At 40.6% G+C, this 144,179-nt stretch overlaps 1 protein-coding gene across 2 annotated transcripts; it reads right to left on the reverse strand.

Annotated features, from left to right (window-relative positions):
- Positions 1 to 12,723: 12,723 nt before the first annotated feature.
- On the reverse strand, positions 12,724 to 91,733 carry RAB30 (RAB30, member RAS oncogene family). 2 transcript variants are annotated; one of them, XM_024763563.1, is made up of 5 exons: positions 91,551 to 91,733; positions 29,252 to 29,352; positions 25,831 to 25,914; positions 19,332 to 19,515; positions 12,724 to 14,548 (listed from the first exon to the last, which is right to left on the reverse strand). In XM_024763563.1, the coding sequence occupies exons 2-5, from the start codon at positions 29,342 to 29,344 to the stop codon at positions 14,298 to 14,300; spliced, it is 612 nt and encodes a 203-aa protein (XP_024619331.1). In that variant the 5' UTR covers positions 29,345 to 29,352; positions 91,551 to 91,733; the 3' UTR covers positions 12,724 to 14,297. The 2 variants fall into 2 exon arrangements, with proteins under 2 accessions (XP_024619331.1, XP_024619332.1); XM_024763564.1 differs by lacking the exon at positions 91,551 to 91,733 and having other exon boundaries at positions 29,252 to 29,578.
- Positions 91,734 to 144,179: the final 52,446 nt, after the last annotated feature.

The raw sequence follows: 144,179 nt of genomic DNA on the forward strand, positions 1-144,179 counted from the left end.
GCCTTCTATGTGTTAGGTACCCATATATATTATTTAACATTCTCACTGTCTCATTCCATGATCATTCCCATCAGTGCTAATATATCCTGCTTTAAAAACAAAACTTTTTTTTTTTTTTTTGCGGTACGCGGGCCTCTCACTGTTGTGGCCTCTCCCGTTGCGGAGCACAGGCTCCGGACGCGCAGGCTCAGTGGCCATGGCTCACGGGCCCAGCCGCTTCGCGGCATGTGGCATCTTCCTGGACCGGGGCACGAACCCGTGTCCCCTGCATCGACAGATGGACTCTCAACCACTGTGCCACCAGGGAAGCCCCCAAAACTCTTTTTTGACTTCATAATCCTCTCAACACCCCTTATCAGCAAAAACTCCTTAAAAGATTTATATTATAGCCACTGTTCATCTTTCTTCTGATTCTCCTGAACCCAAGCAAGGCATTTTCTCATCCCCGTCACTCTGATAAAATAACTCTTTCAGCATCATCCATGACCTTCACCCTTGCTAACTCCATGGTCATCTCTTAGTCCTTGCCTCTCTTAATATATTAGCAGCATTTGACACAGGTGATTGCATCCTCCTTGAAATACTTTCTTCACTAGGCTTTCAGAATACCACTCTGTTTTCTTCCTGTTTCACTGGTCATGTATTCTGTCCCTTGCTGGTTCTTTCTTATCCCTGACTAAGTGTTGGGAGTGCTCCAGGGTTCAGTCCTCAGTCCTCTTTTCCATTTACATTCACTTCTTTGGTGACATCAAACAGTTTTATGACTTTCAGTACCATCATTGTGGTATCAGCTCCCAAATTTCTACCTCCAGCCTGATCTTCCCAAATTTCAGAAACATACATGTAGCTGCCAACTCAATATCTCTATTTGGATATCGAATAGACATCTCAAACTGGACAGGTCCTAAACCAAACTCCTGGTTCACCCTGCCAGCCATAACTACTCCAACAGTGTTTTCCTTATAAATGTCAGTAAAACACTACCAATTGCTCAAGCCAAAAACTTCAGTGTCATCCTTGGCTCCTCTTTCTCTACATCTAAACCATGAGCAATGGGAATTCCCTGGTGGTCCAGCAGTTAGGACTCAGTGTTTTCACTGCCAAGGGCCCGGGTTCAATCCCTGGTCAGGGAACTAAGATCCCACAAACTGCTGTGCAGGGCAGCCAAAAAAATAAAACAAATAAACCATTAGCAAGAGCTGTGGGCTCTATCTTTAAAATATATACAGAATCCATGTTTGAGGGCATTAAAAATTATTTAAAACTTTTTAGATATGATTATAATATTGTTGTCTTTTAAATTCTTTTAGTGATACATTCTGAAGTATTTTTAGATGAAATTACATGATATGTGGGCCTTGCTGCAAAACTACAGAATGGAGAAAATGGGAATATAGAAGAAACAAGGTTGATCATGAGTTGGTAATTGTTGAAGGTGAGTGATGTGTACATGGAGGTTCATTATATCAATACTAGTCTACTATGTTTTACCTATGTTTGACATTTTCTATAATAAAAAGTTAAATAGTTCTCATCACACACAAAAAATTGTTTCTGTGTGTGGTGATGGATGTTAACTAGCATTACTGTGGCAAGCATTTTGCAATATATACATATGTCAAATCATTATGTTGCACACCTGAAACTAATACAATGTTATATGTCAATTATAGCTCAATTTTTTAAAAATATGAGTAGCTCTATTTTTTAGTATTTTATTTTTAATTTTTTAAAAAAATTTATTTTTTTTAATTTATTTTATTTTTGGCTGTGTTGGGTCTTCAGTGCTGCGCACGGGCGTTGCAGTGAGCGGGGGATGCTCTTCGTTGAGTGCACGGGGCTTCTCGTTGCAGTGGCTTCTCTTGTTGCGGAGCACGGGCTCTAGGCGTACAGGCTTCAGCAGTTGTGGCATGTGGACTCGGTAGTTGTGGCTTGCAGGCTCTAGAGCACAGGCTCAGTAGTTGTGGTGCACTGGCTTAGTTGCTTCGCGGCATGTGGGATCTTCCCGGACCAGGGCTCGAACCCATGTCCCCTGCATTGGCAGGTGGATTCTTAACCACTGTGCCACCAGGGAAGCCCCAGCTCAATTTAAAAAAATTTTAAAAATTTAAAAAGGTAAATAAAATAGAGCCAGAATAGGAGCACTTCCCACAATCTCCACACCTACTCCCATGTCCCAAGTCACTTACTTTCACCTGGATTATAGCCGTGTCTCCTTAAATAGTCTCCCTGGTACTGTCTTTGCCTGTTTATGATCTACCCTCAACAGGGCATCAGGGTGATCTTGTTAAAATGTAAGTAAAGTCACTCCTCTACTCAAAACCCTCCAAAGGCTCCAGCTCACTCTAAGTCTAAAAACCAAAGTCTTTGCAGTGGACTCCAAGGTGCAATGATCCATGCCACCACTCCCCTCAAACCTTTGCCCCTCACTTTTTCATTTTGTTTTAGCCTTGTTGGCATGCCTTTGCCTTGAGGCCTTTGTACATTCTGTTCCCTCTGCCTAGAACACTTTTCACCAAAATGCATACACCATTCACTCTGTCACTTCTTTCAGGTCTACTATTAAATGACATATTATCAATGAGGGCCTCCCTTAACCACCTTATATGACATATCAATACTCTACCATCACTGCTTCTCTCCTTGCCCAGGTTCATATTTTCTACCCCTCCCATGCTAAATCAATTCCATGAAATTAAGTTGTGTTTGTTTTGTTTTTTTGAACTTTGTTGACTGCTATAGTTTCTGTGACTAGAACACTACTTGGGACACACTAGGTGCTTGATAAATAAATGAATACCAGTGTTGAGACCCTCATTTTATAATGAGGAAACGGAGGTAAGAAGAGGTTAAATAACTTGCCTAGAATGCTTTCCATGTTCAAAGCAGGGTCTTAATCTTTGTCTTCTATACCAGTGCGCTTTTTTTTTTTTTTTGGCCACACAGCATTCAGGGTCTTAGTTCCCTGACCAGGGATCGAACCCGTGCCCCCCGCAGTGGAAGCACAGAGTCTTAACCACTGGACCACCAGGGAAGTCCCTACCTGTGCACTTTCTACTCCAAAAGTGCTGAAAGTATTTCACAAGTTTACAATCAGGATTAAATGTAAATATGAACATCAGTAAACTTTATAGAATTTTAGGCCACATGCAAGTTGTTAGTTCTTGTGGTTTCATCTTTAAGATCAAAGTCAGAAAGACTAGCCCGTTTCCTCAAGCTTATTTTTATCTAGATGTGAAAATACAACTATTCTCTGGGAAGCCTGAATAAATTCCAAGTATTAAAATTTAGATAGTCTGTCTTATGTTACTAATATGTGGTTTCCTGCAAGTAATGGAAATAAGATATTTTGATTCTTGAAATCTTCAGAGGTGAGCACCTGGCCAAAAGCACAGCCACATGATTGTGGTTTAAAAATAGCTCCAGGTTTCATCTCTCAGCTGCAGATGTGTTTGGGAGTATATAGATAGCATATAGCAGGTATATTCTGCCAGTCAGAAGATGTGAAATAATTGAGTAAATTAATGACAGTGATCCTCAAGTTTTTTCAAAACACTGATTTCCAATTTGCCAAAGAATTATGTATCTGAATCATTACATTGCCCAAATGAGAAACACAGTGACCTAAACATTTAGATATTTGGGGAATAAACCACATTTATAATTTTCTTCCAGTGATCTGTACTGATTTGTATGTGAGTAAGCATTTAAAAATTCTATTTGAGTTTGCAATTTGTTCCATTTAACTAATGGAAAAAACCAATGCACAAGTTGAAATAAACTTGTCAAAATTCCCTTAATGGCAAAAAACCCCCCCACAACAACAGAATGAAAACACTTAAGAGTCAAAGTTTCTCCTCCAACTGGTGGTATTTGCCTCCCAGTCTTTGCTGCTTACGACTAACTAGGTCATATTAGAATCATATGAAATTGCCAATATCTGACTGATTTTGACCTAAAAAACACAATTTCACATGGTTCAAATTAATATTAATAACAGAACACTTAAAAGCACAGGATATATAAATTCAGAAGAGAAATTCCTGCAAATACATCTTTTTAATAAACGTGTTAAAAGAGCAAAATTGAGTCTCATGCCAACTGCTGAGAAGCTATCATTGGACAAAAACAAAATTATAGTAAGTGATTTTGCAAAGCCCAATATTTATGAATGTTAAAATGTTAATGTCAAATAAGGTTACAGATTGCCTATGCTCAGTTAACTGGAGAACACCATGCCAGGGAGCCCAAAGTCATAGTGCGATTCCTTTTTATCCTGTTAACTCTACCATGCTCCATGACCCACTGTACTCAGTCTTAATCCAGGACATTTGTCTCTCAAATGCATATCGCAAGGCAGAGTGAGAGGCAAGAGATGAAGTGGGGATGAGTTTCAAGAAAAGGTGCAAATCCGTGACTCCTGCAGTGGAGGTGAGAGACATCTAAAAGCAGATTCCTGCACCTACCCTATAGTATATGGTCAATAAATGGTGAATGAATGAATGGGTGAATGAGTGCCTTATTAGTAATGCATAAGTAGTCTCATTCCTAATTATGAAGGATAATATTTTAAATGATATCTCTAGAAAAAATAGAACCATATAATGTGCTTTAGCTGGAAGGTATCTTAAAGATATCTAATCTAGTGCCCATATTTTACAGTTGGGAAAATTAAGGCTTGAAATTAAATGATTACCCCGAAGTCACACAGCTTCTCAGTATCAGCTGGGACTAGAATTTGACTCATGCTTCTCAGTGTAATACTTCCTTCCAATATATGATAGGATAAAACATTTTTCTCACCATTAGAAATAATTAGCGTATAATTTTCACATCCTGAATATAGCAGAGGAATCTTATTTACTGTTATAATTGGAGGAGGCCTTACTCAATGTAGCCCCATATTTTATAGGGAAGAAATCCATGGTGCAAAATGTTAAACAATTTGTCTAAGGTTAGCCAGTTAAGAGAATCGACATTCAAACTCAAGCCTCCAGATCCCCAAATCCAGAGCACATTTCATGCTGAAGGACATTAGTGTACTTAAAGCTTGTATGCTTTTTACATAGTTTGATGGCATATGATTGTCCAAATGTGGGCAACAGGAAATGTTTATTTATTTACAAGTACATGGGAAAGCAATTTCTATTCACATTTTTAAAAAATTCTGTTACAAATAAAAAGTTGTTAATACATTCATCCTTTGCACACAAAATACATTCTTTTTACTTTTACTCTCAGTATGAATTATTTCTTAATAACAACCGAAGCTACAATGGACAGTCAAGTGGTTTGGCAATTTGACAATGTTTTTTCAAGAAGGAAAACCCAAACTTTAAAAGACAGTCGATATATGTAAAGGAAATTGTATATTAAAAGTGCTCCTAGGGCTTCCCTGGTGGCGCAGTGGTTGAGAGTCCACCTGCCGATGCAGGGGACACGGGTTCGTGCCCTGGTCCGGGAAGATCCCACATGCCACGGAGCGGCTGGGCCCGTGAGCCATGGCCGCTGAGCTTGCGCGTCCAGAGCCTGTGCTCCGCAACGGGAGAGGCCACGGCAGTGAGAGGCCCGCGTACCGCAAAAAAAAAAAAAAAAAAAAAAAAAAAGTGCTCCTTCATTGAATCCTAGAAGATTGAGTACTGCTCTCCGGCATGATTTGTAGCCGCCCTTTCAAAAAATGTGGAGGACTTGGAAATTCTCTATGTGGTAACAATTCAATTTCTACAAGACTGAAGCAGTCTTCATGAAATTGACTATCTAAATGATAGGCTCATAGCAAAATTCTTATAGCCATATTAGGGTGTTAGCCATTATTCAAGAATCTCCTAATTGACCAGTTGATCTAAGATTATAAGTTGCATTCTCTAAGTAGGATTTTAAGAGGCCCTGCTTAAATGAACCCAAGTGACTTTGATTTGCTAGACTAATTAAAAGATGTGAAAACATATGCCCACACAGAAAACGTGTACACAGATATTTATAGCAGCATTATTTATAATAGCCAAAAAGTGAAAATAACCCAAATGTCCATCAACTGATGAATGGACAGGTAACATCTGGTACATATATACATACAATGGAATATTATTTAGCCAATATTATTTAGCCATAAAAAGAATGTATTGATTCATGCTATAACATGAAACATGGTATAACATGAAACTTGAAAACATTATGCAAAGTGAAAGAAGCCAGACACAAAAGAGCACATATTATATGATTCTTTTTATATGAAATGTCCAGGATAGGCAAATCTATAATGAGAAAATAGATTAGTGGTTGCTAGATGATGGTGGGGAAGCAGGAGAGTGATTGCCAATGGGTACAGAATTTCATTGGGAGATGATGAAAATGTTCTGGAGTTAGATAATGGTGATGGTTGCACAACTTTGTAAAAATACTAAAAAAAACACTGAATTGTACACTTTAAAGGGGTGAATTGAATGGTGTATGAATTATATCTTAATTTTAAAAAGAGAAATGCAACTTCATTTTAAAATATTTTGCTCAGATTCCTGCTCCCTCATCCCCCTTTTTAATGTTGAGTGAAGTTTTCACACAATCACCTTTCTATACAATGTTTTCAGCTAATTGCACTCAGGTCATCATCAGCTTATATTTCTAACAGGCATTTTATTAAAAAAATACATGAACACATAAGACATGATACAGCATCCTGTTAATATCTGCATATTAACATTTAAAATCAAGTATTTTGGTTGTGTTGAAATAGATTTTATATTCAGATGTATTCAGATATTACTGAGAGCCTATGCTTGAAACCAACAACCAATTAAGAGTTGAGTTCATATGATTCCATGATGAACATGTTTGTGAAAGCTATGTTTACATTTTGATCGAAAGAGATAGGAAAAGGGAAATCAGGGATTCTCTAAGTCTTCATAAAACAGCTTCTCTAAATATTTTAACTAGCTGCTGAGAAGACCTCCAGAATTATATATTTTGTATTTTATTTCATCCCTATACTAAAAGTCATGCATTAAAATGTATGCAACAATATATATGGGCACACTTTTTCCCTTTAGATGATCTAAAAAAAATCTCAACCCTTTATTATCTGAAATTTTTTTTATCTGAAATTTTAAGCAAAGGTTTTTTTTTTTTTTTTTTTGCTGAAAATAGCAATTTTACTCACACACTTACATTTATGTAAGTGTATTTAAGTAGCTCCCTTACATATCAACAAAGAAGCCCCAACCTTCTGGTATGTCTAGAGGACACTTCAGTGAGCAGAAATTACGAGTCAGCATTCCAGTCATTTGAAATTTTCTACAACAGGAACATGAAAGCCCCAACATACCTTAAAGGGATAAAAGGGTTCACACACAAAAGATTTTTTTAATAAATCAATTGACATTCATTGTCAGGGAGCCTACAAGAAAGTTCTACTAACATTCTGCAACTGAACAAGAGAATATATATTCTTAATGATTACTTTCCAGAAAGCAGTATGTTTAGCAGCTGTTTTTCAGAGGGCTTATCAAGTTTTGCTGTTGTTATTTAATCCAGGCATAACTGTGTAACCTTAAACAAAAGCTCTGTACCATTCAACCAACTAGCGACAAATTATCCTAGCAGACCAGATTCGTATCTTTTGATATTCTGTGCAGGAATTTTTGCTTTATTAGGCATTTGGTATTCCAATTTTTATTTCAGAACTTAGTGCACATGTAGAAAGGGAAAGAAACCCTGCTAAATTTAGGTGTTGGTAATTACATCCATCAAATAATGTCATGTATGAAATTACATCCTAAAAGCAGTTGACAAAACTGGGATTCATGACTCCATTTCTACCAAGAGGAGAAAACAAGAGCCACATAACCAGAATAATTCTTCAGAAGCATACTTGGTTATCAATTATATGTTAACTAAAGAAGAAAATACATGGATAACTGAAGAGTTAATCAACAGTAAGATTGTGATCTAAATCTGATATCAATAAGAAGCTAAGAATTTATAAATACCTATCCTGACATTCCCCAAGGGAATAATAATTATCACCTTAATGAGCTTTTTTCTGTCAATTAAAAAAAAATTGAGGCAGAAGGGCTATAATAAATGGCAAACATGGCCCTTTAAAAAAACAGGATCAACGCATTTATCTTCTAATGGAGAATGGGATCAAGAAGAGAGAGGTTCAAATTGCACTGTGAGGTATCTCGGTAATAAGGTTAAGTTTCCTGATAATGAGTTTACGACCCTGGAATTGCCCACTGGGTAGAGAGAGAGAATACCTTTCTTGAAGTAGGTAAAGAAGTGGAGTCTCTTGGGTAACAGTTATGCCCTAAGGCAGAAGAATGGACCAAATGAGTGATTTTCTTTTAAGGCCCTTTCAGAAATGGAGTTTTTTTTTTTTTTAAGTCAGGAGGATTCCTTGTTTTGTTCTAAGGATCTATAGTTGTATCAGACCATCCAAAGTCTGCTCTTAATCAAGGAGAAAACTAATATTTGAGTGTTTACTGTTTACCAAGCATTTTCAATTTATCTAATTTTTACAATAATTCTGACAGGTATTATTACTATTAGTCTATCTTGTGGAGGAGGAAACTGCAAGAGATTGTGCTTTGCATAATGTTATAGCTGATTCATGGGAATATTAGGACCCCTCACACCTAGCCTAGTGTTCCCCCCTTCTAAATACCTCCCTACATCACTCCCTGGAATGTCAAAGTCACAACCCGCCAAGGGAACTAGAACACAATACCTCTGAAAATTCTGCTTTAACTCAGTGGGAAAGTAAAATTTTGACTCTTGCATGTCACAAAGTCAGTTAAAGAAGAGGGTAGCTTTTGTGCTCTGACTTCTTATCCAAAGGAGTCAAAGAAATTCTTACCCAAACTGAAGTGTTTCTTACCATACTGATGCAAGACCAATGACTTTTTTAGAAAGACCAATGAAGAGCCATCTACCAGCCTTCCAAGGATGCAAGTTACCTTGCAGCTCGAGGAATCACTTGAGTAATGGGCTTTATTAGCAAACGTTGCTTATAGTTATCTCTGATTTTCAAATCAAAGACCTATATTTTGTTACTTTCTACATAGAGCAATTTGGCCTCCATTCTTTTAAAATTATTTTCAGATCATGCTTTTTCAAGAGAATCAAACCGACTAACCAAATGTCATTTGAGACTTTTCCAAAATAGATTTGGGGGCCTGCTTTTTGCCAGTGACCATCAGCCCATCTGTGACAGAAGCTGCAAAACTTTACGTTGGTAATTTATGGGATTTTAACTGAAGATTCCGCTCTGCTAAAGAGGCCTATCCTGAAATCCTGAAGAAATACCAACTACTCACTAACACTGAGCTTGGCCTATGTTTGGCAAGTGACAAATACATAATTTCCGTGATTTCATGTAGATTTCAACTTCTACTAAAACAATACCTTTTTAATCTTTAACTCAAGAATCAGTTTGTGATTTCAACAGGACATCAATGAATGGACTTGGAAAGCAATCCCAGCCTAGGGCATAACAGCAAGCCAGTCTCAACCTAATGACATGTAACCACCCTCCTTCCTGGAGAGTAGGATGCACTTTGGGCAGAAGCGCAAAGCCTTAAAAAAAAAAAAAAAAAAAAGCTGTGGGTCAACAGATATTTAACTGAACGTGTTACGAGAAGCGAAGTACTACAACATAGAATTTTAATAGGTCATCTGGGCCACGCCAACAAATGCTGGGATCTTCTCCACATCATCTTTGCCAAGTTCTTATCTAGCCTTTGCTTGACAGAGGCAGCCCCTTCCATGGTGAACCAACTTTTTGAGAAAGTTCTCCCTGACGCGAAGTTCAAATCTGTGGCCCTATGACCTCTATTCAGTGGGCCTTGTTCCACCCCTTTGAACAACAGAGTCTTGCTCTAATGTACTGTGTTCCTCTCTCTTTCCCAAGCTATATTTCCCTAAATCCTTCAAATATTCTTCAGATGTCTTACATTTTAAACTCCTTCACCATCTTTGTTATGCCTCAATTTGTTTTTAAACTATGGCTCCCCAAAATGATTGCAATGTTCCCATGGGTTTAGGAAAGGAGATGAAGTATCATCTCCCTTGCTCTAACATTATTAATGAGCTGTTGGAAGGAATGATAATTTCTTAATTCAGTATGCTTTCTCCCCAGTGTGAGAATGTAAGGGAAGCCAGTTTTCCCTCCAAACACAAGTAGGCTCATGTCACAGATATGAAATCCAAAAAGAAGAAAAACAAAAAAACACATCCCTCTCTTATCCCCAAATTAGTGTTCAGCCACACACTGCTTACATGGAGTACATTTTGTTAGAAGGATGAGATAACACATGTTTTTTCACTGCTTTTCATTTTCAAGTTAAGTCTCAAGAGAATTATAGTTGCACTGAAACACATCTGTCAGGGCCATGGTTGAGGAGAATAAGTAACCAGTTGAAGTTAAAAAAAAAAACTCTAGAAAAAAAGGGTAAACCCTAGAAGAGCTCTTCTACAGGCTAATAGGGCAGTAGTCCCTAAAGTACTTATGATTATGAAATACAGAGTTCTGCAGGATTAAGAAATAGAAAATGTCTATCTTTAAAGCTATTGGTTTGATACATGGGGCAAAAAATTAAATAGTTTTTTCCTTATTATAATATGATCTCATTCACGTAGTTTAGTTTATTATAAAAAAAAGAAGTTTCCATTTTAGTCAGAGGACCAATTCAAAATCACTTGCAACTGGTATTTTTTCAGAAAGATTCATTAACTGAAACTTGATGCTGGATCTGGAAGAATTATGGGATAGCTTAAAGGGCAAATGAGGCAAATCATGATCTAACACTGGACATCACCAGTGTCCTCCAAAGGCATAAATTCATAAACAGAAGAAGAAAGAAGAATCCAGCCTTTGGTTAAATTCTGCCTCCCCTCTCCAGCAAGTCTAAATTGTTTACAGGAAATAGCCCTAATCCAAGTGTCTTATTTTGGCCAGTGGTTTTTACCTTTCTTACCAAACTCTAACTCAGAAATTGACACATTGTCAAATCAATCCATTTCACTTTCATTTTTAGTTATTTTCTTTCCTCTTTACTCAGGTAGAGGTGCTAACATGAAATGACTAAAAAAAAACAGAAGGAAAAAATGGCCAGGAAAAACTAATGGCCTACTCTAAGTAATCCACAGAAAGGATAACTGGCCCCATATAATCAAATTTAAATGTTAATATAATTCAATAGATCTAACACAAGCACATAAAGGACTAAAAAGCCTTGCATAGGTAAAGGACAAAGCATAAAATCCTTTGAGGATACAGTCTAGACAAAGCCATAATATCATTAATATAAGCAAACTACATGATTTCACAGATTCCCCAAATCTGACTATATGACATGAATACAATGTGTTGTAAATTGAAGAAAAGTTCGCCATATATTTAGTAACATTATTTAAAAAAAGAAAAAGATCACACCAAAATGGAGGCAGACATGGACTCTGGTAGTCTTATGAGTCAGATCAAGCCATACTGAATTATGAGAAAGCAACCCTCTTTTTCATCCACCATTAAATGAGAATTCATTTTTATTTAAGAAGGTTCATCTTAGCAAATATTGCCAAGACAATAAGGACTAGTAGGCAAACCAGTAAGTTTAGGTCCTGTCCTGTGTTAAGATGGCCACATTTAATTAGTGTCCTTTCTCAAGTTCTGTTTGATAAATTTCTGTTTAACTGAAAAAGCTCCTCTTGGCACTAAGTCGTTTATTCAACTAATATTTATTGAGCACCTACAATATTGTCAGGGCTTGTTCTCAAACTTGAGATACATCAGTGAACAGGTGTCCATAAGGCCTAATCTAGAATTCATACAACTAAGAGAAAAAAAGAAACAAAGCCCTACATTCTCATGTGTCCCTGCTGATGTGCCATAGATGGGTGACTGTAAGTACAGAAAGGCTGGGAAGGGTAACAGGGAAGAAAGGGACCAAGAGCAGAGCTTTCTAATACCCTTCTGAGTTTGGCCAAGAGTAGATGAAGGAGACTGAGCCCTAGGAAATAATCTCAGAATGCAAGAGTGGCCCTACAACCTATTTTACAACTAAATTTGTCCAATCTAACAATGTTCTATTCTCTGAGTTCATAAAGCAACTTTATTTTCAACACACTTGCTGCTGTGAGACAAAGTTGAGTCATGATATGCTGGGGACTTTGGATTTTTGCCCTAAATGACAGACAGTAAACCTAAACTTAGGGACATTTCCTCAACATTTAAAAAGAGTTCTTCTGCCCACTTTGATGAACTTTTCTGAACACCTTTACTTGCTGGCTTGGTGGGGAAAATGGGGAGGGAAAGGCAACCATGATAAATTATTTTGTTTGGTGTTTATTAAAATGATTTTTCTTTCCTATAGAGATAGGTTCTAAAATAAAAGCATTTCAAACTTCTGGGATCTCTTTCTCTTACCCATAAGATCAGGACAAGCATGGTGAGGCCAACCGTAAGTATCAGTCCCTTAAACAATACGTACAGTCCCCATGTGCAGATACGTCGCTCTGAAACCTACTAAAGAAATGCTAGAAAGGCTTCACCAATATTGCGTCTCCACATGACTCATTGCTTTAAAACTCAGTAGCTTTCACACATCAATATATCAGGACCAAGACTGCCACCATCTACAGCAACAGTGGAATTATGTATCATATCCTTATCCCATTACTCATCCCTCAATTATACTAAGCAGCAAGCTACAGAAACATCTGACAGCATCAACAGCAAATACGTTTAATTATTTTCCCAATTTGCATTTATATCAGTGAACAAATTGGAAGGTATCAAAGTATGGCACTGAAGAAACAGTAACACATATTCAGCAGCATGGCTTCCATTTTGAGTTCTGTTTTTAAATTGGCTAAGTAAAGGCATATATACCTCCATTTGAATTGGAGATTTGCAGTAACACATGTATATAAGGAAGGGAGGGAAGGAGGGGGATAAGGAGGAGAGGAGGTAAAAAGGGAAGACCAGGAAAGAAAGAGAAGAAAAGAAAAAGAAACAGGAAAGAATGAATGGTCATGAGTCAGAGAGTAATATTACTACAAGGAGATGACAAATGACTACTCAATCTGCTTCTAGAAGCAGAAGTTTTCTAAGGTTATCATTGCAGATACAAAAATTGTGAGACTTTTCATCTGTTGCTATTCTCACTTACCGTACTAAAAACTTCTACAAAATCCTAAGCCTTGGTCTGTCCAAGATGGATAGTACCAGGAAGTAAAAGATGTGACCTGCTATCAAGGACTGTGCTCTGCTTGGAACTCTGCACGGCAGTCCATTAATCCACAGTATTTTGGTCAGATCGGGTCTGTTTTCTCACACTACTCATAATGTTTTAGAGCTAATCTTTTATATTAGGGTATCTACCATTCTCTCTCTTTTTTTTTTTTTTCCATTTTTCAAACTTTTTCATTTACTTAAAGGGCAGGAAAGTTGGGAGAATTGAAGAAGAAAGTGGTAGAGATTTAGAGGGGAATAGGAAAGGAAAAGTATTCTCTTTCCCAACAAATCTACCCTAGAAAAGGTGATAATGAGACTTTGAGAAAGACAGCTGATTAATGGACTTCCCTTTTTCCTTTTTTTTTGTTTTGTTTTGTTTTTATTTCTATGAAATGTATTTAAGGACATCAATGTACTAAAATGTTTGGTCTGTGAAAGAGTGGAATCATTAGCACCAAAAGGAGTCATGGAGCTTGTATACATTAATAAAACAATGATTGCTACTGTTGTCACGGGTAAAGGTTTCATTTCATTTTTACATCCCAAAGTTCTTGAAAGTGCCCATGGAAAAGAGAAATAACACTTTTCAAAATCTCCATGGAGCTATCAACACGCACCAGAGACAGGACTTGGCGTTCCCAGTTTTGGTTTACCTGGTAGACAAGAAAACCAGGGCCCCCAGAAGCCCTAAAGAGCAGCCCCCACATGCACCCACTGACGTGCAGGAGGGATCCCTACAGTACGTCTCCCCCTGGACTGTGTTCAGGAATGCGTTTTACTTGCTTTTTAAAAAAAAACAAAAGCAACATGCTCTGCAGATCATGGAGCGCCTAGTGCAATTTTCTCCTTGATCCGACTCCAGACTGCAAAAGAGTGAAACCATTATATGTTCTGCTAATGCTGGCCTGTGGACGAGGCCCTTGGCCTGCCATGCTTTGTAAGCTCAGGAGCCCACAGGAGTCAGAAGGTCCTAGAGCGGGACCCATAGTCATCGCCAGATCTCCCCAGCAATTGGTGGCCCATCAGGGCAACTGCTGATTCCTCTTGCTTCTCCTTGCCTCAGCCTTTAGTTGAAATTACAACAAGTCAAATAGCTGATACTCTTCCCTTCTCCAGGTAAGGGTGAGGATACATTGTTCACAAGTGTGTTCTGCCTGGCTTCACTGATGAGGCGGTACGCCAAGTCAAGGAAGAGTTTCTCCACGTTATCGGATTCCTTGGCTGAGGTCTCCAGATAATACATGTCCTGAGCTTCTGAGAATTCTTCAGCTCTCTGCTGGGAGACCTCTCTCCTTTCAGCCAGATCAATCTTGTTGCCTAAAATCGTGGTAAAATCAAAGAAGGAATCATCATTTGACTTTTTTGCAAGTTTGGAAACATCAAAATTCAACTCCGTATCTGAAGTCAAACCAGAGAGATGGGCAAGTAAAGCAAAACAAATGTGACTGTGATTCCTGGATTGTTTATTTTAAAATACCAGTGCCATTTGTAATGGCAAAGAACTGGAAACAACCCAAAAGCCCATCAGTTGGGCACTGGCTGAATAAACTATGTCACATCCATAGTTATTTGGAGCTACTTAGCACCATAAAAAGCAATGAGGAATATCTGTAGGCTGCCATGGAATGAGACATTAGGATATATTGTTAAGCAAATAAAGCAAAGTTGAAAGAAGTGTATATAATATACAATTCTCTAAGAAAAATGGATGAAAAAATACACTTTATTCTTATTTTTTTAATGGGAGACTAAAACAAAATTTTAATTTTAAAGATAATGGTTACCTATGAAAGGAACAAGCTTGAGGGATGAAAACCAGCCCTTTCTAAATATACTTCACTTTATAGATTTGACTTCAGAATCTTAGCAATGTTTTACACGATTACACAATTAATATGAAATTAAATTTAAAAAGCAATTCCTAAAGTTGAAAGCAAAATTAAACAAATGAACCTGTTTGTCATGAAGTGGCATAACCACACAAAGAGGAGCTATTTCAGGTGAGTTGAAGATAATTTAACCAGTAATTTAACCATGTATCCCCAGTGGCACATACCCTAAGGACAAAAAGAATTGAAGGAAAAAATCTTGAACTGTCCAGTAATTGTCTTGTCGGTGGTAGTGTTGGCATCATTTATCTGGGGCTACTATACATGTTTTAAGGGATAAAGCAAACGAGTAATTATGCCAGTGGCATTAGGACAGGGATTTTTAGCATGGGAGAAAGGAAATACAGATATAATATTAATGAGGTTAAGTAAAATTTCTGTAGTCCTGAATTACAAATGGAAGTATCAGTGTGAATAATTCATGGTGTTATTTTATCTTTAAAAAATTTTCAACTTCTGTTTTGGAAATCTGACAAAGGTGATATGCCAACTGTGTTACTTCCCAACATTGCTCATGGTAAAAGTGACCCTTGATTGATAAATTCCATCTGGCCTGGGAATTCTATGTATGAATTATAAATACCTAATGGAAAGCCTTAACTTTAGGCTTCCCTGAGTGTGATGATTCTTCATCTGAAGAGACCCTGAAAGTTAGGCCTGTCGGGTTGTTACAAGAGAGATGGGCTCCTATGGGGCATTGAGGCTTCTAGCCAGGGCAGATCCTGCACTTGCCTGAAGTGAGCCTTTTCCCTTCACATCTGAACTGTCCCGGGAGGTCCTGGACAGCTCTGTGGACTGCTATGAAGGCTGCTTCCACTGAAGAGGAATGCTTGATGCTGGCTTACTACTAAGCTGTGTTTCCTGTCCTGTATCCTTCTAAGTGACTGTGATACCATGTGGTCTATGGTAGTCTTGTCAGTCAAAACGTTTCACAGAGCCTAATGAGACAACCCCCTGTGGATGCCACAGAATTCACCACATATGCACACACACACCAGCTCTGTCCACTGAAAAGCCTAAAAGCCATCACCTAGTAAAGATGATTCCTATCACCTTGGTTGTAGCCTCTAAATACAACTTCCCATTGAAAAGAAACAGTGCTTCCTGAAGAAATGCCTAATTCCAGGTCTGGGGCAGGAAATGCACTGGATGTGCCTCGAGCACTTGTCATCCCAGATATAAAGAAAATTATCAAAGATTCCTGGGTCATGTCAAAAGGACTCAGGAGCCCACTTGAAGAAGCTCCCACTGTCAAAAGTTGGAACAACTGAAGCATCAATAATAATAATTGCAAGGGGCTAGAATACATCAAATATATTTAAATCTATAGCAATATTCAAAATATAAACAAACTTCAACAGTTGCCTTTGGAAGACTAGGGAACCAACTCATTACTTTGGAAAGTAATAAATGGAAAAGAATGAATCAAGCATTTTTCTTGACTGTCCTATGAGAACAGTACCTTGGAATACCAACTGTAAAGTATATCTGTTAAAATGAAAAACAAAACCTAAATCTGACCAGGCTCTAGATTTACCTACAAATCTGCCACAAATTTAGGTGATAGAGGAACATATCAAATGATACCACCAGGGTGAAATAACAAAATTCAGACTTGAAAACTCCAAGTTTTCAAATGCTTTAACAAAGCATTGGACAAACAAATGCTTTAACAAATAAATTCCCAGGGAGCAAAAATGGAGGGATAAGCTATAGCTAAAAGGAGAATCAAAAGACATAAAAATTAATTACAACATACAGACCTTATTTGGATCTTGATTTGAATAAATTTCTGATGGATGAGTCAATCAAGGACTCATTAATATTTTTTAGGTGTGAAAATGGCATTGTGGTTAGGTTCTCTTTTTTTAAAAATTTTATATCTTTTATAGAGATACACACTGAAATAATATAAATTGAATTAGTATGACATCTGGGATTTGCTTCAAAATAATCTGAAGGGGAAGGCAGATAGAAGAGATGGGGAAAAGATAAAATAAGATGGGCTATGAGTTGTTAATTGTCAAATCTGAGAAATGAGTATATGGGTGTTCATTATACTGTTTTCTCTATTTTGCTTATATTTAAAATTTTCCATAATAAAAAAATTTTTTAAAGCCAGTGCTGGAGCCGCATAGCACAGGGAGATCACCCCTCTTTGTGACCACCTAGAGGGGTGGGATAGGGAGGGCGGGAGGGAGACACAAGAGTGAGGAGATATGGGGATATATGTATATGTATAGCTGATTCACTTTGTTATAAAGCAGAAACTAACACACCATTGTAAACCAATTGTACTCCAATAAATATGTTAAAAAAAAAAAAAAAAAAAGGCCAGTGCTGGGACTTTCCTGGTGGTCCGGTGGTTAAGAATCTGCCTTCCAATGCAGGGGAAGCAGGTTCAATCCCTGGTTGGGGAACTAAGATCCCACATGCCACGGGGCAACTAAGCCCTTGTGTTGCAACTACTGAGCCCATGTACCATAACTACAGAGCCCACGTGCTCTGGAGCCCACACACAACTAGAGAGAAGCCCACGCATCGAAACGAAAGATCCTGCATGCTAAGATCCGATGCAGCCATAAATAAATAAATAAACTTTTTTTTAAATAAAAAATAAATAAAAAGGTAGTGCCGGGCGTCCCTGGTGGCGCAGTGCTTGAGAGTCCGCCTGCCGATGCAGCGGACACGGATTCGTGCCCCGGTCCGGGAAGATCCCACATGCCGTGGAGCGGCTGGGCCCGTGAGCCATGGCCGCTGAGCCTGCGCGTCTGGAGCCTGTGCTCCGCAACAGGACAGGCCACAGCAGTGAGAAGCCCGTGTACCGCGGAAAAAAAAAAAAAAAAAAAGGTAGTGCCTCTTTCATACTGAGCTGACTGATCATGTCCCCTCATATATTCATTTAACTTCCTTTATATAGAATCCCAAGTAGTAATGCTTTGACTCATGTTCTCAAGAACTTTATGTCCAAAGTGGAGGTCTTTCAAGCTCTTCACAGCAAAGGTTCTTCAGTGTGTAGGAGGGTTTTCAGGACCGAGCATGGAGCATTAGCTCATAGAGAGGCAGATACTTAACCCAGCAGCCTGAAGGAAAAGTCCAGCAATCTGTTACAAGGCAGCACGTTACAGCTGGATAAACACAGGCTTTGAAGTCAGTCTTACATGCTGAGTGACCTTGGGGAAAGAACTTCACCTGTCTGAGCCTTGCTTTCCTCATCTGTAAATTTGGGATCATGATACATAATATTCCTAATATGATTCCTGGCACATATACACTAGCTATAACGCTTTCTATAAAGTGTTTAACTTACTGTTAACCATGGTTTTTAACTTAATGTTTCTGAGGTTCTCTATTGGATTTCCAAAATTCAGGTCTTTCTAGAATATACAACAATGTTCCTTCTTAGGAAGAAAACTTTGTTTTTTTTGGCCACACAGCACAGCATGCAGGATCTTAGTTCCCTGACCAGGGATCAAAACTGTGCCCCCTGCAGTAGAAGCTCGGAGTCCCAACCACTGGACTGACAGGGAATTCTCGGGAAGAAAACATTTTAACAACCAAATATTATTAACATTTTTCCATCACCAGTAGAGGATTTTTCACAATCTAATCTGTTTCGCTGCAATTTCATTTTTAATGGGTGCATTTGTCACCACAAAAAAAAACATGGGTTATTTTCTGCTTTCCCCCCATACTAAATAGAGGTTCTACCCTCCTACAAGAGGAAACAAACTGCAGAATTTCCCTTATTCTTTCTGAAAATTAGAATTTTTCAAATCAGTATAAATGTAAGAAGGGAAAAAATTAACCAAAGTCCATTTTTTAGGCAAAAAATAATTGCTTCAATAATGAATTCCTTATCAACGTAGATATATTTTACTTCTAGACCAGCAGTTTCCACGGCCTAGATTTTTTTTGTAATGTTTAGCAGCCCACATAACTTTCATGGCAATCCACCTTCTTCCCTAGAGCCTGCACTGATAGGAAAATCAATCAGCAACATTTTCTACTTTACTTTTCTAAACCATCACCATGGGATAGGATCTATTTCATTTTCTCTTCAATTTCATTCAGAAGAACTGAATGTTGACCACATGAATTATACAGCTGTAGACTATACTCTCGGAAGGTACCAAGGCATGTGGCCTTATGTGATTCTAAATTCTCTGATGCTCACAAATCAATGTCCCTCCTCATTAGTCCTTACTTACCCACTAGCACAGTGATGACCTTGTTGCTAGCATATTGTTCTATCTCCCGCAGCCACTCAGGAAGGCAACGGAAGGATTCCTCACAGGTTATGTCATAGGTGAGGATCAAGGCATTGGCGCTTCGGTAATAACTCTGGGTGATGGACCGAAATCTCTCCTGACCTGCTGTGTCCCAGATCTGGAGCTGTAAAGGCATAAGAGAAGGATCAGGTTGATGAAGCAAAAAAGAAAGACAGCACTGCCTTGCTTTAGTTTAGAAACAGAAGCACCTTCACCCAAATAATTTCATGGTTATTTTTTGCCCTAAGAAAAAGGCACCTACAATTTTTTTAAAGATTTGTTGGGTGAGCCTGGTTAAAGATAGGGATTCACTTTCATTTTTGTTTTTTTCTTTGTTAAATTATTTTGAGTTTCCCCTTTATTCTTTTTTTTTTAAAGGCATTTAGATTATTTTTGTATAACTTCATTTAAAAGGTAAAATTAGGGTATTTATAATCTACTTAATTTTTATTATAAGCCTATTTCCCATAAGCATTGCTTTTTTTATCTGTAGACTCTTCATTGCTCATATCTTTAATTTTCCATTTTGTTTATTTTCTAAATCAGAAAGTATATCCCTATGTCTTATTAAAGCTTTGCATTCATATAATTCATATATTTCAAACGTTCTCCTTTTGGTCATAAGCAATCCCTTCTATTCTTTATAAAAAAATCTTAAAAAAGACAACCAAACTATTGAGCACTTACTTGCCAAGCTCTATTCTAAACACTTACATAGAATAACTCACTTAACCCTCACAACAACTCTATGAGGTAAGTACTATTCCTATATCCATTTCTTACATGAGGAAACTGAGGCACAGAGAGATTAATTAACTTGCTCAATGTCTCACAGCCAGTATGTCCTAGAGCTGATTCAACCAGGCAGTGTGGTCCCAGAGTCCCTGCTCTTAATCATAATGCATGCCCAATTACAAAAGTCGGGATCCAGGGCAAGCTGTCACTGTGACTGTTGGCATTTCAGTCAGCAACTGGAGAGGGGGAAAAAAATCCATTCAAATGAATATATTAAGGTATTATCTTTGTTAATGAAAACAGGAACAATGCCATGGCAGGCAAGGAAATTAATTTCTCTCCACCACTTGTAAGCTCTGTGACCTTGGGCAAGTCATTTAATCTCTTTGGGCTTCGGTGGCTTCTTTATAAAAAGAGGTTAATAATATGCAAACCTGCTGAAGTCATTTACCTGATGGTTCTAATAACAAAGAAGGCAAAACACTTCTCACTTCAACCTGAATTTCCCTGCACAGAGCAGACCTCTGAAAGAGAACTCTTCCCCAGAGCGACTGCTGAGTGCAGAACAAATCCGAGACCTTGAAAAATCACACCAACAGCAATCTTCCCTTCTAACTGCATCAATTTCACATGTCACAAAATGCCTTCACCCCCATTAACAGAACATCATTTCCTCAGGGGAGACCTTCTGGAACCTTCAGATTAGGCCAGATTCCCCATCCCCACCCCCAAATAATCTCTCCTGCAACCTACCCTGCAATTCTCCCTCACAGCACCTGACACACTTGAATCACTTAGTTACTTGTAATAACTTGTTTCAGAACCGTCTTCCTCACTAGACTGAAAGCTTCATGAGGGGGAAGCTGGGGTCCATTTTGGCACTCTCCCTTATCCCCTATACCAAATCCAGTGTCTGGCAAAGAGTAAATGTTCAAATATTTATTCACGGTCTCATTTCATCCTTACAACAACCCAGTGAGGTAGGCAAGTTTATGCCTCTCTTTCATTAACAGGTTGCTCGCAAGGCTGGGACGCAGACTTCAGGCCTTCTGACTCCCAGGAGAGGACTCAGTCCATACACTGTGCTGCTTTGCTGCCAGAGACTGATTTAAATGTACATCTGCATCCAAAGAGGATGAGGCAGTTGGTATCACCCTCTGCTCAGACCAGTTTTAGCTGAGGAGACTGATGAGTGACCGGTGGTCCCTGCCACCAATCAGTGGCACACAGGCTCTCCTTTGATTTGGAGTCACAGCTGCCCTTTGATGATGTACATGAAAGCCTGTGTATGCTGAAGGCAACCATACAGATGTTACAGCTTTTGCCAGGACAAAAGCTACTTCTCTTCTCTGCCTCAAACCTAGGGACATGGTTCCCCTCTGCCAGGCTGTGTCTTAGAACAAGAGACTATTATTTCAATGCCGCATGGAGCCTCGAGAAACACTTGTGATTGGATTTAGTACTGCCAATCATTAGAAATCAGTATGTTCTCATGACTGGCACATCTTGAGAACAGCTCTGAGAATGAAAACCACCGAGATATTTTCTAGAATAGTGATTGTATGTCTTGGCTGAGATGTAGGCTGTTTTCCCAAAGAGGCTGCCTGTTTCTAGCCTTATGGTTAATTCCTGAGGAGATCCATATTCCACTGCCTTTATTATTCAACTTGGTTTCACGATTCTCTCTGCAATTCATTTGCTCTTTTTCAGCATTTATAGATCATTAACAGATGCAGAACACTGTGCTAAGCACAGATAGGATGCAAAGATAAATAAAACACAATCCCTGATCTCAAAAAGCTCCGAGTACAGGGAGGATGAATACATAGTTGACTAACCATGGTAAGATACGAGATGTTTTATTAAAGAGGGGCCAGCAGGAGAGTATCTCCTGGTGTTAGTCTTATGTCCATGAATATGTTCTCAATACCACTGCCCTGGGCTTCCTAACCACTCTCACCTCCAGTATGGGGCTGCACCGTTGTCTACTCTCTTCTTTGTACCACCACTTACACCTCTATTGCCTCACTGCTACAAGAACATACTGCAATCATTGGTTTACTACTATGTCCCCTTGTTAGACTAGGTTCTCTAAGGGTAAGGGCTGCCTTTTATTTAACCTTATACCCCTACTGCCTTCCTAAAACAGGCCGTGGTATGTGGTGGACACACTGGAATGATGGCTAACTGAATGAACAAAGGATGGTGGAATCACAAAGGAAGGATGGATTCATTCTGCTTAAATGATTAGCAGAGTATTAAAGAAGATTTCACAGATGAGACGTTTCAGCAAGATGACAGTAAGTTACTAGTTACAAAGATGCTTTACCTAACACAGTGCCTGGCACAAAGCATCCACCCTAACACAGGATGGCTGGATAAATGAAAGGATGGACAGATGGCTGAGAGAGGAAATACATATGCATACTTTCAAGACTTTCCTATCTATGCAGTATATACCTGATGAGAGAAAAATCCAGCAAATTTTCTATTATAATTAATCTCCTAAGGTTAAAATGTCATAGACTGAGCTTAGGGTTTTGCTTATTACTCATTAATTTATGATAGGCTAAAAAAATAAGTGGTTAGGAGAAAATTCTATATAAGTTTTAATTATATTTTCTACCCAAGGTCACCTTCATAATACAGACCACTTTAAGAGAAGGGCCTCCTCCTCAACTTTGCCTCTACTGATTGGGCACTAAGACTTAATAGCTATGAGAATCTTTCTAACACCTTTGCTTAGCTGCCTGTGATGTTGGGAGTCATCCTAGAAAGAATGGGACTTGTAGGAGAGGCTGAGGGTGGATGATGAGCAGTCAGGAGAGAAACTGGGGTTCTGGTCCTGCCCTGCCACTTGCCAGGTGGGTGATCCTGTACAAACCACGGGTGGATTCTCTTTCCATTGTCTCTATGGGGCCCTGAGAAAGCCTGCAAACGACTAGCAAAAAGACACTTAACTCTCACCAAGAAGAGGTATTCAGTAAATGTTAAAGAACACCAACAATAATAAGACAACAACCGCTTCCTTAGTGAAGCCTGGGCTGCTCTCCTCACGTGTCCAAGTGTTAATGAGACCCTTGGACTAATGTGGTTGAAGAGGGTCATCTTCTATCTTGACTCTACATACACGGCTAGAAAAAATCCCAGGCAAATTAATTAGGACTGGATTTCGGAGATGAACCAACTCTCACTTCTCATAGACGAAGGTCCAGAGGCCTAAAGTGATGATGGGAACGGGCAGTGCTGTGATACAAAGAGGAGTAAGATATAAACCTTGTTCTTGGGGAGCCTGTGGTCTCGTGGTAGAGTTAGATGCTATAAAAAGATGGATTTTAGCTGAGTATAATAAGTACTTCAAAATGAGGTTATGGTTCACGGAAAGTGGCATAAATGTAATACCTAAATCTGGGGATTCAGGAAGGAAAAATCAGCCTGTTCTTTAACAATGGGGACCATTTCTTATTCACTGCTATCTATTCCCAGGGCCTGGCATATGGCAGGCATGAACCTTTCTGGTCAAAGGAATGAACTCATACCTATATATGTATATAAATGGGAAACCCAAACATCTGGAAATACAATGCCTAAAACAGAAGTTATCTTAACCCAGCTCCTTGGGATGGCACCACCTGCCTCTGCTGGAACAGGAGAGAACTACAAGTGGCTCTTCCTGCCGCCGCCTCTTGAGTGCACACGCCTGGCTCCCTTCTCTCCCCACCCAGCTCCTTCTCACCACCCCAATGCACAGTTTTTCTGACCTTTCCAGTTGGCATTTATGTGGATTCCACACCCTGCTTTTATTTTCCAGAGCCCCCAGCTCTCCATCACTATTGTATTTGGTGTAGATGTCTTTGCAGTAAAAAAAAAAAAAAAACCCTTTGAAGAGTGAGGGCTGGAAGAGGCACTAGGAAAGATACTGTCCCCCACTCAGGAGCCTCATCCTAAACATAGCTCTGTATGTCTGTGACATGCTGTAAGAGCACCCCGGAGCTTCTCTGCTCCTCCTGAGGCATCTGAAGGTGGGAGTGCAGGTACCTATGGGAGAAGGATGCAAGTGACACGGACTCAAACTTGGGATGCTGAGGTTGGGATCTGGCTGGAACTCTGATGTCATGGTTCTCACTGTGCTGCTGATGCCAGGGTCACCCCTTCTTTCCATGGGACTCAGCTCTGAAAGATCTGACCGTGGAATTTCACTAACTCTGAGGGGCACAGTGCCAAAGATCAGTATCTCTACCCTCCTTCCAAGTAATTTAGTCTTTTTTTTCTTCTTTTTTGGCCACACCACGTGGCGTGTGAGATCTTAGTTCCCTGACCAGGGATCGAACCCATGCCCCCTGCTGTGGAAGCATAGAGACTTAACCACTGGACCGCCAGGGAAGTCCCCCAAGTAATTACTGCACACTTCTTTCCATCACCTGCCGCTTTCCTTGCTCCGAGATAATGGGCTTACTATGCCTTCATTCTCCCCTGCTCTCAGAGCAGTAGAGACCCCTGCCAGGGAGGCAGTGGGGTGCACTGGCCCACACAAAACCGGTTCAGATCCTGCCTACCTCCCTTGCTAAACTGTGTAGCCGTGGATAAATAAGTCACTCAACCTCTCTGAAAACTATAAAATGAAGACAATTTACCACTTACCTCACAGAGTTTACAATAAAGATTGAGTTAAATGTAAAAACAGGTAGCAGGGGGACTGATGCATATTAAGCACTAGAAAAATACTACCTCCCTTCTCCTGTTACTGAACTCAGACACCATAGCTCATACAGGTACCAAACCATCCAGAGGCCACAAAGGGGACGGGGCAGATCATGGACCCTTCCTGGACCCCTCATTTAGTATTTCTCCCTTACTAGGGACAGGGGTAGGGTGGCAGACAGAATAATTCTAATACATGATTCATACAACAGAATGACCCATAATGAATGTAGGAATCGGGAGGCTCTTTCATGAAGCTGCTATTAAGAAGAAACAGGGAGCTCAGGTCCGTGCTCTGTGATGACCTAGATGGGTGGGATGGGGGTGGGGGAAGGGAGGTCCAAGAAGGAAAGGATATATGTATACACATAGCTGATTCACTTTATTGTACAGCAGAAACTAACACAACATTGTAAAGCAACTATACTCCAATTTAAAAAAAAAAAGAAGAAGAAATAGCTCTGCATAATGGCCCAACTCAAGAGATCCCCAAAAGAAATTTCTTCCTTGTTTTTTTTTTTTTTGGCCATGCCACACAGCATGCAGGATCTTAGTCCCCTGACCAGGGATCGAACCCATGCCCCCTGCAGTGGAACCACGGAGTCTTAACCACTGGACCACCAGGGAAGTCTGACATGACAAGAGACAGGACAAACTTGCCTTAGCTCTTCTCTCTCTGTCTTCCCATTTGTAAACACATCACGCATAACCCCTTCCTGCCCCTATAAACGGAAGAGAGGAACTCTGTTTGGAAATAAGCTGCCATGGCTGAGTATGTTATTTTCAGTGTGGGTTTCCATTAGGTGATTTAATAAGTGTTATGAAAATACTATTTCCTCTCACACAACACAATGAAACCCTTATTGAACACTTAGTATCTTACCTTTACTTTTTCACCATTAATCTCCACTGTCTTAATTATAAAATACACTTAGTATCTTACCTTTACTTTTTCACCATTAATCTCCACTGTCTTAATTATAAAATACACTTAGTATCTTACCTTTACTTTTTCACCATTAATCTCCACTGTCTTAATCATAAAATCAACTCCAATTGTGGCTCCTTGTCCTGGGGGGAAAAGACCCTAAAGCACAAATGATAGAAAATAACAATAAGCAAATCTTTCAATTAAATGAGATTCTCCCCCCACCCCACCCCATTACTACCCATCACCAGCTCCTTCCTTTGGCTGAGTTAACTGGTAGAAGAGAGAACTCTGGTTAGTGTCATGGGAACCCTGTTTAATTTAACTTTGTGTGTATGTTTTGAGGGGAGGAGAAAGGAGGGTGAATGGGGGAGAGAGAATGCTGAAAGAAGAAGGAAGGGGAAAGGGGGACAAAGAAAGGAGGAAGCAGACAGAGAGGGTAAAAGAAGAGAACTGGGAAAGGATGGGGGACCTGACTTCAAAGAATGAAACAGAAAAATCAGACACAAGGATAAGACACGGAGCTGCAGGGATGAGATCAGGATGGTCTGGGTGGGGGCAAAATGGACAGGTGCTCTAAAAGGTAAGATCAAGGAAGATTAAAACTGGCTATTAGTCTAGGGCATGGACAGCCATGGGGGTGAACAACCAAGATGAAAAAACAAACAAGAACTCAACACAAGAAACATGAATGAGACAGTGATCCTTTGAATTTCCGTCTGCCCTGAGAGTGATAACTATTTCTGTACCATACAGATATGACTATGTGAGATCAGGGCCAATGACCCTGGGAAGATAACTGAAGAAAAGCAGTCATCCAGGGAGACAGTATAGTAGAAATAGCACCAAACCAGGAGGCAGCAGCCTAAGGACCTCTGAGTGACCTTAGGCAAACCAGTCCTTCTCTCTGGTCTGATGTAAGTATTTCAAAACAAAGCTTTACATCAAACTGGAAGCTGAACTAGAAAGGTATGATTTTAGTAAAATTACACGTATAATGTAATTTACTGTCACATAATATTTCCCGTAAGCTTAGGGAGGGAGTTGAAGTGGGAAGGAATTCTATCAAGAAAGAACCCTTCACCTAGTTTCTCTTCCCTCTTCACATTCATACTCCAGAATTTCCAGAAATTAAAGTTAAATGGACTGTATTAGCTCTGGGAGCTAAGACTGGGGCATCTTTAATTAAGTCCATTCCCTAACAAGAGGGTTCTTTAATTAAAGTATGAACTTAAAAGACTGAGCATCAGACCAACAGAAACTGTTCCACTGCACGTCTGCAAAAGATGTAAATATAAACATTCATAACTTTGCTTACAAATATTGAATCAATTTTCTTCTATTTTGATTTGGCTCAAACACAAGGCTGCCAAGCTTCAAGTTTACAGCTCCAGCTGTTTTGCAGTATAACAAATGCCAAAAAATAAAACAAATCCTTCCCAGTGTCTCCCTCATCACTTTGTTCCCCAATTCCTCATGACTCAAAAACAACTGAATCCAATTCATTTTAACTGTCTACTAAATAACAAAACTAAACATAATCCTGTCTATGAAATATGAACTTTGGGTGGAGTTGAGGGACTGGGAGGGGTAAAAAGTAAACAGAAAAGAAAAATAAGGGGTGGTGTGCTTATTGGTAAAAATTACTGTTTAAAAATCAAAGTATTTTTACCCCTAATGACAAGAATTATGCTTTTAAAAACAAAAGCCAGACTCCTATGGTCTCAGAAGTTAGAACATGCAAAAGATAAAAAATATCACGCTGTGAACCGGAAGATCTGGATTCTAATCCTAGCCTTGCCACTAACATGATATGAGATGCTAATAAGTCATTTCATCCCTCTAAGACCTGAGTTTTTTACCTATAAAATGAGAAGAGCGGGCTGAAAAGTCTCTAAGGGAACTTTCAGTCATTAGACAAGGTCAAGGGAACTTCTGACAAAGGGACTGAAAACTTTACGTCTCTGCAGTCTTGTCCTCCTGCCAAAAGCAGAAAGGTTACTAATGGTAGGGGGAAGTAAAACCAGTTGGAGTTTCCAATATTACGCCATGGCGGTTGACTGAGCCCAGATGCCTGTCAGCTTGTTACTTTTGATTTCACCAGGCCATGGCTTAGTAAAAAGTCCTATTCTGCCCTTCATTATCATGGGAAAAACCTTGACATTTCCAAAGGTGACTCTCTGCCCTCAAGCTATTTGTGTTAACCAATCTGTCTCTCCAGTTTTCCAGAGAACCACAGACTGTCAGAGCTAGAAGGGGCCTTGGAGATCACAGGGAGGCAGGAAGGCTCGGCAAGGGGGCGGAATTTCCCCAGGCTCACGGGGCAAGAGCTGCGATGAGGGCCCGTGTCTCCACTCTCGAGCCAGTGTTCTCTCCTGGGCACCAGGTTGCCCTGTGCCTTAGACAGAAGAGCTATTCTCAACCTTCCCCGTTAGCACTTTATGAAAATGCAAGATGCATGCATGATAAATCCTGAAAAGGATGCCATTCATAATTTTCCAGGAAAACACAGAAGAAGGTCAACCTCAGAATGATTTCCCACCCATTTCTGTGTGAAATCAGGTATATAATCTCTGGCAATAATTCTCAAAAGGGCAGCCCCAAAGGGAACTTGTACTTAGAACAAACGATAAGGACTCAACCCAGAGGGAACATTTAATTTAGTTCAAATAGTCCTTCACTGTTCTCATTTCATTCCCGTGGAATAGATTAGAAAAATCAGCGTATTTGGTTCTAAACCAAAACGATTTGATCCGTTTTCTGGGAGGAACTGAGAGGGCATCAGCAGGGAGCTTGAGGGGTTTAATTTGAATTTGAGTTTTTTACAAGTTAACATTTAGGTTTAACTTGACATCCAGGTTCATTTGTTTCCACCTTTGGATTATTATTAACGAGTAATCTTTTTCTTTTTTAATCTGATAAGCTATTTTTGATTCTGCGGACTGAAAGCAAAACCACTCACCCCTTTTACTAAAAGAAGCCATGAGAGGCGTGGGAGGGCTGGTGGAGACCCACTGAGCCGTGCTCCCTGGAAATGGTTCAGAAACTCTAGTCTATACGAACTCTTACGTATAAAATAAATAAGCTGTGAGGATATATTATACAACACTGGGAATCCAGCCAACATCTTATAATAACTATAAATGGAGTCTAACCTTTAAAAATGGTGAATCACTATGTTGTACACCTATAATATAATACTGTACATCAACTATACTTCAATTTTTTAAAAAGTCAAAAGAAAAGAGAGAGCAAAGGATATTTCACAGAGAAAATAGTGGTCATGTTCACCGTTGCTGAGACTTCAAATAAGATGAAAAATTTTAAATGTCGAAAAAGAACCCTCCAGACTAGGCTACGGAGCTGGTACACTTGCAAAGGGCTCGTTAAGCATTGGCATCTTGGCTGGCATAGGTACCACTCACCCATCCTGTCAGGATCCCCTAACCCCGAAGGCCAGATGGAAAAACCCGACCCCAGACTTCAGACTTCTTACCTGAGTGAACCGTCGGACTAGGCACGTCTTCCCCACACCAGCATTGCCGATTAAAACAATTTTAAACAGGAAATCATAATCTTCCATACTCATTTACACAGCTGCAAGGCAAACACAGGCACGAGTGAGATGGGCCTGGTCAGACTTGCCCACAGAGCTCAAGCTGCGCCAGCCCGTCTCCTCGGGAACAGCAGGGCTGACTCATTTGAGGAGCAATTTAACACTCCCCTCTGGTGACCCTGCCAGCGAGAGAGGAACACAGGTGTTTGGTCACAGACGGACTTTATTCCTTCCCAGTCACCTCACGCCACAAAGAGCAAATGACACAGAGGTCATTTCACCTGGTAAACTTTATTCTTCCAAGCAGTCAGGTCGCAGGTCTCTCATGTGATAAGATGTTTTCTTTTAGCATCAAAAGGAGATTGCAAATCTCTATGCAGACAAGCTGGGGGTGCAAGGAAGCAGAGCAAAGGGGAGCCCATCCAAAGCTGAAAGGTGGTTTATGTACATGCTGTGAGTGCCTCTGGGAGGAAGGGCTAGAAACTGGGAGACTGCACAAAGGGAGGAAGCTTCCAGTCTCCTGCAAGCCCTGGGGGTCTTGGGGTCTTACCAGTGGGAGTTACCGCCATCTTCCCGTCTATCACCACCCCGTTGCTATACACCTCCTGCCAGCCTTGCTGATGCTGCAGTATCTCCCAAGGTGCTGGTCTTTTCATCCCCATAGGCTGTGTACATGGTATTTCCTCTACCTGGGATGCCCTCCTGCCCACCCTTTCTGTGTTGTGAAGTCAACCCTTTAAGGACCAGTGCAAGCATCTCTTTCTCTCAATTTTTCGCTGATCTTCCCCCAATAAACACGTTAATTGTTCCTCTGTCCTGAAACTTCAACAATTATTTGTTCAAACGTCTGCCTCATCCTTGAGGAAAGGGATGATGTCTTTCAGCTCTATTTTCCTAGCCCATGGGACAGAGTTACACTCAGTAAATATCTTCTCTGTAGAATTAAATAATCAATGGACCTATGGCTGAAGTGTAGGCCTTAGTTTCTTAATTGTGCTAAAAAGAATACTACCTGCTCTGTCTACTTCAGAGGACTATGGTGCAGATTTGAAAGAAAAAAAAAAAAAACTATACAAAAGAGCCTTGGTTAACCATAAAGCCCTATCCGGGTAAAAACAATTATTGTCTGTTGAGTACCTACTATAGCACTGTGCTAGTCACCATAGGAAATACAGAGATGAGACAGTCTCTGCCCTTGAAACCAACATGAGAAAAGTTAGAAAACAATAACAGGGCTTCCCTGGTGGCGCAGTGGTTAAGAATCCACCTGCCAATGGGTTCCAGCCCTGGTTCGGGAAGATCCCACATGCCGTGAAGCAACTAAGCCGGTGCACCACAACTACTGAGCCTGCGCTCTAAAGCCTGCAAGCCACAACTACTGAGCGCATGTGCCACAACTACTGAAGCCCGCACGCCTGGAGCCCATGCTCTGCAACAAGAGAAGCCACCGCAATGAGAAGCCCGTGCACCACAACGAAGAGTAGCCCCCACTCGCCGCAGCTAGAGAGAAAGCCTGCGGGCAGCAACGAAGACTCAACATAGCCAAAAATAAATAAATTAAATAAATAAATTAAAAAAAAACAATAACAAAGTTAAATAAAATTGAGAAAAGCAGAAAAAACCTCATTTCATAAGGTGAAGGCAGAACAAGCCCGAGGGACTCTGGAGGAAGAGGAAAAGGATGATCGGCGAGCCCAAGACGGTAAGGGTGCCTGGGAGGCTAGAGCAGCCCGGGGTCACTTCTACCAGCCAGCTGACGCTCAAAGGGCTGAGGGCTGCAGGGTGGAAGGACGGAAGGGGAGTCCACTGCACTGAGACTTGTGAAGGAGCCAGGGGAGTAGATTCCCTGTGTGCAAAGGTGGTTTCTATGCGGATTCCAATGATCCTTGGAAAGATGACTGACGGCCAAGCCAACGTGCAGGTTGCAGCCCAGGGGGTTCTGTCTCTGTTCACCGGGACTGTGAAGGAAAAATATCTCTCTGTCAAGAATCTGGGTCCAGGGCTTCCCTGGTGGTGCAGTGGTTGAGAATCTGCCTGCCGATGCAGGGGACACGGGTTCGAGCCCTGGTTTGGGAGGATCCCACATGCCGCGGAGCAACTAGGCCCATGAGCCACAACTACTGAGCCTGCGCGTCTGGAGCCTGTGCTCCGCAACAAGAGAGGCCGAGACAGTGAGAGGCCTGCGCACCGCGATGAAGAGTGGCCCCCGCTTGCCACAACTAGAGATAGCCCTCTCACAGAAACGAAGACCCAACACAGCAAAAATAAATAAATTAATAAACTCCTACCCCCAACATCTTCTTTAAAAAAAAAAAAAAAGAATCTGGGTCCATAAACAGTCACTGAACTCGCTATATGCCAGGCACTATACTTGGCACTTTATGTCTATTTCCATTTGTTTTTACAAGTTTATGAGGCTGGTATTTTATGTTACCTGTTTTGCAGGTGAGTAAATTGAGGGTCACCCAAAGTCATAAAGCTAACAGCCAGACCTCAAGTTCAGAAGGTATACATGCCATCAAAAGAAGCCTCACTGCCATATGCTCCCACAGTCCCCTCCCCTGCCCTATAGTAACTCATCAAGTTTTACTGTACTTAATTATTTATATCTGTCTCACACTCCAAGTCCATCCCTCAGCATGCACGTGCACGCACACACAGCTGTGAGCAGCATGAGAGCAGTGAAATCTCTGTCTGATTGAGCCCTGACCCCAGCCCCTCCCTATCATCACCATTGTCACCGTCATCACCATCATCACCTCATTCTTTATTATTAACTCATTGATCCTCACGACACTCCTATCAGGCAGACACCATGAGCATTCTAACTTGACAGCTGGCACAGGAGAAGTTAAATAAGTCATGAAGGTCCTACTTAACGGTGGGTCCCACTTCACTGATGGAAGTGAAATTCAAACCCAGATAGCCTGGGTCCAGCTCCCACATCCCTGAAGCACTGCCCTACGGCGACTTTCACAGTGCCTGGCTTATAATAGCATCTTAAGAAAGATATGAAGAAATGGAATGATGAAGGGTAAGACTCAATAAACGTGATTTCCTTTTTCTCTTCCCCTCTGGCTTCAAATCCAGAACTCTTTCTACCACACTGTAGCAGTTTAAATAAGAACCAAGGTCAGACTCTGGCTAAAAACGCAGGGATTAAAACTCAATAAAGCTGTTAAAAGTGAAAAGGAAATATATCTCAGGGCTAGGTGCAAGGAGAGCAGGAAGATGTGAGGCTCTGCGGCTCATATGCGGACCACAACTCACTGCTTCCTAAGTCAACAAAAAGAGAACACAGTACTGGGCCACATTCTTTTTCTGTGCTTAGATCGTTTGCAACACATTTATTTCTCCATCTTTGGCAGAGGTCAAAGAAACAAAGCAGAGAATCGAGAGAAGAATGTCCAAAAACAAAGACCTGAGAAACAGGGCTCCTAAGAGAAGGTCAACAGTGCCCAAATTATGCACCTTCAGAGAAGGAAGGCAAAGAGTTACGTGGCCAGAGTCACGTTCATAGTCAAGTCTCGGGTAGAGACCACCTGGAGCAAGCCACAGACTAAAAGTGAAGGCCCGGGCTTCCCTGGTGGCGCAGTGGTTGAGAGTCCGCCTGCCGATGCAGGGGACACGGGTTCGTGCCCCAGTCTGGGAAGATCCCACATGCCGCGGAGTGGCTGGGCCCGTGAGCCATGGCCGCTGAGCCTGCGCATCCGGAGCCTGTGCCCTGCAACGGGAGAGGCCACAACAGTGATGAGGCCCGCATACCGCAAAAAAAAAAAAAAAAAAGTGAAGGCCCTTCTCCTTTCTATAAGAAATTATTTTAATGCTCCGTTAAATGTTTTTTTAAATAAACTTCTGGGAGAAAAAGTGTCTGGTCTCTTTAGAAATGCAGGCTGCCTGTGGCTAAGGCTGGACTGTAAACTCCAGGTCACTGGCTGTGGTTACTGTTCTGTTTCTAATAGAAAACACATTGCTGGATGAAAAGCTCAAAAGAATCTCCGGAAACTATGCTCTGAGGAAGCCTTTCTGTTTGGGAAGTAATGTAACAGCTCAGGCATCACCAATCACCAAGTGATGAGACAGCATCCAAGGAGGGGGATCCCACTCAGTAGCAGTTAGTTACACGCAGCCCTAAAACTGACAACAAAAGTTGCACCTTGTCTGGGGAGCAAACATGTCACAAGATATGCTACTGGCCAAGCACAATTCTAAGAACTGTATATTCTATTATTGTTAATAATAGCTGACACTTAATTCAACGTTTATTATGTGCCAGGTATTCTTCTACATGTATTCACTCATTTAATCCTCACAACAACCGTATGAGGTAGGGTACTATGATTACCATCCGTAATCATAGCAGAGGAAACAGGCACGAAGAGTTTATCCTAAAGTCATGCAGCTAGTTAGTCTTAGGACCAGGGCCCAAAGACAGATCCATCTGACTCCAGAGTCCTGCTCCTACTGAAATAGGATGCTGCGGCCCCCTGCCTCGTGGCTGACAGCGTTGCTGTAACTGTCATGAGGGCTGCAGGGTCAGTTGAATGTGCCCTGAGGTCCCTTGGAGCTGCAGTGTTCTGGAACCTCCCTGGTCTAGGAGCAATGCACCCACATTGAAAGGACCACACACTGATTCTAGGTCATTCAAGCACAGCTCCTCGTGATGCCCTCCAAGCCCAGGTCTCTTTTAGGAGCTGGACCCAGACTTTTCCTTGAAAACCACATCCACAATTCAGTCACCATTCGTCCCTGTAACCAAGTATCGGCACAAGGAATATAAACAGGAACACTACTCAGATAAACAAGCGAAACCTCAAATATCATCATCACCACAATAGCTCTAAATAAATGGATATGTACAGAAGAGTCAAGAAAGGAAAAATAGATGAAGAAAAGAAAAAAAGAGTTTAAAAAAGATAAGGAAGCAAGATGTACTATGAAAAGCTTAAAAGAAAAAAAATTCTAAGCAATGTGGTTTTGGCAACATAAACCATTTATCAAAGTGACCTTTTTAAAAAACAAACTGTATTCACTGCTGTACATCAGAACATTTTTTCCCCTTGCCCTTTTGGGCTCAGGGTAACATAAAGTCAAGGCTTCTGGTGAACACAGGGCCAGATCCCTGCCCCGGCTTCTGACCCCCAGCCCCTGCCCAAGAAAATGATACTCGGGGGACTTGTCCTTGTTCAAAAACCGTGTCTCACGCAGGTCTTTTTCTCTTTCAAGGTCTCAACCTTGGTCTATAAATGGAAGGGCTGGGTGAACAGGTGCCAGGGCCCCTCCTAGGACAGCCCCGCCCCAGGACAGCCCCTCCCTCAGGACAGCGTGTGCTGCCCCTTCTCTAACCCAAAGAGGCAGTATGAGAACTGGGTCTGCCAGAGAGCCGTGTAAAATTTCCTCATCCGTAAAATCGGGATAGTATTAGAACCTACACCATTGAGTTGCTTGAGAGGCAAATCAGGTAATATATGGAAAAGTGATTCATAATCAAATGTATAATAATCAAATGTTTAAAAAAATATAATAATCAAAAAGAATTTTTTTCCCTCAACCCTCTGACAAGAGTCACATATACTGATTGCAGAGCACATAGCCAAACAAAAAGGAAAGAAAATCACCTGGGGGGAATCTTTTTCCCTACCCACACCCCACCTGGGGGTAAGTACAGTTAATATTTTGGCATACATCCTTCTAACTTTTTTAATATATATATTCTCACATCTATGCGTTTTTTCATTTATGGATTTTTTAAACAAAAACAATCATAATATTACAAGAAGTTTTTTTTGTTTTCTACAGAGTGCTATTTTCCCAAAACCCAGAATCAGAACTCACGGTCTACAAAAAGAATGGACACCCAGAATGCCCATCAGCCTTCACTCAACACTTGCTCCTATGACCCTAAAAACTCAGGAAGGGGGAGGGGGAAGATAGTGACATAACTGAGAAATACTAAATACTATAACCCAATGTTGGAGATTTAAAAGGTTTTTAAAATTTCCACAATGAAGAAAACTGGCTAACTGTTTAATCCAGGATTTACCAAACATGACTTTAGCTGAAAAATCTTTTCTTATATTAATACCTTTTAACATCCCTTGCTACTAAGCCTCCACAAAACATTAGTGTCAAATGCTATTTTATAGCATTTGAAATCAGGGCTACCCAGGTAGGGTTGCTAGAGGGAGGGAGGGAAGAAGGAAGGAAGAGGAGACCTAGCTAAATTTCAATTTCAGATAGCAAACAAATAAATTTTAATATGTTTGCTCCAAATATTACATGGAACCTATGAATAATTTTTTAGTATATAAGTATGACCCAAATACTTCCTATGACATACTTTTTTTAGGCTGAGCTGGGTCTTCGTTGCGGCACACGGGCTTCTCTAGTTGCGGCGCGCGGGCTCCTCTAGTTGCGGCACGCAGGCTCAGTAGTTGTCGCTTGTGGGCTTAGTTGCAGTATGTGGGATCTTAGTTCCCCAACCAGGGATCGACCCTGGGTCCCCTGCATTGGGAGCGTGGAGTCTTAACCACTGGACTGCCAGAGAAGTCTCTGGGCATTCTATATTTTATCTAGCAACTCCTACCCAGGGAAAATTTGACTCATCAGGTCTAGTAGAAACAGAGGCCCTAAGCACAACCCCAGCTGTGGAGGAAGATGGGCAGGACATTAGAAACATCAAAAACAACCAAACAAGGAATAAAAAAGGGCAGCAAGTAACATTTGAAGAAAGCATTACTGAGCTGGGGTTCTTCAGAATCTGGGCCAGACTCCAGGGACTGGGTTCAGACTGGCACACAGGGCTGAGCAAGTGAGTCTCTCCCTCCTGGACAATCCCAGGGCACTGTGGACCTTCCTCCAAGTACATATCCACACGTGCTCTGTCTGGTGGAGGGGGCCGTGCCCTACACATCTATTGCTCCTACTGTCTGTCCTTAAAGACAAGGACCATGCTTCAACAAGATACTCGTGTCTGCATACTCCACTGGCTGTGTTCAAGAGGTATAGGATGAATTGGAACTGTTTGATCTGTCTTTTGCTCTAACAAGATTCTGTCTCAGGAAGCTCATTATTGCTTAATTACTAGAAGGCAATTACTAAACATTACTTTAATCAACTGCTGCAGCTCACTTGCTTTACATCAGCTGCTAATTTCAAGTTACTGTAAGTTAATTATTCTTCTTGGCCAGGGATGGCAAACACCCACCTGTGCCATGGCTGCTCCTCATTCATCAGGCCATAATCTCCAGCATTTTCATAGGGCCCTTTACAGTTTACCAAATGCTTTCACAGACATGATCTAATCTGGACCTGCCAACAAGAACTGGTTCTTATCATTCATTAGGCAGGTGAGGAAACCAAGGGTTTAGGTGATGACGTGATTCATCCTAAGTCACACACTGGTGAGTTGCAAGGTGACCTCTGTATCCTACGCACCTAGAACTTCTCCCCGTTGCATGAACACACTGTTTTCCCAGGTTCCTGGGTATTTGGAACATGATTTGAACACTTACTATGTGCCATGAACTGTGCTGTTTCCATATATAATCTTATTTAACTTTTTCAACAACCTCATTAGGTAGGCTAATTTTTAACATCTTTATTGGAGTATAATTGCTTTACAATGGTGTGTTAGTTTCTGCTTTATAACAAAGTGAATCAGCTATACATATACATATATCCCCATATCTCCTCCTTCTAGGTAGGCTTATTATTCTTATATATAGATAAGGAAACTGAGGTTCAGAGAAGTTAACCTATTTGTTCAAAATTACACAGCTAATGAGTAAAAGTATCAGGATTCAAAATCCAAGTTTTTCTGTGACAAAATTAAGTTGGAACTCTGTGAGAGTTATACTAAAATAAATTCCATATGGATTAAAGATTTGGATTTTTAAAAATGAAAACATGAAAGTGCTAGAAGAAAGCAGGATATACATAAATATATAAATCTTAAAGTGGGGCAGGCTTTCTAAGAATTGCTCAAAATCAAAGCCATAAAATAAAGATAGTGACCCATTTGACTAATTTTTTTTTAAATTCTGCATTGCAAAAGAGTAAAAGATAAACTGACTAAAGTACCTGAAATGCATATAACTAAGGGCTAATTTCCTTAAATGCATAAAGAGTTCCTACAAATCAATAAGAAAAAATGAATAACCGAATAGAAAAATAGGGCAAAGGACATGAGCAGATAGTTTACAAGAAGGAAATTAAAATGGTACTTACATTTAAAAAAAAGAAAAGATCAGCCTCACTCATATAGTTTGAGTAAATTCAAACTAAATGATTTATAATTATAAATAATAATTTATAATGAAAACTGTAATCAATTTGTAATCAGAGGCCATTTTTCATATCAGATTGGCAACATTCACTCTGTATTGGACAGAGTGTAGAGAAATGGGGCATTGAATACTGCTGGTAGGAGGCAAATCAATGCAACTTCTATGGAGGGCAATAGTGAGTTAAAACTAAAAGGGCTATTATAACCCCCCCAACCCAGCAATTTCACTCCTAGGAATCTGTCCTACACTTATACTGATACACATGTGCAAAAACACATGGAGTAGGATATTCATTACAACAATGTTTGTAATAGCAAATAAGAAATCAGCCTAAATCCATCAGCAGGAAAATAGTTGTACAGATGGTGAAAACCAAGCAGCCCACTATGGATATCTGTAAGATACATTAAGTGAAAGAAGCAAGGTGGAGAATGGTGTGTATAGTATGAAAAGAGGGGCATATAATTATTTATCTGCATATGCATAAAATATCTCCAAAAAATACAAAAGAAAACTAGCAACAGTGTTTGCTTCTGGAGAGGCTGTAGTATGTAGCTCTTTCTGGGAAAGAAGACAACCTCTAACTCTTAATAGACTCTGCCCTTTCATTCAGTCTACAATAGAGCTTAAAAGGCAAGGTAGGGCTTCCCTGGTGGCGCAGTGGTTGAGAGTCCGCCTGCCAATGCAGGGGACACAGGTTCGTGCCCCGGTCCGGGAAGATCCCACATGCTGCAGAGCAGCTGGGCCCATGAGCCATGGCCGCTGAGCCTGCGCATCCGGAGTCTGTGCTCCGCAACGGGAGAGACCATAACAGTGAGAGGCCCGCGTACCGAAAAAAAAATAATAAAAATAAATAAATAAATAAAAAGGCAAGGTAGTTGTCCTAATACAGAGAAAGGGGCCCTTTTAAAAATATGTTTGGGGTGCTTCATCTCTATTTGTTTTTGTCTGCCCTGCTGCACCCCTTCCTATGACAGAGATTCAGGAAGGAATGTTCCACCCGAGTTCTGCAATTGCTTTTTCTAGTTCATGGTATATATTAAAACATGTCTCAGAGCAGCAAGACTCGACATGGTAGGCTCATTCTTTCACATCAACTTCCCTTAAAACCAAGTACCCATCGTATGACAGCCAAATCCAATGGACAGAAAAATAGTCTATTTGTGTCACTAATAAAAACAAAACTCTCGCCCATGTAAATCATGTATTACCACTCAGAAATTACTCTCACTGTACCCTGACACAGAATCTTCCTGAGGAAGCAGGAGAAGCCTGTCCTTTTCTCCCCATTTCACAGAAATGGCATTTGAAAGTAGGAGAGTGACTCACCTCAGGCCACTCAGCATGCAAGCAACAGAGTCAGAAGAGACACGTGGGTCCCCTGACTCTAAATCAGAGCTGCCGCCAGGACAAATAAAGTCTGCAAATATAAATCCCTACTGGGCGAGGCCACGGGCCTAACCACCAATGGAAGCTGGCATGGACCCATGGATGGGAGGCAGGTCAAAAGCAGCCCTTGGCTTGCTTGCATTGGGAGGGATATTACATCCAATAAAAGGAATCTCGAAGAGAGGAAAAAGAAAAAAAAAAGCAGCCCTTGGAAATAGTTTTTAAGACATGCAAAAAAAATAAATAAAGTAGGCCTGAGATCTCCACAATATTATTTTCAAAACCAAGACAATAAAATATTTTACCTTCTTCTTTGTACATATTGTCTTTTATATTTTCCTATTTCCTCGAAATACAAAATGGATTTGGGATACCCGACAAAGAAGAAAAATGCAAAGTAATCCAAGAAACAGCATTTCATCAGAACTTTAACCAAAGCACACGTCCAAATGATCTTGTTTAAGTAAACAATGCTCTTTCACCTTCCACAGTGAGAAGGTGTCACTGCCCTGAGACCAAATGTGTTTTCCCACATATAAGTGAGAGGAGGAGGGAGGGCCATTGCTGAGGACCCAGTTGGGCCCCCATTCAGTTCATTCCCCAGGCAGAGCTAATTTGTTTTGTACCACAGCACCTGAGGGGCAGGTGCTTGACCAAGAGCCTTGGATGCACTTGGTAGTATTGGCACCTTGATCTCCAGGGGATAAGGAAGATGCCCTTCCCACTCATTAATCCCTTTCCAAGATTGGGAGCCTCAGTCTGCAAAACACGTTTGTTGCACTGATCTAAAAAAGGCCTTCCCCAGACCCAACTTGCTGTTTCCAGCTTCTGCACAAGCCCAGGCCAGGCTCCCTCTATTGTTCTCCTCCAACAATAAACAATACCACCCACAAAGAGCTGGGGGGCGGGGAGGTTTGTCCGTCCGTCCCCACCCCCCACCATCGTGTTCTCTAAAGCGGGGATTGTGTCTAATCTTTCCTCTGCAGAAGCTTTCCTGCGCCTGTTTGGCTGCACCGGAAGGGCCTCATTATCAGCATCTTTAGGCTCCTCCCCCAGGGTGAGCGCACAATGTGGCCCAGCCAGGAGACTAGAGGTCACGCCTGCAGCCCCAAGCACTTCCCTCTGCCTTAGGGACCCAAGGCAGACCAAGCATGGAGGTATCTCCTTCCCTGTCACTCCAGGCTGGACCCTACCCTCAGCTGTTTAAGCTGATTCCCTCCTCACTGGAAGCAGGAGACAAAGGAAAAGGAAAGCAAGTGTCCACGTGCTCTATGACTCAAACGGATAAGGATAAAATGTAGCAATTCTCTCAAGTTTATCTCCCAAGATTGTGCCAGGTCACAGGAGAATGACTATTTGCCTAGAGCTTAGAGGCTTCATACACACCAGCCCATTCCATCCTTGAAACAGCCTTTTGGGTGGGATTTCGTAGTTACTATCAATAAGCTTTTACATCTATAGAGCACCTCAAGTTTGCTAGGTGCTGTCCTGTAAATTATCTTATCTGCATCCTGGCAAATCCTATCTGGAAGATGGGGTAGAAATTCTCCCCCAGCCTGGTCCCCCAACACACACACAACACACGCGCAAGCACACAGCCTGCCATAAGCCATTTGTTGCCAAGGCCTGCAGATGTGCTGTCAGAAATGTATTTTGAATACCCCTCTCTGCACTACCTTTGTCTCTACCGCACCAACCTGGCTCAGGCCCATGCCACCTCTCACCCAGCCAGTGCTGTCTAAGCAGGTGAAGTATAAAGTGGCACAACTTTCCTCACTAGCAAGTTTTCAATATTTATCAAAAGCCTTAACAACATCCACACTCTTTGATCTAGCAATTTTGCTTCTGGGAATTTTCCTAAGGAATGATTCCAAGATGTGCACAAACGTTTATTCACAGTAGCACACATAGAAAGTTCATTCCAGTATTACTTAGAATAGACCCCCAAAATGGATCGAGGAAAGCCTGTATCCAACAATGGAGAAATGGTTACACTTTTACTGAGCAACATGATATAACACTATGAAATATATACGTGGAAGAAAATACAGTTTTTAATAGATCTGGAGTATAATTGCTTCACAATAATGTGTTAGGTTCTGTTGTACAACAAAGTGAACCAGCCATATGCATACATATACCCCCATATCCCCTCCCTCTTGAGCCTCCCTCCCACCCTCCCTATCCCACCCCTCTAGGTGGTCACAAAGCACCGAGATGATTTCCCTGTGCTATGTGGCTGCTTCCCACTAGCTATCGGTTTTACATTTGGTAGTGTATATATGTACATACCACTCTCTCACTTCTTCCCAGCTTACCCTTCCCCCTCCCCGTGTCCTCAAGTCCATTCTCTAGTAGGTCTGCATCTTTATTCCCCTCCTGCCCCTAGGTTCTTCATGACCTTTTTTTTTTTTTTTAGATTCCATATATATGTGTTAGCATACAGTACTTGTTTTTCCCTTTCTGACTTACTTCACTCTGTATGACAGACTCTAGGTCCATCCACCTCACTACAAATAACTCAATTTTGTTTCTTTTTATGGCTGAGTAATAGTCTATTGTATATATGTACCACATCTTCTTTATCCATTCATCTGTCAATGGACACTTAGGTTGCTTCCATGTCCTGGCTATTGTAAATAGAGCTGCAATGAACATTGTGGTATATGACTCTTTGAATTATGGTTTTCTCAGAGTATATGCCCAGTAGTGGGATTGCTGGGTCGTATGGTAGTTCTATTTTTAGTTTTTTAAGGAACCTCCATACTGTTCTCCATAGTGGCTGTATCAATTTACATTCCCACCAACAGTGCAAGAGGGTTCCCTTTTCTCCACACCCTCTCCAGCATTTATTGTTTGTAGATTTTTTGATGATGGCCATTCTGACTGGTGTGAGGTGATACCTCATTGTAGTTTTGATTTGCATTTCTCTAATGATTAATGATGTTGAGCATTCTTTCATGTGTTTGTTGGCAATCTGTATATCTTCTTTGGAGAAATGTCTGTTTAGGTCTTCATTTTTGGATTGGGTTGTTTGTTTTTTTGATATTGAGCTGCATGAGCTGCTTGTAAATTTTGGAAGTTAATTCTTTGTCAGTTGCTTCGTTTGCAAATATTTTCTTCCATTCTGAGGGTTGCCTTTTCATCTTGTTTATGGTTTCCTTTGCTGTGCAAAAACTTTGAAGTTTAATAGGTCCCATTTGTTTATTTTTGTTTTTATTTTCATTACTCTAGGAGGTGGGTCAAAAAAGATCTTGCTGTGGTTTATGTCAAAGAGTGTTTTTCCTATGTTTTCCTCTAAGAGTTTTATAGTGTCTGGCCTTACACTTAGGTCTTTAATCCATTTTGAGTTTATTTTTGTGTATGGTGTTAGGGAGTGTTCTAATTTCATTCTTTTACATGTAGCTGTCCAGTTTTCCCAGCACCACTTATTGAAGAGGCTGTCTTTTCTCCATTGTATGTTCTTACCTCCTTTGTCATAAATTAGGTGACTATATATGCATGGTTTACCTCTGGGTTTTCTATCCTGTACCATTAATGTATATTTCTGTTTTTCTGCCAGTACCATACTGTCTTGATTACTGTAGCTTTGTAGTATAGTTTGAAGTTGGGGAGCCTGATTCCTCCAGCTCCGTTTTACTTTCTCAAGATTTCTTTGGCTATTTGGGGTCTTTTGTGTTTCCATACAAATTGTAAAATTTTTTGTTTTAATTCTGTGAAGAATGCCATTGGTAGTTTGATAGGGATTACATTGAATCTGTAGATTGCTTTGGGTAGTACAGTCATTTTCAATATTGATTCTTCCAATCCAAGAACATGGTATATTTCTCCATCTGTTTATGTCATATTTAATTTCTTTAATCAGTGTTTTATAGTCTTCTGAGTACAAGTCCTTCACCTCCTTAGGCAGGTTTATTCCTAGGTATTTTATTCTTTTTGTTGCAATGGTAAATGGGATTGTTTCCTTAATTTCTCTTTTTGATGTTAGTGTATAGGAATGCCCGAGATTTCTGTACATTTTGTATCCTGCAACCTTACCAAATTCATTGATTAGTTCTAGTAGTTTTCTGATGGCATCTTTGGGATTTTCTATGTACAGTATCATATCATCTGCAAACAGTGACAGTTTTATTTCTTCTTTTCCAATTTGTATTCTTTTTATTTCTTTTTCTTCTCTGATTGCCATGGGTAGGACTTCCAAAACAATGTTGAATAACAGTGGCGAGAGTGGACATCCTTGTCTTGTTCCTGATCTTAGTGGAAATGCTTTCAGTTAGAAAATACATTTTAAAAATGCTTAGTCTAGGTGGTGGGATTATAGATTTTCTTCTTTATATATTTATATCTTTTCTAAATTTTCATCAATAAACGTGACTCCTTTAGAAACAATACACTTTATTAAAATACACGGACTCAATACTGGTGAGTGAAACAGGAGACAGGTACACATAAACCCAGCTAGTGTCCATCCACATTTTCAACTGGCTCTTCTAGAAAGCAGCATCTTCCTTGGTACAGACCAAAATCCATAACAGAGTTCAAACCTTCCATGCCCAGAGCTCACTACTGGGAATTCGCTTTAAGAAAAGAACTGAACAAACTCAAAAAGCAACATGATCAAAAATTCTCATTACGTCTTATCTAAAAGAACTGGAAACAATCCAAATGTCCAACTTGGGATAGTTCTGTATGGAACATCAACACTATGGAATGCAGGGCAGCCATAATCATGCCAGTTATGAAAACTATGTAGAAATATGAAATAATGTTGAAAATAGGCTGTAAAATTAAAAGAAGACACAAAGCTGCATTTGTCAGAACTGCAGCTATAAAAAATAAGCATGTATGTGAACAAGGGCATTTCAAAAGCAAGAACATATACTGTGTTTGGATTATGAGATCACAGGGAGCTTTTTGTTTTTTAAGTTTCATTCCCCCCCACACCAGCTTTTTAAACAAGCTTTTAACATTTTGTATGTACCACAGACACATTTTTTTTAAAACGTAGAGAACGTAGAAAAAGGGAAAATGAATTACCAAAAGGAACACAATCACTGCCAGCATTTTGATGTGTTCTTCCCTCTCTTTTTCCTGTGCACTAGATGGTTTGGTTTGGTTTTGATCACTGGAATCATGACAACATTTTCTTTAAAGTAGTCACAAAATCATTTCAATTTTTAAAAACTGGAGAACGTAACATAAGACCTGTAGGAACATACAGCGACGGGTTTTTTGAAATACTATCAAGAGAAATGACCTCATACAATGTCTGACTGTAAGCAAAGAACAGCAATATCGCACCATTGTGACAGAACAGATGGAATGATCAAAGTTCCTAACACCTGCGGAAGACTCGCAGGCCAGTATCAGTAACCGTAAGTAGGGAGCATGGAGAGTGCTGTGCTACTAAAGCTGACATCATTGGAAATTAGAAGGAATTTTCTCAGACTTGGAAAAGATAATAGATATGACAATGGACTAAGTTTTCAGATCAGAAAAAGCTTGAAGGAATCAAATCCAATTGGTCAGCTGACCCAGAATAGTTAACCTCCTTGATATCTACTGATATCCAAGCCAGCATGGACCCCTTCAGCGAGAGAAACAGCAACAGGGAAAATCACTATGTAAGCAATGCCTGGGCTCTGCTGCCCATTGAATGTGGTCCCTGGAGAGAGTGAGGGGAGGCTGAGTATGCTGTCGTCACGGAGGGGCTCGGTTTCTGCCGGAGTGTGACACTTTGGGGTTTTTCAAACAACTGACAAAGGATTAATCTCTAAAATATACATGCCGCTCATGCAGCTCCATATCAATAAAACAAACAACCCAATCCCAAAATGGGTGGAAGACCTAAATAGACATTTCCCCAAAGAAGAGATACAGATTGCCAACAAACACATGAAAGGATGCTCAGAGTCACTAATCATTAACAGAAATGCAAATCAAAACCACAATGAGATATCACCTCACACCGGTCAGAATGGCCATCATCAAAAAAACTACAAACAATAAATGCTGGAGAGGGTGTGGAGAAAAGGGAACCTCTTGTACTGTTGCTGGGAATGTAAATTGATATAGCCACTATGGAGAGGAATCTACAAAAATGGTATAGAGGAACTGGTTTGCAAGGCAGAAAAAAGAGACACAGATGTAGAGAACAAATGTATGGACACCAAGGGGGGAAAGCGGGGTTGCAGTGGGGGGGGGGGTATGAATTGGGAGATTGGTGTTGATGTATATACACTACTATATATAAAATAGATAAGTAATAAGAACCTGCTGTATAAAATAAATACATAAAATTCAAAAAAAATTCTAGAAATGGCTCAATCTATACATTCTCAGTAAAATTTGATCCATAGTTCAACCAAATTCATGGTAAAATAGAGTTTTTAATTGTAAGATTTTTAAAAAAGACATGTACCACAATGTTCATTGCAGCACTAAACAGGGCCCCTCAATACAAACTGACTATTCATCTCTTACATGCGTATCTAGCAAAGCCTCTGCCTTCTGTTGCAAGGTTGGGGGAAAGCTGCTGGGCTGATTGAGACAATGAGATGCCACCGCTAACATAACAAACCTTACTCAGATACTCCCCACTTCAAGGAAAAATGTCATGCTGCATTCTTTGCTTTAGAGGCTTTTAGACACTAACCCCTGGACAAGGTGCAGTGTGACTCCGCTACATTTCCAAAGAACTAATCTGACCATGTCACTCCCACACTTCAGTCTCCTCAGGGCTCCCAGCTGCCTACACAAGCCCTCTGTGAGAGGAAGGACAGGACCCTGGTGAAGAGGGCGAACGTAGGAGCCAAACTGCCTGAGTCTGAGTCCTGCCTCTGCCCTTCATGAGTTGGTTGACCTTGGGCAAGTTCCCTATCCTCTTGGTGCCTACATTTCTTTATTTGTAAATAGGGATAATAACTGTACCTACCTCATAGGGTGACTGTATGGCTGAAAAGAATTAATACAACAAAGCACAAAGAAGAGAGCCTGGCATACAGGAAGGACCCAATAAATCTTAGGTGTTGCTCTTATTATTGTCACTGTTGGAGAAAGTTCAAATTCCCTAGCAGGGCATACAGAGCCACCCATGACCCAGCCCCTGCTCATATCTCTGGCTTCATTTCTCGTGACCTTTGAGTTACCATCACCACGATGATCACATAGCCATGCCCAGCTCCCAGAGTGTGGCCCCCAAGGCAGGTTCATCCACAGCTTTACTCACATGGGGCCATTCTCTCCTTGTTGCTGGCAAGGAACCACATAGCTCTGGAACCTTCCTCCCCTCCCCCCATGTGAATTAGCCGCTCTCTCCTTTACGCCTCCACTGTGTTCTGTGGAGACTCTCTTCATAGATATTTCACTATCCTCATTGGTTTAGGTATCCTGCTTCCCCCACTAGATCTTAAGGACAGAGGCCCTTATGAATTCCTATCTCTATCCCCATTGCCTGGCACTCAGTAGATCCTAAATAAATATAAATGCAAAAGAAATATTGATCAGAACATGCAAAAGCTAGGAATACTTTTCAGAGAACCTAAACAAAAGGATGAAGAAAGCAAACCCCAAAACACTTTGATCCTAAGGAGAGTTAATTGGCAAAGATCATATAACCAAAGAAAAGAAAATGATAATTTCCCAGGGGAAAGCCAAACCTTGTTATAATGAAGTGTCTCTGTGTGTACTGGAAGAGGGGGAGGGAGAAGTGACATTAATAATGGTTCTAAACTTACTGATGTTGACTAGTCATTGAACAGCACTTTTTCAACCTTTTCTTTAGGGGAAAAAAAAAGCTGATTGGGAAGTATTTTTTAACCTTGTTCAGAGTGCAGGTTATTTCAATATAAAATATTGCAGGGGACCCAGACTGCAAGAAAAAGAGAGAATTAATCTTTGCTCAATGTCTATAATGAGCTAGATACTTTAAAAATAATATGGTTTCTATTTATTAAGCAGAAGGTGCCAGACACAGAACCGTTCAGTTTAGACGCATTATCAAATTTGATAACGCAAGTCCTCAACAACTCTGAGACATAAGTATTAGCCTCTGCATTCTACAGATGAGATAAACATATTCACTCATTCCATACACTTGTAGTGAGCACGTACTATGTGCAAGTCACTGACCCACGAGCAGAGGATACAGTGATGAACAGGCAGACAAGCTCTCCCGCCACACACCTTCATAGAGTATACATTCTAGCTAGGCAGAAGAGAGAGCAATGAATGAATGAGGAAATGAGCACATACATAAATAAACAAGGAAAATACCTGATAGTAGCAAGCGCTAATGGGAACATATGTATATATATAACTGATTCATTTTGTTGTAAAGCAGAAACTAACACATTGTAAAGCAATTATACTCCAATAAAGATGTTTAAAAAAAAAAAAAAAAAAAAGTAAAGGAAGGGACAGAGTGTACCCAGACAGCAATTTTAGAGTGAGTTGTCACAGAAAGCCTCTCTGAGGCAACTCTATTTAAGATGAGATTTGAAAAAGAAAAGGACAAGCACATGAAGACTGGAAGAGCATTTTAGGCTGAAGGAATAAATATGCAAAGTGCGCTAAAACAAGAATGGACTTGGCATGTGCAAGGAGCCAAAAATAGAACAATGAGGCTGGGTGCATGGTCAAGGAGAAGAGGGCTGAGACTGACATGGGGCAGGTCACATAGAGCTTGGTCAGCCAGGACAAGGAGTTTAGACTTCATTCTGAGTGCAACAGGAGGCCACCTGGAGGGAGAGGGGTCGTTAGGAATGTGACATAAACCAATTAACATTTTTCAAAGATTTCTCTGGTCCCTGCAATGGAGGGTATTTCGGTATAGATACCAGTTGAAGCAGGGCAGCTAGTTAGGAGGTTACTGCAAGTAGTCTAGGTGAGAGATGATGTGGCTTGGACTAGGGTGCTGGTAATGCAGATGGAGGGAAGGAGATAAATTTGGGAATGTTTCTGAAGATAGAGAAGACAGAACTTGCTGAAGGATTGGATGATGATGGTGAAGAAAGAAAGAAATCAAAAGTAATGCCTAGACATTTTGGCTTGAGCACTTGAGGGGAATACTAGCACCACTTACTGAGGTGGGGAAGATTGAAAGAAGAACAAGTTTAGGGTAGAGACTAAATCAAGAGTTCTCTTCCGGCCACGTTAAATTTGCAATGTCTCTTAGAGATCTACCTGGACATGAATCTGGAGTTCCAGAAAAAGTTTGAGGATGAAGCTACAGATTTGAGGGTCATTAGCAAATGGATGTTAGGGAAAGCCATTGGATTAGAAGAGGACATCTGTGGAGGATGAATAAATAGAGAAGAGAAGGGGGCCATTTCAGAACATGGGGCACATCTCCATTTAGAGGCTGAGGAGAGAAGGAGACTTAAGGAGAGACCAGAGTGGTAGGAAGAGACCCAGGAAAGTAGAGTGTCGGAGAAAACAGAGATCTACTTTGTCACATGCTGCTGAGAGAATAAGTAAAACTAAAACAAAGCAGTGGCCTTCGACTTGGCAACATCAAGGTCACTGGCAGACACAGACAGGAATAGTCCCTGTGGAACGATGCGAAGAGATTAGAGTCAGGGGAAGCAGTCAACGCCAAAACAATGGACAACTTTTAGGTTTTACTGAGAAAGGGAACAAAGAAATTAGAAGATAGCTAGAGGGGGGGTATAAGGTCAACAGAGTTTTAAATTAAATAACGAATTTATTTTATAACATTTGAGAGACAAAATTAGAAAACATTTTGGATTGTTTTGGGGGGGGTTGTTTTCAGGTAAGAAATACTAGAGAATGCTTATTTGCTATTGAGAATTATCCTGTGATGAGGGTAAATTTCATGATGGCAGAGAGAGGGGGCATAATTAGAAGATCAAGGATCTACAAGACTTGGTCTTAACACAGTTAATAATGTGCCCAAGGCAAAAGAAATGGTAGGCAGGGAGATGGGATACTAATCCAGGTCTGTTTTGACTCATACATGCATCCTTTTTCCACCACACCAATGACTGTAATCTAATAGAGTAGCATTTGCAAAAGATCACAACTCCAGGCTCTGAAGATAATCAGAACAGAGTTAGAAGGGATCTTAAGAGAACCTGGGAGAGCTAACACAAACACACCGCTTCTTGTATGTAACCAAGCTCTGTTCATCATACAGAATTCTATTACTGCATCTTCACTCAAATGTCATTCATGAGTGCACATCTAGCTGTAGTCCTACTAGTGGCAGAACCCTCCAACACTGCCCTTTAATGTAAAGAGTGGGTTTGAGGAGGGGAAGGGGACACTGAGATAAATCACAGACCAGAGTAAGGGGAACACTGCAGGGAATAAACTCTCTAGTGACTGTAATAAGGTAGTTAAAAATACTTTTAGAAGGTTAGTTATGTATTTATATTCAGCAAAGTGAAGACGGAAATTATTATATGATCGTTTTGTTTCTTTCCTATTTACATAGCGACCTCAGGAAGCAAGTGACTATGGCTGTGCCAGGATGTGGCCTCTTGTCATCTGTTTCCCATGCCCACTCCTACTCTACCACATGGGTACAGCATCACCCCTTCAGCCTCATCTTTCTCTCACCTGCTTTCTCACTATCTGTTCTAGTTTACTTCTTCCTTCAGGGCAACATACATGCCATCTCCCCCATGACGTCCTCCCTGATTTCTCCCTCTCTGAAACTTTATAGCACTAAGTACTAGTACCATGTAAATTTAGCTCTTGCTCACATTAAGCCTTTTTTTTTGTTTTTTTGTGGGGAGGGGAACAGAGAAAGGTTTACTGCAAGGTCCAAGCAAGGAGAACGGGTAGCTCATGCTCAAAAGACTCGAACTCCTTGATCACGTTATGTCTTAAAACTATTCTCTGAGTCAAATATCAGAATGAGAGTACTTTTCAGTAGGAAATTCCATGCAATTGATGGCCACTGTTACTTTGAGAAGAAAGATCCAGATTGAGTTGAAATTGTGGCTCTGTTCCATGTCTGATACACTGAGTGATCTTGGGCAAGTCACTTTCTGAGCCTCAGTTCCCCCACCTAGAAAACAGGAATACTACTACCTACCACCCACCACCTGGGTAGGTATCCAAAATGTGCTGGACAGACCACTCTTCTGCTAAAAACCCTATGATGGCTTCCCATGGTTTTCAAAATCAAGTCCCAAACTCTTCAACCTGTTTATTACATCCTATCAACTTCTCCAGCCTTATTTCTCACCTACCTCACATCCTGTACTCTAGTAACAATGAATTCCTCATGATATTTCTCACCCCCGTGCTTTTGTTTTTTTGGTCCCTGCTGTCCCTGCACTCTTAACTCACCTTGCTCAGGCATTGCTCTCCTCCTGGGAGCCTTCCTGGATTTGTCAGCTTCCACCCTTTCCCCACATACACAGGTTAGGTTCTTCCATTTGGTTCTCCCCTATGACCCTGACCACAGCTTAATCTCTGTAGTTACCCCACTGTTTATAATTATTTATTTACAGGCCCACCTACTCCATAAAACAAGGGTTCCTTGGGGAAAAGGACTGGGCTTTATTCATCTTTGTATCCCCAGCACAGGCACTGACTTCTGCTTCACCTTTTTGATGCTCCATTTCTGCATCTAGGAAACAGAAAGAATTTCACCTACTTGAAAGGTCAGGATTAAGTTTAAATATTCAAAGTTTACTGCAGGGTGTCAAGCACACAACTGGCCTTCAGTACATTTGATTTATATTCTCAGCATCTCCAGATTTTTCTCTTTTTCTGTCCTTCATGCCCAGGCTCTTACACTGGCCCTGTGCCTTCGCTGTGAGCCCTCTCCTTGGTCCATAGCCCTGGTTCCTACCCCTGACAGTGCCCTTTGAACTCTGAGGATGACTCAGTTAAGGCACTAAAGCAGTACTGCAACCACCTCTTGAGTACCTCTGTGCAAGACAATGTCCCAGATGCAGTGAAACTGTTACAACATGTACAAGGAATTTATGACCTACTAGGAGGTAGAGAAGAGGTAGGGAGACAATTAGACAAATGAAGCCTGGGCAATTCAAAGAAGGAAAAGTTTAGATGTCTCTAGGAGAAGATGGGAAGGCTTTAGAGGAAGTGGCATTTCAAGTGGACCTCAAAGGATAAACTTAAGTTGAGGGGCTGTTTCTAGAGTTACATGTGTTCCACAAAACACGTTACTAAAATGCTCTTGGCCCCTCAGATGAAAAGTAAACTAAACTTAGGAAATGCTGCCTACTGCATATACCCCTCTAGGAGATTCACAATACACAGCAGCAAGGCTCTGGGAGGTCTGGAAGGGACCCTGTTTAACTTTGCTTAACGTAGCATCCCATATTTTTTCGGCCACTAGTTCTCCATTTCTTTCCCCCCTGGAAGGTATCTATAGCGTCTTGAGGATCATACGTTAAGAAACAAGTTAAATGGTACCCTTTCAAAGTTATATATTTGCATTTTAACAGGACCTCTCCAAAATAATATCTTAACACCATATTTCTTTAACAACATCATCATCAATTTAAAAAATTCTCCTGGCATCATGTCCAAAAGGAAGAAGACCCTGCAGGGCTGAGTGAGTAGCTGAGACAGAATGAATTCCCTCCCTTCTCTAGTGAGAGGCAGAGTGTAGACTACAAGCCTTTCAATCAAGGGAGGGAAAACGAGCCCTCTTCTGAGTGAGTCCATTCCTTCTTTGGTAGGATGTTTACAGCCGCCCTCCCACCCTTTCCAACCTGCTGACTGGGTAAAAAAACACCAGACTTGAAAACGAAGGGCACAATGTTGCATAACAACAAGCCGACAAGGTATGTTTTGCTCCTTAATATTTATCACAGTCATGACCTGTGAGAGGCAAGAAGAAAAGGGGCATTGTCTGCTTGCCTGTCCCCACCCTGGAAGCATGGTGCTCAATTACCCAGTCTGGGGGTTAACAAATGTTTACTGGGAGCAAGGTACAGTACAAGCTTTACTGTGCTCATGGTACAGAGAAAAACAAGATATAGTCCTAGGCACAAGTCCTGCTTCCCAGACCAACAGGGAAGATAGGTAAAAACCAACTGCAATGTAGCACACGGAGCTCAGGCAAACAGTGCTAGAATCAGAGGTAAGGACAAAATGCCAGCAAGGCATAAATGCAGGGACTCCTTAACTTTGCCTGGGCATAAGGTCAGAAGAGAGGCGTGTTGAAACAAGGACATTCCTCTTACTCCTCAGAAGATCAGAAAGGAGTTTTCCAGGCAAATAAATCAATCATCTGTAAATAAATAAAAGAGGGTTCTAGGTTTGATTAGAATAGGGATGGACATAGCAAAACTGAAAAAAAAAAAAAAGCAGCCAATCTTCCTGAGAAGGGGGCAAACTGAACAGATGCATCTAATTTCACCAACCCCTGCTTTTTTTCTTAATAACAAAACCGTTCAGGCCAGGGAGACAGGAGAGATGATGGTGTCAAATTTGGGAAGCCTGGGAAACAGATGAATAAGTAGTTAACAGACTTAGCAGACTCAAGAAGTCTGAATCCTAAACCAGATGCAAGGAAAGCTGAGAATTTGGCTGATTTAAACCACAGAATCTTTACCAGGCCCAGGACTGGCGGTACCAGGTATCCCTAGAGCAGGCGTATAGGATGCTTATATAGAGACCACAGTGAAAGCTGCCTGAAAAGAAGTTAGAGTCCCAGACACCACCTCCACCTCCCACCCCCGCCGACTGACGAAATTCTGGAGGCTCAGTCTCTAGAAAGCATAAAACAGAAATGTCTAGTATGTGCTTTAAAATAATCTGAGGAAGGGGATGGGGGATACAGATGAAAGGAAAATGTTCATGAAGCGATCATTTGTGAACCTGGGTAATAGGAACGTAGGGGATTATTGCACTATCCTCTCAACTTTTTGTAAATCTTTCAAATTTCCCATAATAAAAAGTAAGAGTGTCTCTGGCCCAGGAATGCCCAGCACAGTTGAAGGTGAACAGAAAAAGACAGGGCGCTGTGTCTACTGAAGGTGAAATGTAACAGGTTTTCATATGCCCTCTCCTCTTGACTGCCAGAACGTTGTCAAGTGGACCACACTCTGCTAGGAGGATGGAAGAGTCCTCCTGGGTGAACAGAACCAAGGGAAAACCTGAAGATGCTGTCCCAGGGGCTCCCAGCAAACAGCCCACCCAGATCAAGCTACAGGGAGGCCCAGAGATAATGATCTCCATCCTATATTTGGTTTCTTGAAAGCTTTTTTTTTAATACAGCAGATTCTTATTAGTTATCCGTTTTATACATATTAGTGTATAAACGTCAATCCCAATCTCCCAATTCATCACACCACCGAAAGCTTTTTTTTTTTTTTTTTTTGAGAGTTTTATTAAGGTATAACTCACAACTCATTTCACCCTTTTAAAAAGTATACAATTTAATGGTGTTTAGTATATTCACAGTTGTATAACCATCACCACTGGGGTGGTTTATTAAGCTATAATATTAAGCTTTATTAACACGTAACTTACATACTCGATTCAGTTTTTTAAAGTGTACAATTCAGCGGTGTTTAGTATATTCAGAGTTGTACAACCATCACCACAGTCGATTTTAGAACATTTTCATCACGTTAGCAGTCACCCTACTCTCCAGCCTCAGGCAACTACTAATCTATTTTCTGTCTCTATGGATTTGCCTATTCTGGACATTTCGTATAAATGAAATCATACACTACGTGGTATTTTGTGAGTGGCTTCTTTCACTTACCAAAATGTCAAGGTCTCAACAGCTTTTTTTTTTAGTATATGTGCTGCCAAAGTGAGCATTCAACAGCTTTTTTTATCCAACCGCCCTGCCCTTTATTAGAAGCAACACAACCAAGGATCACATTCAGAGTGACATATTGGGGAAGTCTCTAATGAAGATACAGACCACAGCAAACACATAAAAGCAACTGGAAGGAAACAGCTACTATGTGGAGAGGAGTGGGGTTTGGGGCAGGGAATACCATTAATAGTCTCACAAAAATGAAATAAAACTGTACCCATGAAACAAAAATAGGACACTATAAAAAAAGACACACTAAGAGAACAACAACAAAAAAACTTTTAGAAATTGACAACCTAATAGCAGAAATTTTAAAAATTCAACAAAAAGATTGAAAGGCAAAACTGAGGAAATCTCCTTGAGAGTAAAATCAAAAGATAAAGACATGAAAAAAAAAAAAAGATAAAGACATGGAAAACAGGAAAGAAAAGTTAGGCATATTCTAGAGGACCAGTACAGGGGGCCCAATATCTGAATAGGAGAACTTTCTAAGAAAGAGAAAAAAGAAAAATTATAACAAGATAGTAATTCTCAACAGCATCAATAAAAACAAGACGACGATGAGCAATGCCTTTAAAATTCTGAAGAAAAATGATTTGCAACTTAGAATGAAATCTAAGAACCCAGTCAAACTATCGACCAAGTATGAGAATAGAACAAAGACATTTTCAGGTATATAAGATCTCAAAAATTCACATTCCATGAACCTTTTCTTAAGAAGCTTGTGTAGGAGGTCCTTCACCAAACTGTATAAAAGAAACAGTGGATCTAGTAGAGACAGGCAACAGAGGACCCCAAGAGGATCACATAAAGAAGTCAACCAGACTGGAGAAGTACAACTCAAAGGGCATGGTGAAGACGGTCATCACCAACAACCCCACTGCCATTAAACCCTCTTTGCTATTGTTGACCTAAATATTTAAAATATATGAGTATAAAATTTTCAAACATACTCAAAAGTAAGCCCCTGATACCCATCACCCAGATTCAACAATTATGAACGTTTTGGCCTATTAATTAATCTATCCCCTTTTTTTCTATTTTTTTCTTTGTTTAAATATTTTAAAACAAATTCCACATCATAGCATTTCACCTCTGCATACTTCAGGATCCATCTCTACATTACTATTTTCTAACACCACATTACTATTATCGTGCCTAGAAAAATTAATGATAATTCCTTTTTATCAGTCCATAACAAAATTTCCCCACCATCTCAAAAATGCCTTTTTATACTTAGGCTGTTGTGGGCTGAACTGTATCCACCCTCCCCCACAAAAAATTTATATGTTGAATCCCTATGTGCTGGTATACTTCAGAATGTGACTATAATTGGAGACAGGGGTTTGAAAAAGGTAACTAAGATAAAATAAGGCCTTTAGGGTGGGCCCTAATCTAACCTGACTGATGTCCTTACAAGAAGAAAGGAGATCAATGGAAAAGAATATGAAAAAGTACATATATACGTATAACTGACTCACTTAGCTATATAGCAGAAATTAACAACATTGTAAAACAACTATACCTCAATAAAATAAATTTTTTAAAAAGAAGAAGAAAAAAGGAGATTAGAAAATACAGAGAGACACCAGGGCCACCTGTGTGCAGAGGGATGACCATGTGAAGAGGCAGGAAGAGGGTGGCCATCTGCCAGCCAAGGAGAGAGGGCTCAGAGGAAACTAGCCCTGCCAGCACCTTGATCTTGGGCATCTAGCTGCCAGAACACTGAGAAAATAAATTTCTGTTATTTAAGCTACCCAGTCTGTGATATTTTGTTATGACAGTTGTAGCAAACTAATACACAGACTATCTGAATCAAGATAAGGTTCATGCGTTACATATGGCTACGATTCTTAAGCCACATTATTATTTTTTTCAGATTCTTAAGTCACATTACTATTTTTTTCATGCTTTTGACTTGTTGCAGAAGCCAAGTCAGTTGTCCAACACTCTGAATTCATCTGTTTGCTTCCTTAGAGTGTAATTTAATTTGTCACCCTTTCCCCTCTCTAATAAATCAAAGTTGGCACCATAAAAGAGTAAACCCTAAGAGCTCTCATCACAAGAAAAAAAAATTCTTTTTTTTTTTTGGCCACGCCATGCAGCATGCAGGATCTCAGTTCCCTGACCAGGGATCAAACCTGCATCCCCTGCAGGGAAAGCACAGAGTCTTAACCACTGGACTGCCAAGGAAGTCCAAAAAATTCTTTTTCTATTTCTTTAGTGTTGTATCTATACGAGATGATGGATGTTACAAAACTTATTATGATAATCACTTCATGGGATGTGTAAATCAAATCAGTATGCTGTATACATTAAACTTATAGAGTGCTGTATGTCAGTTACATCTCAATAAAACTGGAAGAAAAAAAGAAATTTGCAGAAATGTAAACAAGGCATTCTTGCTAATTTCTTTTTGTTTTGGCAAACAGAGTTTTTATTTATGTTACCATACGATTCCATTTGTTATTGTTATTTTAAAATAAAGTAGTAAATTTGAAAAAAGTTAGCTCTAGAGTCTTGATTGATTTAGGGGTCAACTTTTAGGTAAGAATATTCCATAGGTGGTACTGCATACTCTCTTTTTAATCTGACAAGAATGACGGGTAAACTTGGTCCAGACTCTTTCTGGCACTATTGACCTTGACCATATGCTAATGAAGCCTCTGCTCATCCCCTCCATGCTGTCCATCTGGATTAGCTGAGGGCATTCACTTCATCCCACAGAAGAGATGGCCTGCTTTGGCCTACTTGCTGAGAGCTGGAGGTGGGCCACAAAGAAAGCAGAAGTAGAAAAGACGTAGCAGTCCATTCTCCGTGCCCATATCCTACCGGATGTCCAGTGTCTGGCCCACACTGAGCCCCGCCAGATGCCCCAGGAGTTGTGAGCCTTGTATTTCCAAGGATTCACTCACAGCCTTGCCCTCTGACTTCCCCAACAGGATCCTCTGCAACCCCCAGGGAAGCTACTGCCAGACTATGAACCTGAGTCCGTTCGGTTTATTTTTAGATCTAATAGTGGCAATGTTGCCCTTTTTCAACGGGTTTGTTAGATTTGCACTTGATCCTTTGTTTTAAAAAAACTAAACAATGTATAGTTTAGTAATACAAACATGGGTGGTTAAACCATAGAGAAAAGTAAGGGGATGCTCAACACAAGAGTCAGGATAACCATTGCCTTGATGAGAAGAAGAAAAAATTAAAATTAAAAAAAAAGCAGGGGGAGATGTGATTTTGGGATAGAGGGTACACAAGCAGTTTCTAAGGAATCAGTAATGTTCAATTTGGTAAATTAGATGGTGGATATACAATTTTCACCATATTGTTCTTTACTTGTAAATATATATTTAAAGCATTCTTTGGTATGTATGATAGTTTTCATTTGAATTACTTTTTTGTGAGCAGTCCACTGTGGCTAGAACATAGGATTTGAAGAGTGACAGGAGAAAAGACTGGAAAAGACTGGAAACTCTGAAGGCAAATGGGAGCCTCCGTGATGGTCTCTTGGGAGGATCATCAAGGACATGTATACCCGAGATCAATTAAAATGGCTTTCTCACAACCTATCCATCGAGAAGGATAGGAAAAATTCTTTTTTTTTTCTACTAAGTTACCTGAAGATGAAATATCCAACACTGTAAGCCTCTCATGGGGAAACATCATATGGTTTTGACGTATTTTTCCAGTGAAAGGAGATTCAGCTTGCCCTAGGGAACACATTTGCCTCAACTTCTTAAAAGACACAAAGCTGAGACGGACATGGAACAAATGTTTTAGATGACAGAATTGGCATATGTCTTGGTGAGCTGGAGTGACAGGTCTAATCTAGCCCAATTTATCTCAACATCTACCATCTACTGTGAACATATGATATGCCAAGAGTTTAACAGAGTTTATCTCATTTAATCCTTACAACCCCACTGGGAAGCTGAGACCCAGGGAAGTCACTTGCCCAGGGTCACAGAGCAAGTCAACAGCAAAGTCATGATTTTGAACCTAGATTTTCAGATTCAAGTTCCAATCTCAAGTGAGATTTCTTCAGCTACCACAAATTAACATTTAAAAACAGAATCTTCTTTACTCTAATACCGTCTGTCACCCTCAGAGAAGTGACGTGCAACCCCAATCCCTTGGGCATATGAGAGTATCAGCACCTTAGAAAAATGATTCAACCAGACTGATTTCATTCATTAAACATTTGGGGATCCTCTGACAGCTGCCAAGAAACCTTTATCTGCTCTCAAGAGCAAGTCTGTCATTAGGAGTAAGCTCTAAGAGGATTCTCTCTGCTACCAATTCCCAGCTCAGCTTTGTCTATCTCCACATCGGTACTTAAGAATCTGCGAAACTCAAGCTCTGCAGTTGTAGATGGGGGTCCCTTATCACAAAGACTGCTGAGCAAGACCCCTCAGCCAGCCTGTTCCCCACCTTCAATTTTCTCTCATCCTCAGGGCCACTGTGGTTTGATGGGCCTGTGTAGCTGAGAGAACAGCACAACTGGCTCTGTTGCAGAGTCACAGCCAATGACTATGGAGCAATCCCAAAAGACAGCCAGAGAATTTTAATGAAAACCAGAAAACTCCTGGCCACTAAGTCCAACTGCAGTCCAGGCCCACCAGCCCCTCCCCCTGCTGCTAGGAATCCCTGAGCCAGCTTCGCCCCAAAGAGCAGGGAGGAAGATCCATTTTGTATTCAGCAATGCTTTCCATAGCAGCCACCTTCCAGGGTCATTTAGGTGAGAGGCTAAGGCACACGCTAATTGCAGCAGGACCAAGGGACCCTGAGAAGCACAGGGTGTGGCAGCAGCAGGTCTGAGCCAACAGATTATGAAACAGTCATTAAAAAAAAAAAAAAAAAAAAAGGGCCTCTTTCCTTCTGCCAAAGCTGTCTGAACACAGCTGCATACGAGGCTAGTGAGGAATCTTAACAAGCTTAAAGGGACAGTATTTCAGACACTCAAGAACCAAAAGGGAGGAAATGAATATTTTGATCACTTACTACGTGTCAGGCGCTCTGGTCTCATTCCACCTTGACTATGAGGTGGGAAGTATAAACTGCATTGAACAGATAAAGACCCTAACTCAGAGAAGTTAGATAGCTTGTCCAAGGCACACAGCTGGCAAGTGGGGAACCGAGACTCAAAGTTCAATATGGGTGAGGCTCATCATAAATAAACTCAAAATCCTGACCTGTCCTGTTTAATAAAAAAAATTATGTGCCTGGAAGTAAGCTAAGATTTCTGTACACACTATATCATCTACTCCTCACAGCAACCAGACAAGATAGGGGTCATTATTATCCCCATTTTCGATGAGGAAACTAAGGCTAGATGCTAAGTAACTTGGCCAAGATCATGACGCCACCAGGATTTGAACCCAGGTCTATCTAATTCTAGAGCCCACCCCCCTGTGAAACCATTCACCCTACAGCCTACAGATGGGAATCACAGAGGCCAGTCATGCCAAGCGAGCAAGTTGCATAGAGACTTCTGCCAGCTTCTCAGCAGGTAATTCACATTATGGGGTTACCTTTCAATTCCTCCAAGCAATCCACAGAATCATGGCTCTGGGAAGGCTGACAGGGTTGTTTCCCATGGGCTCTGTTGACACTGCAAGTATGAAGGAGAAGGCCACCACCGTGACGGTGTAGCCTGTGATACCTGTTTATGTAGAAGCCGACAGCTCCTTTCTGCAGGCTCTGCTCCATAAGCCCACACACCTCACAGCAACCCCCCTCCCTCTCCCATCAATAGCTCACAGGCCTATTTCGTATTCCTAACAGGAGACCATGTGCCTTCTCTTAGAGCAACTGTGATTTCCCAAGGGAGACTACTGTCTAGACAGAGCATCCCAATCCATCCTGGCAAGAGATGGGCCACACAATGTCATGTTTGCTCATTGAGTTTTTTGGGAGTCTGTGTTCAGCAGCCCAGTGAAGGCCCTGGGCTTGGCACCTCTGAGTTATCTGACTCAGCAACACTCTGTACCACAGCCAATATGCAGGGTTGGAACTGTCTTCCCAGGCAGGCAAGTGTTACCTGAGGGGAGTCACAGGCATCTTACACCCAGGCTACGGGGTCACGCACACACAGGCACACCATACAAACAGTTCCATTAATCAGGCTGAAACTTGATAGAACTCTTCTCCACATGTTTAGAATTAAGCACCAGGCTTGGAGGAGGACTGAACCCTTAATACTGCCAGGTGCTATGGCAGGTACCTTCACAGCCGCTATCTTAATTAATCTTCATAACATGCTGTGAGGTAGATAAGATGGCTATTGTACAGATGAGGCACCTGAAGCCCAGAGAGGTAACATAATTTGCCAAAAGTCACACAGAAAGTGGCAAAGCTCAGATTCAAATGCGTTTTTAATAGGACTCCAACATTCAGTCATGAGGCCATGCATTTATTCCTCAGATATCTATTGAGCACCTTCTCTGGGAAGCTATTGTGCCACTTGTAGAAGATCCGACTGCTAACGTTGTTATGTAGGTCCAGTTACCCAAGAACTTAACGTTCTCATGAGGAGATAAGACAAGGCGATCTGAAAGAGAGGCGCAGGTGATGAGATTAGGACCTCAACTGGGTGATCAGGGCAGGCTGCTCTGAAGAAGTGGCATTTTAGCTGAGATCTGAAGGAAGAGAAGGAACCGGGCATTTGTAAAAACTAGAAGAAGAGTGCGGGCAGAAGGAATATGTTAGAAGGGCAAGTACCGCCTGCAGAAGAAGACTTGGGACGTCTGAAGAACATAAAGGACACCAGGGACCAAGGCTGGGCGAGCAACAGGGAAGAAAGAACATTTGAGATAAGGCAGGGCCTTGCTGACCAGAGAAGAGTGTTTGGATTTTGTCAAGAGGTCCATGGGAAATCAAAGAAGAGTTTTAATTAAAGCAGTGACACGATCTGATCTGTGCTTTAAGGAGATGATTCTGGCTGCTGTGTGGAGGACAGAGAGCAGGGAGGGGGCAAGAGTTAGGAATCAGGGGAGAGATGATGGTGGCTTGGCCCAGGATGATGGCAGTAGAGGTGGGTTTTACATTTGGAGATAGGTCTGAACAGACTCGATGATGAACTGTATGTGAATGGGGAAGGAAACAAACTCCTGGGTTTCTAGGTTGAACAAACGGGTAGATGGAAGTACCATGTATTATGAGAAAGACTAGAGAAAAAGCAAAATGCTCATGAGATAGCATGCTTCTTATTCTTATCACATCAAGAAGAAAAAAAAAAGTAGGCCCAGTTGTTTGTTCAGGGAAAGCTGTGAAAGGCTTGAAGCTACTTAACAGTGAAGAAAAGGTGTTGGGGGTGAAAATGGAGAATAAATGCCTTAGGAAACAGGGGTTCCACTTACTTCATGGGCCATCCATCACTGCCACACCGGGACCAACGGATGGAAGGGAGATTTAAGAACAGAATTCAGTTATATAAGAAAGGGCTGTCTCGTGGTCAGAGCTGTGGGAAGTGGAATGAGGTGCCCTGGGCTGATGACGACTTCCCTGTCACTGGAAGAGTTAAAGAATAAACCAGATGACCCCTTGGCTAGATGGTTAGAGAATTTAATAATTGGGTGGGCAAATCCTTTGAAACCTAAAATCCTTCTAAACCCTAGAATTCTATGGTTTTATGATAAAATGTTATTAACCTGACCTTCAGGACTGGAGTTTGCCCAACAGGGCAGAGCTCTCCTACCCTCTAGAAGGTAAATGAGAACAATATTAGCTTATTTCATTCACTGTAAAGTGACTCCTAGTTTACTTCTAAGTGTCATATAAGATGATGAAAGGCTTTTTGTATAAGCAAAAGGTACAAGCTATGGAATCAGATATCCTAGATCTGCAATTTATTAATTCTGTGACATCTGGCAACATATTTAAATCCTCTAAGTTTCAGTTTCTCTCTTTGAACAATGAGAAAAACAATACCTAATTTAGGATGTTTGTTGTGTGGACCCAAGTCCAGCATCTGACACATTATAGTGAGAATAATAATGATAACCAATATTTATTGAGCTATTACTACATGCTAGGCATATGCTGTGTGTTCTCAGTGCATTTTTTCCATCTAATCCTTACAACAACCCAGAAGGTAGGCACTTATTATCCCTGTATTAAAAATTAGAAAACAGACTCTAGAGCTTAAATAACTTATCCAAGAGTCATATAGCTAGTAATTATTCAAATTAGGGAAAAAAACAAGCAAATAAACAAACTTCAGTAAAGGTTGAAAGAAAAAGACAAAGAAGCCATATTTCAATAATTTGAAAAAAAGTAACTTACTGTTAAATTTCACAAACAATTCAATCCATTTAGTAAATATTTTTGAACATATAAATGAATAATTGAATGAATAAATGATTCCAACAAACATTTATTGATTTCCTACCAGGCACAGCATCAAGAAACTAAGGTTATAGAGAATTTACATCGATTTAATTGAGAATTTGCTTTTAGAACCACAATCTTCAAACTGCAGATAACTATGACCCAAAGTCCATGAAAAAAGGTACTAAGAAATGTCATTCTCATACAGACCAAAAGAAGCTGGAATTACTGTTGTTCTTAAGTCAAAACTGTTAGAGGGACACTCAGAGCAGTAGGCAGATGACCAAGAGCACACGATAAATGGAAGCTGAGGGAAGAGAGTCTCAAAGAAAAGATGAGTAAGACTTCCAAAGGAAGCAGAAATCTAAGAGAACAAAGGCTAACTTAGTAACTCGTAGTTTGCTGATGAACTTCACTAGAATGGCGAGGAAAGAAACCAAGTCGCATAAGGCGTTTGGATGAATGGGTTAAAGAGGAAGAGAAGGCAGTCTGTTAAGAAGTTTGGGGGGCTTCCCTGGTGGCGCAGTGGTTGAGAGTCCGCCTGCTGATGCAGAGGACACGGGTTCGTGCCCGGGTCCGGGAAGATCCCACATGCCGCGGAGCGGCTGGGCCCGTGGAGCCATGGCCGCTGAGCCTGCACGTCCGGAGCCTGTGCTCCGCAACGGGAGAGGCCACAACAGTGAGAGGCCCGCGTACCGCAAAAAAAAAAAAAAAAAGTTTGGGGATAAAAAGGAGAGGGAAAGAACAGCAGCCTGATGAGGAGAAGCAGAAGGACCACTGACAAGTATAGAAGGTTAAGGAGCAGGAGACAAAAGACAGATGGAGGAGATAGAAGAAATAGAAGGAGGACCAGACCCAAGGAAGTCACGAGGGGAGGGACAGAAGGCATAGGGAAAGGCTACCCTTGGGAAAGGAGAGGTCACCTTCTGCTCTGGGACAGGAATCAAGGAGGAGAAACTGGTGTATGGACATTCTGAAAGAGACTCCAAATCAAGCTGGATGAATACAGAGTGATCAACTTAGATAACACCATTTTGAAATCAGTATCAAAATGACACTGATTTTTTAATACTCAAAAATTTGTATTAAAAAAGATAACCCGGGCTTCCCTGGTGGCACAGTGGTTGAGAATCTGCCTGCTAATGCAGGGGACACGGGTTCGAGCCCTGATCTGGGAGGATCCCACATGCCGCGGAGCAACTAGGCGCGTGAGCCACAACTACTGAGCCTGCGCGTCTGGAGCCTGTGCTCCGCAACAAGAGAGGCCGCGACAGTGAGAGGCCCGCGCACCGCGATGAAGAGTGCCTCCCGCTCGCCGCAACTAGAGAAAGCCCTCGCACAGAAACGAAGGCCCAACACAGCAAAAATAAATTAATTAATTAATAAACTCCTACCCCCAACATCTTCTTTTAAAAAAATAAAGATAACCATCATTTTGATACAAGTTCTCTATGGTTAAAAATCAGACTTCCTGAGATATGCTTATATTCTGTTTCTTAACCTGGGTACTGTAACTCTGGTATGTTCAGTTTGAAAACTCCATCAAGCTATATGCTTATACATGCACTTTTCTGTACGTACATTATACTTCAATAAAGTTTTTATAAACCAATCATTAACTTAGAATCACCACTCCTGTACTCTGTTCAGTTTTTAAAAGAGTAACTCAAACTCAAACTATATATTCCTTCCGACAGTCAACATTCCTTACCATTCTTTTAGATTTTCCATAGCACTAAATTCAAGATTAGATACACAGTAGTTATCTAATAAATACATGTTGATGTGATTGAAAAAACTTTAGCACCCAATGTTCAGATTTAATACAAATCTATCTATAGGAAATGGCACCTTCAGGATTGCAAAATCTTGCAGACCCTACCTTAGCCAAGTGATTACACGGAATATCACCAATAATGGGGTAAACTAACATTATGTGTCTCCCCTTGTGAAGCAGTGGGAAGTAAATAACATCAGCTATTTAGAATTCTTGCCAAAAATGGCTAACCTGAATATAATCATGGAGAAATAATTAGACAAATTCGGATTGTGAGATATTCTTAAGAAAACAGGCCTGGGATCTTAAAAATACCAGTGTCATAAAACACAAAAAAGAGGCAGGGAGAATCACAGATTAAAACAGACTTAAAGGGGACTTCACTGGTGGCGCAATGGTTAAGAATCCGCCTGCCAATGCAGGGCACACGGGTTCGAGCCCTGGTCCGGGAAGATCCCACATGCCGCCGAGCAACTAAGCCCGAGCGCCACAACTACTGAGCCCATGTGCCACAACTACTGAGCCCATGTGCCACAACTACTGAAGCCCATGCACCTAGAGCCCGCGCACCACAACGAAGAGTAGGCCCCTCTCACCGCAACTAGAGAAAGCCCGTGCGCAGCAACAAAGACCCAACGCAGCTAAAAAATGAATAAATAAATTTTAAAAATAAAAAAATAAGAGACTTACAGAGAGAGACACAGAGAGAGAAAAACTAAAGATACATACCTAAATTTAATGCATAGTCCTTGATTAGCTCTTGGATTAAAAACAATTAACTGTTATCAGCATTATAAAATTAACAATATTATTCCTACTATTTGGACAATAGGGGTGTGACAGATTGCTTGCAAAAATGCCTGCACTTGTTCGTTCCCCTGTATCCATGCCCTTGAGCAATATGACTTTGCAGCACCTCCCTTCAAAAGGAGCTTGTGCCTTGCTTTGGCAAAAAGACTGCAACAGAAGTTATGCTGTGCCAGCTCCAAGCCTAAGCCTCAAAAGGCTTTGCACACTTCTACTCTCTCTCAGAATCTGCCTGTGTGCCGTGGATAAGTCTGGGCTGTACTGCTGGAGGCTGAGAGACACTCTAGAGTAGAGACCAGCCATCCAAACTGAGGCAACATAGACCAGCCAGCCCCTAGCGGATCCAGCACAGATTCCAGATTTTGAGGGGGCCCAGCCAAGGTCAGCTGAGCCTGATCCACATTAGAAGAACCACCCCGTTGACCCACAGAATTATGAGCATTAATTAATAGTAGTTGTTTTAAGCCACAAAGTTTTGGCAGGATTTATTATGCAGTGAAAGGTAACTGATCAAAAGTGAGATTTAAATATAGACTGTATATTAGACAATATTAGGGAATCAATGTAAGTTTCTAGGGCATGATAATGGTATTGTGGTTACGCAGAAGGATATCCTTATACTTAGGTGATAAATACTGACAATATTTAGAGACCAAATATGACGATGTCTGCCCCCCCAAAACATAAATCTGCATATAGAGAGAAAGCAAAGGTGGCAAAATGTTAACAATTAGTAAATCTAAGAGTTTTTGAATGTTCTTTGCACTAATCTGTTCATTTGAAATTTTTCAAAACAAAAAGTTAGAAAGAAAAATTACCACCTGTCTCCAGAACATGGTGACATTAAATATTTATCTGGTAACCCAGCACACCACTATGTAGTGAATAGATCCTTATCCTCTTTTTGCCATCCTCTGCCTCCCATCCCTTTAAACAGATAGAGACTACTGTTGTTGAAGGGGGAGATAGAACAGATAGAAACTGCAGTAAACCAGGGGTACTGTAGTTTAAAAGTAGCAAGCAATCCCTAAGTGAGGTTTTCTCCCTGATATAATCAGAAAAAAACTGTGGCAAGGGCTTCCCTGGTGGTGCAGTGGTTAAGAGTCACCTGCTGATGCAGAGGACACGGGTTCGTGCCCCGGTCCAGGAAGATCCCACATGCCGTGGAGCGGCTGGGCCCGTGAGCCATGGCCGCTGAGCCTGCGCGTCTGGAGCCTGTGCTCCACAACGGGAGAGGCCACAAGAGTGAGAGGCCCGCGTACGGCAAAAAAAAAAAAAAAAATTGTGGCAAGTTGGCTAAAGCATGAAAAGAAAAAAAGCTTTGGCAAAAACCATGGGCAGGTCTTTGAATTATTTTGTGTTAGAAACAAATATCAAATGTTTCTCTATTTTAAGGGATTTCTCAAATGCCTACAAATGAGAAAAGTATCTTGTATTACATCTCTTCCCCCTGAAAATCCCTCAAGATTCTTATCAATATAATGGAAATGTGTTTTTTCACAACCAGATGAAAGCCTCCTTTATTTAATTTGAATTTCCCCCAAGTGATATGCAGCAATTATTAATGCTGTGTATTGACTTATATGAACCAACCCAGGGGCCTAGGTTCAAAGGATATGGTTTTCTGAGATGAAGTCCAAGGACCTCGGCTTTCCTGTGCCATATAGAGGACGTCTGCCTACAATGAACAGCAAACAAAGCCCACACTGTTCTTTACATAAAAACAGTAATCTAGGTAGAGTGATTAATTTTTTAGAACCATCTCTACAAATCTATTAAAATGTCTTCGACTTCAGAAAACTCCATTCAAGCATTCCCATGTGTTACCATTGTCAGGTAAGAAAAACATTCAATTTATATAAGAAAGGAAAGAAAATGTCTCAAGGTACTGTAATTTTAATGAGTTGTTGTTCTCATCCATCAAAACTGAAAGTTTAATGCAGCAAAAATATTTGTTTTAGGCATTATTTGACTCAAAGCCAAATCCATGCCCACTTCTTCTTATAGAATCCCTCAGTTCTCTAACCCACAAACCCCAGGATGTCTCAGACTATAGTTTGAAACTAGAACTTTAAATTAAAATGGTTGTGCAAAAGGAAGAAGGTACCACGTACAGACAGCATCTTCCAGTGGCTCTACAAACTTCATCCGAATTAGAGAAAACAACCAGGCTGTCATGTCTTCAAGGGACCTTTGATGTTCAACGAGAATTCTGTGCACATTAATTCTCAAAACTGTTCACTGACACTGTAAAGACAGCTGCAGAATGATGGGCTTTCCTGGCCCACATTTGCATATTAGCATATGTGTCTGGTAGAAGGACTAGACATCAGCAGACCTGGGCATGGGTCTGGCTCAGCCAGAGTCCCCATTTACTTGTTACTGGAAGTGTTAACTGCTTAAAGCATGTGTTGATTGATAGACTCATTGATTCATTCATTGAGAAAACATCTGTTGAGGAAATTTTACATGCCAAACCCAGAATGGGGAAACAGAGATGAAGGAGACATGGCCCCTGCCCACAAGGAGCTCATAAGCTAATGGAGAAGCACAGTCCAAACACTTAGACAAGCTGGAATGAAGGGCTCTGAGCAGGTTAAGCACTTGAGCCTGGACTTGAATCCTGGCTCTACAACTTGGCTGGGTGAATGTGGGCAAATTTATTTAATCTCTTCAAGCTTAGTTCCCTGAGCTGTAAAGTGGGGACAGTAATCATATCTCTTACATTGAGTTACTGTCAGAATTAAGTGAGATAATATATATTCCTATACATGTCAGTAAACTTTCAGTAAATGTTGGCTATGATTATTATTATTTATTATTATCTGGGTGGTTATACTAGATATCTTTTTAGGTCCTTTATAACCCTGAGATTCTATTAATTAGCTGTGACCCAGAGTAAGAAACTTAACATCTCTGGGCCTCACACTCTTTATCTGTTAAATGAAAGGGTATAGCTAAGGGACCTCTAAAATTGCTTCCAGCACTAGAATATTAAAAGGCTCTATGACTGTTCTTATATGATTTCATATGTGTCTCAGTAACACTGCTTAGATAAACTGGTACAACAAATAAACCATCTTTCTCTGAGTCGTTTTTCACTTTTGTTCCTTTAATCTCATAACCTACCTCTGCATATATAGGATGTGCACAAGGTATCAGTCCCCAGAGAGAAAAATAGGCAAGTGCAGGGGAAGCCAGGTCCCTGTCCCCTTCCTTCAGGTTGGGTAGTGGTTTCCAAAATACAAGTGTGGGAGAAGCATTGAATGGGTTCATTCATTCATCCACACAAGCATCCCACATACTGAGGGAAGAGAGCCTTCCTGTGCTCCCGTGGCACCCACAACTTGTCCCCATATGCTACTCTCCACACTGCCATCTTATCTGCCTGCAACAGCAACTAAATTGATTGAGGGCTGGGACTTTGTCATGCTAACTTCGCATCCTCAGTCCCAAACACAGTGCCTAGAAAGTGGCAGACACCTAATGACTTAATTAACTAAAATTCAAACTTCCCTCAAAACCAAAACTATACATTTGCAAAGTTACCTAGGCATTTTGAGATGTGGGCCTGAACCTCTGGGGATTCTTTACAAGGGGTCACCAATCTAGTAGTGTCAAGAAATAGCTGTGTGACCCTGTGTGGGAGGGGGAGGGGGGAGGCACGCAGTGGGAGGATCATTTCAGTTTCCTCTTTGATAAAATGAGGGAAATGGATTAGATCAGAGGTTGGCAAACTATGACTCCTGGGCCAAATCCAGCCTATGGTCCCCCCCAGTTTAGAGTGATTTTTACATTTGTAAAGGGTTATGAAGCAAATAAAGAATAATATGCATCAGAGACCCCCCTAAGCCAACGCGGTTCTCTAAACAAAACATATTTACTTTCTGGCCCTTTAAAGCTTGCTGACCCTGGATTAGATGAGCTCTAAAGTCCCTTTAAACCCAGAAATGTTAGCATTCTAATTCTGCTCAATCAATCCTATTCTGGCTCTGCACACAGAGCATTCCCAAGTCTGAATCAGTACGCACAGCAGGCGCTCAATTGTTATTTGTCTAATTGAATAAATGGATTCTGCAGCAGTAACCCTAAGAACTAAATCCCCCACCAGGAGGGTACACTGGGTCAATGTGTATCAAATGATACAACACGGGGACCATGCAGCAGTTCTACTGGCCCTTTGGATGACAGCAGCACCAAAAATGGCCCAGAGCTCAGATAACCGGGATTAAGATTCACCTTGCTCCACCAAATCAAAAATACACTTAGCCATCCCCTGAACAGACGCCTTGGGCAAATTGTAAAGCTGTCTAGAAGTAACTATCAGAAACACAGATCATCTAAACAGATAATCTTTTTTTTCTTTTTTTTTTTTTGCAGTACGCGCGGGCCTCTCACTGTTGTGGCCTCTCCCGTTGTGGAGCACAGGCTATGGACGGATGGACGGATGCGCAGGCTCAGCGGCCATGGCTTACGGGCCTAGCCGCTCTGCGGCATGTGGGATCTTCCCGGATCGGGGCACGAACCCGTGTCCCCTGCATCAGCAGGCGGACTCTCAACCACTGCGCCACCAGGGAAGCCCCTAAACAGATAATCTTAATAGCCATGGGCCCAAGAGAATAAATCCCATCCAAAATAAGGCATATAGGATAATTTAGCTCCCAACATTCTGTTTCTCTTTTCCTCTCTTGTTAAGAATACACAATACCGGGACTTCCTTGGTGGTCCAGTGGGTAAGATTCCACGCTCCCACTGCAGGGGGCCGGGGTTCGATCCCTCGTCGGGGAACTAGATCCCGCATGCCGCAACTAAGAGTTTGCATGCCACAACTAAGAAGTCTGCATGCTGCAACTAAGACCCGGCGCAGCCAAAAATAAATAAATAAGAATACACAATACCAAAACAAGGAATTAAAACATTTATGTTAGGGCAGCCAGCCAAGGAGAGTCTAGAATATATGATCCTATTATCACTAATGGAAGTTGGAGCAAGGTAACGAGACAATAAGGCCTACCTCCACTCTCACTACACATACTTTTCCAAAATAAACAGCTAGCAGTTATTCTTTTAATGTTCCTTCTCTGTACACCCATAAATCACTCCTGGGCATATACCTTTTGCTGGTTTCAAAGAGGGGGTTTCTGGTTTTTCTTTTTTTTTTTTTCTTCCTTACCTTCACTCTTCCTCTTTCTGGATGCTACCAAGGAGTCCTGAATGGACCTGGCGGTGCTTGTCTACAATCCCTTAGTTGAGCATCTCCAGTCCACGTGCAACACACACAAACCCAACCTCCCTTGTCAGACTGTCCCTTAGGAAAACCAAGTTGATCTGGAGATTCTGCCCTCTACATTCTCTGCTAAAGAAGCTACTTGGAGCTCTCTCTTCTCCCAGATGACCAGAGAAGTCTGAAGGTGCCCACACCCAATGACAAGGTAGATTCATACATCTCACTCCTTTTCCCACCCCCAGGCACCATGCTCCAAATATACTGGCCCAGAAGGTTAAAACAACAACAACCTGTGTATCTCAATCCTTAATTCCAGGCTTTTCAGAAACCTGAGGAGAGAAGAATAGTTTATTTGGATTCTCGTCCTGACACATTAGGTAAGCTTTTTCCAATAGCCAGAACAGAAAGACAGACACTGACCCTCTGCTGACCTCTGCATGAGCTTCAAAAAATTTTTTTAAAAATCCCATTCCGGGTTTCCCTGGTGGCGCAGTGGTTAAGCATCCACCTGCCAATGCAGGGAACATGGTTCGATCCCTGGTCCAGAAAGATCCCACATGCCGCGGAGCAACTAAGCCCATGTGCCACAACTACTGAGCCGGCGCTCTAGACCCCGCGAGCCACAACTACTGAGCCCACACACCACAACTACTGAAGCCCGCTCACCTAGAGCCCGTGCTCCGCAACAGGAGAAGACACCAAAATGAGAAACCCGTGCACTGCAACAAAGAGTAGCCCCCACTCACCACAACAAGAGCACAGCAATGAAGACCCAACGCAGACAAAATAAATAAATAAAATCAATTTATTTAAAAAAAAAAAGAATCCAACACTTGGATTATATTATCGGAGCTCTAAGACCCTCCGCCCCCCACAATGATCCCAGGGCCAAATAGCCTCATCCACATTTTCTCCAAATTCCATCACTGTAACCCCTGCTGCGGGACCCAGCACAGCCCTGAGCACCTGTTCCTGGCTCTTCTCCCTGCTGGAGCATGTGATTCAGAACTGCTAGGGCCAAAAAAAAAAAAAAAAAATATCCCGTGGTTTTTTAAAAAACCCTGGAAGGAGTCTAGGTAATTAACGTACAGAAATGCAGACTGGGGCTTCCCTGGTGGCGCAGTGCTTGAGAGTCCGCCTGCCAATGCAGGGGACGCAGGTTCGTGCCCCGGTCCGGGAAGATCCCACGTGCCGCGGAGCGGCTGGGCCCGTAAAAAAAAAAAAAAAAAAAAAAAAAAAAAGAAATGCAGACTGACTGCCTCCACCATAAGATAAATCTGATATCTACTCACTCTGTCTCTATAAAAGGTTTCGCAGACTATTCATTATCATTTGAACAAAGAAAAGAGACCCACACGTGCCTTTTGAATGTAAAGTTTCATAGGAAGCTTGAGGTGATTCAAATAGGTGTTGGAAGATACATTGGACTACTCAGACATTATCATCAAGTATATATGAGAAAACTACATATTAACACTCAAAATACACTACCGCTTATTCTTTTAACAGTGCACAGTCATCTTAGTAAACATGGTACAACCATTCTCACTCCTCAAGGCAGAAATGACCATTTCCTCTACTTTGTGGGCCCACTGGACCCTGTAAGGATGTTAATAACAGGAACTGTGACCCTTTATTTACTCGTTTGTTTGTATGATCATCTCCCCACACCCCACTGCTTCCACTACCCCAGGCTGTAAGTCCCTTGAGGACAAGGACCCCAACATATTCTTTTTGTTTTAATATTTATTTATTTATTTGGCTGCATCAGCTCTTAGTTGCGGCACGGGGTACCTTTCATTGCGGTGCACGGGCTTCTCTCTAATTGTGGCGCATGGGCTATAGAGTGTGCGGGCTTAGAGCATGTGGGCTCTTAGTTCCCCAACCAGGGATCGAACCCGTGTCCCCTGCACTGGAAGGCGGATTCTTAACCACTGGACCACCAGAGAAGTCCCCCATATTCTTTCTTGAGTCCTCAGTGCCCAATAGACTGCCTAGCACCCAGCAGGTACTTCATAACACCAGGATGAAAAGCAGGAGATGCAGTAGGTACTAAGAGAGCAGAAACTGAATCTGTCTTATTCGTTGTTACCTGGCCTATACATATTTTTAGAATGAATGGATGTACCGAAGAAATAAAAGACCAGTGGTACTAGGGCATGAAAGTATAGAGCTTGGTTGTGGAGTAATAAATATCATCTTTCCTCAATTCTAAAAACATGTTTTCTTACATTTTGACAGCTTAGAAATTAGGATACATTTTACAATGGATGGCATCTTGGCATTGTGTCATAGTTTATTTGGAACCTTCTCTTTCTTTCTCAGTGGTACATAGAACAGTCTTACACGTTCAAAAATAAGTGTCATAGATTCAGTGAAATACAATCATTTGATGTGGCTGCAGTAAGAAGGGTTGGAAAGATGAGTGTAAAGTTGCACTGAATTTTCCACAGGAGTAGAAACAAAAAGAGAGCTTGGGACTTTTTAGTGGCTGGCAAGTGGAGTGGCTATTTCTTTCAGAATGACTGCCCCTTCTCTAAAAGCAGCCCAATGGCCAGTCTATGCTAAATAACCCTGTCCTTCTGCCTATCACTGATTGGTCCAGGGGTGGTCACATGATCCAAAGTGAGCCAATCATTATTACTCTGAGATTTTTTTACTTGAAGCCAATGAGAGTATAGGTCAGTTTGTCTCTGATGTTAGCAACAGTGAGATTTAGTGTTCAGGAGCAATCCCTGGCCATGCTCCCTGCCATGTAGGAGAGAAGCAAAGGCAAGAGACAGAGTCTTGATATAATTTGAGTGCCTGTGTGGCTCAAACTAGCTACATGCTCACCAAACCCATTTCTTTTTCTTCTTAGGCCATATTTCTCGGCCTCCTTCACCATTAGGTGGGGTCATGTACTGAGTAATAACTGATGGAATGAGGACAGAACTAATATAAGCCACTTCCAGACCTGGCCCATGAAAACCTCACACGTGAGATCCTTCCATCTTCTTCTCCATCTTCAGGTTAAAAGGAGAGAACTCTGAGATACCTAAAAGAGATGGGAGCCACAAGATGGCAGGAGCCTGGGTCCCTGAAACATAGAAGGTAGCCTAACCAGAAAAAAACTATGTTGAACTGTTGTATGAATGAGAAATAAACTTCATTTGTGTTAAGCACTGAAATTTGGGGGGACTGTTAAGGCAATTGCCTGCTCTAATATTTCCTGGTTCCAGCTGCACCCAACATTCACATGGTTACATGAAACATGCCAGGATTCTTCCCATAAATTCGCTCTTTGCCCAAGCTAGTTTGAGTTGGGTGTCTTTCATTTACAACTCGAAGAATTCTGAAGAACACAGCCAAGAAAAATGAACTGCAGTCATTTGAAGTGGCAAGAAGATAAAAGTAAGCAACAATCCCTAAGTGTCAAGGGAACACCTAGAAAATTTCTCAGAACAGAGTAGTAATTCCAACAAACTGATGACAAATCATAAAAGATTCTTTTCAGTTTCTAAGGGCTTCTAGCTCTGAACTCATAAGCCACTTACAGTAAGATACTCTCTCCATTCTCATTTTATTAACGGAAGCATGTATGAAGTTGTAATATCCCTGCCTTAAGGTATACCCTCATGAGTTCTCACCCATCTAGAATCCTAGCAAGATAAACGTCACTTACCATACATAGTCAGCCCTGCTGTCCCAGGATTTATTGGGAAATGGATCCACATGTAACTCCAGAAAGTCAGATAATTACTCTGGGGCACAGAGCTCTGGGTATAAGTATACAAGCCGGACCAGAATTTTCAAAAATAAATACTCAGGAAACACCAAAGCTTAAGGGAGCATTTATAAGACTATAAATGAAAAGATTACAAAAATAAACAGAAGAGTGACGCCATGAATGCCTACGTGAGCAATGAAAAGTTTTGCCTGAACTGGGAGCCAGAGATGACAGAGCATGTATCCTGCTCAGTTTCCAGAAATGTCTCTCAATGAGCCGAAGTTTGTTTTAAAGCAAGCACCGACATCTATAATACTTTCTAGGGGCTCGTTACAGAGCACTTCTACACTATACATTGAGTAATCTGACTCTCACAATGACAGTAGGAAGCTGGGATTGTCGTCAGTTCTCCATTTACAGCTAAAAACACAGGCTCAGACAGGTCAAGTGCTCACAGCCCCAGGATTTGTGGTTTGAGCCAAGACTTGAGCTCCAATTTCCTGACCCCGTATCCTCTGTCCATTTCGTTGTCACCCAAACTATGGAATGCCAGGGCCGAGAAAGCTGGAGAAGACTTTTCCCCACTGCCATAATTCATCAACCCATTTGGAGAGTAGTTTTCTATGTTTCATGCAGTCATATGTGGGAACTTTCCCGGGGGGTTGCGGTGGAGCGTTAAAGGGCCTGGCATAAATGCCTGGTCTGCCTGCAAACCCAGCTGGGAAAACACTCCCTGACAAGACACCACAGCTTGTGCCCACAGGGAGGCCTTGACAGAGGAGAAAGGAGCCTGAAGCAGGGGGTTAGGAGTGCTGAGACCCTCATGTAATCCTGGCAGAACCTCATGGTTGGAAGCCTCTGAGAATCAGGCAGCAAGGTCTCTCAGGACCCCCAAAATAGAATCTGGAGCAAATGAACTGAAGTTACTCTTTGCTGGGGAGGGAGAGGGGATCAAATGCGTAAACTTAGCTGGCCTCAAAAAGCATTCTCCGGGCTTCCCTGGTGGCGCAGTGGTTGAGAGTCTGCCTGCTGAGGCAGGGGACACGGGTTCATGTCCCGGTCCGGGAAGATCCCACATGCCGCGGAGCGGCTAGGCCCATGAGCCATGGCCGCTGAGCCTGTGCTCTGCAACGGGAGAGGCCACAACAGTGAGAGGCCCGCGTACCGCCAAAAAAAAAGCATTCTCCCAGATGATTTTCATGAGCCGCTTCTGACAGACAAATTGCCGATATCAAACACACACATATTACCTGGGAAAGACGAAAAAGGAAAAAAAAGTAAAAAAAAGTAAAAGTAAAAAAGGAAAAAAAAGTAAAAGTAAAAGCCATTTATCCCTGGCAGCTGGTGATCCACCACCTCGGAAAGAAGACATAGGAAATTGGGGGAGCTGCCCTTTGGGGTGCTGGGAAAACTGAGGAGTGGGCCTCTCCTGAATATCACTATTTCCCAGGCTCCAAGGATGAGAGGGAGGTCCTGTACCCTGGTACAGTTCCCCCAGAAACAGAAAAATCCAGGATCCTGAAGAAACACGGGATAGTGGAAGGAGCAAAGGTCTTGATTTGAACAACTTGGGCTTGAGCCACTGCTCAGTCTCTTGGTAGCTGGGACTTTAAGCAAGTCACAACCTCTTTGAGCCCCAGCTTCAATATCTGTAAAGGATACAACACTGACCTTACAGGATTGTGGGGAGGATAAAGCAAACTTATTAATGTAAAGGGCATAGCACAGTGTCTGATATATAAGAGCTGCTCAATAAATATTAGTTCTTTTCCCCCTCAATCCTCACTTCAATTCCTTAGTATTAGAATTCTAATTCTTGGTCATTCTAATTCTTAGTAATTCACCAGTCCTTAGTAGTCTTGAGAGGATCATGTATATTATCCAATATCTTGGCCATTTCACTTGCCTCTTTGAAATATAAGCATCTGCGACTTTAGCTGTGAACATCTCAAATAACTCCAGGCCCTTGGGCCTCCTATTAGTCTACTTCATGCTTACTAAATTCCCTTAGACAAACAAACAAACAACTGCAACCTTATAATCTTTCTCCAGTCTGAAAGAGAATCCAAACCTTATGGATATTTGGCACATAGCTGCACTTAACAACTGGCAAATTCGACTAAACTTTCCACAAGGCTTAAAATAAAAGAGTTTTGAGTTCACCAAAGCTTTACTGAATTTAATCAATATGTAGTGTGCCTATGAACATAGGGACAACAGGAATGATGAGGATCTTGTGGTCTTCTTCATTACCTTCCTGGTCTTTGGGACCATTTCCTCTTGACATCCACCTATCCAAGACAGGGCCATGCCCCTCCTCTAGGTCTTCTGTATATACCACTACCAGTGCTTTGACTGTACTACACAATAGTCATCTATTTTATGCCTCCTTCACTAGTCTACAATCTCCTTTCAGGCAAGAACAGTGTTCTACCAAATCTCAATTACCAGAACCTGCCAACACAGTACCTGGTGCGTAACAGATACTGAATTAACATTGGCTCGATGGATGGATGGATGGATGAATAAACAAATAGGGTTTTTAGATCTGGGAGAAACCTTAGTAATAATCTAGTCTAATACAAGGGCTTCATTTCACAGATAAGGAAGCTGAGGCTCCGAGCGGTAAGATGACTCAGCCAAGGTAGCCTCAAAGGCAGCAAGAAGATGACAAGTGGTGGCAGTCACATGCCATTTTGACTGTGAGTTCAAAGGCAGACATCACTTCACACTCACCCCCAAGGGGAGGCCATGTAGCTTGGTGGACACAGCATGGGCTCCCCGGTGACGTCTTCTGCAACCTATCAGTCATGTGATTTTTGATAAATTGCTACATCTCTCTGAGTCACAGTGGCTGCATCTGTTAATTGGGGCTATTAATAACTCCAGGGTTGTTGGGGGTATTAAATCTGCCAACATACATAAAGTGCCTCGCATAGCATCAGCACTATGTGCTAAACAAATGTTTACTGAATGAATCATGAATGAGTCCCTGTCTAGCATACCACGACTTCATGATCCTGGCTTAGACTATATACTTAAATCTCTGCCCATGTGGAAGGTGGTTGGGACACCCATAATTATAGAGCCATGTACTTGGAGTTTGTTTCTTGCTGGAATTGGATTTTAAAGCCAAGTAGCCTCTGTAATGTTGTTCACTGTTCCTTTCACCTGGGTTGCCCTTCCTACCTTCCTCATTGCCACACAATTGTTACCAATCTTCCATTACCCAGCTATATATGCCCTGTCTAGAAAGCCCTCTCTCGTGACGTCTTCAGTCCTTCCTGTCTCACTAATTACTTTCCACCCTAGAGTAGAGGGGTGTATCTGTTTTGTTTTTTAAATTGTGGCAAAATACATATAATGTAAAATTTACCATCTTAACCATTTTGAAGTGTACAGTTCAGTACTGTTAAGTATATTCACATTGCTGTGCAGCCAATCTCCAGAACTTTTTCATTTTGCAAAACCAAAACTCTATACCCATTAAACAACGACTCCCCTATTGCTTCCTCCTCCCATACCCTGGCAACCACCATTCTACTTTCTGTCTCTAGGAGTTTAATGACTCTAGGTACTTCATATAAGTAGAATCATACAATATTTGTCCACTTGTGTCTGATTTATATCACATAGCGTAATGTCCTCAAGGTTCATCCATGTTGTAGCATGTGTCATAATTTCCTTCCTTTTCGAGGCTATTCAGCTTTGAACTACATGCAAGGCTGAATACATTGAATGAGTATTCAATATTCCATTGCATGTACACTCTACATTTTGCTTATCCATATATCTGTCGATGGACAGTTGGGTTTGCTTCCACTTTTTGGCTATTTTGAATAATGCTACTAGGAACATGGGTGTATAGAGGTATATCTGTTTTATCTCCTCTACTTAAGTGTGAATTTTTCAATGACAAAGAGTGGGTCTCAGTCACCTCTATAGTCCTCAAGGTATCTGACACATGATGAGCACTCAATAAATACCTATCAAATAAATAAGACAGTAATCTGCTCCAAAGATGAAGTAAAAAAGTAATGATCTTCCACACACAAATTTTCAAAATGGCAGAATTACACAGCAGAAAAGCACAGTCTTTGCAGTAAGACAGTCTTGATTTCTGGTCTTGGATCTGCTTCTTCTTAGTCATGTGATCTTAGACATGTTGCTTAAGCTCTTCAGTTTCTTTATGTGGTTTTTGCCACAATTAAATACTATAACTTATGTAAAGCAGTTAGCACAGCACTTGGCACACCGTAAACTCAAAAAATGTTTGCCAATATTACTATTATAAAATTATATAATAAAAGTAACTTATTGCACATACAAACATGCCATTTAGCTTCCTGGCCAAGATGACTTTAAAAGCAAAGAACGTACAGAATTCTGAAACCAAACAATTATGACAGGTCATAGTCAAAACAGAAAGAAACTATACAGCAGTTACAATGAATCCAGATTGGTATCACTAAACATGGAATCTTGAGCTATACAGTTGCAGTTCTGGGAGCTGGAAACTTTGTCACATCAAAGGGACAGACTTAAATGTTGTACTAAGAATCATCTCACTCAGCAAAGCAGCCTAAGATCTCATAAACGTTTTTTGTGTTTGTTTTTAATTTTCTTTTTTAAAAATAAATGTATTTATTTATTTCTTTTTGGCTGTGTTGGGTCTTCGTTGCTGCGCGTGGGTTTTCTCTAGTTGCGGAGAGTGGGGGCTACTCTTTGTTGCAGTGCGTGGGCTTCTCATTGCAGTGGCTTCTCTTGTTGCGGAGCACGAGCTCTAGGTACGTGGGCTTCAGTAGCTGTGGCACGCGGGCTCAGTAGTTGTGGCTCACAGGCTCTAGAGCGCAGGCTCAGTAGTTGTGGCGCACGGGCTTTGTTGCTCTGTAGTATGTGGGGTCTTCCCAGACCAGGGCTCGAACCCGTGTCCCCTGCATTGGCAGGCGGATTCTTAACCACTGTGCCACCAGGGAAGTCCCTCATAAACGTTTTTTTAATCAGGATGACTTGAGGGTTTTTTTGGTGCCTGGGCTAAATCTATTTTGAATTTGATCATTCATGTTTTGAACATTTTAACAAAACGATGAAAGAAATAAATAGATCTTTATTACTATTTCAGACAGAAGTATTTATTTCGATCTGTCTCAAAGGAAACTGAGTGTCCCCACCCCACTCCCAGATCTTCTTGGACATTAATTCCTTTTGAGGTTGCTATCCAAATTTTCCAGACCAGAAACATTCCTTCCAAAGTTAGCTCTTAGAAAGTAGAGTTCTTAAATCTTAGAAGGAAAAGCTTATTCGAGTTTCTTTTTGTCTGCCAAAACAATTAACATTGCCATGGCTAATTTAAATGGCTGTCTGAGACAAAATCCGAAACTCAGTTGTGTGGTGGAGGAGAGGGAAGGGAAGAAAAAGAGAAGGTTAAGACAGAGTTGCCTGAATGCTAATATTGGCCCAAATGTGACCCTAAGGGACCATAACTCCTAACTTTCCTAGGACAATCATGACTTCATGTAAATTTAACTCTATACTGAGATGATCTGTTAAATGGATGACTAAATGTGATGATATCCATATATTTTATAAGACCTTGCAATTAATTTATAAATAAGGGTAAAAATTCTTTGTCAGACCATACGTTCCAATTTTGAATTCAGAACAATACTTTCCCCATATGCTACGTGTCAATTTTAATTTGGCTCCCAAACAACCACTAAGGGCTACTGCTGCCTTACCCACCCAGGATACCCAAATGACGTCGAGGCCTATTAGGTGAAGGGCACCAGGGTGAGACTTGAAAGGCAGGGCCCTGTTTAATCTTCGCAACAACACTATGCTCTAAGTATTGATTTTAGTGATGACTGCACAACTCTGTGAATATACTAAAAAACTACTGAGTTGTATGTACAGTTTAAATGGGTGAATTGTGTGATGTGTGAATTATATCTCAATAAAGCTATTTTAAAAGTCAGCATGATAGGGCTTCCCTGGTGGCGCAGTGGTTAAGAATCCACCTGTCAATGCAGGGGACAGGGGTTCCAGCCCCGGTCTGGGAAGATCCCCATGCGGCGGAGCAACTAAGCCCGTGTACCACAACTACTGAGCCTGTGCTCTAGAGCCTGCGAGCCACAACCACTGAAGCCCGTGCGCTTAGAGCCCGTGCTCCGCAACGAGAGAAGCCTCTGCAATGAGAAGCCCAATGAAGAGTAGCCCCAGCTCACCACAACTAAAGAAAGCCCGCGTGCAGCAACAAAGACCCAACGCAGCCAAAAATAAAATAATTTTTAAAAAAAATTTAAAAGGCAGTGTTATATAAAATAGTAAATCTTAAGAAAGCTCACTATGTACACACACACCCCACTCACTCCTACTGCCCTGTACCTATAATCATTCTGTTATCTTATATCCTTCCAATTTCAAATGTATTTTCTTTTCTTTCTTTTTTTTTTTTTTTGGTACGCGGGCCTCTCACTGCTGTGGCCCCTCCCGTTGCAGAACACAGGCTCCGGACACGCAGGCTCAGCGGCCATGGCTCACGCGCCCAGCCGCACCGCAGCATGTGGGATCTTCCCGGACCGGGGCACGAACCTGTGTCCCCTGCATCGGCAGGCGGACTCTCAACCAGTGTGCCACCAGGGAAGCCCTAAAATGTATTTTCTTATCCCCACTTCTTTCACAAAGTATGCACTCTTCTACATCAGCGTTCTTCTTTTCTTCTTCTTTTTGGATCATCCTTCTTTCACTTAAAATATGCTTGGAGATCTTCCCATATCAGTACTTAGAGAAACCCTCATTTTTTTTTTTTTTTTTTTTTTTTTTTTTTGCGGTAAACGGGCCTCTCACTGTTGTGGCCTCTCCCGTTGCGGAGCACAGGCTCCGGACGCTCAGGCTCAGCGGCCATGGCTCACGGGCCCAGCCGCTCCGCGGCATGTGGGATCTTCCCGGACTGGGGCACGAACCCGCGTCCCCTGCATCGGCAGGCGGACTCTCAACCACTGCGCCACCAGGGAAGCCCCCCTCATTTTTGTTTGTAGTTTAATAGCTTTCCCTTTTGTGAACATACCCATTTAATTAACCAGTTTCCCACTGATGCACACTTAAGGTTGTTTCCAATCATTTGCTATTAGCAACAATGATACAATGCTTGTGGTTTTTTGTTTTTTTTTTTAATTTTTGCTGTGTTGGGTCTTCGTTTCTGTGCGAGGACTTTCTCTAGTTGTGGCAAGCGGGGGCCACTCTTCATCGCGGTGCGCGGGCCTCTCACTATCACAGCCTCTCTTGTTGCAGAGCACAGGCTCCAGACGCGCAGGCTCAGTAGTTGTGGCTCACGGGCCTATTGCTCTGCGGCATGTGGGATCCTCCCAGACCAGGGCTCGAACCCGTGTCCCCTGCATTAGTAGGCAGATTCTCAACCACGGCGCCACCAGGGTGTGCCTTCTTTTTAACTTGGTTTTATCAGGTAACATTCTGCTCCTGGACTGTCAGGAGACAGCACCAATAGCAGGAACCACTTTAGAGTTAGTTGGAACCAGGTCTGCATCTAACCTCCTCTGCTAACTAGCTACTAGCTACATGCCTCTAGGAAAGTTGCTTGTATTTTCCGAGCCTTAATTTCCTCACTTCATAAAGTGGGCAAAATTCCACCTACTTTATCAGTTTGTTTTTAGGGCTCAATGAGATAAGACTGGCTCCCACTGGCCAAACTTGGGACAATTTTTGTATCAAAAAGCATAAATATTGGGGGAGGGGAGGCAGAAGATTGGTAATGGACTATAACACATTGGGGGGAAAAGAATCCAGGAATCCAAGTGATACTAAAAAATAAAATAAAAATACAAAAATAAAAGAGGAGGGGAGCTGAAAGCTAACCTATCAGAAAAATGCCAGGAAACAAATACAGAAAAAATTCACTGCCTAAATTTTTTTTAATAAAATAAATAAAATTTATTTATTTTATTTAAAAAAAAAAGAAAAATGTCAGACTCTGACAAGTACAGGCTTCTGGTAACTGACTATACTGCTGAACTGAATGAAAAAGCATTTTCAGAACTCTAATGGAAAACTGATGAATTCATAAAAGTTTTAACAAAAGATCAAGATGAAAAAAAAATTAATTACATGGGACTGAGTGAACTGATTAGGATGATTATAATTTTTGTGACTTTCTGTTTGAATAATAATAATAAAAAATCCCACAAGGACTCAGAGGCAAAAAAAAAACAAATCAATTTTCACTGCAAAGTAAAGGAGCTGTTACGGTGGAGGATTACTGGACTGAATGTCAATATTATGACATAGTATGAGTGTGTTTCGTGTTTGGTAATTGCAATCATTGTTGCTTTTGTTGTGGTCATCCATTTACAATGCTTGGTGTCAGTTTATTTATCTCTTGTAAAAATAAAATACAGCGTGTGTGTGTGTGGAAAAAGAAAAATGTCAGGAAACAAATACAGAACAGAAGAGCAAATTAGAAAATCATCCTTTAATAGATGTTAATTAACCTAGGCCAGGATTATCAATAGATGTTTAAACCACTGAATGAAAGTTTTTGAGAAACAGGATATCCTAACAATCTCAAAGTATCACCCCACAATTTTATTAATTACAAAGAGAAAAGGGTTCCTTTACAATGCAGATATCAGGCAATGTCACCTCATCCAAAATACAAACCTCACATCACCAGTGACATGACAAACTGACAGAATGTGTCACCTAATGTGATGCAAGGGGAGGGATGCAGCATCGCCTCCAGGGAATTCTTACCACAAATGTTTAATCTGAGTCTAAGAATGAGAAAACAATTAGATAAATCCAATCTACAGTCTACAAAGCAGCTGAGATCAAAATGTCAATATTATGAAAGACAAAAAAGGCAGGGAAACTTTGCTACATTAAAAGAAACTAAAGAGACACGACTACATTGTGTAAGTAATCCTTATTAGATCCTGGGTCCCCGTCCCCTCAAAACGTTATAAACGACATTGGAACAACTGGGGAAATCTGAAGAATATTATTGTTTCAATATAATGATATTGTGGTTACAGGGGAGAATGTCCTTGTTCTTTAGACATACATGCTCCCGTGCTTAGAGCTAAAGTGTTGTGGTGTCTGCAACTCACTTTCAAATGGTTTAGAAAAAAAAAGTGTGTGTGTGAGTATGTGTGCATGTGTGTGTGCGTAGAATGGTACAGCAAACAAATCTAGATGAAGGGTGTAAAAGTGTTCACTGTAATACTTTTGCAATTTTTCTATATGTTTGAAAATTTTCAAAATAAGTTGGGGGAAAAAAATCAAACCAAACATGTAAATCACTTGACACCCGGTAGGTGCTATGATTGTTCCCATCATGGCTTCAACTAACTCAATACATCTACAAAAAGCTCCTCCCCTGTGCCCATGGCTAAAATAAACCAAATCAGAGTAAACACCACCAGCCAGCCAGTCCTGCCTTCAGAATGCTTACACTTTTGATCAGATGGCAAGGCAAAAACAGGAAGCAGCTGGAGATGAAGTAAGGTTTCGGTTCCAGAAAATCTACCTGGGGCCTACAACTGCAAATTTTTTTTTAATTAGGTAGCTTTAAAAAACAGAACAGAACCAGTTACTTAACGTCACTAAGAATTGTTTCCTCATTTACATGGAAAAGTGAAGCTAAAATCTACCACCCAGGTTGACAGAATAAGACAGCATACATAATACACCTTTGTAAAGCATATATTATTGAAGACTCTCATTAAAAGATATTAGTCTCCTAGAATAAAAGCAGAGAAGGAAAGCTCCTGGATGGTTCCACCTTTGTTTTCCTATCAGAACACCCAGCAGAAGAATTTGCATTTAGCTTATGCTCACAAATATTAGATGAAGACGTAATAATAAGATATTATGAGACAGAATGCCTAAAGAAAGTCTTTTGGGTAACAGATGCCACTGGAATTAGAGGAAAGATTAATATGAGCTGGCCCAGCCAGAGACAGCAACACCTTAACAAAAGCACATATTTATGTGCACATAAATTTGCCAAAGCCCTATTACACACATGATCTCATCTGAGCCTCACAATAATCCCCATTTTGGAGATGAATAAACTGAGGCTTGAAAAGACAAATTACCCACCTAGCACACAACTCAAATTTGTGTTTGGTCAACCCAGCCACAGAAGAACAAAAATAACTGGCTAAAAGAATGGAAATAATTCACAGCTCAGCGATCCCAGGGTCTCTGCTGGGACAGTGAGTCACTGATGGCCACTCCTAAACTCAGACCTTTTCTACAAAAAAAATGCCAAAAATCTGCCTTGGGATTGCTTCTATGGATATTCAGAAAGATGAAAAATCAGGCCTTTTTACCATGTGCTTCAGATATTAAAACAGTGGACCTTAAATTCCCCTTTCTTGTGTGGTTATGTGACGGAGATGGAGAGGAAGTGAGCAGAAGAGGTTATTTTCACTTCAAGGTTGATGGTGTCCGCATTTTAGTGAAGTTAACCTTAACTCAAAGATAAAATTTTTCTGCAGAATTTTCTGGGGGAAAACTCTTGGCTGCTTTACTATTTCAGATCACTTTTTAAACATCCTGCTGTGTTGCAGACTGGGAAATATATTTTATTTCTCTCTTCCAGAGGTTTCCATGTTATTTACATATCAACTTTTACTACAGCCATCACAAAAACCAGCAGGAACTCTTAATTCCATTTTTCCCCACTTTCTGTCCACCCATCACAAATTCCTTCCCTTAGTAAGAGAGGGTAGCCCAAGTGGCTAATGGACTTGACAAATGGCAGTGTCAAAGACTGCGATAAGAATTTTTTTTAATACTTATTTTATTTATTCTGGCTGCACCAGTCTTCGTTACGGCATGCGGGATCTAGTTCCCTGACCAGGGATTGAACCTGGGCCCCCTGCATTGGGATCTCGGAGTCCTACCCACTGGACCACCAAGGAAGTCCCTGCGATAAGAATTTAAATCAGGGGGCAATTAAAGGGAAACTGTCTGTGCCCTTTGACCCAGCATTTCTACCCCAGAAATGAATCCTACAGAAATATTCCCACAAGTTCATTACAAGAGGATGCATGCTCAAATGCTCACTGCAGCAGTGTCCAACAGCCACTGAAAAGGGCAAGTTAGAGGGACATGCAAATACATGGGGCAAATGCCTGAAATATATTAAGTAAAAGAGCAAGCAGAATACGTATTATAATAATATCATTAGCATATGTGTGGGACAAAATGACAGCCATACACATCAAAATCGCAACAGTTGACTATGGGGGGGTGGAATCAAGGGAATTTTCCCTTTGTACAGTAGTTCGTTGTATATTTCTGTAATGAATTTTGCTTAATCTTACGTTGTGTCTAGAATCAAAAAACTAATTTAAGATATATATTTATGTGCTCTTTCATGGCCTTTCCTCTTTGCAGTCAAATGCTCTACTCCTGAGTTATAGCCCTGCTTATCTTCGCTCTTCACTTTGGAAACAGCTAGCGTCCTACCTGCATTACTACCTCTAGAAATAAAGAGTGCTGGCTGTAGAAGTTTGCACTCTTAGGGAATGACAGAATCATGGTTAGAAAGGACAGAAAAGGTCACCTACAATATCTGCCAACAAATGGTATTCCAGCCCATAGGCTAATTAAATATGTGCTGTTATCAAGAAAATCACTATTTTCTGAAGCAGGCCTTGATGTCTTCTAGCTTTGCTGTGACATTCCTAAACATGACATTCAGGAACGGGCAACTGACCTGGACACCAGTATCCACAATGTGGCAGGCTAAGCAGACAGAATCATTATCACATCCAAGAAAACTAACATTGTTACACTGTCATCTCCTATGCAGCTCCCATTCAAATTTCCCCAACTGTCCCCACAATGTCCTTTATAGCTTTTTTTTTTAAGTCCAGGATCCAATCAAGGGTTGCATGTGGCATTTGGTTGTCACAGCACTTTAGTCTCTTTTAATCTAGATTAGTCCCCCATTCATTTTGTTTTGTTTTGTTTCTCTTTCATGACATTGACATTTTCGAAGATCGCAGGCCAGCTGTTTTGCAGTATGTCCCACAATCTGGACTTGCCTGATTATTTCCTCATGATTAGATTTAGGTTAAACATTTCTGGCAAGAATTCTACCTTGGCGATGTTGTGTACTTCCCATTGCATCAAGTTGTTTAGTTACACTGAGTTATCTTTTTCTTCATTGTGTCACTGTGGGTACCAAGAAAGCATCAGCCAATAAATAAAATATGTAAAATAATGTCAAAAACAGCTTCAATGAGCACCAGCTATTCCAGGCACAGTGCCAGACATTTCAAAATATATTATCTCATTTAAACCTCATGACAATCATGCAAAGAAAGAGGCTCAAAGAGGTTAAGTCACTTGCCCAAGGACACACATGTAGTGATAGAAAAATGCACAATGCACATGTGAACTCACACACACACACACACACACACACACACACACACACACACACACACAAATGATCTCTGGGGTTCATGGTCTCCCTGAGGATCTTCCAGGGACAAGTTAAGAAGCCCTACCTTAGGGCTTCCCTGGTGGCGCAGTGGTTGAGAGCCCGCCTGCCAATGCAGGGGACACGCATCCATGCCCCAGTCCGGGAAGATCCCACGTGCCGCGGAGCGGCTGGGCCCGTGAGCCATGGCTGCTGAGCCTGCGCGTCCGGAGCCTCTGCTCGGCAACAGGAGAGGCCACAACAGTGAGAGGCCTGTGTACCGCAAAAAAAGCCCTACCTTAAACTAATCTTGAAGAGTCCTACCTAGCTTTCAAGGGTTGAATTCCTGTGAAGAATAAACTGAAAATAAATGATCTGTGGTCCATACAAAATTCTTCCACACTTGGAAATGTTTGGAGATGGGCCACCTTTCCACCATAGCCAAGAAAATAGGGCAATGGTTCCATAAATTATTTTAACATTCTGGTATTTGTTTGTCTTGTTTTTTTCTATTCTGCAATAAAATGAAAAAAATAGAGAATGTTTCACAAAGCTAAATATATTTTTAATTTTAAAATTATGCTCTTTCTACAACTTTTGATATAAAATGTCCTTTATTTCATGAGATAAAGCGAAGGAGGACATATTTTTTAAATATCTTTACTACAGAAAAATAACCATTGGCAACAACTCACCCAATTTTATCTTATTTTTTGTATTTTTACTTATCTATAAAATTCAAACGTCTGAAACCCATTGATCTAGGGAATTCTATACAATCAAAATTATTTTTGAGAAACTAACTGGAATAAATGAAGTTCAGCCCAAAAAGAAACCAGATCTGAAATATTTCTGAAATTTCCCTTTAAGTCAACCAAAAAACATTTCAGAAGCTTGGGTGTCCTCATTTTAATGCATTTGTTAAAACCATTTTACATTTTATATTTGCATTACTCATTGCCATCTTCCGATATGTTGCTATTTCCTGCTTTTGAATGGGCCCTTATGACTTAGATTAGTTTATTCAGTCTACAAACATTCACAGAGTCCCCAGTTTGTGCAAGGCACTCTATTAGGTGCCTGGGAACCCAGATTGGTGAGTTTTTTCTTGCCTCCATGTCTCAGGTCAAAGGTCACCAACAACTTTGTGAACACTGCTCCTCCCCCGCCAAGGAAGCACGAAAGTCCCCCTTGGGGCTGTGCTCTCCTAGCACTGCCTACAAACCTCTCTGTGTGTGATTATATGTTTATGTTCCGCTCCCTCACCTGAGCAATTTTTCCAAAGCAAATACTATCTTATTCAATGCTGTATTCCTAGCACAGTGCACGTATACCTGGTGATCAGTATAAATTAGTGGAATAAATATATCTTATGATGAAGAAACTAAAGCTCACCAAAAAAATATGACGTGTCCAAAATCATACAGCTCATAAATAAGTAGTACTCAGTCTTAGAAAGCCTCACCAGAGCTCTCTTCCATTCCACCATGCTGCATCCTACACACAGACAGGGTGAGTGAAAGATCTTAGATGTCTTCCTGGAACCTGAAACTCAATATGACCAAAAGTCCCTCCTCCTTGAAAAAACAAACAAAAATCTGGTCCCCAGCTAATGTTACCTTTCTCTTGTAAGCGGCATCTCCAGTGGCTCAAGGAAAAACTCAAGTCATCTCGACTCCCTCTTTTCCCTATACCCACATCCAATCAGTCTACAGTCTTATCACTTATAATCTTCAAACTTAGTGTCTCTCCAATCTCTTCCCTTCTGTCCTAGCCCCTGCCACCACCCTAGATCCAAGCCACCACCATCCCACACGTAGACTACAAAAATGACGTGCTACCTCATCTCACGTTCACTTTGGCTAATTCTTTCCAGTCTCTTTTCCACTCAACAGCCACCGTGATGGTTTTAACATCATTCTACCTGCATATGTAATTCATCTAGCTAAGTAAAGCCATTCACTTAAGATAAAGACCAAATTCACCTGTGGCTCAGAAAACTGCCCACTCTTTAGACTCTGTCCACCTCTCCAGCCTCATCCGTCTTCATTCTGGTCTCTCTCCCTTGCTCTGCCCCCATATACTAACCTTTTAAATCCTCATATTTATCGCTTTCCTCTGTACTTTGAACATGCAGTTGCCCTTTGTCCCCATTCTCAGCACCTCCCATTGCCATCCTAAATTACTTACACTCACTCTCCAAGTCTCCTGAAATGTCACTTCCTACAGGAAGCCTTCCCTGATTCTCCCAGACAAGGGAAGCACACCACATAAGGCACTTCTATCCCACCTTGTAGTACATCCCCCTTTGGCAGGAGCATTCATCACACCTGCAATTACTTCTCCAATGATTATCTCCCCTATTAGAACATAAGCTCCATGATGGCAGTGGAAGCGTCTCTTTTCACTGAGGTATCCAGTCCTTAGAATATAGTAGCTGCTCACCATATCTGCTGACAGAAGGACAGGCTGAGGCCATAACATCAGGCCAAGTAAACCAAGGGGAAAGGATTCTTATCCCTTTGCAAAGGATTTAAACTAAGGGAGAGGACTTCCCTGGTGGAGCAGTGGTTGAGAATCCGCCTGCCAATGCAGGGGACACAGGTTCAAGCCCTAGTCCGGGAAGATCCCACATACCGCAGAGCAACTAAGCCCATGCACCACAACTACTGAGCCTGCACTCTAGAGCCTGCGTGCCACAACTACTGAAGGCTGCGTGTCTAGAGCCAGTGCTCCACAACAAGAGAAGCCACTGCAATGAGAATACGTGCACTGCCACAAAGAGTAGCCCCCGCTCACCACAACTAGAGAAAGCCCGCGTGCAGCAACGAAGACCCAATGCAGCCAAAAACAAATAAATGTTTAAATAAAATAAAATAAGCGAGAAAGGAATGCACAGTTTTTCAAGGTCACAGGGATAGCAGTGATAGGGCCAAAACTAACCTTCCATTCTGCTCATTCCTCCTCCCTAAAACACTAAAAAGCCTGGGTAGGAGAGGGCACAGCTTAGAAGAAGGGATAAAAAGATGGTGAGTGAGAGGTCCAAGATGACAGCTTCTGAATCTGCCTGTCACACTAATTGCCTTCAGATGGGCAGCAGTTAGACTTTTCATGCCTAGAGAAGCACTGCCTTACACAAACATAACCACTACCACATCCTTCTCCTTAATAGGAAGTTTATAAAATAACAAACTTCTTTCTTCCACAAAGGAGAAGAAATAACAGGAGGAAAAGCTGTTGCTGCTCCAAGCACCTTAAGAAAAAAAAGAAAAACCCAAATGGCTAGTTTGGCTCCTCAGCAATCAACAGGGAAGGGAGGGGAAAAGACAGCCTTCCTACCACATACTAAAGCAGGGAAAGGAAAAAAAAAAAAGTATTAAATGAGGCAGAAGCCATTCGAAGTCTACTTATTCTTTGGGAATTATGAGAACATTTTGTGTAGAGCATTTAAAAGCCTTGCTAATGCATTGGCAGCTCTTAATACAGGTACCAAGGAAAGGAAAAGTGACATGAGCTCAACTGCAACAGTTAACTGTCCACGTGCTGCTGAGGCCAAACTATGTCTGTCACAGAAGCCACAAACCAGGCCAAGGGGTCAGATTCGTTGCTGTTCATCCCGCCAAGCACCAACTGCAAGAAAAAGAAAAGGCAAGGCCTCTTCAATGAGGACTCTGTAGAATAACTATTAGCACAGTCTCATTCACCCTGGAGTTTCTGGGTGAAGAAGAGAAGGGATGAGAGGGTATTCAGAGACTGGAAAGTGACTCAGAGAAAGAGATGTCATCTACTGGTGATAAGAGGGAGATTTTGAAACACAGAGGAAAAATGAGAATTGCGAATGGAGAGGCAGGGAAATAAACTGGAAGAACTTCAAGAGACACAGAGGGGTGGGGAAAGGAAGGTACAGCGGGAGGGATGCTCAGCAAAGCAGACAGTAAGCAACAGAAAAACAGAGAGAGAAGCAAAGCCAAGCAGTCCATCTTTTCCCAAATCCCAAAGCTGCTCATTGCATCCCAATAAATCACTCTACCACAAAGCCCATACAATGAATTGTCCTTTGCATCCAGTAACAAGCAGCATTTAACGAAGCTTCGCCCAGCTGCAACTTTAGACACCTAAGGGTCTGAATTTAAAATGTACAAAATTGGTTCAGCAACAGAAGACAACCAGTAATGACTTTCCCCCAATGCCTGCCTTGGCTATGAAAGGTTTAGCATTTTGAAGTTAAGCATAAAACACTCTGGCATTTCTCCTTTTGACATTCCAAGAGGGGGTGTGGTTGACCCCAGGTCTATTCATTTCCAAGGTTGTAGATCTCTCAGCTAAGACTGGCCCCATCTGTTCTGGAGTCAGCCAGCTGTTTATTTCAAAATAACATATTTATTGTACTAATCATCCTACTAACTCTTACAAGAAGAGAGCCAATATCATACGGGTCGAAGTGCTCTCTGTCTTGTTAAACGTGTCAGTTTGTTTAAAAACCAAAACCAAAAAGCAAAAAAACCTCTACTATCCTCCTCGGTTTCCACCTCCAAGATCACTCTTCCATGCATACCTTTCAGTAACGGCAAATGAAGGTTAATGGCGCTTCTAACTTTTCCTTTCCCTAATGCTTTAAAATGAACCGGAGTGTACCTAATGATCCCTTCTCCAAACCGTTATTTGTGACTGGTGACTGTGCCTCAGGAAACGGCAGCTCATTATGGTACCATTGTCAGTGGTAAGGAGCCTATTGCACTGTAATTTAAAACACTCACACAAGCACAAATCTGTCGGCTCCACTTCCAAACAATCCTGAAATCCTGCAGTTGGGAGAAGAAAAACACTTAACAAAAATGCTGCATCTGGAAGCCCAAGAGAACCTTCACCAGACACGTGAAATGTTTCTGACAGGCACAGAGTGCACCATTAAAGGACACTGTCACCTCAGATCAGCAGAAAAAGCGAGACAAACGACGTAGACACACATACACATAAAATAAAGCCCCACAAAACTTAACCTACTCAGAAGCACGCTCATCTTAAAAATGAATAGTGTGTGCTCGCCCAAGTGACATGAAATGTTCCAAAGTAGTGCGACCACATTAAATCACTGTCTCCATTTCTCCCCACGCATCACCCCTTCCCACTCAAATCTCAGCATTCGGGCCGTGTGTGACAGGACTGCAGTCCCCCAACCTCTGCCTTCCTCTGATTTTCCAAGAGCACTTCCCAACGTCCTCCGCAGCCCAGCCCCCTCTCCCAGACTCCAAAAAGGTTGAGGGGAGTTGCGACTAGGGAACTGGCAGGCATAGGTCCTCCGGCGGGGGAAGGTTGCTGGAGTTGTTCTTTGCAGTGACCCAAATTGCACAGAGCTTTTCGCTTAGCAGCGTTTGCGAGCACCTCCCCAGTCCTCCCGCCCCCATCTTCCCAAAAGAAAGCCTTGAGAACTAAGCGGGAGGAATAACTTGGTAAGAATCATTTGAATAAATCACTTCAACTCACCTGGTTTGGGATTTTTCTCCCCACCCCAGGCATAAACAGAAAGGATGTGCGAATGAGTCACGCACGCAAGGGAAGGTGTTGCGATGTCCTAAGTCCAAGGGCTGAAGTCAGTCCCTGCCCTGGTGCTGCTGCTACTCTTAGCTCAGCTGGAGCGAGCGGCAATCGCAAGCCTAGCAGCAGCAGGGGGGTGGATAGACCTTAGCACAATGAATGCAGTGGGGTTTTTGCAATGACATCATCCCTCTGTCCAAAAGGCCCCAATAGCCATGCTCAGGTGCGGTGCATTCTGGGAATTGTAGTCTTCTCAAGGGCTGGCGGGGACACCGAGGCTGTTGCCGGAACTACAATGCCCAAAATGCGCCAAGGTCGGACGCGCCCAGAGCGGGCAAAGGGAGCGAAGGGGACTCGGCCGCCATGTTAGGAGTGCTAGGACGTTTCTGCGGAGCTGGCCGAGGTTTTAGGGAACGCGGGAGCCGAGTGGTGGTGCAGAGGGGACGGTGAGGAGGAGGACAACGTGGTCGGAGAGCCTGGGTTCCAAACCTGGGCACCGGGGGATGGAGGCGGCATCTGGGGACTGAGTAGGACGCGTCTGGCTGGTGGCGGCATGAGAGACCGAGTGGGCCTTGACCTCACGGTCTTGCAGGGGTTGCGGAGGCCCTCTACTCCTCTTGCTCCATTTTATAACTAAGGAATTGAGGGAGTCAGTTTACTCCTGGTCTCAGAGCATCATTGAGACTCGCTAACAGGATAGTCGGAGGGGTTGTGAATTTTGGGGAGTGCGGAGACCCCGGGTGGCGATTCTGTCGCCTTTGGTCGGAGAAGCTTTCACCTAACGGAGTTGGGCTCTCCCTCCCAAATTTATTTTTATCTTCTTGTCATTCATTTTTCAACCATCCTTACCCTTTCCCAGGGTGTCGTACCCTCATTGGTTTTTCATACAGCAATGATTTGCAAAAGGTTCCAAAGAAATCGATGTTGGAAGGGAGCTAAGGTGGAAGGGAACGGTGCTTTGGCCCCGAAATAAAGAAAAGACAGGAAGAGTCCTACAGGACTAACACACCCGGTTTAAAACGACATCTTCATACCTGCCAACGAAAGCAGGGAGATGTTGAAAGGGAATATTGATGATAGACCGATTGGCGGCTGGCTATTGGTTCCGGAGTAACTGGGATTCTTGAATAAACCTAGAGCGTTATGCTAAAAATACTGCGGAGACGGGATCTTCAGTAGCATGGATCACGGACTTATTTAAAAAATACATTTAGTGTTTAATTTGTGGAACTCCATATATACGACCACTTTAGGAACTAATTTTCTCTTAAACTAGGTAGCTGAAACCGAAGTCATTGGTCTTTAAGTTGTTTTGCCCAGTATTTCAAATGGACTGTTTTTTTCCCGATTGTGTTACTAAAACAATGCTGTGTGTTTGTTCTTTTTCAGAGTCTGTCTACACTATGAAAAGATGGGAAATTTATTTCTTCCTGAGGGTGTCCGAAGGGCTAAAAATGCCGATATATTTATGCTGTTTTTCTCCTTTCCTTTTGTGTATTATCCTGAAAAACAAAATTAACTGACACTTTGGGTCATTAGGGGTATGCACTTCACTTGTTAGGAGTTAAAATTATAGCTGATAAATGGATTATCGTATCAAGGAAAGACTAGGCAGAGTGATTATAAACGACAAAAGCATGGTCCAAAAACATGTCTCAAATGTATGCAGATGATAACTACAAAAACAGTTTTATAAAGAATGATCTTATATATGTTATGTTTCTGGGAACAAGGCAGATGAGTGGCTTTGTTTCATTTTTAAACAAAGGTAGTATGTATTGGCCTCACTTATCCATGGATACAACAATGGGAAGAGCTTATGAAATTGTTCAGAAATACCTTCTTTGCAAATAATGTTGGTAAGTATAGGAAAAGGTACAGAATGTTTACTGTTTTCTTTCTGATCATCAGTATAACTATAGATGTGTTTTAAGCATAATAGAGATGAAATAGACTGAACAGGTTTACATTTAGGCTTAGTTTCAAACTCTTACAAATTATTCTTAGGGCTTGGTGATTCAGGGGTGGTATTGTGTCTTATATGAACTTATGTTGTTCATTTTATAATACTTCTTTATGTAAGCAATAACCTCAATTTGAGTTACTATGGAAGACAAATGGCGGGGGGGTTGAGGGGGGAGGGACCCAGCAGATTTCACAGAAATACTGTATGTGAGAAATGAGACCTGTATAATGTAGTGATTTCTATAATTTATCATGTGATTGGGTAGTTAGAAATTTTTCCAGCCTTATATCCAATGGACATCTAACCATAAAGAAATGAAACAAGTCAAGTTACTATCTCAAAAAACAACTCCATGACCCTTAACTTTTAGAAAAAAAAATTATGTACTCTGTGTAGAAATTTCATTTAAAAAATTAGTATTAGAGGAATTGATGATGCCAGCTTCTGAAAGAATAACCTCAGTGTCCCAGAGGAAAAACTGGGTTAGAAAGCTGAAAAGTGGAATTAGGAATGCCTTAAGTAAATAAAGAAATCTACCTTCTTTTTCTGTCAAAAGGGAATTAGGACATTGATTTATATTATAATTATAGGTAGTTCATTAAAGAGTATTGAGTTAGTTGCTATTATATCAAGGGTTTTTTCAACAGGGTCAAGTGTCTGGACCACCTGTAGAACTCTAGAAATGTGTAACTTTTGCCCACCATTCACCCAGCTGAATTATTGTCCAGGGTTGTAACCAGCTGTTGTATATTTTTAAAACACTAGAGGTGAGTGCACAGGGGTGGGGTAGAGCAGCCTTCCACATCCCATACTTGTGGTTTTTTGTGGTGTGTCACACAAGTAATAACAAAGTTTTGGCAAGGATTTTAGGTTTATTACTAAATATATTCATAAATGAATTTTGAAGATGTGTAGATGACCTAGGGATCAATTTATGTGTGGTGTGGAGGAGGGGACATCAATTTTAGCTTTAAGAATACCACAATATCCTGACTTCCTGGATATTTCTTTTTTTTTTTTTTGCTGTACGCAGGCCTCTCACTGTTGTGGCCTCTCCCGTTGCGGAGCACAGGCTCTGGACGCACAGGCTCAGCGGCCATGGCTCACAGGCCCAGCCGCTCCGCGGCATGTGGGATCTTCCTGGACCGGGGCATGAACCCCCGTCCCCTGCATCGGCAGGCGGACTCTCAACCACTGCGCCACCAGGGAAGCCCTGGATATTTCTTAGAGTGAGGGTTCAGTCTAATACGAAGAAAGTCTGATCATAAGAGACACTTAACCAGTAAGGGCTCAAAGCTATGACGGAATTATGGTAAAGTTACTCATATTTAAAAGAAACTGAAGTATGTAGACAGAGGCAAAAAGATATTAGAATTTTCTGAAAATAATTTTTCTTTAACTCCTTGCCCTAAATCCTAATTTTTTTAAATTATTGATGTTATTGTAGTATTCTTAGTATTTGGGTACATGATATATAAGAGTATCTTTTTTTTAGCTCAAAATTCTTTGACTCATTACTACATTTGTGATCTTTTCATTCAAAGTCATGTAACATTCTTTCATTCATATCTGCTAAAGGATAAAGACAAGACAAAGAGAACAAGCATATGAAAATTTTAAAGCAGCCCCAAGAGTCAAACTCAATAAGTCTTCTTTCAGAGGACGGAGGTCCTCTTGGAGATGGTATATGAAGACTGACTTTAGTGTGTTGGACAGTAATATTAGTGGCCTTTCTGGACTCCTGTTGTTCAGTTTTAAATTTATCTTGAATAGCTTGCTAATTTTTTACAGAAATTCATAACATTCTAAGCCTCAGTGGTAATAGCAGCCTCATGGGGGTGATGGTTAGGATTAAACAAAGTTATGTAAAGCATTTAGCAGAGGACTTTGGAACATGTAAGTTTCTTATGGATTTTTTATATTTTTAAAAAGTAGTCTCAAAGTACTTAGGACCCAAGGACAGGGATTACCTCAGCTGAACACTTTGCAATTTGTTGATAAGTCAAACTTGTATGACCAAATTGTTAGGAAAATACAGTTCCAGTTTTTCCTTTGATAAAGTGATGATATAGGGCAACAGTTTTTTTCAGCCCATACCACGTAAGGAATGTAAAATTCTTGTTATTGAGATCGTGTTAGTGCCTGGGGTGGCTGAAGTCAAAAAAATTACAATAAAATTTTGTTTGTGTTCTTGTATAGTTTGAAAAATCCCAACAGTTGATTATGAAAATTAGGCCCTGTCTTTACTGAGGATCAGTGTAGTTAATTAATTCTGTAAAAGATGATGTCCTAAATTATGAAAAATGTTAGAATTGTTTCATGCCTTCAAAGTTCTAAAATGCTTTTATATTTTAAGCTATGAAATTTGAGAGAACAGCCGTCAGTTATGTTGTCCACCTGTCTGTGTCTCTTCCAAAATAGAATCAATTTTCTTAGCATTCTCAGAAATGAAATGCCAGCAACCCAAAGGTGATGTATACCCAGCAGTTACAGTAAGAATTATTTTAAGCTGATCACAGAATTGAGACAAGCAAACTTAAGGGGGAAAATGAAAAACATTTAACCAAAAATTATCTTTATATTATAATTATTATAATTATAGCTTTATATTGAGTTAAATGTTTTCAACAGCATGTATTTTTAAAGTAGACACAGATGAGCCTGTTATACAGGGTTCAGCAGTTGTAGTTTCTCCAGGGAAGATCTTTAACTCATTCAGCAAATTTCAATGTTTCGTATTTTAAGCATTTTACTTTAACAACATTCAGAAAACTAAAACGTATGTTTTCTAGTCTTGTTTAGTTGACCCACTGTTGGTTTGTAACAAGTTGGCATAATTTTACCTGCTGGGTTTAATATGCCACAAAAGGTATACGTAGTAAATATAAATATCCCAATGTCAGGATGTAAAATCAAGATGCTCATAGCTAATGATTAACCAGAAAAGTGAGCCCTCTATCCTATGATTTTTTATTTCTCAGTTTTTAATAGGTTTGGATAATTAAAGTGGCACTAGAAAAACATTTCTTTGCAAGAATATGAAGATGAACTTAATCCAATATAAATATGTTCATGAATATAGCCACTTAAGGAAAGTGCAGAGATATACAATTGTAAGCAATTAATGTACAGTAAGTTGGTACATATTCATAATTCTTAATTTGATATGTACTATTTGATGGTGATGTATGTTATTGAACTTGCTGTAAAAATTAGTCCTCAGTGAGTTCTGTCTTAAAACATTTTAGGAAATGTTCGTCAGAGTCACCCTCTTTACACCTAAGTCATGATTTGATGAATTTGGCACATAGGTGCTTGTAAATGGAACAGCTTGGAGACTTTTGAGCTACTCTGCCACCATAAGATAAAGTTCAGTAACCATAACCCTTAGCATAACCTAAATGATAATATTTTTTCACCTTTGAGCCAAAATAAAACTCAGCTTTCCTCCTTCCTTACCCTGCACCACCAGACTTTTAGTCCATTAATGTAGTATTAAGCGGGATCTTTCATAGTTTCTTGGCAGTTGTCCCCATTGAACTGGACAGCATTTATGCTGTTGGCTCGGTGTTAGCATATGTAGAGCCATTTTCTTGTGAATGTTTCATAATATCTTATATACAAGACAGAAAAATTATAGAAAAACTTATTTTTTAAACATGATGAAATAAAGCAGTTGCCTAAGTGGTGATGTACAAAAGTATACAATTGCAAATAACGTTAACATAGTAGAGTACTTCATTACAATTGCTAAGCTGCAACTAAACGTCTTACATAAGTGTGATATAAATGACGTTTACCAGTCCTATACTATTTCAGTGAAATACTTTCCTAATAATAGGATGGTACAGCGTTTACTCTGTACCAAAAATTGAGAATGCAGTGAAAATTAAGTACTTTTTTGTTTGTTTTTTGTATTTCAAATCGGCAGATGTTTATTGAGCATCTACTATGTACAAGAAAGCTACTTTTCTAATACTGCAATGGATTAAAACAAACAAATCTGAAATACAGTTTCTTCCACCAAAAACTCCATCAAAAAACGTAAGATACCTCTGAAGTAATCAACACAGTTCTATATGTGTTTGTAATACCCTTTGGGGAATTAAGCAACATTTACTAAACACCTAAGCATATTAGAGTGATCTGTTAGCAAGCATTCTAAACAGAACGATCTGAAATATTAAAGTAACAACGCAGAACTGACAAATATTAGTCTATTAACAAAGATTTGATGAATGAATAAAGAAATCCATACGAACTACTAAAAGGAAGGCTTCAAAGGTGCTTCAGAGGAGATGGATTTTCTTCTTGGCTAAATAAAACATGATAGAAATGCTGGTCCTTTTCTGGGGTTCGGCTTACTAAAAAGCCTATACTTGGAGTTTATGATGTTTTTCTTTGAGCTCGGGATATTAAAGTTGCAAAGGTTGGAGAGTTCTGACGTAAAGCCTGAGGACAGGTGGATTGGTTGAAATCTGGTTCCTGAGATGAAGGGACAGAAATGTGCTGTTCTGGGCCCAGCATGGGTAACACATATGTAGGAAGAAAATTGGCCTGGAAGGCAAGAAACCTTGGTTGAAAAGTTGATTTTGGTACTAACCTTCAGTCTCAGTTTTTTAAAGGTCATTTGAAATCTAAGTACATGAAGTACTGTTTTTGATGATGAACTTTACATTTATTTATTTTACATTTGGCAAGCTCAGTGGAAGAACCTCCATTTCAACTCTGCATTGTTTACTCTTTGTATCTTTAATATTGGGTATTATGCCTCTTGAGTTTCAGTCCCATGACTATTCTGTTTTCAGTATTCATGTTTTTGTCTTTCTAAAATTGTTTGCTTCTTTGTTTCTTACTAGTCCTGAGATAATCTATGAGCAATTATTGTAGCATTTCATCTGGCAGTGTATTTGCCTAAGATGGGTTGCTGGATTTTCTTGTTTTCCGGATAAACTCTGCACTCTCGTCTTTCTCATTCTTGGAATCCGTTTTGCATTCGTTGCAGTTCTGGGTTCTTGTATGGAAATTCTAATATTTATGGAGTACTGAGAGCAAGCCAGATTTCAGGAGTTTATGGAGTGAGTGAAAGGAATGGGGAAAGAAGTAGGCACTGCATGTAGATAATTTTTAAGAAGTTTGGCTCCAGGGCTTCCCTGGTGGCACAGTGGTTGAGAGTCCGCCTGCCGATGCAGGGGACACGTGTTTGTGCCCAGGTCCGGGAGGATCGCACATGCCGCGGAGCGGCTGGGCCCGTGAGCCATGGCCGCTGAGCCTGCGCGTCCAGAGCCTGTGCTCTGCAACAGGAGAGGCCACAACGGTGAGGGGCCCGCGTATCGGGAAAAAAAAAAAAAAAAAATTTGGCTCCAAAAGAGGTAAGAAATAAGAGTTTACAGAGGGCATGTGGGATTGAAAGGGGTTTATATTTAAATCTTCCTACTTCGGGGTCAAAATCACATTCTACTTCATGCGGTCTGATCATTTCCCAAAGGAATCAGGACTTAAAATTCTACCTTGCCCTGAAATCAGGCCAGGGGGAGAGGAGGAAGAGCTCTGAAGTATTTTTGTGATTTTTTTTTTTTTTGTACATAATACTCAGTGCTTTTCATTTGATTTGATTATTTTTCCTTCCCAGTTTTCAGGTCTTTTCATTTAACCTAACTTGTACTCCAAGAATAGTGGTTTTTATCACAGTTCCAAAAAAAGCATAGCAATGACCATGAGCCTCAGCTTCTTTTGAAAAATGCCTTGTTCTAAAAGGTGGTGTCTGCCCTTTATACCTATATCATTAATTCTTCCTAGTCAGACTGACTGGGATGATCTTCACAACCACTTTTAGAAAAAATGGTGCTCAGTTGAACCAGGAGGTTAGACTTGAACAAGACATGTCTGTTTCTTGTCCAGCTAAGATTTTATCAATGTACATTAACCTAAAGGAGGAGAAATCTGAGATAGTCAAATTCTTTAGATTACTTAAATGAGGAGGGTATAACTGTCACAAGGAGAGAAAAGCAACTAACACCTTAGGGCAACCAGGCCCTCCACAAAAGTGGAAAATACAATTCTGACTGATACGAACTAAATTTTCCATAACCTGTACTCACTCTCATCCCATTACCCAGTAACGTAAATGAGCTGCTGTTTCTCTCTGGGAGTTTAACTGGCAGAATAAATGGAAAGATGTCAGCAAAAGAAGGAAGCAGGTAAGACAGATAAGATTTTGTATAATCAAAAAATATATCAAAGGTGTTGGTTATTACTAGATCTTGGCACAGTAACCCAGGTTTCATTGCTTTCCATGAGATGTACCAGAAGAAATAACCTGAGGTATTTCCATGAAAAGAGAAACTTAGGGCTACCCGTGAATTGCTCTGCTATAAGTTACATTTTGGATTGCAGTGCATAGTGCAAGCCTCCATACATCCAGCAAGATGCCCCATTTTAGGCTAAAACTTGACTGTCCAGACTAGTAACCTATTTCTAACAAATTTAAGACTATCTCATAGTCTCCCACCTCTTCAACCATCTGGAGAGAGGAAAAGATAAAACAGCGTTACTTGAGTAATTGTCATGGGCCCAAAGTTATACCCAGATTCAGAAAGTTATTGGACACCCCTGTTTACTGCTGAGTTGTTTATTTAGGGTGTTACTTATTTAATTGTTAATTACTAATACCTGCTCAGTGGTCTGATGAAGATAAACTTCATATAGGCTGTTAATTTACATACCTGAACCCATTCTGCCTTTCAGTAATCTGAGTAGAAACTTAAAAGTTATGTGTAACACATCGTAGCTTGAGAGAACCCTAAATTTGCAGAACATATCTTGATACTGTGTAAAGTTCACTTAAAATGTACTTAACAGTTCAAATAACTGGGAAGTAATTCCTCTGATAACACTGGCAAGGACATGCTATTAAAATATTTTTGTGCTAGTTGAAGTCAAAATAGACCTACAACCTGTCACGTTGTATTTGTTTATATTATGCATTATGATGGTTAAATCCACTTAAGATCATCACCATAGGATCATGAGATTTAGTAGTTGAGAGTATGAGCATTAGCAACGGAAAGACCTGGGTTTGAATCTCAGTACTTACGTGATTTGGGGTATATTCATCAGTCTGAGACTTTGAATCCTATAAAAATAGTATTTGTCAGCTTCATTGAGTTTTCCGAAGAATTAAGAAAATAATATGAAATTTAATAAGCTCTCAAAAGGCAGTATAGTGTAGTGGCTTAGAGCATAGTCTCAGCCAGTCAGCCTGGGTTGAAGTCACACTTCTGCACATTGTGTTGACTTTGAGCAAGTTATTTAACTCTGCCTCAGCTTCCATCTGTGCAGTGGGAATAGTACCTCCCTCATTGGCTTGCTGTGAGAATTGAATGCATATATAAAGCAGTGTTGCCTGTGAGATCACTTTTGAGGCAAAAACTAGTTTTTTGCAAATCTACTCACCATGTATTAGGATTCACTGAAAGTACATATATCCTTCAAAGTTAAACCATTTTTAATCATGAAGAGTATGATTCTCTCTGCTTTAGATGTTATAAGTTAATGCCCCATCAGTTTTAACAGTTTACCAAATACCTAGCTTAGTAAATGATACTTCATACGCTATATATTTTATGCATAACATATATGATATTCATACCATAATTCATAATTAACAGGGATTCTATCACAGTTTAAAGATTGAGAAGATAAGGAAAGTATTGTCTAAAATAAAACCATTTTCAGGGTTTGGTCTGCGATACCTGAAGTGAGTTCAATCTTTATGGTTTACTTTAAGAATGTTAGGTCTGTAAGACCTTCCAAAGGCATAGCTTGAAAGAACTGCCTTTGAGTCAGGCCTGGGTTCTGGATTTCTGGTCTAATAAACTAGGAAGTAAGGTATCAGCTTAGGCAAATTAACTTTTGAATCTGTTTCTTTATCTTTAAAAATACAGTAACATTTAACATAGAACACCAGATACATAGGGTTTTTTTGTTTTTTTGGCCACGTACCACATGGCATGTAGGATCTTAGTTCCCTGACCAGGGATCAAACCCACACCCCCTGCAGTGGAAGCACAGAGTCTTAATCACTACACCACTAGGAAGTCCCTGGGGACCTGTATTTTTAAGGCACTCACCATGTGATTTCCTCTTCACCTAGTTTTACTTGAAAGCACCGTGGTAAATTAACTTGCCAAAGTCAGGCCTCAATACATAGGCCCCCTCTCATTTTTGTGTTCCTAACTACTTTCCATTGTGCTCACTATTTCTTATTGCTGCAATTCCAAGACACAGTTGCCAAAACTTTTTAAATGTTTCTTTGTAGGTATGTTCAATGAAGAATGTAATCCAGCCACATCAAGTATTGCTTAATTCAGATGTATAAAGTTTATTTTAGGGAAATGAACAAATTATATGATCCATGTCTTCATCTAAAGCATTTGATTTAAAAATTTTGAATAAGAAGCAGCCCTACCGTATCCTATTATAGACATCCAGGGTGTCAGTATTTGGGGATAGGGGGTTCTGGTTCAACCAGTTCTAAATCCATTTATTTCATTCTGTACATATGTATTGATTAGTTACCAAGTGAGAGGCTGTGGAGGTACAAAGATTACTATGACCCTTTAGACCATTTAACTCAACCTTTTACTGTCATGTACCCCTTGGTCAATCTAGTGAAGTCTATGGATCACTTTTCAGAAAAGTTTTTAAAAAGCATAAAATACAGGGCTTCCCTGGTGGCGCAGTGGTTGAGAGTCCGCCTGCCGTTTCAGGGGACACGGGTTCGTGCCCCGGTCCGGGAAGATCCCACATGCCGCAGAGCGGCTAGGCCCATGAGCCATGGCCACTGAGCCTGCGCGTCTGGAGCCTGTGCTCCGCAACGGGAGAGGCCACAACAGTGAGAGGCCCGCGTACCGCAAAAAAAAAAAAAAAAGCATAAAATACAGTATATTGGATAATAAAGGGAGACAATGATATTGAAATAATTATCAAAAAAATTTTAATTTTGGACGTAGAAATATATATGCTTTATAATTCATTAACAAGCAAGTTGTCTGCAGCAATCGTAATAGGAAAACATCAGAGTTCAGCTGTGACACGTTTACGCCTAACACTACTGTGATCTGTTGCCTGCATTCAAATTTTATTGGAAGTTATTGAAAATAGAGATGCAATTTTTCCCCATCCAATTTCATGGACCCCTGAATTCTGACTATGAACTCCTGATTAAGAACCCTGGCTAAATTTTTTAATAATAGGAACTTTCTCTTTTTCACTGTTGTACCCAAGACCCAATTAAGAGACCCAAGCACTGAAACACTTGTGACGCTCTACCTCATATATTCAAAATCAAAATAGTTGCACCATAAAATGGACTTAAGGAAGTTCTCAAATTTCTCATGTTGAGGACATAGATACTTTTAGAAGGTACTAAATTATCTCCATTTGTTTCGTGGGGGCAGGCAGGGAAAGAGGCTGCTTTGCTGTTTTCTGGAAGTATCCAAGCTTGTCTATATCTGCTATACTTGGTATGTGGTTAAGAGCTCGATAACAATAAATGAATGAACCTTTACCATAAGGGGTTCACGATTTTAGAGAATATTAAATTCATCAAGGTATAACATGAAAAAATGGAATACCATGCTAGGGAGTACATGCCCTGCTCCATAAATGGACAGATTAGAGGTGTTTGTAACTAGTATCTCTTATAGATAGAATGAAAGAATAGGGCTGGTATCTTCAAGTGGTCACACTGGAGTGTAAGCTCCCTGAGGGAAGGATTTTTGTCTTTTTTCACTGTATCTGATATATTCCAAAAACCTAGGAAAGTTCCTGGCACGCTCAACTAGTTTATCCTTACCTAATCAGCCTCAAATCTGTGGTACCTCTATTTCTCTAGACACTGCTCAAACATTTCAACATTAACCTACCTGCAACTATGGAAATTTTTTTAAAATACCTCTTCTTCCTTAGACATTCAATAAGTGAATCGAGGGATATTGTTTTTCTCAGTAGCAAGCTAGTAAGTACTGCCGTAAATATATGTTTAGCTACCATTTTCATTCAACAGTACTTCAGGGTAGAAATCACCTGCATTTTAAAATTAAGGGACAAATCAGCTGAGGGTCACCTGTTAACAAGTAGAGAGGAATTGAAAATAGAACCCAGGTTTGTTTGACATTTTTTAAGTCTACACAAGAACTACTGCTAGTATCTTTTGCTTTTAGGTGAAACAGAAAAGGAAAAAGTAAATGTCCCAGACCTAAGTAGCTTCCATTTGGCCAAGACTACAAGTGTAGTGTTTTCCCTTCATTTCCCAAAGAGGTGCAACAACCATGTGACACCAAGGCCTTTTGATGACAAAACAGAAGTTCCATAACTATTTAAATCACATTTTTTAAAGTCTCATTTGAAAATACACATTTTTTAAACTTTAAATATAGATAAGTTGTAGTTTATGCTGCAGTAATCTCTGCTTTATTTTCACAATATATTAGTACTTGATATTCTTTTCATATTTTCTATTCTGCCCTCCAAGAAAAACATTTCAAGGTTTCTGGGGTTTGTGTTGGTAATTTACAGCTAAAAGGATTTTTTAATGCCCATTCTCCTACCTATACCCACCAATATCAATGGGTACATTTTCATATAGCTTGTTTAGAAGGCAGTAAAGCAGCTTAGACAAAACATCATTGTTTAGACTAAGGAAATGTTTATGAAAGTGGAGTGATTTTCAAGCCCTTTTGATCCACATGGGGAGCACTAGACCAATATCTAAATTAATGCATGATACAGATACATATTTCAGTTCTGACTGAGCATTCATGTTGGTCAATCCATAACTTGGAGAAGTTCAAAAGAACTTCATTTTACATATGAAGAAATTGGGTACCTGGGAAGTAAAACCTGGCTTGGCCTGTGCTTACGTGAAACCATTTATAGGCTTTATCCATGCTGCCTAGTGTGAGCATTCACTCACTTCACTGCAGAAATACTGCTTGATCACAGCGTGCTGCCCCAGTCCCTGCTGGAGACATTCCATAATATGTGGTATATGGACCTACTGCCATTGTAAACTATAAGGAGTTCTGAATTTGAATCACACCCGGTCCCAAGGGTTTACAATAAGGGATTGTTGACCTGTAGTTATTTTCTTTCCAAAATAGTCATCTAGGTGATTTGGTACTTAGAAGCATAAATACAGTGACAATATTCTACCTTCTAACCTCTCCCCTTTCAGTACAAAGCTGCAACATGACTGGGTCATAAACCAGTAAACTGCCTTTGGCCGTCAGATATTATTGTTAACAGTAGGTAATACGCTCTTTTCTTCTGCCAGGCACATACGCAGTTAGGCATGCAGCAATTGTTTAATGGATAAATAAGTTGTTAAATTATAACACTTTGATGGATTGCTCAATCCTTTAAGTAATAATTGACTTACATCACCTCTTATAACCTGATTCTTTTGTGACAGATGTTAGCTAGTGAAGTGGACTGTTACAGACAATGAAGGAAATAGAACATTGTTTATGAAACCCTAGATGGCCTGGACAGGAGACTAAATTGGAATCCTTAATTCCCAGTGCAGAGAGGGCCTTGATATTTAAGAATAAAAATATTAATAGCTGAGCTTTATGTCATGTGTTTAATGTCATGACCATAAAGCCGTTACTGTAACACTTAAGTTTATCTTCTAAAGGAAGCCTGTGAAATGTTTCCAGAATGACTTGGTTTTTAGTGATATTAGTTATTGTTTTCCTTCGGGACCTGATTCTTTGTAGATTCCAAGATGATGCAGTTTCGTCAAAGGCTGTGCCATCCTCAGTTTCTTTAAAAATAAAAAAATACTCTGCCATTAGGTAAAACATTTTTAGATGGACTGCCGCCATCTGGTCTCTTTTCCTGTCACCCAGGTTTTTCATCAACCACAGCTCTATGAAAGGACATTGAAGGGTCTCCTGTTACACACAATATACTAATGCTCATTATAGAACATTGAAATAAGATGACAGCTTCCATTATCAGCCTACACAGTAATCTTTCCCTACCTTCTGTCCTCTTATTTCCCACTTAGTTTGTGTACTACTAACTATATTGAGGTAACCTGACCACTAAGTTTGAAGATTCTTTGAGACCAGGAGCTATACCGTATTTATTTTCACATTTCCTTCTGTGCTTAAAACAGGACTTCTGTTTCTTCAGTAAATATTCATTGAGTATCCACTAGGTGTCAGATATTATACTAGGTAGATTCTGGGGACACCAAGGTAACTAAACAGGGAACATGCTATTCGGAGTCTAACAGTCTTGTGGAGGAGAAGTGGAAAAATAGATCTGTAAGTCAAAAAAGCTGCAGTGTAATATTATAGTGGAATAGATGATTTCCTGGTTTAAGAGTTCTACAAAAATCACTTCCAAAAACATCTCCCCAGTAAGTCTGACTCAGTGACTAAATTTCCACCACTAGAATGTCATTATAAGACATTACACTGTGGTTGCTTCTGGGCAGGAAAACTAAAGGATATTAATGGGCTGTGAAATCACTTTTTTATTCCTTTTTAAAATTTTTAGATTTACATAGTACAATTCACTCTTTTTGATGTATAATTCTACAGGTTTTGGCAAATGCACAGTCATGTAATCACCACAATCAAGATGTAGAACAGTTGGATCACCCCCCAAAATTCTCTCTTTTTATAATTTGTGATAAAAATTAATTTTATTTTTCAAAAATTAATGCTGGAATGTTCTATGTGTATCTACTCTTAATTCAAAAAAGTATGTCTTTTGGGATAGCACCTTTTATCTTAAGCCTCTTTAGAAATACAGATATCCAAGGAGGGGCTGAATCATTATACCATTGTTAGTCGTCCACACCTTGGTTTGTAGATGAAGCTGTTGAAAGGAATTAGGACTCAGAAAAGGTAAAGGGTGCATGGTGTGTGTAGTGTGTGTGTCTTAGGTTAGAAAGAGGGTAGGAGTCAGTGGGCAGAATTGGAGATTAGGGCCTGACAGTGGAACAGTGTACATGGAAGTGTAGATATGGGTAGTGTGTTTTGTGTTTAGTATAAGGGCCCTGGGTTCTCAGAGATAAGAAACACCAAATAAAGAGATGAGCCCTGAAGAGGAGGAGGTCTTCATGTGAAGATGAATTTTTATCTGGAGCTACAGAACTGGGATTCTAGTACTGATTCTGCCAGTAACCTGTTCTCAAAAAGTCATATCCCCTTTCTGGGCCTCAGTTTCATCATCTATAAAAAAGTTTGCATTAAGTATATTCTAAAGCCCATTTCAGTTTTCTTCAACTAGAAACAAACCTTTGTGTGTGTGTTTCTGAATTTCTGTCCTCCAGTTTCAACTAAAGAGACCCATCTGTAGATAACAATAACCAAACTCTAGCAAGCATTATGATCCCCTAAAATTTCATGTAGTTTGATGTCAGAAGCTGCAGAGCACGGTTAAGGCTGATCTGAATTGGGCTTCAGTGACACAGCTCTCTGACCCTCAGTCTTCTCATTTATAGAATGACTGTATATACTCTATGGTTCCCTGTAGTTCTCACATTTTATGACTATGAAACCTATTAAAACTACCAGTGTTGGGCTTCCCTGGTGGTGCAGTGGTTGAGAGTCCGCCTGCCGATGCAGGGGACACTGGTTCGTGCCCCGGTCTGGGAAGATCCCACATGCCGCAGAGCGGCTAGGCCCGTGAGCCATGGCCGCTGAGCCTGCGCATCCGGAGCCTGTGCTCCGCAACGGAACAGGCCACAACAGTGAGAGGCCCGCGTACCACACACACACACACACACACACACACACACAAAAAGAATTCATTTAATCTTCCTGATTTACTAGTGTGGTAGAGACTAGTTGTTCATCAAAACATGGGCAAGTAAAAGGACTACATTTCCTGGCCTCCTTTGCAACCACATTACTGTGTTCTGGCCAATGAAATACGGGCAGAAGTGATCAACACCACCTCCAAACCTGAGTCATGAAGCTTTCCCATGCAATTCTCCATGCTCTCGTCCCTCATCTATCAGAGGATCCAGCAGAATCGTTATGCAAGGGGCTCTCTCTTTCTCCCCCTGCCACCTGCAACCTCCATTGGATTGTGATTTGAGTCAGAAACAAACTCGTTGTGTTAAGTCACTGAGATGTGACCGTTACAGCAGTTAGTGTACCCTGACTAAAACAAGGTTTGACAAGAACCCAGAGAAGGAAGAGAGAAATTGTTCACAGTGTCTGGCTCATTATGTACAATAAAAAGGGTGATTAACCTCATTAACTTAAAAGATGACATTACTTTTATGGGAGATATTATGAGCAAATAGCTGTTAAAGTACTTCAGGTAAAGTGTGAAAAATGTAAGGATTTACACTCTGGTTTCCAAAGATTTTCATAGACACCCTGGGGACACCTCAAGGAATGAAGATACCATCCCTACAGTGTCTCTCTCGTACGCTGTGCTGCTAAATCAAGTGAACACATTTCGCTAAGTTTTATAAAGATATAATAACATGTATGAATACATTTTTTATGCTGCATTGGGAATCCTTCCTCCATTTTCTTTTTGCTGCACGCGGGCCTCTCACTGCTGTGGCCTCCCCCGCCGCGGAGCACAGGCTCTGGACGCGCAGGCTCAGCGGCCACAGCTCACGGGTCCCCCGCTCCGCGGCATGTGGGATCCTCCCGGACCCGGGCATGAGCCCGTGTCCCCCACATCGGCAGGCGGACTCCCAACCACTGCGCCAGCAGGGAAGCCCCTTCCTCCATCTTGATGTTTTTCTCTTGTTTATTCAAATCCAAGAGCTGAAATGTGGGTTTTCAATTTCTCCCTCGAGTTAGCCTATATATAATCAATAGCTTCCTTCACTCTAACACATTTTCTGAACATTGCAATATTTAGCTGGAGCCATATTTTTATCTTGAGGAATTAAATTTCTATAATTTGGTTTACCCTTGGCTTTTGAATGATGTAATGTCATATACATATATATATATATAAGAAGCCCCTAATGTCATATATTTATTTATTTATTTATTTTTGGCTGAGTTGGGTCTTTGTTGCTGCGCAGGGGCATTCTCTACTTGCGGAGAGTGGGGGCTACTCTTCGTTGTGGTGTGTGGGCTTCTCATTGTGGTGGCTTCTCTTGTGGCGGAGCATGGGCTCTAGGCATGGGGGCTTCAGTAAAACCACTGCGCCACCAGAGAAGCCCTCGTGTCATATTTTTGATCTAGCAACTTTTTGCTGTGTTTTCTCTTTTTTATGCTTATTTGCAAAGTTGATTCCTATGGAATTGCACGGATAGCTACTTAGGCTTTTAGCTTCACATTTTCTCCTCAAATGCAGATGAATTATTTCTTCTTGACTTTGGTGAATCAGAATATTAGCACAGCCTCCCAAGACTATTTGCTGCTATTACCCTTATCATGCTCCTTCTCTGAATCTTATGTTTTCAAAACATTTAGGAGCTGGGCAATTGGTTTTGAAGCCTTGATAAGTGTTCACGGAAGCTATGTGGCTTAGAGGATACAAACAGACTTTGTGTTCAGACAGACCTGATTTCCAGTACTGGCATAGCCACCAACTATCTATATATGACACTGGTCAATTATTCACTTCTTAGGAGTCACAACTAAAATTAAGATGGTAAAGCTCACTTTGCAAAGATAAATGGGATATGTAGGACGATTTCTTTCTTTTCTTTCTTTTTTTTTGGCTATGCGGCATGGCATGCTGAATCTTAGTTTCCCCATCAGGTATTGAACCCACACCCCCTGTGGTGGAAGGGCAGATTCTTAACCACTGGACCACCAGGGAAGTCCCTGATTTCATTTTTTTTAATAAGGATACAATAATCTTAAAATACTAGCAAACTAAACCCAGAATGTACATTATAACCATGTATTTGTATCAGGAATATGTTTGGTTTAATATTTTTAAAAATCAAAATATAATTTATACCTTAACTGATTGATGGGATAAACACATTTCGTCATTTCAATAGAAGCAGAAAATTTTTAATAAAATTCAACATCCATTCATAAAACCGAAAACCTTACCAAACTGGGACTAGAATTTATTTTTTTCTGTTTTTTGGCTGCATCAGGTCTTCGTTCTCTCCAGTTGTGGCGTGCAGGCTTCTCTCCAGTTGTGGCATGCAGATTTTCTCTAATTGTGGCATGCAGGCTTCAGAGCGCATGGGCTCTGTAGTTTGCAGGACGTGGACTCTCTTGTTGAGGCATGCGAGCTCAGTAGTTGTGGCTCACAAGCTTAGTTGCCCCTCGTCATTGGGATCTTAGTTCCCTGACCAGGGATTGAATCCACACACCCTGCATTGGAAGGCGGATTCTTAACCACTGGACCAGCAGGGAAGTCCCTAGAAGAGAAGCTCTTAAGCTGATAAAGGATATCTATTTTTTAAAAACTTATGCTTTAGGAAGCAAAAGCTGTATTAAATTGATAAAGGATAACTTTTAAAGTATATAATACTTAATATTTAAAAGATGAAAAATTTTCCTTTGAGATCAAGAATAAAAGACTTATTTTATTCCCCATTGTCCTGGAGGTCCTAGCCAGCACAGTAAAGCAAGAAAGAAATATAAATAAAGGTGTTAAGGATTGGAAAGGAAGAAAGGAAAAACAACTACATTTAAATTATTAGACTTAATAGGAGCTTAGAAAGTTTACTGCATACAAGACTAATTATAAAAACCAATTGCATTTTTATATACCAGCCACAAATAGTTGTATTTTTTGTTTGTTTGTTTTTTGTTTTTTCGAGGTACACGGGTCTCTCACTGTTGTGGCCTCTCCTGCTGCGGAGCACAGGCTCTGGACGCGCAGGCTCAGCGGCCATGGCTCACGGGCCTAGCCGCTCCGCGGCATGTGGGATCTTCCCGGACCGGGGCACGAACCCGTGGCCCCTGCATCAGCAGGCGGACTCTCAACCACTGCGCCACCAGGGAAGCCCCACAAATAGTTTTTAAACGTATCTGAGATGGACAACTTATAATAGCATTAAACATAACAAGTACCTAGGCTTAATCTAACAAAAGATGTGTCTATCTCTAGAGAGAAGACCAAAACTTTATTCAGAGACATTAAAGAAGACATAATAGAGAAATATTCCATGTTCAGACTAACTATCTTTCACCCCACTTCTTAATGCTCTGAATATAATACCCTTTCTGAAGCCCAGGTCCTGGTGTTTCAGAAACCTTCTTGTCTCCAGCTCTTTGTTGCTGTAAACAGATGTCTGGATAAGAAGGAAGAACTAAAACTCTGCACAGAAATAGCTCCTAATAGTCTCAGCACTGTTGTGTCCAATCCTGGACACAAACTTAACTGTCACCAGCTCTGATGACAAGGGACACTCTACTGGGACTACATGGTACACCCTGACCTTTGAGAGTTCTGGGGAAGCCCAGCACATCTCCAAACAAAAGAAAAGTCAGCATTTATAGATGGGTTCACTCTATCCAAATCACATTCCTTCTTTTGATCCTTAGTACAAGCCTATGGGGAACAGTTTTGTATTACCCCCATTTCATATGTGAGAAAGCTGAGGTTCCTCAAGGTTAATGACAACCAAAAATAGTCAACTATAAAGCTGGGACTCAAATCCAAGGCTTTTGACATCAAATTTGATGCATTCAAACACAGCATTTTTTTTTTTTTTTGCGGTACGCGGGCCTCTCACTGTTGTGGCCTCTCCTGTTGCGGAGCACAGGCTCTGGACACTCAGGCTCAGCGGCCATGGCTCACGGGCCCAGCCGCTCCGCGGCATGTGGGATCTTCCCGGACCAGGGCATGAACCCGTGTCCCCTGCATCGGCAGGCGGACTCTCAACCACTGCGCCACCGGGGAAGCCCCCAAACACAGCATATTTTTGAGAGCAACCCTGTCCTACCACTTTTTCAGGGCAAATACAATGTCTTACAGATTCTTGAGTCTTTTGACTGGGCAAATCTTTTCCTGATGCCTCTCTTCTCAAACAATTGAGTTTCTAAAGGCATTATATTTTTACATCTTAGAAGGAAAGCAAATGAGAGAAAGGAGAGAGAAAAGTAGGGACTTTAAAATACTTGCTTCACAAATTGGCCGTTGATTTTTTTTAAATTGAAGTATAGTTGATTCACAATGTTGTGTTAGTTCCCCGACCAGGGCTCGAACCCGTGATATATATATATTCTTTTCCCTTATAGGTTATTATAAAATATTGAATATAGTTCCTTGTGCTGTACAATAGGTCCTTGTTGGTTATATATTTTATTTATAGTAGTACGTATCTGTTATTCCCAACCTCCTAATTTATCCCTCCCTCTCTGGCAGTTAAATTTTATAGTCAAGCCAAAACTTTCTTTCCCTTACCTGTGACATGACATAATAGATTTACGTCTCTTTCTCAGACTTTTTAGGATTAAATAAAGTAAAAAATGGAAAGGGCTTAGCACAGTGCCTAGCACATAATATGTGCTTAGTAAATGTTGTTGGCATTTATTGTTATTGGCAGCTACTATACCACCAGAAGATAATCCCACAGGCTTTACAACCAGAGTATTGCCCAGATCAAGGCAGAGGAAGCACAACCCCAGACTAACTGCAGCCTTTTTTTGCCAGGTCTTTTGTGCTATTCTTAAAGAGACATCCTTTCCCTAGAGAGCTGCAGAGGGGAGGAAGACCCCTGGAAACTAAGTGTTTTTGGTTCTCAACATGTGATTCACAGGGAAGCTATATTGTTTAAGACATCTCCTTTGTTCATTTGTTCATTCTTTTATTTTTTTACTCAATGGACCTTTATTGAAGAGCCAGCTATGTACCAGACGCTATGCTAGTCACTGAGAATGGAGAGAAATACATCATAAAATAGCGTTGTAGAGGGAACTCTGGGGCGATTATCTCAGGTGCAAAGCTCTGGGGGTCCAGGACTGTTCCTTTGGAGGAAGAGGGGGCAGACTACCAGTTATGGTGGGAAATGTATGAGCTTGACATCAGAGGGATCAAGGTTTGAATCAAGGTGCTGCTTACTTTCTGTGTGAACTAGAACAAATTCTTCATATCTCTAACCCCCCATTTCTTCATCTGTTAAATGGGAACTAAATACTTACCATGAAAGGGTATTATAGAGATTCAGTGGTGTCATGTAAATGATATGCTTGGCCTTTAGTGGCTCCCACTCCTCATGAAATTGATCCGCCCTCATTCCCACCAACCTCTCCCCTCCAAATTGCAGTTTTCTTTGTTGTGGTTTCTTTTTCCCTTTAAACCTGACTTTAATTTGCTGTAAAACTGCTCTCCAACAAATAATAATAATAAAATAAATGGAGAAGTGAGTGGGACACACAGTGTACTTTGCCCCCAACCAGGAAGCCACCCTCCCACTTCTCTTCCCACACAACCATCATGTTTCAAGAACAAACTACTGGGTCTCAAAGGCCAGTCATCCTTAATTGCCCATAACCAAGCATTTCAGACCATCTCTGATTAGTACATCAAAAGGAGCCCATTGCGTGTAGGTGGACTATTTCCACATTTGCTCTTTATCCCTCAGTAACTGGTCAGACTATTCAGAAGGGAAAAGGATCTTGAAAGGTTGTTGACTCTAGAAGAATGCCGAATATGTCATCCTGGGCTCTTGATGCATCAGGACAAATATCCTTTGTTCTCTCCTGGATAGTGATGCCATAACTTCTTGGTTTCTATTTGAACCCTGCTCTAAACACTGAAAAGTTGTTTTTTTCATTTATTTACTTCACCATTTATTCATTCATTCACTCACTAGACATTTATTGACCACCAACTATGTACCAGGCCTGTGCTAGATCTTGGGGATATATCAATGAAAAAGACAGACAGACTAGATCAGAGTAGACAGACCAAAAAACCAAAAATCATGTCATCAAATAAATTAACAAGAAAATTGTGATAGATAATTACTGCAAAAGAACTAAACGGGTAATGTATAAAAGAGTAAGTAAGTAGAGAGGGGAAACAGAGTGGTCAGAATGGGCCTATTTAAATTGAGCCCTGGGACTTCCCTGGTGGTCCAGTGGTTAAGAATCTGCCTTCCAATTCAGGGGACGCGGGTTTGATCCCTAGTTGGGCAACTAAGATCTCACATGTCACGGGGCAACTAAGCCCATGTGCTCTAGAGCTCGCACGCCATGACTAGAGAGAAGCCCACAAGCCGCAACAAAGAGCCCGCGCACCAAAACGGAAGATCCTGCGTGCTGCAATTAAGACCCGATGCAGCCAAATAAATAAATATTTTAAAATAAAAATGAATAAATTGAGCCCTGAGGTGCCAATATGAGAAAAGCCAGGAAGAAGCTTTCTTAGCAGAAGGAACAGTAAGTGGAAAGGTCTCTGAGAGGGGGGAGAGCTTGGTATGTTTAGAGAAATTAAAGGAGTATGAAATGAAGACTAAATAGGGTTTTATAAGCTAGGACTATGGATTTTACTTTAAGTGTAATTTACTAACTATTCAACAAACACTGAGTGCCTAACCTGTGCCAGGCATTGTTCTAGGCTCTGGACATGCAACATTGAAAGTAACTCTTGAAAGTTACATTCTAGTGCGGGAGACAAGGAGTAAACAAAATAAATAAGTAAAATAGATAGCATTTTTAGATAGTGCTAAGGAGAATATTTTAATTAACTAAGAAAAGGAGTTACGTGTAGGGTTGCAATTTTAGATAAGGGTGGCCAGATAAGACCACACTGAAAAAATTACATTTATGTAAAGATTTGAAGTGTCCATGTGCTGTCCAGGAGCAGAGCCCAGTATTTAGAGGTCAAGGAAGATGAAGAGCACCAGGAAAGGGGAATGACAAAAGTATCTGGAATAGTAAGAGAAAAATCAGGCAATTGTCCTGGAAGCTAGAAAATGTTTCAGGGAGGAGAGAGATCAACAGTGTAAAATGCTGCAGATAGTAAATAAAGATTAAAAACTGAGACACAATCATTGGATTTAGCAATGTGGAGGTGGAGGTCATTGGTGACCTTGAAAGATCAGTTTCACTGCTATAGTGGAAGCAAAACCCCAGTAGGAGTATGTTCAGAGAGCATTGGAGTAAGGGAACTGGAGACCTTGAAAATAGAGACACTTTCAAGGAGTTTTGCCATAAGGAAAGGGATGAAATTAGGTAGTAGCCACAGGAGAAGTTAGGTCAAAATAGAGTTTTTCCTCCAACTTTTAAAAATGTTCATTTACATTTTTGTAAATGTAAAAAGTTGAAAGAATAGCACCGTACCAATATATTCTTCACCTAGTTGTAGCAATTGTTGACATTTTGCCATATGTGCTTTCTCTCTAGAGAGAAGGGTTTCTTTAAAGATTGTTTCAAACTGTGAAATATAATGCACATACAGAAAAGTCCACAAAACAAAATGTATAACTCAATGAATGACCACAAAGCTAACACCCTTGTAACCAACATCAGTATCAAGAACTAGAACACTGCCTGCATCCCTACAGCCCCCTTGTGCCCACTCCCTCCCATTAAAAAGTAACCACCATCCTGAATTTTCATAGTAATAACTTCTTGCTTTTCCTTCTAGTTTTACTGCATAATAGTGAATTTCTAAACACTATAGTTTCATATTTTGCTTGTTTTTGAGCTTTAAGAATGGAATAATACATACAGCGATATTTTGTATATCTAACTTCTTTAGCTCATATGTTGTGGGTTTATTTCTCCGTTGTATAGTATTCTGTTATAAAAATATGCCACCATTTATTATTCATTGTACTGTTTATGGTCATGTTGATTGTCTCCAGTTTTTCACTCATACGAATAATGCTGAATGCTGAATGCTGCTGTGAATGTGCCTGTATATGTATCTTGGTGCACATGTAAATGCATTTCTATTTCTATTGGGCATATTCCTAAGAGTAGAATTGCTGGGTCATAGGTATGTATAAATGCAACTTCCACAGTGAATACCAAAGAGTTTCCCCATTGGTTGTGCCAATTTACATTCTCATCAGCAATGTTTGAAAAAATGTTGCTCCACATCCTTTTCCTTCTTTTTCTTTTAAATGCTTGCCATCTTAGTGAATATGTTGTGGTATATCATTGTGTAATTAACATTCCCCTGAGTACTGATGTTCTTTGACCATTTGGATATCATCTTTTGTGACACGCCTTTGAAGATTTTTGCCCATCTATAAATTTGAGTTGTTTAACTTCTATTGATTTGTAGGTGTTTTTTCTATATACTAGATATAAGTCCTTGTAGATTATATGTGTTGCACATCTTCTCTCAGCCTGTGCTTTGCCTTTTCATTTTCTTAATGCTGTCTCTATATGAATAGAAGTTCTTCATTTAATGTAGTTAACTGATCAGTCTTTCTGTATTGTGCTTTTTTGGGTTCTGTTTAGGAACTTTTCCTCTATCTCAAGGTAGATATTCCCTGGTGTAATCTCCTAGAAGTTGTATTGTTCCACTTTCCACATTTAGGGCTATAAATTAGGGCTTCCAAATTAGGGCTATAAAACTCAACCTGGTGTTGAGTTTTGTATATTGTCTTTCCTCTTTTTAGTATATGGATATCTAATGACCCAGTACCATTTATTGAAAGACCATCCTTTCCTCACTGTTCCACCTCTATGATAAATCAGATGTTAATGCGGCAATTCATTCCTAAGCTTCGTGTTTTACTCCATTGGTCTATTTTCTTGCCTTGCCGTTACCATACTGACTTAATTACTATAGCTTTAAAATAAATCTTGATATCTGATGAAGCAGTTAGTCCTACCTTGTTCTTTTTCAAAAGTGTCTTAGCTGCTATTGGACCTTCCATGTCCCTACAAATTTTAGAATCACCTTATGGAGTTTCATAAACAAAACAAAAGTCTTCTTGGGATCTGGATTGGAATTGCAATGCATCTATAGATAATAGAATTGATATCTATAAAATAATCGAGTCTTCCAACCCATGAATGTAGTATATCCTTCCTTTCTTTAATTTTTCTCAATAAAGTTCATAGTTTTCTAGGCAAAGATCTTGCACATTTTTTTGGTGTGAATTTATTTCTAAGTATTATTTGAAACTTTAAAGATTTTAATTCCTGTTTGTTGTTGGTGCAGAGAAACACAATTGATTTGTATTTTCACCTTTATACTGCAACCTTCTTAAACTCGCTTTTTTTTTATTAATAATTTTTTTTTTTTATTAATAATTTTTTTTTTTTTTTTTGCAGTACGTGGGCCTCTCACTGTTGTGGCCTCTCCCGTTGCGGAGCACAGGCTCCGGACGCGCAGGCTCAGCGGCCATGGCTCACGGGCCCAGCCGCTCTGCGGCATGTGGGATACTCCCGGACCGGGGCACGAACCCGCGTCCCCTGCATTGGCAGGCGGACTCTCAACCACCGTGCCACCAGGGAAGCCCCTTAAACTCGCTTTTTAATTCTAGTAATTTATCTGTAGGTTCCTTTGGATTTTCTATGTATATAACCATGTCATGTGTGAATAATGACAGTTTGTTTATTCCTTTTCTTCACTCTGAAATTACAAAACACCTCCTTATTTCTGTTAGTAATTTTAAAATGATAATGAAATCTTTGATTTGGAATTTATTTTTGGTATACGGTATGAGGTATGGCTACAAGCTAATTTTTTTTTCCCAGATGAATATCCTGATTTTTTATTTAACAGTTATTGAATAAGCCATCTTTCCCCAATAATTTGAAATGAGACCTTTATAATATATTAAATTCCTATGTGTATTTGACTGTATTTTTTATGGTTTTTTCTCTGTTCACTGATCTCTTTCTGTCTTAGTTATTGTAACTTTAAAATGTTTTAATATATGGTGGGACTTTTTTATAGAGTATTTATTGCTATTCTTTTAAATTTTATTTATATGAATTTGAGAATCAGCTTATCTACTTCCAAAAGAAAATTCTGTTAGGATTTTTATTAGGAGAGCTTGAAATTATACATTCTGTTTCTGACGTTGAGTCTTCCTACCCATGAAGAGGAGCTGCCTTTCTAATTGTTCTGTGTTCCTTAGTATTACAATATAGACCTTGTGCATTTCTCATAATTTATTCCTAGACATTTGTCTTTTTTGTTGATATTGTTAATGAAGATATTTACTGCATTATATTTTCAAACTGGTCATTGTTTGCTTGAAGTTTGCATAGTAGTTTTTCTGTGAGTTAATTTTGTAATCCAACCACTGAACTAAATTCTCTTCTTGTCTGTAATAGTTATTCATTTGATTCTCTTGTTTTTCCCCAGGTAAGCAATTATATCATCTCTAAACAATATACAATTTATTTCCTTCTTTCTACTGTTTATTTCTCTTCTTTTTTTTTTTCCATTAAGGGGTTATAAGCAGGAGGGCTATCTAATCTGATTACAATATTAAAGAATACATTGGCTGCAAAAGCAGAACAAAGGAAACTTTTTTGGAGTCCAGTACAGTAATTCAGGTACGAAAAGATTGTGGTTTGGGCTAAGAGACTGACAGCAGAGACGGATGGAAGTCAATAGACTGGAAATATATTTCAAAGGTAAAATATGTGGCAGAGAACAGGCTGATCGTATTATGTTAAAGATTTGCAAACATCCTGGAAATCTTCAGAATATAAGAATCATAGTTAGTTAGAAAGGACCATAAATATAAACAAGTGTGTACTCTAATCCTATCTTTTCTTGGATTCACTCCAACTTCCCAGCCACCTCCAGTGATAGCTCCCTACCTCCCATGTAGTCTATTCCATTTACTCAATTTACTCCGCAAACCCTTCTCTTCGTCAGGTACTGGGTGGGGCCCTAAGAAACATGGGTAATCAAGATTCACTCCCCTCTCTGGGGGAACTCAGAGAAAAGGACAACTCTCTTAGAAAGTTTCTTTCCTGGCAGATTCTGCCTTCTAGTTTCCTGTCTAAATTCTCTTACAGAACAAGGCTGACCTCTCTTCCTATGCTGCTCATACCCCAGATGTTTTTAAAGCTAATCATAGCCTTTTGGGGTTTCTTATCCCCTTTTTCTTTTTCTTTTTTTTTAACCTGATCTCTCTCCAAGTTCCCTCTTTATCCTGGTCCAAATTTAAGAAACTTGAAACTTGTACTTTTGTGTTATTTTTCTGAGCGTTATTATGTCATATCTTTACCTTTACTCCATAATTCAATACCTGGGGAATTAGTGTTCATTATATATAGTTAGATATTCTTGTTCATGTTTTTTTGTTTTGACTTAGTGTTTCCTTTTCTTAAACTGTCTTCATTAAGGAGTTAGTATGTGAAGTGTATAATTAGCTTTGGAAACAATTGACTAAAGAGCCATGTAATCAATTACCTTGCCAGGCTCAGCAAACACTAGCTGGTTACAACGATAAAAGCATTTATCCAATGAAAAGACAGAATAAAATAATAATGCATATGGAAGGAAGCTCGCAAGTTGATTTGTGCTAAGTGAAATATAAATATATGATTTCTCCAAGATAAGCAATAGTATAGAATCTGCTTTTATGGATACCATATAACATCCAGTCCAAATAATAAGAATTTTTTTCCCCAGTAGCCCATTACTCTTCCAAAGTAGTTACATTAATTATGTGTTCACAATCCCCATCCAATTTAACAGTCAATATATTTAATGAACATGTTATCTTCTTGGCCAGGCATTTTTGTGTAACATTTGAATATAACTGTATTTACAGTATCAAAGTCTTAATGCAATTTGACATGTTTTCCCAAGTGGGTTGCAGAGAAGTGACAGGGGGGAAGGCAAGAGGTTGTTTTCTGTGAAGAGGGTGACTGACCTTGGTCATTCAGAATGGAGACAGCTGTGAATTATAATGGGTTCCTCTGATAATTGTCATATTTAAACTAAACTGATGATATGATAGCTCAGGGAATAATTCCTGGTGCTTTGCAAGTGTTGTGGGCAGTTTGCTTCCCTGCATGATGTAAGATAAATTTTTCTCCTTAAATCTTTTCTTTAAGCATGGGTAACTTGAAATAGTGTAAATGGTTTTGCAGTCAGATATATCCGACTTTGAAATCTGATATGAATCTGGACAATTCAACAGTGTTTTATTTTGCACGTTACTTAACTTTTCTAATTTGGTTTTTAAAAATTTAAATGGATTATAATATTTCCCTAATAAGGTTATTGTGAATTGAATTAATACAATGTGTATGTATTATTGTCATTGTTCAATGTTTATATATATATATATATATATATATATATATATATATAAACATTGAACAATGACAAATAATGTTAGAGGCCAAATTCCCCATCATGTGTTCCCTTTCTTTGCAATCCATTCATTTGCCTAAATTACTTCTCTCTTCTTTCATATCTGACATTTATTGGGTTAAGTTTTTTTGATTCTGCTTCTGAAATGCTTTTCAAATTAGTTTCACCACCTCCATTCTTTTTGGCAATGCCTTAGTTCAGGATACTATTGTCTTTAGCCTAGATTATTGCATCAGGTTTTTAACTAAGGTTTTTCCCTCCCTCCAGTTCCCTTGGCACTTCCAGTACATCATCCACACTGTCCAAAGATTCTCAAAACACAATTTTTTTTTTTTCCCCCTGCGGTACGCGGGCCTCTCACTGTTGTGGCTTCTCCTGTTGCGGAGCACAGGTTCCAGACGCGCAGGCTCAGTGGCCATGGCTCACGGGCCCAGCCGCTCCGTCGCATGTGGGATCTTCCCAGACCGCGGCATGAACCCACGTCCCCTGCATCGGCAGGCAGACTCTCAACCACTGCACCACCAGGGAAGCCCCTCAAAACACAATTTTGACTATGGCAACTTCTCTTGCCTAAGTACTATTAATAGCCAGTCTTCACTGCACAGATCTTGTCTTCTTCATCTTTCATCTCCGATATCAAACAAGGTGTTCTATGTTATCCACCCTCTTCCATTAGCTTCTTTAACTTTCTGTTATTGTGTTAGGTTATAGCAAACTTTCTGAACAAAAAATGGCTTTTGAACATATTTTATTTTTTAAATATTTATTTATTATTTATTTTTGGCCGCACCGGGTCTTAGTTGTGGCATGCATGCGGGATCTTAGTTCCCCGACTAGGGATTGAACCTGGGCCCCCTGCATTGGGAGCATGGAGTCTTACCCACTGGGCCACCAGGGAAGTCCCTGAACATATAATAAAGATGTTCAGCTTCACTTAGAATGAGAGATCTGAAAATTAAAACTACGTAAGATATTATTTTTCATCAGTTTGGCAAAGATAAAAAAGTTTGACAATACATTATTTTGGCTAGGGTATGGGGAACTATTCTCATACATTGTTGATGGGAGCGTAAATTAGTACAATCTTTTTGGAGAATAATTTGACAATATGTATCAAAAATGACCATAATTTTGACCCAGCATCCTATTTATCCTACAGAAATATACATACAAGATATATATGGAGGATATTCACTGCAGCATTGGAACAGCAACAGGTGGAGAATAACCAAAATGTCTATCAACAGGGTGATGGTTATGTATATTGCAGTATATCCACAAAATGTAATTCTAAAGAGTCAAAAAGAATGATGCAATCTCTGTGCAATGATTTTTTTTTTTTTCCTTTCTTGCAGTACGCGGGCCTCTCACTGTTGTGGCCTCTCCCGTTGCGGAGCAAAGCTCCGGACGCGCAGGCTCAGTGGCCATGGCTCACGGACCCAGCCGCTCCACGGCATGTGGGATCTTCCCAGACCAGGGCACGAACTCGTGTCCCCTGCATCGGCAGGCGGACTCTCAACCACTGGGCCACCAGGGAAGCCCGTGTGCAATGATATTTTTTAAATCTCTAAAATAAAACAAAAAGCAAAATGTACAGCAGTATATGTAGGATGCTATCATTTGTATAAAAATTTTAAAAGATACTTATGCATGTATATTAAGTATTAAAACATCTCTGGAGTAACATACAAAGGATTGAAAAGAGTGATAGCCTCCAAGGAGGTAAACTAGGAGAGACTTACGCTTTATGTTCTTCACTACTGTTTGAATTTTTTTTTTCACCAGGCACACATATTATTTTTCAAAAATACCCCAGAGCAATGGCTAAACAAATTATGGCAGATCACCTTGATGATATATGAGTCTGGTACTGTGCTGAATTCAAAACAGTCCTATGAGATGGCATTGTTCATCTCTAACAAAAAGCTAAACTGATGATGGATGAGATGGAATGTCTGGACAAGGTCCCCATGTCATTCAGAAGCAGAAGGGATATGAGCCTGGCCCTACGTGGCACCAACTCCCTGCAGCCCGCCTCGGAAGTACCTAAATTGTGAAAAATACCCCATTTTATTCTAAGTATGACTCTGCATGTCTGTGCTGTTTTTTCACTAGATTGGAAGCTTCTTGAAAGCAAGAGCCATTCATCAGTTTATCATCAACTACTATCACAATGGCTGGGGTGTGGTAAGTGCTCAGTAAAAGTTTGTTGATATCAACAGATGATTTTCTTTTAGCAACCAGATATTTATGAGGTGTAAATGCTAGAACCTGTCATCTTTTGTAAAAGGTAGAATATTTTGTTTTAATTTTTTTCGGCTACACCGCATGACTTGAGGGATCTTGGATCCCCGACCAGTTATTGAATCCGGGCCACGGCACTGAAAGCACCAAGTCCTAACCACTGGACCACCAGGGAACTCCCAAGGTAGACTTTTTTTTTTTTTTTTTAAACATCTTTATTGGGGTATAATTGCTTTACAATGGTGTGTTAGTTTCTGCTTTATAACAAAGTGAATCAGCTATACATACACATATGTTCCCATATGTCTTCCCTCTTGCGTCTCCCTCCCTCCCACTCTCCCCATCCCACCCCTCCAGGCTGTCACAAAGCCCCGAGCTAATATCCCTGTGCCTTGCGGCTGCTTCCCCCTAGCTAAGGTAGACTATTTTAATTTCTGTCTTCATTTTACCAAGCAATTTAAAATGGAAAAAATTGAGCTTGCCTGGTGGCACAGTGGTTAAGAATCCACCTGCCAATGCAGGGGACACGGGTTCAAGCCCTGGTCCGGTAAGATCCCACATGCCGTGGAGCAACTAAGCCTGTGCGCCATAACTACTGAGCCTGCGCTCTAGAGCCTGCGAGCCACAACTACTGAGCCCACGTGCCATAACTACTGAAGCCCACATGCCTAGAGCCCATGCTCCACAACAAGAGAATCCACCACAATGAGAAGCCTGTGCACTGCAAGGAAGAATAACCCCCACTCGCCACAATTAGAGGAAGCCGCGCACAGCAACGAAGAACAAAAGCAGCCAAAAATAAATAAATAAAACAAATAAATTCATTAAAAAAATAAAAAGGAAAAAGTGGAATCTTGATGGTAAACACTGTAGCCACAGAATTCAGGAGCAAGCTATTCTCTTTGATGTTTGGTTTTCTAATGCATAAGAGAATAGTACGAAACATTCTAAAAACACGTGCCTCTCCACATAGCTGACAGAGGCAAGTGTGAGACTGACCTTGTGGATTATCCTGTGAAAAATTTCACTCGATGCCTTTTGTTTCTAGCTCCGTTTGGACTGCTCAGAGCAGGAGTTTTTGGCCCCAAGCCTGTTTATGCCTGGAGGAGCTCTGCCTCATGTCAGAGGATTTCTGGCCCTATCAGCTCTAGTGACCTGCTTCTGAGATGTACAAACAGTACACTCATTGCAGAGCTTCTAGACTTTGGAAAACTGTGGTATTTAGACTCTCCAGAGCAATCAGCAACTCCTAAAAGGCATTTGTTCAAAGCCAAACTGAAAGTTACTAGACATTTTCCAAAATAGTGCTTAAAGCAATACTTAGTTCACTGAATCTGAATTTATTGGTCTCCTCTAATTTCCCATCTTTTCTGGAGGTGTGAGTCAACCAATGGTGAACAAGGGTGAGGGGCTAGGATGTGGTTTGGGTCTATCAACTGGGACTTAAAACTTGGGTTTATCAACTTAGAATCTCAGAGAATTCCTTTTCCAGCATCACCTGGGCAAAGCAGAAAGGTAATAAAAATAGCACAGACTGAAAGCAGGCTGAGCAGAGTTTGAAACTTGGTTCTGTCAACAACCGGTCATGTGACCTTGGGCAAATTACTTAACTTCTTTGAGGTTTTGTGTCCTCATTTTGCAATGTTGTGGTAAGAATTTGATAGATCATCATCAGCACACTTCCAGGTGTGTTTTAGGTGCTCAATAAGTCTTGATGAGCAACATGAGTTGAATAACATACTTAAGATGACTGGCATATAGAGGAGTTTAATAAATATTAATTCCCTCCCTACTCTCTACCCTCTCACTTTCAGTTCAGGCTATATGTTGCCCTTTGGTGAATTTTTCCCCTTCAAGATTGCTCCCAAAGGTCATCAAAGACTATTTTTAACCAGAGAAAAAAAATTAAGGCAAAAAGGGAGCATGCAGTGGAAATGTATTCACTTTAGCTTCCAAGCCCCAAAGGGATGACCTTGTTTTTCTATTTGTTTGGTCAAGAATAAACCTGTGCAATGCTGTTGAGCAGAGAAAAATTTTTATTTTAGTTTTTAAAACTGTTTATAGTGTTGCAAAATAGATTAGAAACTACAAATGGAGAGCGGCCATCGCCAAACCATGCATTAGAATCTTCTTACACTTTTATTACAAAGGCACCATGGATCAGTAGCTGAGCACATAGCTTTAATCTCTGACCAACCTAGATTAGAGTCCAAACTCTGTCCCTTATTTTCCTTGTGAGCTTGGGCAATTTACTTAACCAGTCTGAGCCTCAATGTGCTTATCCGTAAAATGAGGCTAATAAGAGTATCCACCTCATAACAGCACTATTTACAATAGCCAAGACATGGAAGCAACCAAAATGTCCATCGACAGATGAGTGGATAAAGAGAATGTGGTATGTATATATATATATATACATACATACACACACAATGGAATATTATGGAATATTACTCAGCCATAAAAAAGAATGAAATAATGCCATTTGCAGCAACATGGATGGACCTAGAGATTATCATACTAAGTGAAGTAAATCAGACAAAGACAAATACCATATGATATCACTCATATGTGGAATCTAAAAAAATATAAATGAACTTATTTACAAAACAGAAATAGACTCACAGACATAGAAAACAAATTTATGGTTACCAAAGGGGAAAGTAGGGGGCTGGGGGAGAAAGGGATAAATTAGGAATTTGAGATTAACATATACACACTACTTTATATAAAATATATGAACAACAAGGACCTACTGTATAGCATAGGGACCTACTGTATAGTTATTCAATATCTTGTAATAACCTAAAATGAAAAAGAATCTGAAAAAGAATATATATATGTATTAGATATGTATATACATATAACTGAATCATTTTGCTGTATACCTGAAACTAACACAATATCATAAATCAACTATACTTCAATTTAAAAAAGAAAAGGGTATTCACCTCATGAGTTTTGTAAGGATTTAATTAAATAATTACTATGCTTACAATGGTGCCTGGCATAAGGCTCACTCTCAACAAATTGTAGCTGTTATTTTCATCATCTCATTTAATATAATCCCACAAGCCAGCTACCATTATTGCCTCTATTTTACGAATAAGGAAACCAGAGTCTGAGATGATGAATATAAAAGTATTTAGCATATCACCAGGCAAATAGTAAAAGCTCAAAATATGTGAGCTTAAAAAAAAAGAATAAAAGCAATGTTCCCCAACCTGCAGATCAATATCTGTGATTAGAACTTATAGTCGAGTACTGATCCTTTATGCTCTGCAGGCATTTTGAGTAGAAAGAGGAAACTAAAATGACCTATTAACTTGTCTATCTACTCCCATGTGCTAGGAGGATATGGCCAGAGTCCCCATACAGCTAGCATGTAGGTGCTGCACGTGCTCAGTAAATATTTGCTAATCAACTAAGTGAAGCAGTGAGCACACAGCAGCCCTGTTCTGAATCTTTCCCATCAGGAGATGTTGTGCAGTTCCCGTTCCTGACCTACCCCCTCTCTTCATTGTGACTTCCTTCCTCATCTTAAACCTTCAGGAAAATTAACACAGGACCCTCCTCGCTGAAAGATAAGAGGATGTGTGCCTTCAACAAAACACTTGAGCATTCCTGGAGATGTCAACCCTGCAAATTTCACCCAAAGTCCAAAAACTGGGCTGACCACATGTAGTTGAGAAACCATAGTAGAGTCTTTATTAAAAGTAGGCACCTGATGGATTTCCCTGGTGGTCCAGTGGCTAAGATGCCATGCTCCCAATGCAGGGGGCCCGGGTTCGATCCCCAGTCAGGGAAATAGATCCCGCATCTGCAACTAAGACCCGGCATAGCCAGATAAATAAATATTTAAAAAAATAAAAGTAGGCACTTGAAAGATTGTAACATTTTGAGGGGATGAGCAGGACTCAACGTTGTTTTGGAAAGGAGCATGTTTAAAGCCTGAATAATCAATAGTTAAGCTTTGAAAAACTTACTTGCTTCAGTGATGCATAGTACAGGGAATGTGCCCAGCAAATGGTAGTTTTTATTACCAGAAAGAAGGGCGAGAGTTGAGGCCAAATCCCTTAATAATAAGTTCTCATATCCAAAAGCTCAAGTCCTCAGAACATGGTCCTCAGAAACAGGATTTTATTGGTATGTTTACAAATTGCCTAGAAGACAGGCAGCTGTGATGGGAGTAATTGTGAGATTTAAGGTTAGAAGAATTTAGGTCCCAAATCCCAACACTAACATTTTTAGGCAGTGTGAATTGGATTAATCACCTGTCATCTCTGAGATTTGGGTTCCCCATATGAAAGTAATTCCCAGGATTTTTCTGAGTAACAAGAGAAACGTGGATTATAGCCCTTTATAAATTGTGAAGTACTCTTAAAAACACTAGCAAGTCCTTTTGTCTCTGACCCTGTACCAGCGATGCCCTAAGAAAGGAAATACGGTGCTGTGCCTGAGGCGCCAGTTTTCCCATCAGATGGGCTGCAGAGATCTCATGAACTCACAGCCACTCTTGTGTCAGATGCTGAGTTACTGACAGGGTAGAAGGGGACATGAAGGGGATCTGGGACACAGGAAATTCCACATCAGCTTTCTCAGATCTATCTAGCAAGGAACTCTTCGCCATCGTTCACCCTCATCAGGAAAACTCATCTGCACTCTCAACTTTCTCACAGAAGAAATGCCTCTTACAAAGGATCCAGGAAGTTGGAGGAAAAAGGGAAGCTGGAGGAAGAATATTATTGCTCAGCACTTTGTTTTCAGAATATTCCTGCAGTGACTTTTCATCTTCAGACTTTTTCATCTTCATGTCAGTGTGAACAGCTGGCATGTTTCATGAGCTCTTTCTTACAGCAGCAGTGTGGTGTCACACACAGAGCTTTAGAGTGACTCAAGGCTTGGCTCCAAGGCCCTAGCCTTTCACTAATGTGTGACCTTCAGCTGATTTCTACTTCCTTTGAACTACGGCTGCTTCTGAAAACTAAGCAAAGCCATGGAGATAGAAGAAACATCACTTCTTAGCTCAAATTTTTGCTCTCAGAAGCCACACTTTTAGTTCCCAATTAGATTTCCTCTTGAATTGGTCTCCAAATGATATTTCCTGAGTTATTCTAGTCTCCTCTACGGTTGTGACCTCCAACACGATCTTCTTAATCTGAGTACTTAGTGCCCAGGCCCGAACCCAGCACACAATATGTTCTCAGTACATGATTGTTAAATAACCGATTATAGGTATTAACTTAAAACTCATTGTAATCTCTTTGAGTGAAGCCCCCAAATTACCCCCCACACAGTGCAAAGCAGGTGCTCAAGAAACACAAATTGATTAATTCATCCATTCTGCATTTATCATCTCTTCCTCCTGCTTCATTTGCATCTTCTCATCTTTGGGAAGTTGAGATTTCCTGTTGTGTTTTCTGTTTCCCAGCTGTCACCAACCACTAGTACAAACTGCCGTCTTCTTGGAAAATCTCCCCTTAAAGGTAGGGTTTCCAGGTTTAGCAAATAAAAATACGTGACACCAAGTTAAATGTGAATTTCAGATAAAGAGTGAAAAATTTTTTAGTATAAAGGTGTCCCATACAACATTTGGGTCATACTAATACTAAATTTTTTTAACTGTTTATCTTAAATTCAAATGTAACTGAAATCTATATTTTATCTGGCAACCCTACTTACAGGGTCTTACCCCAAGCATAGACACCAATATGAAAGCTGTCATTTCTCGAAATTACACCTTTTAGGCTCCATGCTCATTAACTACTCAGTCCCCAAACATGCCTAAGGAGACAGCAAGCTGTTTTATTTTCCTTCAAGCACATGCCCTGCTCAGAGTGATATGTTGGAGAAGAGAGAATCAAGTTTCTTAGTTTCCTTGCTGATCTCAAGTTTCCTTCCTTCCACCAATGAGCTCTCTCTCTCTCCTCACCCATGGGATAGGTGCTTATAGAAATATTCCATCAGCACCCAGAAATCAGAGTATCCAAACACTAAACTTTGCCGCTCCCAAAACCAGTTTATCTTTCCAAATCTCCCTGCTGCTGTCATTGAAACAGAAACCTCACCTCCTTCTCCAAACACAGGAGATGTTTTAACTTCTTTTAACGTCTTTTGTATGTCTTTTTGTTTAATGTCTTTTGTATGTCTCCTCCTTTTGTATGTACTAAGTCACAAAGTCCTGGGTTTGTCCTTTTTTTTAAAAAATCCATTTATTTTATTTTATTTATTTTTGGCTACATTGGGTTTTGTTGCTGTGCATGGGTTTTCTCTAGTTGCAGCGAGCCAGGGCTACTCTTCGTTGTGGTGTGCGGGCCTCTCATTGTGGTGGCTTCTCTTGTTGCAGAGCATGGGCTCTAGGCACAAGGGCTTCAGTAGTTGTTGCACGCAGTCTCAGTAGTTGTGGTGTGCAGGCTCAGTAGTTGTGGCGCATGGGCTTAGTTGCTCTGCGGCATGTGGTATCTTCCGGGACCAGGGCTCGAACCTGTGTGCCCTGCATTGGCAGGCAGATTCTTAACCACTGCACCACTAGGGAAGCCCCTGGGTTTGTTCTTGCTGCTGTTTTTTATTTTTTGTTTACCCTGCAGAAACATCTCTTGGACCTGCCTCTTCCATTCCACTTCTCCAGCCAGCCCTGCTGATTTAGTGTCATCACCTGGGGCCTGGATTGCAGCAACAGCATCCCAGCTCTTCTGGCTCCCTGCATCTGTGCAACTTCTAGTAAATTCGTTGTTATATAGTGCCCTTTTCCCATCTGTGATTCCCTTTTGGGAGAGGCTGTCATGAGTCTCTATTTCCTGTTTAACAAATAAATACCAGGCTTCACAGCCCATTCTTCAAGGCCCCAAACCTATATAGCTTCTTCTCCATGTCTGCTTTCCACAGACTGATGAAATCCAATTTCTATTTGCCAGTCCCTGCTTCTGGCAACACCAACCCCATCATTGCATTAGCTTTGAGTCCCTAAATCCCTTCCTTCTCCTCCTCTGGGTCAATCCCCATCCCTTGCCTCCTTCAAAACCCAGCCCATTAGAAGATAACAAAGCCAATCTTGGGGTGAAGCAGGTCTTTCCAAACGAAAGAAAGCAAAAGATGAAAACATAAAGGGATTGTACAATAAATTTGATTACACAAGAATGAAAATTTTCTTTATGTCAAAACGTCCTATAATCAAAACAAGAGAAACTAGGGAAAATGTTTGCCATGTATAACAAAGTTAATATTCTTGAAATAATTTTACAAACCAATTAGAAACAGACATTCCAAAAGAAAATGAAGAAAAGATACTAGTGTGTAACACACACACAACGTAGAAGAGGCCAAGGCCGAAAACATGAAAAACCATAATACTTCAGTAGTAATAGAGAAATGCAATTAAGATAAAGATGAGCTTTCCTTTTCCTTTATCAAATGGGCATTTTTAGAAAGGATGATGGGACTTCCCTGGTGGTCTGGTGGTTAAGAATCCGCCTGCCAATGCAGGGGACATGGGTTTGAGCCCTGGTCCGGGAAGATCTCACATGCCGTGGAGCAACTAGCCCGTGTGCCACAGCTACTGAAGCCCACGCACCTAGAGCCTGTGCTCGACAACAAGAGAAGCCACCACAATGAGAAGCCTGCGTACCGCACGAAGAGTAGCCCCCGCTCACCACGACTAGACAAAGCCAGCGCGCAGCAATGAAGACCCAACACAGCCAAAAATAAATAAATAAATAATAAAAATTAATTAATTATTTTTAAAAAAATTTTTAAAGGATGATGGTGTCGATATGAGTGCAAGAACAGGACTTTTCACACATGTTTTAGCAATCAATTTCAGGCTGTTTCTTGTACTTCTTTAAAATTGCATAGATTTGAAAAAATATTACTTTTTTACCTTATTAACAGTGTTTCCCAATTTTTCTACAGTAAATATGTATCCTTTTTATGGTTAACAATATACACAAATGCATTTTTTAAAATCCTATAAAAATTAAAATGAAGATGAGGAGAGAGAAGAAGGAAAGTACATTATCTTAACTCTGAAAGACATGGTTTGGGAATCCCTGATGGCCAGTAACTAGTTGTGATTAACCTCTCAAGACTAGAATCCTCACCTCAGAGAGCTGTTTTTAAGATGAAACCAAAAAGTGGTGTGTAACCTGTTGCCACAGTACCTGGCATTTTGTAAACATTCAAAAAATGGTGGCATCTATTATTATTCTGTTGTATCCTCAGCATCGAGTTTCAGTGTTCTGTGTATAGTAGGTGCTAAATTAAAATATCTGACTGATGATGTGATTTTATCTGGACCTTTAATATTTTTCTCTACTGACCCCAGACTCTCTTTCCCCTTTTCCTTTCCTCCTGCCTCTTCCACATCTGTCTAGCCATCCCCTTTCTCTTTCTCATTACACTCCATGTCTTATGGAACAATATTTCCCAAGTACTCTGAACAGCATTTTTCAAAATGCAACTCCCAAAGCCATTGACTTGTCAGCCTTACCTGAAGGTCAACAGCAATGACAAAGGTTGCCAGTCTTCTCTTCACTCTTTTACTAATACCTGACCTGAAACTCACCTGTCCTCGGGATGCTTCCTTTGCTTGACTGTACCTGAGTCTGCTCACATGAGTGCTTCCTGGTGGCTTGTGAAATGTCTGTCTGCTGGCCTTTTCTTTCCTCCAGGCTGAAGCTAATTCTATGTTTCTTATGATGCTTCCTGCATGTTCGTGTTCATCAGTGTTGTAAATTGTTTACAGCATTTACTAGTCAGCAAAATATCCCCCTTCCCTTTCTTGTCTTCCCCCCTTCATCCCTTCCACTCCTTCACCCTCTCCTCCTGAAAATATAATTATTAACTTCTTTTTCTCTGACATAAATTTGTATTTGCTTTGGGAAAGTAGGATGAATGCTTTTGTGCCTATGACCCATAGGCACAATATTGACTATATGTCCTTGTGTTATATTGATATTTCAGAAACATACACTAAATACTTTAGGGCAACTGATAAGAGATAATAACAACAGCAGGATGTTATGCTGCAACAAGCTCTGGATTCTCTCCCTCATAACCTCATGGCTGTTAAAGTATGTGATTATGGGATGTATCATTAGACCAGATTTGAATTCTGTCTCCAATACTGTACAACCACAGGCAATTCACCCATCCTCTCTGAGCTTTAGCTTCTACATCTATAAAAAGAAAATGATAACATCTATCTCAAAAGGTGAGAATTAGGGCTTCCCTGGTGGTGCAGTGGTTGGGAGTCCGCCTGCCAATGCAGGGGACACGGGTTCGTGCCCCGGTCCGGGAAGATCCCACATGCCGCGGAGCCGCTAGGCCCGTGAGCCATGGCTGCTGAGCCTGCGCGTCTGGAGCCTGTGCTCCGCAACAGGCGAGGCCACAACAGTGAGAGGCCCGCGTACCGCAAAAAAAAAAAGAAAAGGTGAGAATTAAATGTATGTAAAGCATATAAGAGACAATCTAACACAGAGTAGGAGTAGGGACATTCTAACATAAAGAGAAATGTGAATTTCCCCCTCCCTTTCCAAATTCATTCATTCCATGGGGATTTATAATCCAATAGAAAAAACCAAGACCTGCATAGATGAAGTAAACACTAAACACAGTCAAAATGAATTTATCAAACACATAGCATATACCATCTGCCAAGCACTCTACTAAAAGCACTTTGCAAACATTACCCAATTTAATCTTCACAACGGTTACTATTATATCTCTGTTTTAAGATGAGGAAACTAACATCCCACAGGTCCCACAGTTAGTAAGAGGTGGAGCCCAAGCAATCTGGTACCAGTGTTCATGTTCATAACCACTGTGTCGTACTTTTCTCACTCATGCCTTGCACATAGTAGGAACTGAAGAATTATCTTCAAGTCTCTCCTAGCCTTTTTGACCAAATCAAAGAGTAATGACCACACATTCCAGGAAGAGCAAGCCTTACCTAGTCTTTGATCAAAACAATTGACTACTTTGCAGACAGGCTAAAACTCCAACCCAGTCTGGTGCAAAGGAACCAAACTGGGGTTTTTTTTTTTAACTGTCAATAGGCTAGTTCCCCTAGGGCCAGTGACTCTGTAATAATAAATACCCTAGGTTGTGAAGAGGTTGACATTTTTTAAAGGTCCCTTTGGACTCCACAGATTTTTTCAGAGAGATATTATTTGGTAAGCCCCTTTAATATTTGTTTTCTCATTTAATTCTCACAGCTACCTTATAGAGTATCATTTATAGACCTAATTTATACTGACAGAGAAACTGGGGCTCATAAATGTTCAGTTCCCCAAGTTCACTCTAGCCAAGAAGTGTTTAGGATTTGAACTTTGGACTGTCCAAAGCCACTGAAGTTTCCATTATCCTACTCTTAGAAATGGCAATATCTGTAAGGCTGTCCTTATCAGCACTGGGTCCAGATGCCTCACCTGTGGACTCAGAGTTCTGACTACTTGTGTGAACCCAGTGTGCACATTTGGAAGCACTCTCTGTTCTCAATCAACAATGAAGGAGTAACTCTGGCAATAACATTTTCTCTTAAAACAGAGCATTTAGAGTAAGTCTTCAGGACACCAAAGTAGTAGCTGCAATTTAAAGCCATGATAAGGGGCAGAGAACATTTTGTTCTAGCCAGTCTGTGACTCTATCCGTCAAATTAATGATTCCAAAAGACTTTGAAGGTTCAGACTGCTATAGAAAGACTAATTGGAAAAGCCCTGGACCTTGATTGTATTTAACCCTGTTTCAATAATATTAACTGCTTGCCTTGCTGGGTAAGTTTTGTTGTGAGTGCCTCTTTAAGACATTTGAGGATGTGGCTAGGAATATGGTTGACACCTCCGGTGTTGATATTTCCTACTGAAATCTTTATGGACACCGACTTAAAATTTTTTTTATTGAAGTATAGTTTATGCACAATATTATATGAGTTTCAGGTATACAACATAGTGACTCACAATTTTTAAGATATACTCCGTTTATAGTTAGTATAAAATATTGGCTATATTCCCTGTATTGTACAATATATCCTCGTAGCTTATTTGTTTTTGTTTTTTTTTTGCGGTACGCGGGACTCTCACTGCTGTGGCCTCTCCCGCCACAGAGCACAGGCTCCGGACGCGCAGACCCAGCGGCCATGGCCCACGGGCCCAGCCGCTCCGCGGCATGTGGGATCCTCCCGGACCGGGGCACGAACCCGTGTCGCCTGCATTGGCAGGCGGACCCCCAACCACTGCACCACCAGGGAAGCCCACTTATTTGTTTTATGCATAGTAGTTTGTACCTCCTAAAACCGTATCCCTAACTTGCCCCTCCTCCATCCCTCTCCCCACTGGTAACCACTAGCTTGTTCTCCATATCTGTGAATCTGTTTCTTTTTTGTTATAGTCACTAGTTTATTTATTTATTTATTTATTGGCTGCATTGGGTCTTCATTGCTGTACGTGGGCTTTCTCTAGTTGCAGCGAGCAGGGGCCACTCTTCGTTGAGGTGTGTGGGCTTCTCATTGCAGTGGCTTCCCTTGTTGCAGAGCATGGGATCTAGGCGTGCAGGCTTCAGTAGTTGTGGTGCGCAGGCTCAGTAGTTGTGGCTTGTGGGCTTAGTTGTTCCGCAGCATGTGGGATCTTCCTGGACCAAGGATCGAACCCGTGTCTCCTGCATTGGCAGGCGGATTCTTAACCACTCCACCACCAGGGAAGTCCCTACTTTACTTTTTACATTCCACATATAAGTGATATCATACAGCATTTGTCCTTCTCTGACTTATTTCACTTAGCATAATGCCCTCCAAGTCCATCCATGTTGCTGCAAGTGGCATTATTTCATTCTTTTTTATGGCTGAGTAGTATTCCATTGTATATGTTTACCACATCTTCTTTATCCATTCATCTGTTGACACTGACTTTTCTTGAAGTAAACAATGCAACCACTAGAAGTTCCACAAATTTATGTTTTTAAGCAGAACCTCAGCTCTATTCAAAAAGAAATTCCGAAATTATTCCATCTCAAGGCATGCTTTTGTTTTTGTTTTTGTTTTTCCTGTACGCGGGCCTCTCACTGTTGTGGCCTCTCCCGCTGCGGAGCACAGACTGCAGACGCACAGGCTCAGCGGCCATGGCCCACGGGCCCAGCCACTCCGTGGCATGTGGGATCTTCCCGGACTGGGGCACGAACCCGTGTCCCCTGCATCGGCAGGCCGACTCTCAACCACTGTGCCACCAGGGAAGCCCCAAGGCATGTTTTTTAAGTTAACTGTATTGAAGTATAGTTGATTTATAATATATTAATTTCTACTGTACAGCAAAGTGATTCAGTTATACATATATATATTCTTTTTCATATTCTTTTCCATTATGATTTATCACAGGATATTTTATATAGTTCCCTGTGCTTTACAGAGGACCTTGTTGTTTATCCATTCTATATATATTCAATAATAATTTGCATCTGCTAATCCCAAACTCCCAATCCATCCCTCTCCCACCCCCCTTTCGCTTGGCAACCACTAGTCTGTTCTCTATGTCTGTTTCTGTTTCGTAGATAAGTTCATTTGTGTCATATTTTAGATTCCACATATAAGTGATATCATATGGTATTTGTCTTCTCTGTCTGACTTACTTCACTTGGTATGATAATCTCTAGGTCCAACCGTGTTGCTGCAAATGGCACTATTTCATTCTTTTTTATGGCTGAGTGGTATTCCACTATATATATGTACCACATCTTTATCCATTCATCTGTCGATGGACATTTAGATTGTTTCCATGTCTTTGCTATTGTGCCACAGTGAACACTGGGGTGCATGTATCTTTTCTAATTATTGTTTTCTCCAGATATATATCAAGACATGTTTGTTTTTTTTTGCGGTACGTGGGCCTCTCACCGTTGTGGCCTCTCCCGCTGCGGAGCACAGGCTCTGGACATGCAGGCCGAGCGGCCATGGCTCATGGGCCCAGCCACTCCACGGCACACAGAACCCACCCGGACTGGGGCACAAACTCGTGTCCCCTGCATCGGCAGGCGGACCCTCAACCATTGTGCTACCAGGGAAGCCCCCAATACATGTTTTTAAAGAGAAAATTATCTAGTTCTAAGGTGAAGATCAAGCTAAGCATAAGAACAAATGGATTCTGAACCCTCATTAACCTAGGTATCACCTATTTAGACTTGGTGATAATTTTGACTGCGTTTAGGGTAAATTAATCTTAGCTTAGCAAACCCTTTCTTCTTAAGACTAACTCACAACGTGGGGTTCCTGGATACTTAATGAATCTGTGAAAGTGGTTATGGAGGTTTCAGAACAATTTCCAACCTCGAGTGGGACCTATCAGGCTAACTCACATGTTAACTTTGGTGTTGTAATGATCTATTCAGTGTGACAAATCAGCTCCAATGGGCAGTCACAGATGATCTTAACTATTTAAATAAATAATGAAACAAATAATTATCATGAATTATTGTAGTTTGGTTAACAACATTTTTCAAAATTTGGGATACATGATGTTAGGGGGTGGGATCTATGTGTACAAAAAAGAAGTCCTTGATGGTGAAAAGTTTGGGAATTACTGTCCTTGAGTATAAATTAACAAAATCAGCAAGACCACAGAGGGATGTGTAAAATGTAGTATACTTTTATGTATATTACCCAAAAACTCGAATGGCAATAACTGAAATGTAACAGTGGTTGTTTTTGGTTTATAGTCTGTAGGCAATTAATCATTTTCTTGTTTTCTGTATTTTTTGGATTGTATTTAATGAGTGTGCATTAATTTTTAATTGTAACTACATATAGGTTTTGTAATTTAAAAATCAGATCATGATTTCTAAGCAAGTATTTTAGAGAACACTAACCTATACACATTTATGTATTATTCTTTTAAAAAGTTTTATTTTGTATTGGAATATAGTTGATTTACAATGTTGTGTTAGTTTCAGGTGTACAGCAAAATAATTCAGTTATACATAAACATATATCTATTCTTTTTCAGATACATTTCCCATATAGGTTTTTACAGAATATTGAGTAGAGTTCCCTGTGCTATACAGTAGGTTCTTGCTGGTTTTCTGTTTTATACATAGTAGTGAGTATCTGTTAATCCCATACTCCTAATTTATCCCTCCCTTTCCCCTTTAGTAACCATAAGTTTGTTTTCTGTGTCTGTGAGTCTGTTTCTGTTTTGTAAAAAAGTTCATTTGTATCATTTTTTTTTAGATTTCACATATAAGTGATATCATGTTATTTGTCTTTCTGTATTATTAACATGTTTCATTTAATCAGGTACTTAACACCACTACATTTTCCCCTATTTTATCCAACTCAGACCCAAAACATATACCTAAAAGTATTTAATACTTTTAGATTGATGGTGAATGACCTCTTGGGGGTCTGAATCTTGACATTGGCTTGCAACATCCAGAAAATAACATCAAACCTGTCAATTGATTGGTAATAATCTAAAAGCAGGTAGGCTGGGGACTTCCCTGGTGGCACAGTTCTTAAGAATCGCCTGCCAATGCAGGGGACACGCATTCAATCGCTGGTCCAGGAGGATCCCACATGACATGTAGCCACAAATACTGAGGCTGTGTGCTGCAACTACTGAAGCCCTCATGCTCTAGGGCCCATGTGCCGCAACTACTGAGCTCGCATGCTGCAACTACTGAAGCCTGGCGCGCCTAGAGCCCCTGCTCCGCAACAAGAGACCTTGAGGGTAAAGTCTGTGACTGTTTATCTCTGTATTCCCAGCATTTAGCCTAATTCCTGGTTCATGGCCAGGCTCAGTACATGTTTGCTGAGTTATTAGCAAGATGACAGGTCTGATGCTGTGATTTGCTTCCACTGGTAGCAATAAAAACCATAAAGATACTCTGGATTACTTGTTTTATGGGGAAAAAAATAGTGTATTGGACCAGGTGAAGGACAACTGGATGCTAGTCCCAATCCCAGAACTTCCTACCCAATGAAGTATATTCTTTGAATATTTTTCAGCTCTTTGAACATCTATACCTTCATCTATAAACTGGGATATGATGATCTCACTGTAATGAGTATCAAGTCAGCGATTGTGGGTAAAAGCTTTTTGTAAATGAACTAGTAAGCTTCAGGCAAGAACAAATTTAAAACTGCTCAAGTTCTGAGTTTGTCCTTTTTAAGGCAGCAATAATCCCCAGAAAATTCTCTTCCCAATCCTCTGGGCACAAAGATAACTATGCTATAGTTCAGGTCTCTTCTTATTCCTAGAGCCTCCGTGAGCTGAGGCAGCTTTCAAATTTTGAGACCCCTCATCTTGAATCAGTCTCCTCCCTCTGATGTAGCTAGTAGTATTAGGGATATCCAAATTCCATTTAGGATTGACATTTGTGAGAAGGCCTTTCCTTGCTCCTTGCAGATTCAATACGAAAGAGGGGCCAAAAGCTGAGGCCTCCTTGTGCTTGAAACCTGGGCTAAATGGCTCCAGCACATGGAATACCCCTCCCCTCAGCCTCTGAAAACTGGGCCTCTTAGTACCGTGAGAAAGAATTGTAACACTCATGTCGTTTTTCTCCTGTTGTTTGAGTCTCACCTTGATTTGCTCTAGCAGGCTAAAGAATTTAGCCACTAAGTCAATGAGAGGGGGTCTTTAGGATTTAAAGACTTTTGGGAAGGGTAGAAGAGGGGGCACCGGGGAAGATTACAAATGAAAGAAGTGCCTTCTAATTGGTTACCCTTAGGGATGTTTTCATGGGCCTCACCTAGGGCTATACTTAGGATCAAATGGAAAGATGGGATCATTAACTCTGCCCTGGAATGCAGTCTAGCAGCACTGATGAGATGATTGCTACCGTCTGATTCCTCCCGGCTGGCTGCTCACAGAGGCGCTGGTTGTTGTTGGGAGCTGTGAGCATTTTGCAAATTTCTCCAGTGTTCCTACTGCTTCTGTTTTCATGATAGTTGTAACTACATTTTCCCCTTTATGGGAGAAAGGACCTTTTTCCTTTATGGTGCCTCTAATCTCAGATTAGGTTTTTGGACTTTAAAGATTTCCTTTCCAGGCCATATGTGTCCCCACAAACACAGGAACAACTATAACATTCAGTTGTTCAAACCTGCTCCATTCAGACGATTTCTACCACATTGGCAATATTCAATCTTATGTATTAATTCCTCACCTTTGCCCCCATTATTGCCCCCACCCAGAATGCTCCTCCCTTGTTAATCTTAAATCATCCTAGGAACTTCTCTGGCCATCCAGGGGTTAAGACTCTGTGCTCCCACTGCAGGGGGCACGGGTTCAATCCCTGGTCAGAGAACCAAGATCCTGTATTCCGTGATGCCAAAAAAAAAATCCTTCTATAACCAGTTCTCAAAAGCCGTCTCAATTTAATCCAGATTTACTCAAGCTACTATGTATTGTGTAGTAAGCAGTGTATTATATTGTGGAGACAGAAAGTTTAAGGAAATGAGAATGTGGTTCCTGACCTCATGGCACTCACATTCTTGGAGGGAAGGAAAGCAGGAAAACTCATTGAATAAAATGTGATCAGAGATATCACTTTTAGCCACATGGGAAATACACATGCCTGAAAGGGTTTGGGGCAACTCATATATCTTCTACGAAACTGTTTTGAACCATCCAAACTCACACTTACGTATATTTGCTGGAAACTCATTATACTCAGAGTCAGTTTAGTTGATGTTATTTTTGTGTCACAATCAGATTTAAGCCCCTTGAGTTTAAGAACCATATTTTTTTGTATCCCACCAATGGCACATAACACTCAATAATATTTATTTGGCTTAACAGTTGGTTGCTTGATTTGGAGAAGAATGGAGTTGAAGAAAGAGCTTGGATTGGGGAATCCAGCAGCGCTGAGTTCTAATTTTAGCAGTAGCATTTGTTAGTGGTAGACTTTGGCAAGGCATTTAGCCTCTCTGAGTCTCAGTTCTTCTTCTTAAAATGGAGATGAGAACACCTTCCTCTCAAGTTGTTATGATTTTATTAGATAAGTGAAATGTTTGGATTTAAAGTAAAATTCTTTCTTCTTCCTCCTCCTCTTTCTGATAGGACTATCGGAAAAGGGATGATCCTTTGCACCTACCTCTTCGCAGCCAATGTAACCATATTTTAAAAAATGAAAAATACGGACGTAGGCTTTAAAAACTTTTTTCCAACTTATGAAAAGTCTTGCAAAAGCATAAAAATTAAACCATATCTAGTGACTCATGTAATTACAAGATGTAAGCTTCACAACGGCAAGGATCATGTCTGTCTTGTTCAATATTGTGACTTGCTTATCTCATACTAGGTATTCAATAAAAATCAAAGGAAGGGATGAATAAATTGATAATAATAAATTTATATAAAAGAAATATAGCAATTCACAAAAATTAGTTTAGAATATCTGGAATATTTGAAATTTGGGCTGTCTCAGAAAATCCAGATCAAATCTTTATACTCCTGACCCCAATATGACTGCCTGTGGCACAAACCCATGGGTCTAATAGAGTTTGATTCAGGACAATTGGCAATAGGATTTCATAGTGAAGAAGTTGTTCCTGACAGCTCTGTAGCTGCAGGCAGAATAGGCACAGAAGGGCAGTTTCTCACACAGTACAGTCTGAAAGTGCCTCAAAATATCAATTTTGAAATGAACAGGAAGAATATCATCTAGCCAACTATCTGGAAAAAAGTGAAGCTTTCGACCAGTTAAGGGGATAGCACCAGGTTTCTATGATATTTTCTAGTTTCTAAAACTATTTTCTAGTTTTCTGGTTTTCAGAACACTTTTATACACATACTGTCATTTGATCTCTACAACAACTGTGTGAATTAGGCAATTCCATAAACATTTGAGCATTTTCTAGGTCCCAGGTACCGTGCTTATTACCATAAGACATAAATTTGGATAAGTCATTGTTTTTTCTTTCCAGTAATAATAATAATTATCATTTTTTGGGTTCTTACTACTTGCCACGCACTATCCTAAGTTATTTTTTGAAATGTATCATTTAATCCTCAAATAACCTGTGAAATTGGTATTATTATTATTATTTGTTTTAGACATACAGAAAATGATGCTTATAGATGTTAATAACTTGTCACGGTCACACAGTTAACAAATAAGACTGACAAGTAAATTAATAAGTAAGATATGACATTCTAACCTGAGCTTACCTGACTCCAGAGATCCTGTTCTCTGAACAAGCTACCAAAAAATCCTAGTAAATAATTTGACTAACAGTTGCTCACTACTAGAAATGGGTCTCAAGTCCTATGTGAAATAAAATAGGATATAGTAATTAAAAAATTTTAAATGTTAAATGGTTCTTGTTTAACAGGCGTTCCTTATGCCAACATTTTTTTTTTTCAATTTAGTTTTTGTTGCGTTGGGTCTTAGTTGCTGCACACAGGCTTTCTCTAGTTGCTTCGAGCGGGGGCTACTCTTCGTTGCGGTGCACAGGCCTCCCATTGCAGTGGCCTCTCTCGTTGCGGAGCACAGGCTTTTAGGCACGCGGGCTTCAGTAGTTGTGGCACACAGGCTCAGTAGTTGTGGTTTGCGGGCTCTAGAGCACAGGCTCAGTAGCTGTGGCACACGGGCCTAGTTGCTCTGCGGCATGTGGGATCTTCCCAGACCAGGGCTTGAACCTGTGTCCCCTGAATTGGCAGGCAGATTCTTAACCACTGTGCCACCAGGGAAGTCCCCTCTCAGGTTTCTTGACTGAGGTTACACAGCTAGTAAGAGCAAAGCTGAGATTTCATTCATTTTTTTCATTCGTTTATTCATCACTTCCAGGGAAGTCCCTATGCCAACTTTTTTGGAGGTTATTGATCAAAATTTGAAATGCTTAACACTTGTGCCAGGAATTCTGCTTTAGTAATTATCAAATGAATCCAAGTAAGCAAATATATGATAACATTTTAGGCTGAGTTCTTCCTGAAACAGTCCTTGAGACAAGGATTTGAGTGTAAGTGATTTATTTGGATAGTGACTCCAGAATCACTTGTGAGGGAGCAGGGAAATGAGAGAGGGAAGGGTAGGTGCAAGGTTAATTAACAGATCACTACTGTGGGCAACAGGGGTTCATTCCTACTCAGGGGAACTATACAGAATTTGCCTCAGAGATGTCTTACCCAAGAAAGTTGAGGTAGTTATCCACAAATTCCCATCCATCATTGGATGGTGAGCCGCTGGTTGTTAATGCCCGACCCATGCATGATGCAGGCTCTCTCCTCCCACTCAGAAAGTCTAAGGCCAAGTCACAGGTGCCTGAAGCAGAAAGAGATCCCCTAGTGTAAAAAAAGCATTGAGGGCCTAGGGCATATCTGTGGGGCACTGACAGCTCTGTTGCAGTATATTAATACTCTATAATGGTGTAGTATATTTAGTGTATATTTCATATACAACCTAAATATACTGTTTTTTTAAAAATAAATTTATTTATTTATTTTTGACTGGGTTGGGTCTTCGTTGCTGCATGCGGACTTTCTGTAGCTGTGGCTAGTGGGGGTTACTCTTTGCTGTGGTGCACGGGCTTCTCATTGTGGCGAGCACAGGCTCTGGGCATGTGGGCTTCAGTGGTTGTGGCACACAGGCTCAGTAGTTGTGGCTCACGGGTTCTAGAGCACAGGCTCAGTAGTTGTGGCGCACGGGCTTAGTTGCTCCACCACATGTGGGATTTTCCCGGACCAGGTCTCAAACCTGTGTCCCCTGCATTGGTAGGCGGATTCTTAATCACTGTGCCACCAGGGAAGCCCCCTAAATATACTTTAGAGGGAATTGGCTAAAGTTTTCTGAATAACCTTATGACAAAGAGATATAGTTTCTGTTAAGCTTTTTCCAAGACTTAAAACTGGGAGTCCTTAACCTAGTCTGGAGGGTCAGAGAAGGCCTCTTTAGGAAAGTGACAGTAACCATGTGTATGTTGTAGGGAGGGAACGCTGAGGGAAACAATTCAAGCAGAGGAAATGACTTTTTTAATTTTAATATTTATTTATTTATTTTTGGCTGCACTGGGTCTTTGTTGCTGCGCACAGGCTTTCTCTAGTTGTGGGAATAGGGGGCTACTCTTCACTGTGGTGCGCGGGCCTCTCATTGCGGTGGCCTCTCCTGTTGCGGAGCACGGGCTCCAGGCGCATGGGTCTGAGCAGTTGTGGCACTCAGGCTCGGTATTTGTGGCTCACAGGCTCTAGAGCGCAGGCTCAGCAGTCGTGGCGCATGGGCTTAGCCGCTCCGCGGCATGTGGGATCCTCCCGGACCAGGGCTCGAACGCATGTCCCCTGCATTGGCAGGCAGATTCCCAACCACTGCGCCACCAGAGAAGCCCAATGACATTGTTAAAGCCCTGAGAAAAGAAGATCCTTGGAGCTCTGCTTAAGTGGGGGGCAAATTAGAGAACCAAGGCCGACTGGCTTTCTGCGGGTCAGGGGGAGGCAAGGGCCAGAGTCGGTGGGACCTTGTAGGATTAGGGACTTGATGGGGCACTGGGAAGCCATGGAAGGGTTTAAGTTTTTGCAGCAGATGTTTAGCATGATGGCTCCACCGCAGAATAGAGAAAGTGGGGAACTACACTACACTGCTTGGCCTCTAAGTTCTTTGGCTAAACGAAGAATGTGAGGCTGTCAAGAATATATTCCAAGGTCTCTAACAGGCTGATTATTGTTGTATTTAAACAAAAGAATGATATATTCATTTCAGGTAATCAGAGATACTTTCCATTTTTACTACCTAACTTGATTTAACAAAGGACCTTGTTAATGTAAATTTTTAACTGTCCAAGAGCTTTGCACATAGAAAAGACTTCATAGGTATTGGAGTTATTAAAAATTAATATTCAATATATTAAGATGACAATTGAAAAAACTTAGTTTTCATTGTCTTTGAACTTAATATATTCAATTATTTTATTTATATACCTAGAAAATGTCAAAAATTGCCTGATGAATGTTCAATCAACTTGACTTGAGTAAACAAATCTTCATCAAACAATTATACTTAATCATGTTTCTTTAAACATTTAAACTGAGTTCATAAATTTAGTACATTCTATTTCTTTTAAACACTTTAAATGCTTGCCCTCATAAGCAAAACTTTCCAAGTTCTTAGTTCTCTTAAATATTGCAATAATATTTATGAACAGTAAGATTATTTTATGTCAAAAATCAGTTACTCAATTACACATTTTTGTTTGAAAATTGTAAGGTTATGTATCAGATTCTCTAAAATGTTAAATTCTCTAAAATTGCAAATACTCCTTTTTATTTTTTATTTATTTTTGCAGTACGCCGGCCTCTCACTGTTGTGGCCTCGCCCGTTGCGGAGCACAGGCTCCAGATGCGCAGGCTCCAGACGCGCAGGCTCAGCGGCCATGACTCACGGGCCTAGCCGCTCTGCGGCATGTGGGATCTTCCCAGACTGGGGCACGAACCCGTGTCCCCTGCATCAGCAGGCGGACTCTCAACCACTGCACCACCAGGGAAGCCCAATACTCCTTTTTAAAAGTGAATTACCTAAACTGATATAATAGCCAATTTATTTAAATAAAACCACTCATTTCAAAACAATGAGAGTTCTTTGAGCATATCATAAAAGGTGTAAAGTCTATTATCTGAGGCATAGTGTTACAATTCTTTTTCAGAGGCAGAGGTTTTTAGAGAAGGCTGAGTTTGTTAAGTCCTTTGATTTGTATCAGGGAGAGTAAGACATTTCAAGGATGGTAAGAATAAGACCATGTAAAATGTCTTACAATCCGAATTTTTCTTTGATTTAAAATGAAATGAATAAATAGAAGCATATGAAAACCCTGGCTCCTCCAAGATCATAGGGCAGTTGGTTTTTCTGGATTAATCTGTCAATGTCAAAACAATTTAAAAGATAAACACAGTTATTTGTTTATTTGTAATAGAACTTTCTCTGAAATGTTCTAGATGATGAAGGTATATAGGAGGTCATGAGTCCAAAATAGAATGTATTCACAGACTTTTTGCAAAAGGTTAATATTCTTCAACAGAAAGAAAATGAGACAAATCCTCTGAGGAAATGATTTACTTTAGAGCTAGAATGTTAATATGTTGCTGATGAGATCAAGGTGTTTCACAAGTCTCTTATCAGCTATATCAAAATATTTCACATATCGAATCAAGGTGATTGGGAAATAATGGCCATAT

The sequence above is a fragment of the Neophocaena asiaeorientalis genome, unplaced genomic scaffold (assembly GCF_003031525.2).
Source record: "Neophocaena asiaeorientalis asiaeorientalis breed wild unplaced genomic scaffold, Neophocaena_asiaeorientalis_V1.1 scaffold23, whole genome shotgun sequence".
Taxonomy (NCBI): domain Eukaryota; kingdom Metazoa; phylum Chordata; class Mammalia; order Artiodactyla; family Phocoenidae; genus Neophocaena; species Neophocaena asiaeorientalis.

Bases quoted from the DNA above. Each gene is read 5' to 3' on its own strand.
- RAB30 (XM_024763563.1), bottom strand. From the start codon at position 29,344: ATGAGTATGGAAGATTATGATTTCCTGTTTAAAATTGTTTTAATCGGC. The intron at 25,915-29,251 runs GTAAGAAGTCTG...TTTGTGCTTTAG, and splicing joins TAGTCCGACGGTTCACTCAG to GGTCTTTTCCCCCCAGGACA. The intron at 14,549-19,331 runs GTAAGTAAGGAC...CCACGATTTTAG, and splicing joins GGTCATCACTGTGCTAGTGG to GCAACAAGATTGATCTGGCT.